We start from the raw sequence: 140,262 nt of genomic DNA, 5'->3' as shown, positions 1-140,262 counted from the left end.
GCCAAGGAGCTGTTTGCTCCCTTGGCCTGAGGGGAGGGAAGAAATGGTGCTGGGTGTTGGTGTTAGCGTGCATGTCTCTCACTCTGCCCCAGGATGAGACTCCTGACAGCGAGAAGGACATCAACCGCCTTTCCACCTTCCCCTTCCCTCCCTGCATCGGCTCCATCCTCCGTCGGCAGCGGGAGGAGAGGTGCATGCCCCTCAAAAGGTGATTGCTGAGGGCTGCTTGGCTCCTCTCGGCATTCTGGGCTCCAGGAGGAGATGCCTGGCAGGGTTAGGAGAGAACCTGGAGTGGGAAGTGAGTGGAAAGGCTGTCAGGAGGTTGTGTGGTGGCTCCAGGGGTGCTTGGGGGTGGTGGGGTAGTCTGTGGAGCTGAGATTGAGAATGGAATGCAAACAGGCTTTGGAAAAGCTGCTACCTTACAGATCCATTTTGTGTCTCCTTTCTAGCTTGTCCTGTGGCTCCTTTAGCAGCATGGAAGATGGAACAGGTACAAGGCTTTCCTCAACGTGCTTAGCTGAAAAGGAGTGGGGCCTGTGGGGAGAGGGGTTGGAAAAGTGGTCCTCCCTCACACTTCTGGTTTGTGCAGCTCATTGTGAGGGCTCTGAACCTGTAGCATGGCACAATGGCCCCTTATATCCCCCCGTGCCTTGTCAGGTACAGCAGCTGGAAAAGCTGGCTTTTCCTCTGCAGAGCAGGTAGCTGTTTGCATCAGCTCTGTTTGGCTCATGGAGAGCTGTTGAGGGGAGGAGGTAATAGAAGAGGGAAATACTTTTGCCCTGAGGTGTTACTGGATGCTCCCTTCACCTGCTACTACCTGTGTGATGGGTTGTAAGTCTCCTGGAGTGAAGAGGAGCATCCTGCATCCTGGTGCTGGCAGGTCCTGTGGTGGGTGCTGGTGGCTGATCTCTGGGCACATCCAGGTGGCCCTGGCTGCTGCTGCTTGTTCTCAGGAAACACGGGAAACCCTTTTATTAAGGATGACTATTCAAAGCCTCCCTGCAACCTCAGTTTCCCAATCAGATGCTAGAAAATGGTCAGGAGAGGATGGCAGACCCTTGCCACACCCAGAACATGTAGCATTAGCACAGGTAAAGTGCTCCCTCTCCCTTTTGCTCTTTCCTAGGCAGCAGTTTTCCTGGCACCTTTCTGGGGGCCTTCTCCTCTTCTTCCAGCAGCACCTACACCAGGGTGAAGTCGGAGATCTGCTTGTCCACGCTTTCCAGCCGCAAGGAGGTCACCAGGAGGTGACTGCTGCTCTCTGAGCTGGGCACTCTGTGGTGGTGCTTGAGGGGGCATTTCGTGGTGCCAGGGACTGTGCTTGGGAGGCCCTTCCTTTCTGCCCCTCCCTTGCAGTTGCAGGCCCTTTCTTGCTAGTGGGAGAGGAGAGAAATGAAGATCCTACAGTCCTGGCTTCCTAGCAGGACTTCAATTTTTTGCACCATCCTATTGGTTATGGCAGGGCTGGAGATGTTGCTCTGGGCTGGACATGCAAGTGTCTAGGTAGGGAAGGACTGTGGGAACCCAGCTTGGCTTTGGTGGTGGGGCTGGTGGGATAGATGGGGCTGTGGGGCTTTGTCAGCTCTGTGTGCCCTGGTGAGTCACGAACTCTGTGCTGCTGTAGCTGGACACAAGGCCTGGGGGACTGGCTCTTAGAAAAGGCAGTAAACCTCAGTTGCCAGACTTGGCATTTCTCCCTGCCAGGTCACTGGTGGTGCAGCTCACTAGTGTGGGTCATCCCAGCCACCCCTCACCCCAGGAGAAGAGGCTCGGAGCAGACATCTCCATCCTTGGAGGGAACAGGACAGGAATTTATGTCCAGTGGGTCAAGCCGGGCTCACAGGCTGAAAAAGCAGGACTCAGGGAAGGGTGCCGGCTCCTTGAGGTGAGTCTGGGAACGGGCTCCTTTTGTGGGTTTGCAGAGCACCTGAGATGATGCAAGGAGTGCAGAGTGATCCCCAGTGCAAGATGACCTCTCCCCAGCTTGAAGTCCACCTCTATTTCTCTTATTTTCCAGGGCTGCTCTCTGTCTAGAGCTTACACAGCACGAACACCCACCCAGGTCTCATAGTGCTTGAGTGTACCTGAGCATGCAAAAATGCCAAGACCTTCTGAAACCCTTCCTTGAGGTGTGGGAAGGGAGAAACAAAAATGAGTCACACAATTAAGATGCCAGTACAGCTTTGTGTCCCTCACCTTTGTGTCTGTCACCTTGTGGCTTTTCAGAGCAGTTTGCATCGCGCATCCTGCACATGCCCATCACAAACCAATCAATTCTGGAGCAAGATTTCTCAGGCTTTTGTGACCCTCCTGAGTTACAGAGAATAATTGCTCTGAAGAAGGCTCCTGGAAGGAGGGAAGGGCATTTCTTTTGCCAAGAATGACACCACTTGAAATACAGCTGCACTACTTGAATTAATATCCCACCTGTAACTGAAAACAAACCACACACGTTCATGCACACACACATTTCCTTTCACAACAGCCCACCATCCAGACTGGGTGATGGCTGGCAGCAGGTATCAGCCAGAGGCAGACTGAGGATGCCAGGTCCTCAGATACAGTTTTTCCCAGACCTGCCTCACTCTGTAAAACCTTTTGTGTAACCCTAATGGGTGAGGGAGCCTGGGGGGGTGCATGCTCTTCCAGCCCTTAGGTCTAATGGCATCGGGTCCTTGCTAGCTGAGGATGCCATCGCTGAAGGAAGAGGTGCTTTCCCTGGAGAACTGCACACGGGAGGTTGCCTACCTGAGCCTGCTGCACTGGGATGAGCCGTCTAGTCTCATCTTTCAGCTTGACCTAGAAGGTAAGGTGCTGGCAGCTACATCAGCTTTGAACCTGAGCTCTCTGCCTCCCTTTCTAGACCCTCCACCTAAACCTGGAGATTAATCTCAGTTATTCTCTCTCCTCTCCTGTTTGGTCCTAGGCCACCATGTCAGACACAGGGGTTGGTCATAGCTCCAGTAGCTTTCCCTCTCTGGTGTGACTTGTGCATCCTCTGAGTTACAGGACAGAGGTACAGACCTTCTGTCTGTTTGCCTCCTCTGCACCCCAACCCCAATCCAGAGCATCGCAACTGTGCTGGGGACTCGGCTTTCTTACTGGTGACTGTTGTCTGCTGCGTCCCCACCTGTGGTGCCCCGTGTTCTGTGCTGCAGGATACCAGCCTCTGCGGGCAGCCCTGGAGGAGGGGAAGAAGTTTTCGGGGGACTCGTTCTACGTGCGCAGCAGCGTGTCGCTCCTGGAGCCGTCGGACCCGTACGCGCTGTGCGTGAGGTGTCGGGAGATCCTGCACGTCACGGACACCATGCACAGGGGCCGCCTGGAGTGGTACTGCTCCCGCGTCGACCCCCTGACGCTGCGGGACCTGGACAAGGGCACGGTGCCCAACTACAGCAGGTACCCAGCACGAGGAGGGAGGCAGGGGCTGCCTGCCCCTTGTCTGCGCTGGCCATCCCCTAGCAGTCCTGGGGTTCTCTCGGTGCTGTAGCATGACTAAGTCTTGTTCAGGGACCAGTGTGGTAGTGTTTGGGAGCCTTTGAGGGACTGGGAGGTTGAGTGAGGGCTTTGATATGCCTGTGCTTCAGCAGGTCTGTGGGATTGGTGAAGAGGATCCCTGTAGGCTATGGTCCCTGGGGCTTCTGGAGTTGCTTGAGTGCAAGCTCTTTGTCTTTTCAGGGCTCATCAGCTTTTGAAGATCCAGGAGAAGCGCCAGATGCCTGGGCAGCAGAGAGGCCACAGAAATACTGTAAGCCAAAGAAGCGGGTGATGATAGCTGGGGTGTGTCCCATGGCCATCTCACCACCTCAGAGACAATCTGCCCCACTCTGTTGGTAAACCAACTTGTGCAGAGGTGGCAGATGGGTTAGCAAACAAAGCTCTTAGGCCACACAATGTTACTGCTCTGTGGCTGCTTTTCTACCACTTCCTCACTTCCGAGACTGAACCTAATGAATGGCAGTCCTAATACCTTGCTTTTTGTAAGGGTGCTCCATCCTTTTTGCCAGAGGATGTTCTGCAGGCAGTTTTTCATGTGTGTGAAAAGGGCAGTGTTCTCAGCCTAATTGCCCTCACTTTCTCCTCAGCTAAAGAAACGTGCCTTGGGCCAGCTGCGCTTGGTGAAATCCAAACCACGGAAGAGCCCAGAACAGCCTCCCCAGCAGCTGTGGCTGGACCCCTGCTCAGGTGAGCCCTGTGCCTGCCCTGTCACCCTTGGAGACCCAGTTGTCCCCTGGCCATCCAACTTTTTGTGGAGAATAAACTGCTGTGTAACTCGAGGGAGTCCCAGATAATGGCCAGGGGGTCTGCATCCAGGGTATCTGTCCATGAGTGAGTGTTGTAACCAGGGTAGGGTCTCTCCTGGGACATAAGATGGTTTGGTAGGCGCCTCTATGATTCAGGATGAGGAGGTGGTACAGAACAATGGGATGGTCTTTAGGCTGTCCTGGTCTCCTGTGTTCTCATCTTTGCCTTTTTCTTTTCAATGCTGTCTTCCAGACCCAGACACGACCCTGAAGCCTTACAGCCTGGTGCGCCCTGTGGTGGTCAAGACACCCCGTCCCGTGGTGCTGTTGCCAAGCTGCATTGCACCTCGGCTCATCAGGAACCTGCTAGACCTGCCCACCTCTCGCCTGGACTTCCACGTGTGCCCAGCAGGTAGGCAGAAACACGAGGTTGCTCAGTCCATTTCAGTGAAGAGCTGCTCTTTTCTTGGAAGGTTGAGTTATGGTCTCGTGGGAGTCTTGGAAAGCCCATGAGATCTCTCTTCAGAGGGTGCATGTAGGAATCTCTCGGTTTTCCCATGTAATACCTGTTGACGTGTCACTTCATTGGGCTGAGTGTCTGCAAGATGTTCCCTGCAGTTTTTAACTGTGTCCTATCCCTTTGGCCCACTGGGAATCCAGCCCTCCCTTCTGGTCACCTGAGACATGGGGTTCTTCTCCCTTCCCTTGAGTGGTGTAGCATTGCCTTGCTGCTCTGGGTGGCTCTTCCCAGAGATGAAAACCCTGGCTGATGTGGGATCTCCAGGTTGACTTCATGCCAGCTCTTCCTGCCCAGGAATAGGAGGCTCCAACCTTAGAGCTGTTATCCCCCTCTTCTGCCAGGAGATGCAATGCTGACACATGGCTGAAGAGGCTGCTGGGGAAAGGGCATTTCTCCCATAGGGAATGTTCAGAGAGGACAACTCCCTCTTTCTTCCTTCCTCCTCACTTCTCCAGTGCTCTCTTTTCCTGTTGTTTAGAGCTCTCCCTTTGCGAGCTGCAGGACTGAAAAATGAGTTGGTTTATTTGTTTGTGGGGTAATGATGGAGGTAGTGAAAAATCTCTGGTTTCCTGAAGGATGGCTCTGAAAATTTTGGCTGCTGGGCTTCTCAGCTGAGTGACTTGGCCATATATCCTGTCCTGCTGAGCCCTCTGCAGGGTTCCCCTCACACTGCATGGGGGACCTGCTTCCAAGCTTTTACTCTGATTGGGAACTTACACTGAGGGCAAAAACTCCATTGTCCCCTGCTAGTTTTGCCGTCTATGAGGGAAGGAAAATAATCCATGAGCCCCAAGCCATTTCTCTTTTGTTTGCTGCCTGTATTTTCTTTGGATCTTCCAGGAGAGTCTGCTGCCTGCAAAGGAAACATGGCTTTGCAGGATCCAGGTCTGCCTGGGAAGTACTGTGTCACCAGGTAGAGAATGCCCAGCCAGCCTGGAACCTGGGATAACTGGAACATACTCTGGACCCAGTTCCAAACATGCCTTCTGCTAAAAATATTACTTTATTTCCATCTTAGAGACAAGCAGCTCCTAAAAGCCTTTTTATGATGCCTCCTCATGTTTCTGTGGCAGTGTGGGCAGCTGCCTAGGGCAGCATGGTGGGCAGGTAAGGCCTGGCTCCTGCCTCAGCCACACTGGAGTGCAGGGCTTGTGGCCTGTGGCTCCCAAGCCAGATCTGTGTGTGTGTGTGGTGTCAGCCTCCTTTGGGAGTTACCAGGGGGACCTGGCTTTCCTTGCTTTGACCATTGCTGCATCCAGCTCTGCCCCCAGTTCTCTGTCCCAGCATCACCTCTCTGCTGCTTTCCTGGTGCTGGCTGCTGCGTGCTGTCCTGCCTCTGAGCAGGCTGCCACCAGCAAGAGGGGGTTCAGCTCATCCCCATTTTCCTCCCACTCTCCCAGCAATACACCCACTCCTCTTGCTTCCCCAGCCAGGGTGCTCACTTACAGGAGCTGTGTATAAGCCTGTGTAGCACTCAAACCCTGCAGAAAACCTATTTGGCAGGATAAAGTGGTTATTTTTCTGCCATGCTCTGTTAGGGAGGGGTTGGGACAGTGTAGCAGTGGGTGGATAATGTCTGTGAGCTAGCTTAGGCTGCTGTGATACAACACAAGGTGCTGCTCTTGCCATGCAAGGTGTCTTCAGCTGTGATATCTCGCTTGTTGCCGCCCAGAAAGCTGCAGGAGATCCATGCCCAGAGTGTGATGCTGTATAATTAGTCTTGCGCTCCAGAATCTGTAAACACTGAACTTGATAAGCACCAGTGCAGCAGTGAACCTATGGGATCTGAGGTAGATAGTCTGTGCAGGAGGGAGAAGGGGCTGACATTTCCTCTTGGCTTGCAGAGAAGCTGGCAGGAGGGGATCCCAGCACAACCCACGCTCAGGAGCACCCTGTGCCTAGAACTGCCCCCCAGGACCAGAGGGAGAGCGGACGAATCCACATGATCCGGGAGGCAATGGAGAAGGTGCTGAGGCTTTTGGTGTGGCGAGAAAGGGCCAGGATGGGACTGCTCATTCACACTGGAGGAGAGGAAAGGAGGGGGCCGCTGAGTGGGGGAAGAGGGAGAGTGGTGTGGTGATAGAAAAGGAGTTACTTGCTTGGGGGTTGTGTAATTTGGGGAGTGTTTCAGGTCAAGGTGCTGTGGAGTTGTGGAGCAGCAAATATGGACATTTCCCTGAGTCTCTGATAAGCTCAGATAAAATAAATGGGAAATGGGGATTTGTGGGGGAGGATGTGGGACATGCCATACTCAGAAGTGACCTCCCTGCTCTCACATTCCTCATGTTCACCAAGTGGCAACAGCTCTGCTCAGGGCAGAAATGTGAGGCTCTGGGTGACAGAAGTGACAAAGAGGATGTGAAGATGAGTTGTGGCTGAGAGAGGGGTCCAGTGAGCCCTTGGGTTGGATTGGCAGTGATGGAGTGGGTGACCCTGCTCTTTAATTCTCCCCTTTTCTATTGGCACTGTCCATAAATCTCACTTTTAATGGAATTAGTATTGGAAAAGCAATGATATTGCACAGTATGGGGTTTGATTTAATGTAACTGTCAGGGGCCGGGGTTATTTTTTCTCCATTTAAATCGGTAAATCTATTCAATTTCCTTTCCAGAATAAACACTGCCTGCTAGAGCTGGGAGTTGAGGGTGTGAGGGATCTAATTAAAAGTGAAATATACCCCATCGTTATCCATGTCGAGGTCACTGAGAAGAACGTTCGAGGACTCAGGTGAGGAGAGAGCATGGCATGGATGGAGGGTGTCACGGGAGGAGAGAGAAGCCCTGGTCTCTGATCAGAGACACGGCAAGGATCAGGCGAGAGCACTGGATGTGTGTGCTGGGCTCGGTGCTGTGAGGGGAGCAATTCCTTTCTGTACGTGTGAGCGCATTTCTGGGTGGTTTGGCCACCCCACCTCTTTATGCCAAGGGTGACATTTCTCCCTGTTTTCCCTAGGAGCTTGCTGGGGAAGGCGAGCCAGCGGGACTCGGAGGTGCTGAAGATGAGCCGTGCTGTGGAGCGGGCTCTCCACACCCTGCCCTGCTCCTGGGCCCGGGTGGAGCCCCACGCCTGGAGCCACGCCCAGGAGCTGCCCAAGGTGGTTCGTGGCTGCATCTTCCAGGAGCAAACCCGCCCGCTGTGGATTGAGGAGGGCGAGGACTGAGTGGGGGGGTAGCAGAATGGCTCCTGCCACCTACTGTCCCCAAGAGCTGCTCTCAGAGGTCCCTGCCTTCCCAAGCCCCTCCAGGCAGTGTGTTCTTCCTCCCTGAGGGGATGCTGGTAGCTAAAGGCCCCCCAGGGTAGCCTTTCTCCCCGCTTGAGGGCCACCAAGAGCCAGGAAGTAACAGATAACAGTGCCTCTCCTGTCTGAGCTTTCTGTATTTCATTGGAAAGGCGTCTTCTACCATCATGGTGGAAACCACCCCTGTGGGCTGCTCCCTGTCACCTTGGGCTGCCCTTGTGCGTGGTCAGACTGACAGGGAATGTAGGGGAACTCTGTGGGATCAGGCTGCCTAGGAGCATTTCTCACACAGATTTTAAGCTCCTGAGCTCTTCTCCTGTCACCACCATCTCCCCTGCCCGGTGGCACTGTGTGCTCTGGGTCCTCTCTTCCCATCTACCTCGCCTCTGGCCCCAAGGCACAGGGAGCATGGCTCATACACCTGTGACCCACGGCGGCTGGAGTGACATTCAGGTTGCAACAAACCCTCGTTTTATAGGAGCTGTACTCTTTATTGCTTGTAAATTATTAACGGAGCCTTTCATTGGCAAACCGCCTGTAAAGGAGAATTAAATACCATTCATAATGGGAATGGGTGGCAGGCTGCGAGCTTGTGTGTTACTGGGAAGGTGTGGGTGATGCACAATGGGATATTTTTCTCCTCCTTTAGGTGAGACCCAACTGCCCAGCCCTTCAGGGGAGGGAGGGAGCACTGACATTGCTCTTGTAGGGCAGCAAGAAGTGTGGGGAGAGGACAGGCTAAGTGTGCCACAGACTAAGTCCCCTCCTTTTTCTACTTGGCCCCTGGTTTTCAGTCCCTTGCTCTCCCCAGCACTGATGTTGGTCAGAGTGCTTTAGGAAAGTCAGGGAAAAACTCACTTGAGTTTTGAATTGTGTCTGGCTAGGATCCCTAGAGCTTTGCATCCCTCCATGGCCTGGTTGGCATGACGTGACAAGCCAGCTACCTCAGCCTCCTGGGGGGCAGCAAGGAGACTGAGCCCAGCCATGCTGCTGGGAGAAAGGGGCACAGTGCCCCTGCAAGGTGGGGTTCTCACCCTGACATGGGGCCAGAGTGGGTTCAGACTGTGGCAGGGGGAAGACGGAGCCTTTGGGCAGCCACAGCAGTGCTCACCTAAACTGCTTGGTCCCAAATCCTGTAATGCAGCCACCCTTAGCAGATGCCATAGGAAAGGGGTGCCAGGGTACCCACGCTGGGGAGAGGGGGTGGTTGTGGTGGTAGGTGGTTTTTCCTGAGGCAGGCCAGAGGAAAATGAAGTCTGTGGCTCTGAGAGGCTTGGGGCTCTTGGGGCGTGAGGTCAGGCAGAGTCTGCTGATGCTGGGGTCAGTGGGAGAAGATGGGCAGCCAGCACCAGAGTTAGGTCCCCGCTGTGTCCCCCTGCCCCTGTGGTTTGGCACTGCTGGTGCCATGCACTTGTGAAGCTCTGAGCAAAGATTAACTTGCTGATCTTCCCTAGTCCCCTGTGAGGTGTTATTTCAGGCTCTAAACCAGTTGCCTGTGTCTTTTATGAGGACGAGAGAGAAGCGGGGAGGAAAGAAAATGAAGATTTTTAACTGGCAGTCACTAAAATGTAGAGCAGAATCCTCACTCTGCCCTGGAGCCATGCAACTCTTCTCTCAGGGAAGGGGGAGCTGGCATACACAGGGCTCCAGATGAAAGCTCCCAAGTGGCATCCACTCCAGGGGATGCAGCCTGAGCATTGCAACACAGCCAATCCCCTGGGAGGGTGCTTGCCCTGCAGGCAAACAAAGTGGGATTCTTGTTGAGCTGATGAGAAGACAAGTCCCAAAACAAGTTCCCATTCACCCTGTCATGGATTTGGAGATGGGAATTTGCATCTTTGCTGGGCAAAAGTAGCACTTGAGTATTCAGGGAAAACACTGTGTGTGAGGCACTGTGACACAGGGCTTCAGACTTGTCCCTACTGGCACTGGGAACCAGCCCCAGCCCTATGGGCAGGGCTGAAGGGGGTTAAAAGCAGCCCCTCCACCGTGGGTAGCCAGGCTGTGCTTACCTATCTCAGCCCTTGCTGCCCTCCCAAAGAATCACATCCCCCAGCACTTCCCTGGGCCATCAGTGCTCTCAGCCAGGGGGAAAGGGAGGCAAAGGGAGGCTGTGGGAGGCAGGCTGGCACTGCCCAGCTAGCCAAGCAGCAGCAGCACTGCCTCCCCTGCTCACAGGCTTCTTCCAGGCTCTCCATCCAGCCTCTCTCCCCTGAGGCTTTAAAAATCCAGCCTTAACCTGTTCTGGACATGGGTGAGAAGTGGAGCAGAGGGCTCCAAGGCAAACATAAATGACCCTGTCTGCCCTGCACACTCCAGCCCACCTTTTTTATCTCCTAGGTGGGTGGCTGCCTGCTTGGAGGAATGAGTCACAGGTTAGGTAACAGGCACAATGCAATTAGCAGCCCTGGGCACCAATTACCAGCTGTAACAGCCTTGTGCAAACCCCTGTAAAGAGTCACTGAGAGCAGGATTTCTCTCTCCAGGGAGGGGATTGTTGAGGTGGCACATGTGTCACCCTGGGAAGTCCACAGTGGCCCCGTGCCCCAGCAGAGTTTCCTGGCACCATGGTCTGTATGAGGTAGCTTTGAATTGTATTTGTAATGCCTTCTGGGGCCATCACTAAGGGGCCCTGCCTGTGCCCCACCTGTGCCTCCCAAATGATCTCCTAAGCCAGAGCTGCAAGGCGCTGCAGGATGCCTTGGAGCTACAGAAGCTTCCTTTACAGGTGCCTGAGGCTGCTGGCCTGTGGCTGGAGCACTCAGGGAGGTTAATTTCTGGTTCAGGAGCATTGGCCAGCCATGTGAGCAATCCCAGTCACACCAGGTTCACATCCCTGCAGTAATGTAAGGCCTGAAGGTGAATGACTCCCTCCGTGCCCCAAATCAGTGTAAGAAAGCATCAGGATTCAAAGGGATCTAAAAATAAAACCTGCAGGGACTCTCCAAAGGGATACAGGAGATGCTCTGGAGATGTTCCTGCTTCAGGGGAAGGCAGGAGTCTTTGAGACTTAGAGAAATACAGGAGAGGAGGGAAGAGAAGAGGATTCAGTGGTTTCTTCCTTACAAAAGTAAAAAGCCATAGCCAGGACAGGGGCAGAGTGAAAGTATGTCTGAGATGTGGAGAAACTGAACATGTGGGTTTAGCCTGCAGGGAGATCTTCCCTGTGTGCCTGGGAAGTGCCTGTGGCTGGACACACGGTGGGAGTGTGGCACAGAGGGCCCTGGCAGGCTGCCCACCCTCTGTTCTAAGGTCCCATGATCTGACATGTGCATGGGGCGGGGTGTCCTTTTCCACATGGAGCCATTCCACACCCCCGCCAATTCTCCTGGGCCCCAACTTATTACTTCTTATTTTTATTTTTTTGCCATGCTGAGATTGGATGCCCACAGCTTGTAGCTCCCTGAGGAGGCGCTCTGATTTCAGCAGCTTATGTAGAGCACTCCCCTCCCCTCCCCTCCCGGGCTGCCCCATGCTCGCAGCACAGGGAAGCTGAGATGGGAGCATGGATATCGGCCCCCCTCCTGGGCTGGTGGTCTCTCTGGATCTCTCTGGCTGCTCTGTAGAGTGGCCTGCAGGTAGTGTGAAGGGGACTGCATGGTCACCTACCCCATGTCTAACTGAACCAGCAAAAGCATGCAGCAATCTGTGGTACTCACCCCAAAATTTCCCATCCTCTGATATCCCTGTCCCTTGCTGGCAGCCAGAGGGCTGAAGTGAAAGTGGCTCAGGGGAGACCAGTGGTGAAGGTGGGGGATGAAGAGGGAGCTGGAGGTGCCACTTTGCTGCTGTGCCTGCAGGTCTCTCAGGTTTTCCAAAGATAGAGGACATTCCCTTTCCTTTCCCAGGGAAAGGAAAGCAACATCTTGGATAGCACGAAAACCACAAGGGACAAATGGATGAGCTCAGCCCTGCAGGGGCTGCAGTCCTTGCAGGGGGCAAGGACCTGGGTGGGATATAAACTCAGCAGTGACGCTGCACTCCCTGCCCCCACCCTGTGCTCCCCCAGAAGTGTTCAAGGCCAGGTTGGATGGGGCTCTGAACAACCTGATGTAGGGGAAGGTGTCCCTGCCCATGGCAGTGGGCTTGGAACTGGATGATCTTTAAGGTTCCTTCCAACCCAAGTCCTCCTGTGATTCTACAGCTGGAAGGGAGGCAGTACGCCCTTCCTCGCTGGTGCACCTCTTCCTGTGAATGTCACTGGTTCTGCAGCCACCTGGGCAGCAGAATGTCCTTGGATATCCTAGTGGAGGTTGCAGGGCTGGAGGCAGAGAAAAAGGGACCTTCTGGAGCAGAGTCATGGTTTAGGGAGATGGGTGTCAGAAGTGAGGGTCTGCCAGCTTGAGAGTCTGGGGTGTGGCGGCAGGAGGGACAGCAGGGAATACACGATCCTGCTTTGGGAGGCAAGCTGGGACTGAAAGGCAGGAGCAGCAAACTCAGACCTGTATCCATAGGAAAAGTTTGGGGCTAAGGAAATTCCTGGGGAAAAATCGTTCTTTGCAAGAACCACAGAGGACCCCGCGCCTTAACTTCACCAGAGCCCACATCAGTGTCACCGTCCCCATCCTCTCTCAAGAGCAGGGGGATGAGCATGCCTGCAGAGATCGGGCCGAGCTGTCACAGAGAAGCGGGGAAATCAGCCAGGCAACAGGTTTGTCCTCCTGTCGCCGTTGGTCACCTCGCAGGTGTCCCAGAGCGGGGCTGCCCTGCTGAGGCAAACCCGCTGTCAGACGCGGGCCTCCCCCGCTCCATCCTTCCTCCCCGGGGCCGCCGCCCCGCCCCGTGCCCGGAGGCGGAACCGGGGCTGCGGGGGGAGCAGGGGCTGGCAGGAGCCGGGGCTGGCAGGGCCAGGGACTGCGAGGGGAGCAGGTGGCGAGCAGCCCCGCCGCACCCTGCACCGCGTCCCTGCCGCCCGCCTGCTGCCGGCTCGCCCCTGTGCGCTGGTGTCTTCTGATGCCTTCGGCCCAGGCTTCCCCCTCATGGCTCTGATCTCCTTTGCCGCCCCTTCAACACCCAGCCTGGGACACGCAACCTCTCCCTCGGAAGCAGGGATGCTCGCTTTCCTCCTGGCAGGCTGTGGCAGCCACGTGCTGTCACCTCGGAGCGTCTTCCAGCCGTGTGTCCCTGCCTCGCTGGGGCACTGAGCTCTCCGTAGTCTGTGAAAACCCCCCCTGCTTCAGCGGGATTCTTCGGCTCTGCTGACTCTTTGGCTTCCTGGTCTTTGCCCACCCTGTTCCTCGACCACGTCTGTTCAGACCCTGCTCTTGACAAATCTTGCCCCCTCGGAGGCTTCGAGAGGAGCAGGCAGCGTCACGTGGAGGTGGAGCAGAGCTTGTCCCCGCTCGGGAGGATACGGGCTGCGGCAGGATCGGTTCGGGAGCCATGGGCCGCCGGCTCCTCCGCGGTGTCTCTGGAGCCGCAGTCGTCCTTGCCAGCGTGGCCCTCCTCTCCATGCGGCACCGTGGGGCTCGGGAGGCGGCTCAGTACCCAGGGATCGGGGAGGGGATGTTGGAGAAGCCAGAGCAACAGAGCCAAGGGAGCCCAGAGGGAGCCGGTGGCAGGGGGCAGACGGACCTCAGACTCCATCCTCCGGAGGGATACAGGAGTGAGGGAAGCCTGACGCTTGGGGACATTTTCATAGCTGTGAAGACAACAAAGAGGTTTCACTGGAGCAGGATGGTGCTGCTCCTGGACACGTGGATATCCCAGGCCAGCAAACAGGTGAGTGTGTGGATTCTGACTAGAGAGAAGGTGTTAGTAATGAGGCAGGGGTGTTGGGGCAAGGGGATAAAAGCCGGAGGAAGGGGAAGCTGGGCATCATGGTGCCCCTCAGTGCTTTGCCTCATTTTCTCTTATTTCTCACTTCACATTCAAAGGGAGATGCTATTCAGCAAAATGTTTCACCAGTAGCTGGTGGAACAGGGAAAGGCTGGTGAAGATGCCATGCCAGACTGAATGCACAGACCAGCCTGTGTCTGTATGAAATGGTGGCTTTCCATTTCTCCTGGTGCCATGGGTTGGTTGGGTTTGGAGCTGACCGGCTCCCCAGGCCGTTTGTCAGGATGCCTACACTGTGCCTGGGCACCCATTGCCCTGTAAAGGTGCAGTGCAGTGGGCACGAGAACAAGGCAGGCAGGCTCCTGGAGGACCTCCTGTAGTGAGCCCTGTTCACCCCCCAGCACATCAGCACAGTCCATACTTTTCCTTCTTGGGTAGATGCCTTCATGTGCATGATCTTGAAGTGATGTGGGTGCATTTTTGACTTTTTCTTTCTTTCTTTTTTTAAACTGGGGGCCCAATGTTTCCATCCTTTGCTCAAAGAGTTTGGAGAGTTTCCTTCCTGCTAGAGAAACTGGTGCAGGGCACCACATTAGTGGTGCTGTGCAGGCTGGCTCACTGGTGGGCAGGAGCACTCCCCAGAGCTCCGGTGCTTTGCTCCCTCCCTCGCAGAGCTGCTCCTCAAGAAAGAAGAAATCCTATGGCTGCCCTGAAGGGTTTTTTTTTTTTTGCCTCTGCCTGTGTGTGATGGGTGCCTATAAGGCAAATCCAGGCCCCAGTGAGAAAGGGGGACGGGGGCGGAGATGCTGGGTAGGAGAGTGCCTGAAGCAGTGCAGGGTTTGCTGGGTAAGGGTGGTTTTCCACTCGTGGTGCTGCAACTGTCTGGCCCGCTGTGGTCGTCACAGGAAGCCAAGTCCTATTTTCAGCACGCTTCCTCTCGTGGCTGCGTGTCCCTCTCGGTGTCTGAGGTGCCCTGCTTCCTCCTGCAGAGGCACTTCTCCTCTCCAGCCAGCTCCAGCCCAGCAGCTCCTTGGAGAAACCAAACCCAACCACGTGCCTGCACTGGCAGTAGGATATTGCTCGTGGGGCCTTGCCAGTGGGTTGTTAGGGAGCAATTCACCTGTCCCTCCTTTGTTTGACAAATCAGTGCCTCGCTGTTCTGCTGATGACAGGAATTAGATACTAGCTCCCCAGACTCATCTGATCCCCTCTGGAATGGAAGTGGTGTCCAGACCTTGGAAGAGGTGTTGAATTTTCCATGCTGCTGCCAGCCTCTGGAAAGCTACACAGACTGAGCAGAGAAATAGGAAGGAAGGCATAGAATGGGAGTGTCACTCATTTTAAAACACAGTTTTTTCAGTGTTACCAATTTTTGTTTGCAAGATTGATATTTTCCTTCTCCCTCCTCAATTTTCCGTGTTTTTATTCTTTTTTACAAAATGGCTTTGAGGGAAGGGGAGTGGGAACAGAAAGGGAGGTAAAGAGAAGTACATGAAAGTCAAAACCATTTTTTAAAATATATTCCTGTTTAAGGGGTTTTTTAAGTTTCCAGGAAATGGTTAGTTTTGAAAATCTGACAATATAGAAAGCCTCACTTAGCAAAAAAGGACAGCTTTCATTTTGCAAAGGACATTCAGTTGTTGTGGGGACAGGAATAGTACATCAGACCTCCTGTTACTGAGTCCTTATGGAGAGACATAGGCTTTAGGAACCAGTCCTGGAGAAATTCAGGTCTCAGAAGTCCTGATGTGCAGAGGCTGCCTTCTCCTAGGGCTGATCCAGCTTCTTTCTGTCTCACTTGCCCTCAGTCATGGCTGGAGACCAATTCAGTGAGTGTTTCTCCACCAGTGGCCAGCAGGGAAATTTTTGCAGCTGGCTGTGTTGCTGATTCCAAGCCTGGCTTCAGAGCAGGATACCTGCATGGTTTCCTCCTGGAGGAAGCAACCCAGACCTCCCAGGTCAGGCTTAGGTGACTGTAACAGGAGGCAGGAACAGCTGTGGTTTTGATGGCAAGGACAGACTGTATGGGAGCTGAATTAAAAATCCTCTGTGTTGGACTCTGTTGGGGTAGAGAATAAGAGAGAGAAGGTCTCTGAAACTGCTCTGAAGTTTAATCTGAAGACATGCAGTCGGTGAGAGATGGGGAAGTGTGAGATGGGCACTCTTTGCTGGACCATTCTCTGCCTCCTGAGAACTGATCCATGACAAACTTCCCACTGGAGATTGATGTGGCAGCCATTTTAATGAAAGGCCTTTTCCTCAGCAAAAGCTTAATCTAAATAGTAGTGGGGGTTCTGATGATTGTTTAGCTGGACAGAATCTTGGAGTGACTTACACTCCTGGCCCCAGTAGTTTTGATGGAGAGGAGTCCAGCTTTTTGGTGTGGCTTGGTAATGTGAGCTGTTTCTAGCACTTCCCCTCCATTTAGAAGCCCACACACCCAGCCAATGGGAATGAAACCTTTGAATGGCCCATCCTGAACTGGCTTTCAGATTTTCAGTGATGTGAATGCACCCCAGATTTTGAATCTATTCTCTGTGCAGGACACAACAGTAATCCTGTTGATGTGTTTGCATTTTGGAGAGGGTTTCTTCATAGAGGAAGGATACCCTGGGAGCTTAGGCGATGAACATGGCCCTGGATTGTCAGGTTCCACATCTTTATTCCTTTGTGCTACTTTTTTATTGCTAGGCTATTTCCCTAATTTGGGGTGAGGAGGTCTCAAAGTCTAGCATTTATCCATTGCCTGGGCTCTTCTGTTCATGAAGAGCTGCCAGAAAGAGCTGTTTGACACAATGGCTCCTTATCGCTGCTTGCACTGATGTCCAGCAGACATCCTTTCCTACACAGACATCATCTCTGCTCCAGAATGGAGAGATACTTTCTGTGCTTCATCTCTGGCAGCAGCTGCTGTGCCGGGTTTCCCACCCTCAGGCGTGTGAGGGATGGTGAGACGAGGATGGAGGCAGCTGCATTTGCTATTGTGATCTTCTTTTGCACTTCTTGAGCACAGCCAGGTGTGCCATGGAGATCAGAGTTTGAAAGTGCCAGAAAAATTGGACTCGCCTGGTCCCCACACTCATATTTCCCTTTTCCCAGTTATTTTGGACAGTCTGGTGTTGCCTGTGGTGACAGTGTACTTTCATCCTTGGGTTCTACAGGAACATGTTGGACGTCTGCAAAAAACCCCCCAACATTTCTCATCTTGCATCAAGAGAAAACTGGGAACCTCAGAATATTTTTACAAGTAGAAAATTTGGAAAAGATGCATCTTGCTATTTTAAGTCAAATGTGATGTTTGTTAGACACGTGATATCAAGTTGGTTTTATATCTGTAAGCAATTAATTTCAGCAACAATATTTCTTGGGTTTTTTATTTTGAAAATGTCAGAAAATTTCAATGGCTTCAGATTTTGTTTTTCTTAAGTTGGAAATATTTGCGATAGTGGAAATTTCTAACTCTGACATGCTGGCAAGGGAAATCCTGTGCTGCTGACAGTCCCTGCCTTGCCTGAAGGTTGTGATATGGTCCCCTGACCCAGAGCAGTTCCGTCACCTGAGACTTGGCTAATTGCTGCTTGTCACATGAAACTCTTGAAAGTGGTGTTAACTAAGAGACTTTACTGGTGGGGTGGGGTAGGAATGTGTGCACGCTCCGTTGCTGCAGCTCAGCTCTCAGAGGGTAATTCACCAAGCCTGTAGCTCATCCGTCTGAGACCAGGAAACCATCCTGCTGTCTCTGCTTGAGCCAGGTATCTCTGAGGGTCCTTCACTGCCTTATTTTCATATACACAACTTTTCTCCTGCTATGTTCTCCAGATAGGGATATCTCCCACATGCTGGGTGGGTGTGGGAGATGTAGAGACTCGTGTCTCCCTGCCTTTGGGAGCAGTGATGGCTCCTGGAGCTGCTGTCTGCCTGCCGTGTTCCCTTTGTGCCTGTGCAGGTGCTGTGTTTAACCAGCCTGTGGGCAGCTGGTGGGGAGGCTGTTTATGGCTCGCGACTCCTTTTTCATTTCATGAAAGCTCATTTTCTGCCTGAGGAAAGCTTTTCTCCACCAGCCCTGATCCTCGCCTGGCTCTGAACAGGGGGAGCTGTGCCACATAATGGCAGCAAGGGGGATTAGAGAAGCCTGGGAGTGGAGGAAGAGGGGGAGGAGGGGGCAGAAAGTGGCAGGGGGCTGTGCACACTTCACAGACAAGCAGATGTTCTTTTAACCCAAGCAACATTTAACCACAATGCCTTAATTTTTGTACCACTGACACCTAATCCAGGGCTACCTTGCCCCCTCACTCAGTGTCCTGGGTCCCCTGTTCCCAAGGCAGTGGGATTTGGGGTGAAAATGAAGCCACACAAGTACTGATGGTTGTGCCCTGCAGGAAGGGGGAGCACAGCCATCCTTCTGTTCATCTGCTGCCTGGGAGTGGGTACAGAAGCAGAGCATGGAGGGGGGTAACCATGTCAAGTGTGTCCAGCTGTGGGAGGAAGAAGTGGGCAGCCAGGAACAGCACCAGCTCCATCCCCGAGAGTAATCTCTTTTCCTTGTTTCCCCAGACCTACATCTTCACCGATGAAGAAGATGATGCCTTGAAAAGGAGAATGGGTAATGACCTATCCTATGCCACCACCTTCAGCCCCTGAGCTGTCCTGGCCTTGAGAGGAGCCTGGTGTGAGGGCTGGCTGTCCTGCACCAGCACTGCCCAATGAAACAGGCCCCTTGCCATGTCCTGTGATGGTGATAGTTTGGTGTAGCTGGCTTACCCCAGGGCATGCAGCCAGCTGGAGGCAGGGTGCTGACTGCTTTAAAGCATCCATGGGTAGAAGTGGCACATGAGAGAGCCCTTCAATCTCTGCATCATGGTTGGCAGTGGGCAGGGTGGAAGTGTGGATGGCAGGCATTCTAGTCTTGGCCAAATTGCTTGGCTCCGTCCATGTCTCATCTCCTGGTAGGGGGAGGAGTGGAACCCGTGTCTCCATGGGTTTGGATGCCTTTTGCGGGGGGCATGAGGACACTGACTGTGAACAAACCCCTTCCCTCCTGCCCAGATGTCCTCCCTGTGACCATGCAAAGTGGGCTGGCTCTGAGTTTTTCCTCCTCTGGCAGGTGGCCGTGTGATCTTCACCAACTGCTCTGCCGAGCACAGCCACCTGGCCCTGTCCTGCAAGATGGCTGCAGAGTTCGACGCCTTCCTGGCCAGCGGCCTGAGGTGGGGCAGGGCTGCTGTGGGGGGACCCCGGAGGGCAAGAGGCACCTTCCTTACTGAAAACTTCTTGTGTCTTCCTGTCTGCCCCAGCTGGTTTTGCCACTTGGATGATGACAACTACCTGAACCCTGGGGCACTCCTGAAGCTCTTGTCCTCCTATGCGGAGACACGGGATGTTTACCTGGGCAAACCCAGCCTGAACCGACCCATCTGGGCCTCTGAAACGCTGCCAAACAACCAGACGGTACAGCCTGGGGCAGTGAGGTGGACTGGGGGCAGTGGGTGTTTTGGTGCTCTGGCTCGCATTTGTCATGGTTTAACTCCAGCCAGCAGCCAAGCCCTATGCAGCTGCTTGCTCACTCTCCCACCAGAGGAAGTGGGGAGAGAATTGAAAGGGTAAAAGGTAGAAAACTCGTGGGTTGAGGTAAAGACAGGGAAAGCAAAAGCCATGTACACAAGCAAAGTAAAACAAGGAATTATGTCACTGCTTCCCACAGGCAGGCAGGTGTTCGGCCACCTCCAGCAGAGCAGGGCCCCATCACGTGTAATGGTGACTTGGGAAGACAAACACCATCACTCCAAATGTCCCTCCCCTTCCTCCTTCTCCCCACACTTTATAGACTTAGCATGGTGTCATATGGGCTGGAAAATCCTTTTGGTCAGCTGGGGTTACCTGTCCTGGCAGTGTCTCCTCACAACCTCCCTTGCACACCCAGTTTCCTCACCAGTGTGGCAGTAGGAAAGCAAAAAAGACCTTGGCTGTTGTGTAAACCCTGCTTAACAATAACAAAAACATCTCTGTATTGTCAACGCTGCATTCAGCACAAATCCAAAACACAACCCCACACCAGCCACTGTGAAAAAGTTAACTCTACCCCAGCCAAAACCAGCACTATTGCAAGGAGAAACAGGTCCCAAGAGGAATGACAACAGCTGAAAACTTGCCATCTTGTCTATACATGGCTGTAAGGTGTTGACTAAATTTGATCGTCCAAGGGACAGAGTCCCACGTTGCTGCTCTGCCTTTGGGTACATGTCTGACAGGACAAAAGCCTGCCCTAGGCACCCCACCTGTTGCTGCCAGCAGGAGCAACTGGCTGTTCTAGTTATGAGGAAGTGAAAATCCATGCTGCACTGCGAGAAAGTCCTTCCTCTGGGCAGCAGTCAGGGGGCTGGGATGACAATAGGGCTGTGTTTGTCCTGATATCAAAGCTGGGTTTCCAGCATTCCCACCTCTGGGAGTGTGGTATTTTCTGAGCCTCTGCCATTGATTTTCTCTGGTATTTCTCTCCAGAAATCCGTGCGCTTCTGGTTTGCCACTGGAGGGGCCGGGTTCTGCATCAGCCGCAAGCTGGCAAGGAAGATGGTGCCCTGGGCCAGGTGAGCTGGGGAGTGTGGGAGCCTTTGGGGATGAGCAACGTGGCTGCACATTAATTCCTGGCAGTGTCAGCCCTGGATTTGTGCATGTGGTGTTTGCAAAGGTGCAGAGTGCCGCGTGCTGCATATCTGCAAGATGTGAGACTGGAGGAAGGATGTAGTGGGTGGGTCTGCCAACTCACTGAAAACTGGCAAGAGCAGGCACATCGGTAAACATGGTCACAGGATGATGTACTCCTCTCTCCCCATCTCCTTAAGGCTCTTGGTTATTCCTCACACTCCTTCCCATCCCTTTCAGCTTTGTGTGACTCTTTTCCCATCTGCCTATCTCATCTCCCCTTCATGTGCCTCTTTCCAGATTTCCGTACCTCCCTCCTGAGCTAATTTTGTGTTCCCTCACCCTAAACCTTCTTTGGCTTCTGAGGTGTCCACTGTCATTTCCTCAGCTTGATGCATGGAGAATAGAGGTAGGTCCCAAGGTGTTATCCCAGCCTAGAGCAAGGTGATGCCCTAGGTTATACCCCAGGCACGTACACTGGTGGGCATTGGCTGTGCCTTAACCAGCCTTACCCAGATCTCAGCGTACCCAGAAGGACAGATCTGATCCACACCAGGTGGCTGCTTTAGCCAAATCCCATGATAGGTATTTTATGGTAGACCCAGTCAACAGGATCATCTGTGATCTAGGGTAAAGTGAAAGTGGCACAGATAGACAATGCCTGACCTGGCATAAAATCTGCCACTACTGTTTTTAAACCTCTTAAAACACATTTCAGTTTGCTGGGAGTTCTTGTAGTAGACCGTGCCTCATACTGTGTAAATAATTCCAGTTCCCAAAGCCTTAAAACTGGTTATAGTCTGTCATCAGAAGGTGGCCAAGTATGTGGTGTAGATGGCTTATCCAAGCTGCGTGTCCTGTTTTCACTTCCCCCTGGACCTTGCCATGTGCTCCCACTGTTTCTCTTGTGGTGGCTTGTTTCACCCCCAGGGGCTCAGTGCACTTCACCAAACACGTGGAGAAATGACTCAGTAAAGTCTGTCAGCTCTATGCCTCAGCTTACCAAGGACCTGGATCATGAATCAGGGACAGCATGGCTGGGAATGGTGAAAGAGCAAGCCTGTTCCCGAGTATGTACAGCTGGAACTCAGGGATTTCTTGCCTGGTTACAGGATTTACTCTGGTTTTCAGTAATCTCCTGCCCAAGTGGATGCCTACATCTGCCCCTACCCTTTTCCTAGCCCATGCAGCCCTACTCTCTTCCAGTGGCAGGAACTTCCTGAGCACTTCGGAACTCATCCGCCTGCCGGATGACTGCACCGTGGGTTACATCATTGAGTGCAAAGTCGGTGGGCAGCTGATTCCCAATGCACTCTTCCACTCCCACCTGGAGAACCTGCAGCTCATCCCCACCTCTCAGCTCATGCAGCAGGTGAGGAGGGGAAGGGAAGAAAGAGGGAGGTGTGTGAGGAAGGAGGAGTGGCAGGAAGCTTACAGGCATGATGTTCCACTGATGGCACTGATGTGCGTTGAATCAATCATCTGCTCTTCTGGGGAGGCTTTCCTGACAAATGCATCTTTGAAATAAGGAGCAGATGTTGCCTGCAGCACAGCTGCCAGTCACAGTGCCCTGGGATCAGTGGTGGGGAGCACATGTAGGGAGAGTGATGGGAGGATTGAGGGCATCCCTGGGAGAATGTGGCACAGGGACAAGCAGAAATGATGATTGATTGGGAAAGGGCCTTTGACGTGGTACTCTCTCTGCCTTGCAAAGGACTAGTAGGGTAGACCATCACGGGAAGGAAAAAAGGAGAGATGTGGAAAGCAGAGGCTAAGCCAGCAGAGAAAGAACTAGAATGGGTTTTTTGTCATCCACAGCAAATTCCTTGCTCCTGAACTCATCTCATTCTCTCTACTCTTTTCCCGCCGCTACTTTGTAGGTCACCCTCAGCTATGGTGTGTTTGAGAACAAACTCAATGTCATTGAGCTCAGCGGCCCCTTCTCGCCCCAGGAGGATCCTTCAAGGTATGGGGCATGAGTGCTCTGGGTGTTGCTGCTGTGTGAGCCCTCAGACAACAGGCTGGGAGGGGGAGGCAGCCCAATGGGGTGCAGGAGGGCTAGAGGGAGGGACAGGAACCTTACAGCCACATGGCTTATTGGGTGAGGGGCACCCCAGCATTAAGCTATTTGTGAACCATTATAAATGTTGCAAACCTTTTTGGGTGAGGGGAAAGAAATGAAGCATTTAAAACATTTTATTTGGACAATGCCTAAGCCAAAAGTATTGCTGTTTATTTCCCATTTTGAGACTGAACAAGCTAACCTTTTACCTCAGGGACAGGAACAGAAATGTTCTTTTAAACTCAAGGAAGGAAATTCTGCTTGTTTTTTTCATTTTATGCTTTGCTGAGAAAACTGAAGGGAAAAAAGAAAAAGGTTCACTTCAGGCTGACTGCAAACAAAACTGTTCTTTGATTTACCTTCTCCTCTTTGAGTGAACAAACCTAAAGTTGTTATTTGCAGAGCATGAGTAGGAAGATCCTAGCAGAGATAGGAGGGGTGGGAAGCAGCTAGGTGATGAAAAGAGCATCAGCAGAACCATGTAGCAGGAGCTGGTGCAGTGCCCATCTCCCTGCCTCTGATCAGGGTGAGCTGTGGGCTTGGGCTCCATGGGCTAGAGCTGGATTTGGGTATCAGAGGGAGGCTTTGCTGAGAAAAGACACCTTAGAGTGAGCAAACAGTCCTGAGCTCTGTGGTGCAGGGTGGGCACCTGATGTGGAATGGGGCGTGAGGGAGAGGCCTCCCATCTTCTAGCTGTGTGCTGGTGTAAAAACTGTCCTCTGACCTCACTTTGCTTTCTCCCCAGCAGGTTTCGATCCCTCCACTGCCACCTCTATCCCAACACCTCCTGGTGCCTGCAGGCTGTTGGCTGGTGATGCCTGAGCCTCAGCTGCAGCGGCTCCAGGTGACACCTGTTCACCTGCAGGGAGTGGGACACTGAAGAAGCTTGGTGCTGCCAATTTCACCTTCACCCTGGTGGTCTTGGTGCGCTGTGATGGCTTTCTTGGTCCTCGCTCAATAGTGGTGACTCAGGACAAGAGACGAGTTCTGATCCAAAGATGGATAGGATGGGCTGGACACATGAATGAGCTTCTCATCTGAGTTGGGATATGTGCAAGGAATGGGAGCAGTATGCCTTCTGAGCAGATCAAGAATAGGATAGTGACTGCTGGGCATCTGAGCAGAGATGAGGACTTGCTGCTGCTGCTGCGCTGTGCCCTGGCCGCATCTTTCTGGACTAGAAGGGCCCTGTGTGTGCATACCTGGTGCCTAGCTCCTGGTGGGAGGCATCATGTCATTGCTCCAGGCTCTCTGAGCAGGGCCTCTTCCTCCATATTGGTGCTTTCCCTGCTGCCCACACTTTGCAGCCACAGACCTGTTGAGTCTCTGCATAGTCAAAGTCTATAGAAATGGAAAATGTGACCATTTTTGGGCTGAATGAATCCTGGAAAAGCATAGTCCTTGCTCAACAGAGGGGAGATGGACAGGAAGTACAAAGAATCAGGAATCCTCTGCTCTGCTGGGACAAAAAAGAGGGCATGGAGTAAGGGAGCCAGGGGGAAACTGAGTGAGATGGGGATGGTTCTTGCGTTGAATGTTGAAGGTTTGATCTTGTATGGTACTGCATTATTCCTCTCCTTTTACCTTCTTGATGTGGGGTCAGGCTAATCTCTTGCTCTAATTACCAACCTGTCGTTTGAGATTAGAGTCCAGCTCATATCTGTGAGAAGAGACATAAAGGATTAGAGCTGGCTGAAAGAGAGGAGGAAGGAAGAGATGGAGAAGGAGCTCTCAGGAGCGGATTAGAGGTTACGGCTTTATAATCTTTTCTGTCCCCATCCAAAAAAATTAAGTCATGATGGAATGGAAACAGCAAGGCAAAGAGCTTTTTATCTCTGTGGGGCTTCCCTCCAGGTGCCAATAGCAGCTTTCTGTCTTCCTGCTCTCCCTGCTGAGCGTAACAGAGGGAAGGAGTGGACTCAAATAGGTTGCAGGCTTTCTGGCATGTTTGTGAAGGGTGCTTTTCTCAATACAGTGCCCAGTGTGAAAGCTGGGCAATGGTCCTTGCTGAGGAATGAACTTTGGCATCATTTTGTCCTTGTACACACAGTTAAGTGGCTGGGGGAGGGTTTTGCAAGGAAACCTGGAAGGCAGAGAGGCTGTTTTAAATGGCAGGTGGTGCCACAAACAGGTATCTTTCTTTAAAGAGTATTTCAAAACAGACTGCTGGGATCTGTGAGAGATCCTGTAATCTCCAGATGAAAGGACAAATGCCCTTTCTCTACAGAGCTGCTCAGCTTTGATGCTGCTGATGTGACTAAGCCTGCTGCTGGTGGGCTGGAAGAGCCAAAGGCGACTGTCACTGTGGCTTTGCCGTTTTGAAAACTGGCCACTCTGTCACCTCCTGCCACCCCCAAGCACCAGCATCTCCTACACAGTGCACACGAAGTTTAAAGGAAAGGCGACAGAAAGACCTTCCACCTCTGTAAAGGGGGAATCTAGAAAGGAATGAGCACTTTAATTTTTGGAAAAAACAGAAGGCAGGAGCCTGCGGAGCTGTTTTCCAACCTGGTAATTCTTACTGGCATTTAGTCGGCTTGTGCAGCAGCACACAGCCTTGCTTTCTTCTGTTGCACAACAGGCCTTTGAAGTAGAAGTTTGTCCTGAGCAGGCGCAGGGGCGAGCTGAGGCCAGTGACCATTTCTTGAGTTGTGGAAAGCCCTTGGCTCACACGGCTACGCCAGCCAAGAATCCACATGGCACAAAACAGGGACACAGCTATTGGAAGAGGGATGCACCACCAAGAAGTCCTGCCCCACAGGACTAGTGGTTTGGGCACAGTCGGAAGATGAAATACGGTTTTGTGAGAAGGAATGAGTCTTCAAGAGAAACCTACACTACTTGGATATATCATTTTTCCCCATTCAGATTTTCAGCTGATGTTAATAGAGACTTTGAGGTAAAAAGCTGGTCCAGGCTGTAGATGTCCTAGTGACAGTCAGAGCAAAATGTGATTCATGTGAGGAAACTGGTACAGCAGCTTCACTTCCCTGGGGTAAAAGCAAAGCAGAGAAACTGAAAGCTTGCTTTGGATCCTGGCTTCAGCTGGTCTGAATTGACCTGGTGCCTTTTGCACGGTTGAAGATCAGATGTTTAATGGGTTGAATCCTTGAGTGGCTGCATGGGGACCCGTTTAAGACTCGGTTTCGTTGCTAGAGCAGTTAAGTGCCACTTTTGTGGAAAATGTCTTGTCTCATAAGGAAACAGAACAGATGAGAAGATGTCTGGGGCAGGGCATCTCTTGGGCTGTAGAGAAATGAATGACAGAAGAGTCCTGCTATGCCTGTGACGACAATAGGCTGGAAAGAAAATAGCTTCTGAGTCGACAAAAGAAACCAGGTTTTCTCTAAGAACAGAGAGACAGCTTAATGGGACGCTCACCGCATGAAATCTGATCAACGTTAAAACATGAGTTAAAATTAGTTTCAGGAATGGTTCCTGCCCCTGGGGCTTGCTGTCAGATATTGTGGTTTTACAGTCTCATTTTCCTAGTTTATTAAAATGTTTAGCTGCTTGGGAAAATGAGAAACAATCTCATGTGAAACTTTTCAGGGGGCTGTCTTCTTTTATTCTCTTTCTCTTGATGTAACAAAGATTTTGGAAAGGTTCCACTGGGTCTATTAAATTTGTATTTTTTTCTTCTTCTTTTTTTTTTTTTTAAATATCTTTACCTAGCTCACACTTCCTTTTCTCATTGCAGGGAAAAAAAAAACCTCTCCCAAGAACGGAAAGAACGGAAAGGAATGGAGACATGGTCTTTATATTTTACTGGGAAAAATGGGGTCAAAGTCAAGGGTGTTGGCATAACCCTGCTGTTGTACAACATTAAGTGTAGTTCAAGGTTTCAAGTACAGACACCTCTGCCTGCCCAACACCATAGCAACCAACACTATTAATGATGTTTAAACTGTATACTGAAAATTCAGAAAAAGGAGAAGGAGGGGGAAAAAAAAGCAGTTACAGTATTTGAAATGTAAAATATTAAGTAAGGCTTTCATGTTAGCAATATCTTTTCTTCACTTTCCCCTTAGCATGAAGAATTTTTCTAAGAAAAGTCCTATTTGACAGTGCAAAAAAATGCTAATGACTATCCTTTCTTTAGGGGAAAAGAAGTTAGTTGAAATAGGTGGGAAAATGCAGTTGTTGCTAAAGACTTAAAGGGGAGAGAGAAGAATAGCAACAATAGACAATGGTTCTGTCTCTGGTGCCAACTCCTCTTAACAACTGTGCTGCCAAAGAAAAAACAGATTCCTGAGCCACGGTGGGATTTGCCCAACTTGTACCCAGATTGCAGCCTTCAGCTCTCTCCCCAGGCTTCTTGCTAAGGAAGCAGCCTTCAAAAGGTGAGCAGTTTATCAGACAGAAGTCAAAGGGATGAGAACTGGGAACAGGAAGAAAGGAGATTGGAAGGAAAGAAACCATCGAGCAATGCCTTGGAGGAGTGTAGGAGTTTTAGCAGTGCATTGAAAGTGCTGTTTGGGGGTTGCCCAGCAGGAGCAGGAAAGGGGGTATTGCCGGGCCCCCCAGGTCTGGATTCTTTTTGTGATCAGGGCAACTGCAGCTCACCAATGCCACTGAGGATGTCAGACTGTGAGACAGAGTCCACCTTGGAAGAGGTGAGATCAGTTTTGTTGGCCCTGAACATCTTCTTTTTTTTAGTAACATTCCAGATAAGTTAGTGGCTTTTCACCAGTGTCACAGTCAATTGCTTACAACAGATTTAGCTTCTTCTGTTACTTCTGCCCTTGCTTACAATGCAGCCTTTTCAAATAGTCCAGAGTGGGATCAGCAACTCTTTAAGTTAATTTGTTAAATTTCTTTTGTCTTCAATCTCTGAAAAACCTGACTTGACAGCTGGCTCTGCACACTTCTGGGATGGATGCAAAACTGAAGGAGGATGAGTGACTGCTCCATTCAGTAGGTGCATGGGCACAGGGAGGCATAGACCATCCTTATATTTTTCCTCAAGGAACCTGCTAGCAGTTGGTGCCTGAGATGGAATCTCAGACTAACTAGAACTTTCTCCTCTGCCAAATAGTGCTCATCATGTGGCTCCACTGAAGAGGGTGCAAGGGTTGCCATAGACATAAGCAGGGCCAGGATGAGGAGCAGCATCATAAATGTTGAAGTAACTGTGCCTGTTCTCACCAGCTGGTGCAGGATTTTTTTCCTGTAGACTTTCTGCCTAAATACCTGGGAGGTTAAAGGAGTGCAGAACTGAGCTGTTGTTGCTCAGATGGCATTGCCTCTTAAGGCTGTTCCTTGACAGCCTGAGATTTTTTTTTCCTTCCTGCTTGATCCAGCTTGGACTCCAAGAAAGCTGGGAACTTATCTCTCTCCCTGTTTGAACTGTAAGTGATTAATTACAGACCCCAAGAATGGGCTCCTTGCCTATCTCTTGTGTTTAAATTGCCTTCCAGGATTTTGTGAGGCTAAGGAGCCTCTTCCGATTTTACAGCTGACTGTGCCTCGGTTAAGCCTCTCTTGGTTTTGTTGGGAGCTGCATCTGATCCCTAGTGAACTTTAAGAACAAATTAAACAGGATTTTCTGGCCCTGACCCTTCTGTCACTGCTTGAAAACAAGACAGTGTTGATTTTAGCAGTGTAGAAAGAAGTGTGATGAAACAGGGCGTTTGGATGGGGAGAGATGCTGCTATTCTGAAACCCTGCTTTCCCCATCCCACCCAGAAGTGGGGCACAGAGAGAGCCCACAGCTGGTGCCTTTGGCCACGTTGTATCAGACAGAGGATAAGCCATGAAATATCCAGCAATTGCACTGGCAAAGAATCCAGCAGCCCTGGTTCTGAGCCAAGGCAAGCCTGTACTTCGTGCTGGACAGGGTGCCTACTCTGAATTACTTGCATGCAGGGACAGGGTGAGGAAGGAGGAGAGGGCTTACAGGATCGATGAGGCAGTATTGTTATGTCTGAGCAGGGAGAAGATGATGCTTTTTGGGCCAAGAAGGGGCAGAGTTCAGGAGAAGAGTTTCCTTTCCACCCAGAAATACCATGAAGATCTGAAAGATTTTTGGTGTAAGCACATGTGAAGGGAGAGGTGAGGGATGAAGCAAGCAGTTTGGATAAGAGAAAGAACCAGAGAAAAAAAATCTACATCCTCTTCATAGCTATGCTGGCAAATAATGAATGGTGGTCTGATGGCCAGTACCGTGGGGCCTAGGGTACTGGTTCAAAAAAAAGGGGGGAAAGCCAGAAGGAAGAAGGTAAGGACTGTCTTCCCCTCTCCACACACTCATTACCGGCTGCTGGTTTTTCACTCGTGGCTCTCCCAGTAGCATATGAGGAGATATGGGGCTGGCAAAGAGCATCAGCTTCTACTCTGTTCTACATCTTCTGCCTGAGCATACCCCACATAACTCAGCTTCCATGAACACTGGGAGAAGCAGCAGGCTGGGGCAATGAGCAGGATGGATGTGCTGACAAGAGTCTGCCCCTTCCACACTGCCCCACCTTTCCCACATCACCATCAGTTTTGGTGGAGTGAGGCTGACTGTAGAAGCTGGCCAAGCTCTCTGCTTGCCAGGGCAGAAGCTCCTCTCTGGGCTCTCTGACAGGCTTGTTTCCCATGGTGTGGGGTGCTGACAGACTCTTGGTGCAGCTGGAAGAGAGAGCAGCTCCCCCCAAACTCTCTCCTTTCTGCCTGGCATTCAGCTGTATTGGACGGAGTCTGTTTTTAGCAAAAGTCGCAGATTCAACAGCTGAGCTGATTTTCCAAAGGGACACATAAAACAAACAGCCTGCCATCTGCTCTATTGTCCTGGAATAGCGGCTTGGAGAGTGGGGGAGAGGGAAGGAGGGGAACGAGAGGAATGAGAAGGGGACTGGGGGGAAGAGGGAGGGAAGGAGTGGGAGCAGAAGAGAGGAAAAGGCAGAAAGAGGAGGCGGGGAGGTCGTGGCAGAGAGGGGAGGCTGAAGGAAGAGAGAGAAAGAAGGACACACACAAAAAGGAAAGCTGTATGGAAGTGGGGATTTGTTGAGAGAGAGGACCAGAGGCAGGCATGGGGCCAAACAGGGCTTGCTTGGGATCACCCTGGCTGGATTCCTCAGCCCTACGAGCCACAGAGGCAGGCAATTTGAGCACCCCGGTCCTTGCTGAGCCAGAGTCTGACTGCAAAAGAAACAAACTGGACATGGTGGCCTGGATAATCACTCCTCTTCCACCCACTCAGCCCTGCCTGCTGCACACCCCCACCTCTGCGCTGACTTTTATTGAGTGCCGCAGGGCAGGGATTGAACTCCAGGTTTGGCAGCAGAGTAAATAACAGCAACATTGGTCTCTCTGGCCCAGGAGGGAGGAGGGCTGGTTTTAATCAAAGGTAAATAACAGTCAGTATTGTCTGAACCTTAATCCAATTTCCTAGAACTGGAGAATAATGTTCCAACTTAAACGTGTGGCACTGGCCACCAGAGAGCGATGGCTACTCAGCCAGCCAGCTACTGGGCACAGCACAGCCAAGGAGAGCAGAGCTGGGGGAGATGCCACAAGGCAGGTAATTTATCCTAGCTAACCTGGGACTGTGCTGTTCTGTTCTGATTCTTCTTGGTTTATTTTTCTGGCTTCAGTCATCCCAAAAGATGGGGCTGTCTTGCTGACAGGCAGCACATCTTTGTGTAATGTGGGCCTAGTTGATTAAAAGCTTCCTTATTTGCTTGGTTGACAGGAGAGTTGGGACCCAGCTGATGCCCTGCATCTGCATCCCTGGAGGTCATTTTGCCTCTTACAGTGACCTGGAGAAAGGTTCTTATAGAGTCATGCTTGCTGTTACATGGACATGGCATGAATCATGTTTGTGCCATATCAAGTTCCTGCTACATGTGACATACAAGCAAGATTTCAGTGTTGGAAAAATGTGTTTGTGTTGTTTGTAGTCTGGTATCACAATGATCTGTGTGACTGGAAACTGCACTCTGATTTGGTCACATATTAGAATCACAGAGAGTTAGAGAGGTGCTGTTATTCAGCTATCAGGAGGTTATCTAATCCTGCAGCAGGGCCAGCCCACCTTGTACCCCTTCCATCAGGTGTTTGTCCAACTGGCTCTTAAAACACATAGTTCTTTCCAGACTATCAGTGCTGGAATTGAAAGCCCAGTTTCTGCTAGTAAAGCACTGGTACCTGGTTGATCTTGAAGAGATGGGTTTGTTCTGCAGCGCTGTGCCAACACCGTTTGTAGATGCCCATTGAGCAGCTCTGTCAGGGTCCTGGGCACTGCTTTCTCCTCTGTGGGGCAGCTGATTTGCAATTCTCTGGAACAAAAATGGCCTGGTGAGGCCAGGATGTGTTTGGGAAGAGGCAGAGACACCCTCCTAGAGCTGAGGGCAGAGGAGGCCAAGCTCCATTCCAGCCCTTTCATCTTTTGAAATGACTTGGCAGGCCACAGTCACAGCTCAAACTGCTGTGTGGACAGAGCAGCTGTCCACCTGTGGGTGGACCACGGTTTTAGGACCTCTTTGCAGACTCAGCCTTTTGTAATCATCAAGGCCATGGAGTGAAACCTCCCCACCAAAAGCTCCCTGGTGGCAAACATGGGACAACACACACTGTGCTTTTGTGACTGCCAGTTCCTCGTCATGTAATCTGGATGGATCAACGGCAAGTGGGATAGCTGTGAGTTCATCCTCCCACCTCTATCTCTGACTGCCTGGGATCCAGCAGCAAAAGAGACAGAGGGCACCCAGACACATCCAGGGCAGCACAGGCTAGTTCAAGGAGGAATGGGGGGTTGTCCTTCACGGAGGGGATGTCCAATCCATACAGTGACCTTTCCAGACAGGTCAGAAGTGCAGTTCCAGAGGTGCCTTATGCTCATTCATTCCCTGACCATGGATATGCACTTTACTGCTGCTCATCCAGGCCTGCCCTGAGAAAGCCCAGCCCCACTGCTGAAAACACTGGCAGCAGAGAGGAATGGGGAAAATATATTTTATTTGTAGCTGAGTGTGTGTTTCTTTCCCCGCTGCTCAGCTCGCTCTGGGAAGCGCACTGCTTTTGTCTGCCTGCAGTCCCCAGAGCGGCCCCAGCCCTCTGGGACGGGAAGGGGCAGGAGGAGGAGCGCGGGCGGGTCTGGAGGCGGCAGGCTCTGGTCAGCACCCTGGACAGGGACCGACCGCCGCCCCTGCTCGCTCTTGCCTTCCTCTGCCTTGCCTCGTCTTTCTTTCTTCGCCTTGCCTTGCCTTGCCTTGCCTTGCCTTGCCTTGCCTTGCCTTGCCTTGCCTTGCCTTGCCTTGCCTTGCCTTGCCTTGCCTTGCCTGCCTTCGTCGTGGTCCAGGCTGATGGGCAGCCTCCTGGTGTGGCACGACCCTGCTTTGCTTTGCAACCTGCACCAGCACATTTTTTCTCTTGCTTAAGAGCAAATAGTGCTGCGGCTGTGTGCGCAGCTGCTCTGAAGCTGTGGCTTAGATCTGGGTTATTTTTGCAGATAAATCCTCTTTTCTATCAGATTTGACATCAGGCAATCTCTCCAGATCCCTCCCTTTTCCCTGTCTGACTGCCCTCTTCCCTTCCATGCCCTGTGTTCTCTTTCCTTGCATCTGTGCTCTCTCCTCTATATGGCTCCCTCCCCTTCTCTTTCCCTATAGCCAGGTCTCTGTGGATATAATTTTATCTTCTCACTTTCTGCTGCTCTGCATCTCCACATTGCTCTTTTCCTTTCCCTGCCCTCAAATGTGTGCATTTTTCTGCTTTCCTTTTTATATCTCTTTTTTGTTCTCCTGGTTATTTCTCTGTGGTTATTTCCACAGTGAGTTTCTCTGAGAGTCCTCTCTGCCCTGGAGTGCAAAATACCTGGAGTGTTCTTATTTTTTTGGAACCCTGGTACGGCTGATGGAGCTTGGCATCCTCAGCAGGGGAGTTAACTATTTCACACACTGCCCCGTGCCTTCCACCTGATCTAAGGAGGAACTTCAAGGGTGGTGAAGGCAGGAAGCATTCACAGAAAAGGAATTAAAACAGTCTGGCAGACAGTGGGAGTCACTGATTAATGGATGGGTGGATTGGGTAGAGCGCTGATAAAAAGAATTTCCTATATCTCAGAAGAATTCTGGGTTTTGTTTCTCATGTGGTCTGTGCCAACACATAACAACCAGGCTGGGAATGGGGCAGAAGACCATAGAGAGATTGAGGAAAATAAGCTTGCAGAGCTTTGTAGTCAGGGCTTGCTCCAGGACTTCAGTGTGGATTCCTATCTCTCAGCTCTTCTCCTTAAGGTCTAGTTTTGATGGCACAGGAATAATCACAGGCTTCTTCCCCCTGGTAGCTTTGCAAACACTGAGATGTCTCTGTAGCTGTTGCCCAGCATTGCTGCAGGACAACGAGAGAGGGTATTGACTTACTTGGTAGGAGCTGGTACCTAGTGGGTGAGAAAACAGGCTGAAGGCTTCTGTGCTACTTGGAAGTGATCCAACGTGGGATAATGGGATCTCAATTTCAGTTGCAGAAAATCATTTTCATTTAGAGGAGCCCAGGGAACTCCCAGTCTGACACCACTCTGGCTGGGATTTAGCCAGGGGATCATGGAGAATGGGATCCATGCCAATATTTTACGGATCTGAATTTTTCTGGTGAGGAGGTCTTGGCTGCCTTTCACTGTTTTTGGTGCTTTTTAAAAATGGGAGCCCTTGTGGCAGTGACAGGCTCATCCAGTGACAGATAAATGGACTGCAGATGGAGATTGAGTGCATGGGTCTGAAAAAATAGCAGTTGCGTTCCACCTTGCTTGCTCAACAAGCCATGGCATGGCATCCAAAAAAGCTCACAAAGTGTTTGGAAGAGGCAGTGGATTTTCTGTCAAATTGTAGTTGTCCTCTGTAAAGTGACATTTACATTTTTACCAGGCAAAGTGGTTTTTCTGCCCTGCAATCCTTCCAGCACTTTGGGTTAATAGGAGCAGAGGTTGGCTCCTCATTGTCTGTGGCTCGACATTTAGATGACTATCAGACAGGGAGAGAGGGCAGTGGTTTCAGCAGTGCTTAATGAAAAGCTGAGGGAAAGGGAAGTTTTTACTTCACCTTGGATGCTGTCAGCTTTTTTTTTACATTACTCTAATGAAGGCCAGGAAAGGATGGTATCCACTCATACTCCTCCCTGGCAGAGAGCTGCCATGCATGGCATTTCAAGACCACAAGGAGTCCCAGTGAGGGTGGCAACACTTTGTGTTAGTCCCATGATGAAGTCTTTTGATGTACTGCATATCTAAGCAATTTGAATATTTTCTTCCAGAGCAGGATGCAGCACTGCTCCCCTTGATGAGGCTGCAGGACACCTTTTTTTCTTCGTTACAAAAACCCTCCTTTCACTGCATATGCTTTTTGTTTTTTGCAGTCAATGTTCTTTAATATTTATAAAGGGCAGTTCCTGGTGGAAGAGCATGCAGGGCTCAGCTGCCTACCCATGACATGTGGGAGGAAATTTCTCCTCAGGGATTCTCCTCCAGGGCTCCTCTGGGACTCCTCTCTGCTCTGTCAGGCCTGCTCATACTGGCATGATCAGCACCTCGCTGTATCTCTCCCTCAGAGACCCCCAAATACCTCAACATACCCCCAGACCCAAACTCAAGTCATCTCCCTGGATAACCATTCTCTATTGCCTCTTTCCAACTAACAATTGTCCTGGATCATAACTAGACTGTTATTCAGCATTTCTGCAGCACCTGAGCTTGGAAGGAACCTGAGAAGAGGACTGCTAATTAGCTCACCTCATATCTGTCAGGTCAGTGTGATCCCTGCTTGAATGGCTAATGTGCTGAAGCACCCAGTGACTAGCTCCACAAAAAGACCTGAGCTCCTTGGATTGTCCTCTCACTCTCTCTTTTTCTCCACTCCTGAGAGCAACTCAATGTCACCTTAGTTCCAGACATGTTTTCTGCTGGTTTAAATCAGCATTGATCCACAGGGACTTCAGACCCCCACTCTGCATACTCAGTCTTGGGAGCTTTCTTAGCATAACTCGGGAATCCAGGTGGGTCTGAATCCTGGTGTCCTGGGTCCAGGCAGAATGATTCCAGTCTTCCCTGCCAGTTTCACCATGGAAGGTTGGCATAGTCAAAACACTGGGAGTTATCTAGGGGAGCTCTGCAGGAAGATTTGGCGTGAGGAATAAGAGAATAAGATGCACGCACATCCCAGTGTGACGGAAGATCCCAACCACCCGGAACAGGTAAATAGTCAGGATGTTTTGCTCCAGCTCTGTGGAGACTCATTCACAGGGTCAACCAATGGCACCAAGCCTAAAGGAAGAGAGAGTTCTCTTCCTCTGCCCCTTTCACCACAACTCATTTTTGTGCCTCTTGGGGCTAAGGGGGATGGGACGGACTGTTCCTTCCACGGAATGGGGCACACATGCCACAGGGAGTCTCTGCCGCAAGGCCACCGCAGCACTGGGTAAGCAGGAGAGCAATTGCTGACTTGCAGTCGTTTCTGTCCCCCTTCCCCACCATGCCGGCTCCTCTGGGGCTCTGGCCCAGCACGGGCAGGGCTCCGTGCTGCCCGTGGGCTGGCTCCTGTGGGCTGCAGTGTGCTCAGTATGGCGGGGATGTCGGGGCACGGTGGGGGCAGGCCGAGACCCAGCTCCCCAGGGCTGCTGGGCGGTGTGCGAGCCTCGGGCCGGCCAGATAGTCCGGCCGTGGGGCCAGCAGAGGGCACTCCGATACCGCCGCTCAGGCCGAGCCCTCAGAGGGGGAACGGGCCGCCCCCGAAACCCTGCGGCCCTGAGGGGCTCTGCCCTGGCTGAAGGAGGCGATGATGATGAAGTGCAGCAGCAGCAAGCCGTGTTTTCATCCCTGCCGGAGGGGGAAGGAGAAAATGCGTGAGGAGGATGCAAGGGAGAGGAGTCCTAGGAATCTCCCATGCCTGTCTCCATCAGCTCACTCGGACACAGACATGGATGGGAGCTAGAGTACACACAGCCCAGGGTTTTCCCCACCCCGGCAATGGCATGGCTCTGGCACAGGGCAGCTGAGTGAAAGGGCAGCTGTCTTTCACTCCCTGGAGCCTCAGGCTCCATGGTAGGACCCATCAATCCCTTCCTTTCCCAGCTGCCTGTCCTGGTGATGTCACTGTGGCAGACCAGCTCTGAGCACATCCCAGCCTTGCTCACCTTGCAGACAGTGTCAGCAGGACTGACTCGCAGGTGGGAAATGGTCAAGGCTGCTCCTGGGCAGATGAGAGCATGGCTTTGAATGGAGAAGACAGGAGCCATTTCAGCCCTGCTGCTCATGGCATGGGTGCCCATGGCCATGGAGACAAGCCCTGGTGGGTTGAGATGCCCCTGTGAGAGGTGCCTGGCAGCAGACTCTTCTGGAGAAGTGTTTTGCACAGGCCGCAGTGCAGCAAAACCGTTCAGGAGACTTGGCAAACCTCTCAGGAAGCCAAGGATCACTGCGGTAAGCCCTCTCCTGTCTCCTCATCACCTGGAAGCAGCTCAAGGAGTGCCACACGCAGTGCAGGAGGGATGGCCGGAGCTGTGCTCATGGCACAAGTGACCAGCAGGATGCCTCACAGATGTCACTGGGCTGCAGCCACAGAGCCAGAGGTGCCTGAGTTGGTTTCCTGCTTCTGCCTAAGGTCTGGACACCTTCCCCATCATAAAGTCAGTATGACAGCTACATGGGAAACTGGGATTCCCTGGAGTTCTGGGGGGGCGGGGGTCTCCCTGTCTCCTCTGCAGAGATGGCAGGAGCAAAGCACCTTCCTACGTGCTCTGAGAGCCTGAGTGCCTTGTGGTTTTGCTGCAATAAATCTGGAGCAGCTATAAATCTGGAGCAGCTGGCTTAAGTTCCTCCAGGGTTCAGAAGAAAACACATCCAGCCTGATGTGTTTTGTTTGCCCACTCACTGTGTTTCTAATTGGAATGTTTGTAGCTTGGAAAATTGCTCCTTAGACTACAGTACCCACAGTCCTTCACTGGCAGCTTGGCACAGCCTCTTCGGGCAAAGCAAGACCCAAACATGAACTGGGGCTTTCCTTACCTGAGCCAAGCTGGTGGCTGGAGGCCTTCAGTCAGCCTGGCTAACCAGCAGGTGCACACACTCAATGTGAAAAGACTGGTGAGATCAGTGAGTGAGAAACATGCTGTGGCTCCCCACCTTCCCTCAGAGGCCCTTTCCAGACCCTGATCCTAGCAAGCAGGGTCTTCTAAGTCTATTTCTCCTCCATTTCTGCACAGGCCTGTCCAGATTTTTTTCTAAATGAACCCTGAAGTCCAGTTTGAGAGAGCTCACAAGACAGAAACAACAAGCATAATGAACCATATTTAAAATGATATTTTTTCTGCCTTTGGAGTTTGGTTAATTTATAATCTATAAAAGTCTCTGCATAATTGTATCTTGATTAAAATGGTATAATTAGGTGCTCTGGATCTCTTTCCCCTTTCCCTAAGATTATTTCTGTCTAATTGCTTTAATCTGTGTTTTCATGCACCCACTAGAAAATCAAAGCATGCTCCCATGAGGATGCGGGTGAGAGTGAATAAAGCTGACGACTCATTAAGTGCAGCAGAGAGAGGAAACTGCATCTAAATCACCACTACATTAACGAGGTAAAATAAAAAAATCAAACTGAATAACTAACAAAAAAAGGAGGATTAAAAAAAACTAACAACCCCAACAAAACAACCGACACATATTTTATTATTAATTAAGAACATACTGAATAGAAAATTGTGTGTTGTTAAAACAAACTTCCTCCATTGTTGAAGGAGAGCAAAAGGTCTGGCAATTTTAATTCTCCAGATCTGGAGGTGTTTTGTGGAGGGAGCAGAATGCAGCCTTGCTAGGGACAGAATAAAGTTCACTGAGCAAAGGTTGGATGACCCAGAGAGGGAGGACATCAGTCCAATACAGCAGTTTAACAGCAGTGACACAATAATTCTCAGTTTGAATGAGAACTGGATTGGACTCCAGAGAAAAAGGTAATGGCTGGCTGACTGCATTGCTGGGGGGAACTTGGCAAATCCCTCAAGAGCTGATGAAGCCAAGTCACTGTCCTAACACCAGAACAACTTTGCATCTCCCTTCCAAGTGACTTTCTGTCTTATTATCAATGATGATCAGGTACAGACCCTGGCAACTAGCTCCAGTACCCTACAAACAGGTCACTTATTTCCTTCTAAATGAGAAGTCAGACAAACAAGGTACTTTAAAAAAGATTCTGTCTGCGTATATGGTTTATTAACAAATGCTCTAGTCTCCTGCGAAGACCAAGGTAGTGCTGTCCTCTGGTCCCCTGTTGCAGGGGGGACTGACTGTGCTGTTTGCTATTTGCCTAGCTCAAGTGTGATTCCCACCCATTGCAGTGCAGAGAGGCTGATTTGTGCCCCAGATGTGACAGAAGAGCTTTGTCACCACCTGTGCACAGCACTGGTTACTTTCAGCACTGCTGAGCAGCCCAGACAGGGCACTGTGCTGGTGCAGCCACTCTCTCCTGGGACCTGGAGTTCTGCACTTTGTGGCACAGATGTGGTTGGTGATCCAGCTGCCCAAGACATGGATGACTACAATAATTTCCTGCATGGCAGCTGATGGGAACATACTGAAAAAGAAAGGAGGATCAGCTGCTTTCAGCCCTTGAGTTCAAGAAGAGCCTAATCTAATTAAGTGGAGACCACTATCAAATTACCAGCTCTCTTTTAACGTAGCCATTTTAAGTGGTTTGGTGTATTTGTAGCAGGCAAGTTAGGGAGGGCTTTTCTTCCTTGAGGTTATATTTGTGTGTAAGGGAGGGATGTATAATGTTAAGACTTCTGCTTTGAATTACTTCTCATCCCTAGCCTAGAAAACATTTTGCTCAAGGTTTAAGATACCGAAATCTGATCCCAGCTAGTCTCTTCCTATGCCTGTGATTGGAATGCCTGTCTGGCCTGTTCCTGAATCTTACTGCAAGCCAGCAGCCCAGAAGTTTCCTTTGGGTTGATCCTTTGGGGATCAAGCTTTCCTTAAAGCAAATCCTTGTGCATCTATCTTGGGTCAGTCGACAGCCTTGAAAGGGCAAGAGGAGGGGCAGTCTTGCTATGGTCAGAAGTCAGCAGCCTTTTCCTGCTGAACTTCGATGGGGGTGGCATGGACCTGTCACCAGTTATTAGAGAGTGAGTGGAGAGGCTCTCAGCCCCACAGCCCAGCACGTTGCTGGTTGATGGAGTGGCCCCAATTTGTCTTCCCCTGATTAGTGTCTCTGGCAGTCCGCAGCCCGCTCCCTGTAATTCCTTCTCTGGGGGAGCTCCTGTGTGGCAGGATCTGTGTCAGATGATCCCCCAGGCTCGAAGGAGGGAGGAGATGGGAAATGCTCGTTAGGAGTTGTTTCCATGCATAACAACAGTAATAATCCTTAGCCTTTTATCTAAAGCTTTTACAAATGTTAATTCATTAACCTCTTTCAATCACCCTCTGAGGTGAGGATTGTTATCCATGGGATTGGACAGATGGGAGAAGCTGAGATGTGGAGTGCCCAGCCTGAGGCCGTGGGACAAGTCAGTCAGTGCTACCAGGTCCTCCTTTGCCCTCCAAAAACTTGTCTTTCCTCTCCTGATGAGGGGTGGGCTGGCTTCTACAGGTCACTCTGTCTCTGACAAGAGGAAGCCTGGCTGGCAATGTTTGCTGATTGTCTCTCTGGCTGCAGAAGGGCTTTTCAAGAGGAGCTGGCACACTGAGCCTCATGCCTGTGTGTCACCACAGAGTGCCACCAAGGGAGGGCTTGACCTGCACCACACCTAGGCTATGGCACTGCCCTTCCTCCAGCTGCTGAGGTCCCCAGTGTGTTCTGTGTCTGTCAGGTCACCTATATTATTGCTTGTAAGCAGAGAGGAAAAAGGAAGGAAGGGAGAGAGAGAGACACAGAGAAGGGGAACAAAGCAGAAGACTTAGAAGCAAGAGGACTTTTTGTCTCTTTCACCATCCTCATCTCCCTTCCAACTGGGATTTCTTCTACTCTTAATGATGTGTCTCATTCTTGATGTGAAAGATTAAAAACCGAGAGATTAAAAGATTACACAAAATGGATGAGATGGACTTTGCTGTCTCCGTCCCTCTTGCTGGGACAGACCACTGGGAAGCCTCTCCTGCTTTTCCTGTCTTGATTCCCCTCCCTTCCCCTCCCACACCTTGATCTTTGCAGATAAAAGGCCCTTGCCTTCTGATGGTTTGAGCTGTGCTGGCCACCTTCAAGGCCACTCTCTGATGCTTGTGCAGGGGCAAGTGGAGAGAAAGGATATGTGTGAGCTTGGGGGAGCCCAATGATAAAATGCTTTAGCTGTCTGTCTTCAGACATTTGTCCTCTGAGGAACACTCCTTCCCTAGGTGGTCTGTATTGCTGGAGAGCTCTGGAATCAGGCAGGAGAAAGCTCCAGGATGTCCTGAATCCGTTGCAATGGAAGTACCACCCATTGTGATGTGTCCCCCTTGGGACATGAGCGTGTGGGAAGAAGGTTGGAGCAGGCCAAACTGGTGTTGGATTCCTTTGGCTATTCCTCCTTTTACAGAGCAGATGCCAGCAGAGGTGAGGGGCCCTCTGAGTAGATTTTCAGTTCTGACAAAGAGATTTTTTTAGAAGCAAGTCTGATAGAGCAGATATTCTCTCCTATTCACTCCTGAGATGTTGAGGGTGTGGAGAGGAACATTTGTTGCACTTTGGTCGGTCCCTCTGTTCTCTGCTCTTCTGTTTCCAGACTGCTTCAACAGTCTGGCTTGAGCTGTCCCACTGTAGTTCCAGGTCAGAGCTGGAAAAACCCAACACCTTTCTGCCCTTTGATTTTGTTGCTCTATCCTTGCTTGAGTTTTGTTGCTCTTCTTGACAGTGCGAGAGCCAGGAGAGTTAGAACTAGCTTTCTCTGAGCAACCACAGCCAGGAGAGGGAAGAAAGTCAATTCCATACCTAGAGGTGCTACCTCGTTCCAGGAGAACCTTGTGTCTGCTCTGAGACCTCCTGGGGACAGCAGGGTACAGCCCTTGCCCCCTCCTCTATGTCCACAGCTATAAGAAGAGAATTTGGAACCACTACCATGCTGGAGTCTGAAAGCAGGTTAGTGTCCAATGCACTCATGGATTGAGTGCATTGTTATTTCCCAACATGCTGTCCCTTGCATTGAAAACTGGGCCCCCCTCCATTTGGCAAGGATTGAGTCATTGTCACAGCAGAGCAGGAGCCGTTCATGCTGTGCAGTGCCTGTGCAGTCCTTGCTGTCTCCCACAGCCACTGCAACATGCATCTGCCCATGCAGAAGGAGCCTCATGTCTTTATTCCTGATAGATGTCAGTTCCTGGAAAACAATCCCTCCTCCTGGAGTCCCAAAGCCAGGCTGGGAGGCTGGGAGCACAAGAGCAAGGAAGGAAATCTGCCAACTTCATGTTTCTCCCTGTCGCTCCCTCTTTAGCTGCCTGTGAGCGAGGCTGCAGTAAAATAATGAAATAAAAGCCAAGGACCAGAGAAAGCTGATTCATCCACAGCCCAGGGCCAGCGGCCGGCTCCAAGCAGAGCTGTAAAATCAATCTGTCACTGTTCACCGCAGTATAGATCAGTGGAGAGATTCTGACTGCAACGAGGGCAGAGCCCAGCCTTCTCCCTTGGCCTGTTTTCCCCATCCCTGGGACCCACTTGTGCCCCGGTGGGAGACGGGCAGATGGGCAGGGGAAGAGACAGAGAGGGAGAAGGGCTGATCCGCCGGCTCGGCGAGCTGGAAGCGCTGCCAGCGAGGCTCCCCTGCCTGGCAGCACACCGCAGGTAGTGCAGGAGGCTGCGTGGCTGCCTTCCCTGCCCGGCCCTCCCTCCTGCCGGGGACAAACGGCACAGGGCGATGGGTGAGAGGGGGATGGCTGGCTGCACTCCCCGCCCCTACTCCTTACGTGGAGTGTAGGTACCATCCCCACTGAACTGATAATGCCTAGGCGGGGCACAGAGGGTTAAATAAACAGTTTTATCATCACTTTTGTGATTCCCAGATTCTGGGCTCTTCTAGGACTTAACAACTCCCTGGCATATGTTGGGAAAACACTAGGGAATTGCTCTAATAAGGTCAGCTCCCTAGTTCACCCCTAACAGAATCTCCAGTCTTAGAGGACATGGCAGCCCAACAGAGCAGGAGCTCAGCAGAAAGGTGTAAACCAGAGTGGTTTTTGGGGCTGTTTTCATCCCCATTAAGGGGGCAGAGAGGTCAGGCCTGACTGTAGGTAGTGGTCTCAAAGACATCAGCACAAAAGAATTAGAAGGTGATTCTTTTTCTGTACCGCCGGACATAGGAATGAGGCACCTCTGCAGCTGACTTAAAGTATCTATGACGTCCTTAGGAGGTTTTTTTTCCTCTCTCAGTGATTTTTTTTTTTTTTTTTAATTTGTGAAGTAAAAAACAACAGAGTCTTTCCAGGGCTTTTTGCAAGGTCAGAGCCTCTGCAAAATAAACATGGGGGTGAGCTTTTGTATCATCCAGATCATCTGCAATGGGACAAATATGCATGGAGGGACTGGCTTTGAATCAGACTGAGGACCCAAATGTCCCACACTGCTGGAAATGTGGTACTTGCTTCTGCTTGTCTCTTGGGGCACTTCTGTTCTGCTGGAGTTAAGTGTTGTTCCTGGGTCACTGGGAGTAAGAGCAAATACCATTTGACCCCCAGAAGAAGTCCTGGTTGCACAAGGATCCTGGCCTGGCCCTTCTGAGTCCTGAAGGGATGTGTGCCAGCAGGAGAGCCTCTGGGAGACTCATCACAAACAGACTGCAAGATGATCCTGGAGGAACTCAAGCAGGAACAAATCCTGCATTAATTTGGAGTTGGAAACCTTTTCTCCTACTTCAACACCCTCCAAAATTAGATACTGTCTGTCCTTGGAGGAAGTAGAGAGAGATGGAAGCAAGTCTATGTTCCTTTAGCTTTTAGCTTCAAAAGAGCTTGGAGGAAACACCCCACAGTCATAACACCCCAAAGTGATAAAGGCAAGGAAATTTGAGCCTGTAGTTGCCAAGACAAGCTTCCTTCTCTGATTCTGGGAGGTGTGAGTAGTTTTGGCATTTAATCCACTGGGAACAGATGTCTACAGATAGTCCAGGGAACATCCAGAAGTGTCCTCAGAGCTTCATGCCCGTCTGCCTGAGGAGTGTGTGGGTCTTTGTGTGTATTTTTGTGTCTGGGTGATTTTTCCCACTTGGGCTTGCAGGTTTGGAGTACGAGAGGGCACAGCAAGCTTCCTATGTGTCATTTTCAAAAGAATTGATGGTTTGTGTGTTTGTGTCTAGTGGGCCAACTTGTTTCTTCATGCCACGCAGCTGATGTTTGTGATCCTGGGCCTCCTTCTGTAGATGGGTCCTTTGTGCTTGCCTGTGTTCTGAGGGAGGCCAGCTCATTCCCTTGGGGCTATTTATTGTTTACCTCCCCATGCAGAGGTTTATTGGTTTGGTGTTCTGTCCATGAGGCTTTTGTAGGCCTGTGAGAAGATTAGGGGCAGTCCTCTGCTTGCTGGGTTTGGATTTACATGAGATGATTATGCATGACCCCTCATGCAGGGGGGTCAAAAGAGCTCACCTTCCTTCTATAAAGCTGCAGGCATGAGACAGATGGGGCAATTACATTGCTCTGTGCTCATTTATTAACTGGAAGGATGGGGAGGTGGGCCACAGGTGAGCTTCTTCAGAGGCAATGGGTGTCACAATATAGAATAGAATAGAATAGAATAGAATAGAATAGAATAGAATAGAATAGAATAGAATAGAATAGAATAGAATAGAATAGAATAGAATAGAATATCCTGAATTTGAAGGGATCCACAAGAAACATTGGGTCCAGCTCCTGGTTCTGCACAAGACAACCCCAAAATCACACCATGTGGCTCACAGTATTGCTCAAATGCTTCTGGAACTCTGTCAGGCTGGTGCTGTGACCACTTCCCTGGAGACTCTGTTCAAGTGTCAACCACCTTCTGGGTGAAAAATCTTTTCCTAATATCCAACCTAAACCTCCCCTGCTGCAGTTTCATGCCATTAATATAATATATTTAATAGCAGTGCTGCTTGCAGTGGTGTGGGAGTGTATCAGCCTAATTCTTCTTCAATTTCTGGACTGCATGAAGAAAATCATTAGTTTGCCATTAGAGGTTACACATGTTTGTATATTCTGTACCTGAGTCCATGTGAGTGCTGAGGGTGGCAGGCTTAGATGGCTGTTTACCTAGAAGCTGTTGCAAGCATGTTGGTATTTATGCTGAGGGGAAGGTTTTCACCCAGTTGTTGCGTGTGTGTTATGTTTGTGTGAAGCAGGGGGGCAGCAAGTGCCTGTTCAGGTGGGAGTGGAGGTTTCAGGGCACTTCCACTTGTTCTTGCACCCTCTATGCATGCCCAGGTGAAGAATGTGGCCAGCTGGCCCAGGAACATGTGGGGTTGAATTGGGCCTGGGTAAATGCAGATGTTGGGGCAGGCTTTTAATTTCAACGTAGCTTCTGAGCAGGAAGCAAATAGTCTCACAGTACTCAGATGGACCTGGAGACATTTATGAGCTAGACTGTATGATGTGGTTGCCTGGAATAGCAGGAGGCTGGATTGTACATCCTAGGGAGCCAGCTCCCATCCAATGTCTATAAGTTTTTTCAGCTGTTGCTTGTGTCCGTGTCTCTGAGTGAGCAGGCAGTTCCTCCACTGCTGTGGTGAGTGTGAGGGGTGCATCGTGTCCCTTCAGCTGTGGTCTTGCTGTCTGTGCAGGGATTATTTATGTCTGTCAGGTGTGCTTCTGCTTTCTGTCAAGGAACTGGGGACTTATTTCTTAAGAGCGTCCCTGTGTTTGGTAATGTGCTTTCCTAGCAGGTATTGCCTGTGTGAAGTATTTGGGGGCCAAGCTGTGGCTGAGTCCCCAACACCTGGCGCACATGGATGCTTGTTTCTGACTGTGAGCAAGATCTCCATTGGTCATGGCACGTGTGGGGTTAGGGAGAGGGAGATGGAAGGTCTTCCAGACGTATGGGAGGGTATGTGGCTCCAGGAGCTTCCTGAGGAGCTGTTGTGTTTCTGTGGTGGTGATTTGAGGAGGTGTGTGATAGACAATGTCCCCAGAGCAGTCACATGCATGTGTTTGTGTGTGGATGAAAGGTTTTCTCCACCTCCTGTTACGTTTTTATGTGTCAAATTTTTTTAGCAAATAACACAGGGGCTTGTATCCAGGTGTAGTTTCCCATGGCTGTTGCACATACATGTGTCAGTAGATGTACAGCTGTTGTATGCATCCGTGTATATGTGTGTGTGTGTGTGTGTGTGTGTGTGTGTGTGTCTCCTCAGCAGCTGTTGCTTGTAGCTGTGTGGTTCCTAGAAGCTGTTGTATTTTCATGTGGGTGACTTAATCCTGAGAAGCTGTAGCCTCTGTGTGTGTGCGATTTCCCAGCAGCTGTTGTTTGTGTGTATTCCCGGGAAGCTGTTGTGTGTTGTGTGTAGCTCCCGAGCAGCTGTTGTGGGGAATTGTGTCTGTGTGTGTGTTTGTGCGTGTGTGTGCAGTTCCCAGCAGCTGTTGCATGCGTGTGCTCATGTCTCCGGTGGAGGCCCACCCCTTTCCGCCTGCACCGGAGCAGTGGCTGTGCAGGCGAGGAGAGCTCGGAACTGGCTCCATGGGAGAGGGTCCTTTGCCTGTCAGAGCCTTCCCAGCCGGGAGAAGCAGTGCCGCCGGCTCTGGTCCCTGAGCCCTAGCAGCCGAGCCTGTGGCGAATTAATCACTTGCGTTTTAAATGCCAATACAGCCCTTTCTGCCTTCTTCCCCCAGTGATGCGGATGCGGCGAAGGCAGCAAATCCTCCGGCTGTGCGTGCCCTCCCTGGACTGCTGCTCCATCCCCGCCTGTCGTGCTCGCGCGTGTGCATGGCTGGGAGCGCTGCCTAGGTGCGGCCGGGAATGAGCCAGCTGCGGGGCAGGGAACGCTACAGCTCCGAGGGGTGACACCAGTGGGGGACACCCCCCGCACAAACACATCTGCAGGGCTGCAAGTTGCTCGAGGACCGGGGTCTTTTGTGCCTCCACTTCGTCTCTGTCATGCCCCGTATGGAAGCTGGGAGCAGTCACCCCTCCAGAAGCAGGTACGTGTATATGTGTGCGTGTGTGACACGTTTCTGTGTGCAGTCCTTGTGCTGCTGCCTCGCGTGTCCTCGGCTCCCGGCTGCCGGCCGTGCTGCCTCTCGGAGAAGCAGCTGAGATTGGAAAGGAGGGAGAAGGGCAGGATGCATGGATTGCCCTTTTCCTCCAGCTTGTGCACGCACTCCCTGGGGGTTGGATGCCTCTGATTCGAGGATGAAGGCGAGGGGTGAGTGCAAAGGAGATGGGGAAGTGGCCCATGGTGTGTGTGTCTGGGGGTGGCGGGGGGGGGGAGATTATGCCTACATGGGGTGATGGGAGGGAGGGAGAGAGGCTTGGAGACGGGTCTCCCTTTCACCGTGTGTGTGTATATGTGTGTGTGTGTGTGTGTGTGTGTGTGTGTGTGTGTGTGTGTGTGTGTGTGCGTGTGCTCTGTTTAGGACTGGGATGCTGAATAGGTTCAGGGCTTGCTGCACACAGCTGGGTTTGACCTGTCTGCATCTATTTGGACCTTGCAAAAGGAGGTGATATATGTATGTATATGTACATGTGTCTGTGAATATAGATATGTGTGAATAGATGGGAATTTATGATCTGTGTGAGTTCATGTGTGTATCCATGTATAGGTGTAGCTATAGGTGTGCGTATATACCCCCCACACACATGCACACATGTGCATGTTCAGACAGACAGACAGTCCTCTCTGTGTATCGCCTGCAGTTATGGGACAGAGAAGGAGTCAGTCTCATCCCTCAGCCCCCTGTTCCCTGTCTCTCTGTAAACTTTGCAGGGGAGCCTCTGCGGACAGTGGTTGGTCTGTGTCTGTGTGTCTGTCTGTTGTGTGGAGTGTGGATATTCGCCTGGTTTGCATGCAAGGGAGTGAGTAAATCTCTCCTCTGCTCTTACACTGCTCTGCTGGGAGACTGGCTGGCTGCAGAAAAGTCATTGCGTGGTGTCTGTCGGGTGTGTGAATGTGTCTGTGCTGGTGGTGGGAGCCGGGTATTTATGTAGGGGCCCAGGACAGCTACTCCAATGCATATGTAAGTGTATATGTATTGCCTGCAGGGTGTCTGCATGCCCGTTTATTCCATCAGAGAAAGCATGCCCACATTTTTATTCATAAGGATCTTCCTGCTTTGGGGCATGGGATGGGGGGGAGGAGAAGCTGAATGAATGAATGGGAGCAAAAGGAGGGGGAAGAAGGAGTGATGGGGGGTGGGGGAGAGAGACGAACAGGCGCATCCTATTCTCATCCCAGGACAGGCAGGAGTGCACAGCTGCCACTGCTCCCATTCCAGAGCTTGGATCTGGCTGGGGAAAGGCAGCATAAATCAGCTAATACTGCAGGAGGCAGCACATTCAGGAGCTGCTGTGTGTAATGCCCTCTCGCGTGTGTGTGCTGGTGTGCCCCAGCCCTGCACCGTGCACGCAGCACACGCGTGCGTGTCCCGTGTCCGAGTGTGCACAGAGCCGGGCTGGCTGTGCACAGACACCAAACAGCCTCCCCAGTGTCCAGGCAACAAACAGGGTGTCTGTGATGGGGAGGGAGAGCATCGCTCCTGTGCTGCGGGCAAATACAGCTGGCACAGGTCCTTTGGCACCCACTCTGCGCTCACACGAGCACGGTAGGTGCAAACAAAAGGGGTGCACAGGATGCAGGCCGGACTTAGGAACTGCTCCCCTTCCTTTCCCCTGAAGGCTGCAGAGCAGGACCCTCCTCCCCACTCTGGAGACACAGAGGTATGAACCAAGCTGTGGAGCAGGGAGAGCATTGCTGAGATCGGAGCGGGGTACAGATGATGTAGGGAGTGGAGGGGGGCCCCATGCCACTGGAGGGGCCTGGGGACTGGGGAGCCTGGCTGCATTGCATGCTGTGAGCCAAGGAATTTGTCATGCACGGAGAGTGGGAGGGAGTGGGAGTGTGTGTAATGTGGGGGAGCTGGGGTGGAGGGGGAGGAAGGAGGCTGTGCTGGGGTATGAGGGAATTTCTGGTGAGCCCTACCTCCCCACACCCCCCCTTCCGGGTCCCCACACATCCCGTCACTCCTGGGTCCCAAGAAGCGCAGCCTGACAGCATCGCTAATGTAATATTCAAAGGAAGCTTCATTTGCATGGAACATGCATTATTAATATATTTAAATACAGCCCCCCTCTCGCCTCCCTGCTCTGTGCAGACCGTACCAGCAGCAGTGAGGAAGCTGCAGGGAGTGGAAGGGTGCCGATGCAGTGCCAGGGGTGAGAAGCAGACACTTTAATCCCACTGATTTCCCCAACCTACCAACCTTCCCCCCACCCCCAACCCCTTCCCCACCTGCCACCCTCCTCCCGCCTTTGTTTTCCCTGGGGGGAGATTGGCTTTCAGGGCACCCATCCCACAAAGCATGCAGATTTGTCGGCATGAAGCAAACTGCCTTCATTGCTCTTCCCCCATCAAAAACTATGACACCAAGGGAAGAACTGTGCATGCATGGCCTTTCCCACTCTGCCCCAGCTCCAGGCAAAGTGGGTATTTGGGAATGTGCCGTCTGATCCGCTGCACTGGTGCAAAGCTACGCTGTGGAGCAGAAGCCACTCGGAGGATAGGGACATTTGGGGAAGGGGGGCATACAGGGGTGGAGGTTTTGCCGGGGGGCAGCTTGCAGTTAAAATGGGAAAGGTAACAACTGCAGGGAAGGCAGAGGGAGGGAAGCATAGCTGTGATGATGTCCGCGGTGTTTGTTCTTACCTGGGTCATGTCAGAAGCCAGATGCAGCTCCAGGCAGAGTGCAGCTGCCTCATCTGACCCTGTTGAAGAGTGGTGAAAAGCTCTGCCCACCTGGGAAAAAAGCTACTGGTCATATCAGGGCCTGTTGAAACCACCCAGTGCTCTTATCAGCTGTGTCAGAAAATATCAGCATATTTGCTGAGGAGAGAGACCTGGCTGCTCTCTCCTTCATCCTAAATACTGTGGGGTTTTTTTCCCTTGGTCTTCTGTAAGAATGGACCTGGGCTAAGCTGTTTCTTTTATTAGTGTGAAGGAGGGCAGAGAACATGTAGGGAACACCTCTGTCCTCACACTCTTGTGAGCTCATGAGGGCTGCCTTGCCCTGGTAAAGGGATTTGATGTCCCAAAAAACACTTGCAGCGCTTGCCCATGCCTGTGCACCAGAGCAGACAGCAGCAGCTTAGGTGCAGAGCAAATGTGTTCCAGCAAAATATCCCCTTTTCTGGGAACAGAGGTGGTTTTGCTTTTCTCCTTCATGGAGGAGCAGAGCTGTCCTGAGCAGTGAGGGATCCCAGGCTGCTGGCAGCTATGGGGAAAGCTGGAGTTTGCCTGGTAGCTCTGCAGGTTCTGCTGGTGAGGATTGCCCAGACTGGAGTTACAGCAGGTGCTTGAGCAGTTCCAAAGGAGCAGAGAGCTCTGCGTCCCCCAGTGCCTTTCCATGTGGGAAGAGGGTGAGGGAGGACATGGAGTGAGCTACTGAAGGAGAGGCAAACTGCAGGCATGGGAGCCACCTCTTTTGCCAGGGTAGTGGGGCACTGAAATCCTTTCTGTGGTCTGGAAAGGGAGAATGCAGAACTCAGGGAGCAGACCACGGGGTTCTGACCCCCCTCCAGCCCTTTCTCTTTGCTGGGTCAGGATGAGTTTCTCACAGCTGTGAACCAGATGAGTGCTGTATTTAAATCCTCAGATGAGTCAAGCTTGACACTATGGAGGTGACAATGACTGTGGCACTGCTGTTGTGTTTGCTTCAGTGGTGAGCTGGTCTGGCAGCAGTTACAGCCCCACTTTAGCAGCACTGCATTTGTGCCCTGACTTTCCTGTGCTCCCCAGCTGGTGCTGGTTTTGTGCCTTGCTTTGCCCTGACCTCCTCTTTAAGGGTCGCCTGGGTAGTTCAGGGGTACATAGCCATTGCCTGAGATGAACTGGTTTCTCACCAAATAATTTTCTGTCACTGAGGAGAAATGACCTCATTTTCTCAATATTCATAAGCCAAGAGGAAACCCAGTTCCAGCTGACCAGCTGAGGTACAGAAGGAGGGAAGGGCAGTTGTCACTCTTTCCATGACATTTTAAGAGGTGGCAAACAAGCTACCAGGAGTCAGGTTGAGGTGACTGACTTGATGGGTTTTGTCCCTAGATGTTGCCACTTGCAGGGAGTCCTTAAAGGTCTCCAGGCATCACTGGTGTGGGGAGTCTCAGTGGCTACATGGTGCCCTACAGCATGGCATCAGATGCCATGGAGATAGGCATGGGATCAAATCCCCACAAGTGAGTCTGTTCTGCTGTTGGAGGTGAAGCTCATTCTGTGCTGACCTGACTAATGTGCTGGGGCTGTTCTTTCTTGTCTGCAATCACCCTGGGGAGCGCATCTCCAGCTTTTTCAGCCCTTTAGTACAGAATTTCTTCCCAGGTGATGCTCTGGGGAGCTGATGGTGCAGTATGAATTTCACAGAAATGAGAAGATGTGTCTGGGGGCCAAGAATTTGTGTTCTCTATACATTGACACTCACAAAATGTTAATACCTGTCTGGTTTAGGTAAGCTGTAGGGGAAAGACTGTTTGCAAGAAACTGTGGGTGCTTTTGACTCCTTTGGATGTCTGAAAGCAGAGAGATGGAGGAAATACATCCTTGTGAGGAAGGATCATCAGTAGCATGACTCAGGGAGGGGAGGTCACAGAGTAGGAGGCAGGATCCCTAGCTCTGCCACAAGTGCCCTGTAGAGAGTCCCTTTCTTCCCCTCTGTGGTCCTCAGCTTTCACCTCACTTCTGATTAGCTTTGGTGACAATGTAATCACTATGGAAGGGTCTGTAGATATGAAGACTGGCTCAGTATGATGCATGTGCTACCAGTTGCCTTAAGGCAAGGTGTCATATGTTTGTCTTCATTCTTTCCATGGCTCATAGGCTCAATCTGCAGACCAGATGGGTCAGAGCTGCCTGTGTATTTTTAGGCTACTATAAGGACTCCATGAGCTGCTATCTTTCCTCTGGCAGCATTGGTTTATGCATGAGAACATGTATGTTTGTGAGCAGGGAGAGCACCATTTTCTGCTAGACTTTGTCCTGTCCTCTTGTGTGCACCGGTTACCTGTGCATGCCCAAAGTCTCCGTACACATGGCTGTCATTCCTGCCTTGTGGCATTATCCCTGTGTGTGTGTTCCTGTGTGCACTCGTGTGTGATGCAGGTCACTGGGGGTTTATTTGTGGAGTGAACACGTGTTTGTGTGTGTGTGCATATGCACCTTTTCCATATCCAGGATCTGATGTCTCTTCTTGAGGTGTGTGACTATGTAAGAGTTTGTAGTCATGTCCCCTGCTCAGCTGCAGGACATCTGTTCCACCTGTCCATGTGTCTTCTTCTCCCCACCTCTTATGAACCTTCTTCCTCCTCTCTCTGGGGAGATAGCCTTGAGTTGTATTAGCTGGTGCCACCTGTATGAAGTGAGACAGCTTTCCTGACATCCAGAAACTCAAGGACACCTAGAAACATCAAGCCTTGAAGCACTGGGGAGATTGAATTCATGTTACGTCCAAGGCCTTAGTAAGATCAGTCTGGAAAACCTAGCATGCAGACCTGGGTGCTGTGCTAGCTGAAGGAAGGTGATAAATAGGAGGGAGTTCAGAGAAGAGCAATAAAAATTATGAAAGAGCTGAAGATACTTATTTATGAGGAGAGATTAAAAGAACAAAATATGTAGAGCTTGACTAAACGATGATATGTAACAGTTTGTGTGTATTGAGAGCTGTAAACACCAAGGAAAGGAGGAGATTGTTTAAAGTGGCAAAAAATGGGCAAAGTGAGAGGTATGGATGAAGTTGAGCAAAGAGAAGAATACTTGTCTCTTGAGGATACATGCAAGCTTCCTGCTGTGAGTCCTCAAGCTGTCTATGAAATAGTGTGGCAGGTTCATGGAGATGCAGCTGCTGGCAGCAAGGAAACATGGTGGTGGGAAGGGGTAGAGGGAACAGGCTACACTCGGCCCTTGGTGGAAGTGGAGTGAGCTGCAAGGCCTCCTCTTTATATGCAGCACTGCCAGGGAAATTCTGTGAGATGTTTGATTGTCTTTCACCTTCTATTGATTCCCTGTCTCGTGGCTGGGAAGAACCCACAGACAGTGCTGTTGAGGGAGCAGAGAGGTGATACAGGAGGAATAAGTAAACAGAGTCTGATGGAGGTGGAGGACATTATTCCTTCCACCCTCTCTGGCTGGAAAGGTAGTCTAGGAAGCAATCTCCCAGGAAGTGGCTGTAAGTGAAAAGGGGCTTTTCCACAACATCTTTCTAGGACACTACAAACTGAACCTCCCAAAGCAAGGGGTTGATAGTGGGGTCAGGAGGATCAGACTTCCCTCCTCTGAATTCCTAGTCACAGATGGCCCAGAATTGGGACAACAAGGTCAGAAGGATTAATACCCCTCCCTTTTTTCCTCATTGCAGTCATAGGCCAGGAAAATTGAGCGAGATCATAATAAAAGGATTAGTGTGGAGAGCCTGCCATGAATAGTGTGATAGACAGGTCAGGGAAATGGAAGGGAATTCAAGGGGGTTACAGATGGTCTATTTAAAGAGTTCTGTGTTTATCAACACAGGGAAAGGGGATTTGGTCTTAGAAAAGTCTGGAAATAGGCATTGAGGGAGCTAGGGCTCAAGCAGAGATTTTATTCTCAACAAGGATCCATACTGGAATGACTGGTTGAAATGACACCTGACATCCTTCCAGCTTTTGGTCAGGGGGAAAAAAAAATCTTTCTTGGAATGAGCTATGTTGTTTGCTGCCTTGTCCATCCATCTCCAAAATGATCTGATGCACCAAAATGATACTGTTACTCAGAGCTACTCTTCCTCATGACTTCTGGGTCAGCCTAGCTATGGAAAGCCCTAGGAATACAAAAAGGACCTTACCAAGCCAGGTCTGTGATCCTTCCAGTGCAGTATCTCCAGCTGCAGCAGAAAAAAGGAATAGCATATAGGCAGGACAACTGTGTAGTAGCACTTCCTCTGAACACCCTTTCAGCCTCAGCATATTTGAAGAACCCATTGCTGGAAGATCTGTTGTGCACTTTTAGTTCTCAGTGGATTTATTTCCTCCCTGAATTTGTCCTGCCGATTTTTGAGGTCAGATAAGTTTTAGCATCCTCAGAATCTCACAGTAGGAAGTGGTGCAGCACACACATGCAGTTTGTCTTGAACCTGTAACTTTCTGGTTTCATTTCCTGACCCTTGATCTTTGAGTGGGAAGAGGCTGTTAACACCTCTTTCCTCTGCCCTTCCTTTGTCATGTGTGGTGTTATAGACCTGTCTCATTTCATGGTCTCTGTTGTCTCTTTTCCTGTATCCCTTCACCTTTCATCTCTCTGCATCTATCTGCTGCCTCCTTCTTGGCTACGGTGGTGTAGCTTTTAGCAGCAGGACATGGGGCATTGCTGGGTGGGAAGTGACATCACAGCAATGAACTGCACCAGGTCCACTCATGTGAAAATGTTTCAGTCAGCTGCAGTGCCCATACATGGTACAGGAAGAGCTGAACAAGCTGGGCAAAAATTCTGAAACCAGCTGAAGGTGCCTTGGTCATCAAGATAGAAGTGGGCAGGCTCTGGGGAGGCTTGAAAAAGAGGAAGGGGATCTTCCATGATCTTCCCAGGCACAGAAGTGAGGCTGACAGGTTGGTAGTTCCCAGGGTTCTCCTTTCTACCTTTTTAAAGATGGGTACAGTGCTTCCCTTCTCCCTTTACCTGGAACTTCATTTTACTGCCATGACTTTTTAGATATCATGGAGGGTGGCTTGGCAACTACACTGGCACAATTCTCTCAGGGATGGATATTGTCAGGGCGGATAGACTTATGTATGTTCAGGTTCTTTGGGTGCCCATGAACCTGAACTTGGAGTGGGAAGCACTTTGCTCTCCAAGTCCCCATCCTCCTGTCCATCCATTTAAGAGAAGTGGGAAGAAATGTTGTTATTGAAGACTGAGACAAAAAATTTTGTTGAGTACTTTAGCCTTTTCCTCATCCATTGTTAACAGTTTTCCAGCATTTTTTATGAGATGTGTGCACTTTCTTTAAGCTTCCTTTTCTGGTTAACATACCTGTAAAAGAAGAATGAAAATGAAACATCAGCCATCTTGTGAGTGATCCAACCTGTTCTTCAAAAAGAATAGGTTCAGGAGGGGGAAACAGGCTCAGGCCAGGGACCAAAGGGCCCTTGTGGGGTGAACAAATGTTGGAGGGTACAGGGAAAGAAGGCACTGTCACTAGTCCTTATGACATTATGACATTCCTACAGAGGAAAATTGTTCTGAGTAACCTTTGAGTCAAGGGCTGTAGGGGACTGGGGTGGGTGGTAGGAAATCTGTTTAGATGCTGCCAGATGTGATGTAGGCCAGGGCAAGCAGCAGGGAGAGTGAGAGACAGCACTGTCAGGAAGAGAAGGAGATGAGCTGAGAGGTCTGCTGTGAAGGGAGGGTGAAGGGTGGAGGAAGAAAAGTCTGAACAACTTTGTAAGCAGAGATAGTGATGACAATCTCTTTAGCAGGCACTTGTGCCTTGGGATTTCAGTCAGGTACCCCACTGGATGCTTCTGGCAGGGCAAGGAGCTCATCTCCAGCCCCAGCACCCTGTCCCCAGCCTGGTCACACCACAGAGAGTACAGCTGCCTCTCTCTTCCTTACAGACCAGGAAAATGGTGAGACATTGTATAGCATCATGAATGCACAAAGAATTTCTGCCATTAGTCAAGTATGGAGATGGCAAGGGAGAAGTAATTTTTCTTCCTCCCCTCTCATTTTCTGTTCTTTCTTTCATTTTGTCTCCTCCTCCATGCTGATTGTAACCTCCCCTCCCTGTCTGCTCACCTAGTGCTAGCTGCATCCTGTGTCTCTGTTTGTTTCCCTTTAATCCACGCAATGGATCAGTGACAGACCCCCACTGCAATTTTTTAAATCGTAGCCCTTTATCTTGAATTGAGCAAGGTCAGGGGAAGCTTCTTAGGGCATCTTTGTATTTTTCTATCTCTGCCTCAGAGCAACTTAAAGGATGGCTCAACAGGATTAGTAGAAAGCACAAGATTGGACAAATGGATTTGGCAGGGGTTGGCTGGTGGGCCTGGGGGAGTGGGAACTTGCTGTGCTGGAAAGTGGAAAAGCTGGGCTCTGCTCGGGGCCTCTGCTGCACCTCTGGGCATGTGAAGGCAGCTGGGCTGATGCTGAGTGCAGCCCTGGGAGAGAGCCCAGCCTGAGGCACTGCTCCTCGCTAAGCAAGGGTACTTAGCACTGGCCGAGTGCTCCAGGGCCCAGGCACAGGGATATCACTCTGTGCTCCAGGGATCGTTGTTCTCAGCGCAAGCCCTGCTGCAAAGCCCGGAGGGACACACTGGGCACAGCAGAGCCATGCTGGAACAGCATGGGTCAGATCTCAGGGACAAGCCAGACTCAGGAGGCCATTCCGTGCACTTGTGGGTCCCTGAGACATGCTTCTCTCTTTGCTTCCATCCTGCTGGGTGCTGCTGGAAGCGAATTAGCAGTCCAGAGGTCCTGTCATTAGGCTCTGCTTCCTTGGCTTAGCTGCTTCTGCTTCTGCTTCTCTCCTCCCCTGTTTTGCCTTATGATTTTGCAAGTGCTTGTATTAGAAGAAAGTGTCAGGCTTGCAGTTTCTCCTGGCTGATACTCAGTGTATCCCTGACCCTTTGCTGCCCCATTCCCTCGCTGCTGCTGGCAGCACCAGTCCTCCCCTTCTCTACTCAAACCTGTGCTGGCTCTGCCTGGCCTGGGAGAGGGTCTGCCCCAGACTGACCCTTCACCTGTAATGACCATTATCTTTTCAGCAGCCACCTGTGCAGCCAGTCACCAGCCGGTGTCAGAAGGGACCTGTCCCTTCCCCACCACGTTGTCAATCTGCACCAAGCTGGAACCCCCATCATTTATTCTCTGGTCCCTCAAACGACTGCTTCTCTCCTTCAGCTGAAGGCCCTCTGTCCTGTCCTGTATTCCCTGTATTCGCACTGGGGCTCAGTGGTCAGAAAGGAGACTCACAAGGAGTGTTTTGCACAGCTGCAGCTGGTTCCTGCAGCCTGCTCCCCTCAGACAGACATCCCCTCCCTGCCCATGGTGTTTGAGCCGTACACCCATGGTCTTATCCTGTGTGCACGCACATGGCATCATGAATTCAATGTGCAGGGCTGCAGAGATACCTTGGCCTTGCTTTGCCAAGCCTCCCAGAAACATGGGGTGGCCAAGGACATGACTGCTCCTTCCTGGTGCAAGGATTTGCCTCACAGGACTTGCCACACTGTGGTCTTCCCATTGTCAGCCCCTCATCTCCCAGGCAGATGAAGGGTCACTCCGGGATCTCATTTCCTCCCCATCATCCTCCTGCAGCAGCCTGGCTGTATGCTCCAGGGTTTGTCTTTGGTCTGGGGCATCCCAGCCTTTCACATGTGCTGCTTATGGGGGAAGCTCACGCTGTTTCTGCACAGAAGAGGATTTGCATGCATGGTGGGGGAGAGACAGCCTGGCCTGTTTATTCTTAATGCTCCATATTATCTCCATTAATAATGCCACCTCTGCCTCACATGCTAATTAAGGCTCAAGATTGTTAATGTAATAGGGAATTTGGGCAGAGACCACACAAGACTGGCTGGATTAAGTTAACCTTATGGACTGTTAATGGATCTCCTGGAGGGGCATTTCAGCCTAATGAGAATCCAGCTTGAATGGTAATCAGGGGCTCGCTCTCTGCATGCCTGGTGGGGCCTGGAAGGCTGGCAGGGCTGCAGGGCAGGATGTGGGAAAAGCATCGACAGAAGCTGCTCATGAAGCTGAGCAGGGAAGAGAAGGATGCAAGGCTGGAGGGAAAGACCTCAGAGTGAGGGAAGAATTGGAGTAGCAATGCTGTGGTGCTGCACAGGGGAGAGCCCGCAGCAGGTGCTGAGGCTGGTTCTGTGCTTTTCATGGAGGACATTTAAATATTAGCACAGAGGGCTATTTTCCTGGTTGTGATTGCCAACAGTGAAAAGGTCACCCAAACTGTCTAAGCTATGAGCAGGGCTCCTCTGTAGGGAAAAAATATCTGGCAAATATTGTCCTGCCTCCTGGAGACCTGCGCTGTGGGTCGTGACTGCTGCTAGGCAGTGGATCAGACAGCCAGACTTTCCCAGTCTGTCGTCTTGTACGGTGTGGAGAAAACATCAGAGAGGGGATTTGGTACGGAACACTCTCATGTGTGAAGTGAAAGGCTGAGTTCAGAAGAAAACTGGCGACAAAGGGTTCAAAATGGAGCTTAGAGATGAGGCTTTCGGTGCATGGGATTGAGTAAAGTTTGGGGATACCCCAGATTCAGGACTGCAGTTGAGAAAGAAACAGATGGTACTTAAGTGTGAAGGCTCCATTTCATGGCAAAACTGTATGTTTCTGGTCCTGGGTGAAACTGGGTCTTACTGGGAGCCCATGGAGCCTTCCTGGGAAGGTGTGCATATTTTCACAAGTGGTTTCTCTGTGCTAGTTTTGTCCTCCGGAGGGAATAGGTGCGAAGTGGGATATAGAGCAAAAGTGAAGCCTGAAATGGAGGCCAGTTGTTTGCATTTCAGTTTGGGGAGTTGAGTAATTTAGATCAGCCTCAGAACAAACAGTAGAGTTCTGGGCAGGGTGTTTGGGAGGGAGGTAGTGATCTGCAGAATTGGCTAAAGAAATAAAGAAATGTCTTTGAGGTTTTCTTCTTACTCAAGTCCCACTGCCCCAGGATGTGATCCGAGTGGACAGGCTCTATGCTTTGGAACCCAGCCTGGAAGTTCCCCTGGAAGTGGGATCTGGCTGAAGATTTAGCCTTCTGATAGGAGCAATAACAGAGCACCTAAGACATGTTGCTTTGGCTCCAGAAGAGTGAGTTTGAGCTGTGCTGACTGCAATTCCTGCATGAAATTTCTTAGTCCAACCCCAGCTAAGGGTGAAAGTCAGACAGGTACGGCTGCAGCTGCAGGAGCTTCTCCATATTCCCAGCTATAGGGACTGCTCTCTCCTAACTCTGTTACCTTGAGCTGCCCTACCTGAGCTGTGTCAGCCTGAGATGGCTCATGGCTCACATGTGAGCTGAGTCTGGTTTGTAGTGTTTGGGGCTTGGGGGTGGAGGTTTGTTAGTTTGGGTGAAAATCGGTGAGTTTGTAATGCAGTTAAGAGGAATAAGGACATGGAATGGAAATAGGTCCAGTTCAGGTTGCCCAGTGAGTTTTTTCTTCACTTTCTGGCTCTCAGTATGGGAAAATACCAGGGAGCTGCTAAGAAAGGAGTTCCCTCCCAGTGTGGTGAGTGGGAGTTGGTTCCCAGGGCAGAGCATGCTGCTGCCAGTGAGCCGAGGGAAGGCGAGAAAGGAAAGCAGAGTCCAGGAGGAGAGGCAGTGCAGGAGCCAGACGGACTGTTCCACTCAGAGAGGGGATCCCATCCCTGGAACCTGGATGCTCCCAGGGGTGCTCTCCAGTACATACACACTCCCATAGTTTTGTGCTGCTGCACTGCACTGCTTTCCCAAGGCTCTGCAGGTGTGCAGTACCACACCAGTGTCTCACCGAGGTAGAGGCTGCCATGCACACACAAGGCAGGGGACCCACCGCCCCCTGACACCTCACAAATGCACCAGTGTTTTCAGCAAGGAGCAGACTCATACACACAGTCACTGCTCAGCCTGCACCGCACACATGTGCACACATGCACATCCCAGACATCCATACCTGGCATCCACTCCCCACAGCAGGCACATGCACAGCACCAACACACAGGTGCTCATCAGAGGCCAGGCATTCCTGCACACGTGGTGCCACATTGTCCATGTTTCCCCCTTCCAGCATTTTCCTCTGCAGATGGGCTCACTCAGGGCAGCACTGACAGGCCCGTGTTTGTGTCTTCCAGGTCCCCCTGCATGTCATCACAAAACTGTGACATGGCATCTGTTTGAGAGGAACACCAAAGTGCACATCCAAATACGCATCTGCATCCCACTCAGCTCCTGTTTGCTGTGCTTTCTCAACCCCTTTTCCCTTGTTTAGCCAGTCGTAGTACTTCTTCCATGCTTCTGAAGCACAGGAGCAGATGGTTTGCAGGTCAGTTTAGGATGATGGTTCCCCTTTCCGCTAGTGGCTCTCTTCAGCTGCTTAGGTCAGAGCTGAGTGTCTCAGAGATGAAGATCCTCCTTGCCCATCCACACACAACACCTCTGTGTCACTCTCAGCACCTATTAGAAATTCTGAGTCCAAAGGCCTCTTTAAATTGCCCTCATGACCGTACTTTAACCCAAGTAGCTCTTCAGGCCATAGTGGCTTTTCTAGGTTTGGCAGCATCTGTTAGCTTTGACCAAATGAGGCAGCTCCATCTCCACTCTGCTTTGTACATGTGCCTTGCTGAGACCCAAAAGACTCTCTCCCTTGTCCCCTTTCAGCCTAAATTATTCATCTGCTGTAATGCACAATGGATGTTTGTGGGAAGAGGCACGCAGGTACAATTGAGCACAGTGCCGAGGCACTGACGTTACTAGCAAGCTGAAATTGCCTCCATGCACGGGCCATGCTTAGCTGAGAGAGACAGGAAATTTCTACTCCTTCAAAGCACTTCAGGAAAGTGAATGGTGGTGACACTGGTGAAGGCAGAGGGGAAGAGGGGCTGTTTGGGACTGAGGTGGAAGTGAGGGCTTCCCTACATGTTTCTTCTGGCTCCTCTGATGCTGCCACATGGACATGGATCTGGTGCAAGCATGGGGAGGTGGGAGTGTGCTGAAGTGGGCGGCTTTGAGGAGTGGAGAATTGTCAGAGTGTGGGAATTGCACATGAACTGGGAAGGGGCTGAGGCTGCTGGGTCATGTAATGTGTGTGAGGCCATTGCAATGCACACTCCATTGACTACACTGAGGTGTATCCATACATGCTGGAAGACCATGCTGTCCAATAGCACAGGACAAGAGCTTATGGGACTCTTTTCACACTTCCTCCATGTGGCTTGGGCTAGACCCGACTGCAACCCCCGCATTGCCTGTGTCTAAGCCACGCCTATGCCAGCCTTTTTTCTGCCTGCAAGCTCTTCCTTTTTTATCTGTGCCACCACTGCTCCAATGATCCCAGTGCAGCTGTGGACCCCTGTGCCATATAAGCTACAGCTGCTCTTCCCTGCTGCAAAGCCCATGCTTTCCCTTGCCTTTCCCATTTCCCGGGGGCACACAGGTATGCTTGCCTGCCCTGATGTCGAACCCTGATTGTTGCCCGTCATCGCTGGCAGCATCACGCTGTGACACTGCCGAGCTTGTTAAACAAGCCTGGCGGAGTGCTCGCTGTGCTGTCCCTGGTGCTGCTCCGATCTCCCTTCATTCTCTTGCCCCTTCTTTCCCACCTCGGGTACCTCTTTGTCTTTCCTGGGGCCTGGGGGAAGCCGGTGCCTTCCTGGCCAAATCTCAACTTCCCATAAGGATTTATGCACTTCTTTGCCACGCTTAGGTTTTGCAGTCACATCCCCTGATGCCACTATCAGCCAATTTCAGAGCACTCGGGGCTGGTGGGACTGCGCACTCTTCTTTGCATGCAAATTATGCACATCTAACACCAGAGCAGAGGGAAAGAGAAGGGATGAGTGTGGCTGCTTTTGCAGGCTTTCTGCTCCAGAGACTTTGCCCCCCAGAGTGGGATACATGGGAGATTGTAGAATGGGCAGAATTAACAGTAGTGTGGGGAAAAAAAGGGGAAAATCTTATTCATAGATGGGGCAGTTAAAGTAGATTTGGTGTGGCAGTGGAAAGTGTGTGTGTGAATTTGCACCCGTGCACTTGCACAGAATAATACAGCTGTCTCCAAAGTGAGTTCCAGCTTCATAACTTACAAATTTTTTTTTTTAATTTTTTTTTTTTTTTTTTGTGAGTGGTTCTGGCTGTCTGTGTTTCATGTCTAGTTTGTGTTTGTCTGCCTGTGTTGGATGTTGATGAGTATTTGTGTTTTCCATGTGACAGAATATGTCTGGGGCTAATGTTTAGGCTCCAGAAGGATGGTATGCCACTGTGTGGGCTGAGTTTAGGTAGGTAACAGTATCTGATACAATCAGTTTGTATGCTGTAGGCAATTCATAAGCAGAGTATATTTGTGTGTGATATACAGCCACTGGTGCTTGCTTGACTTATGTTCCTGAGTGCATGAGGATGTTTTACGTGCCCTCATTTTCTTACAGAAACGTCATTTGCTAATGCGGTGTTTGCACTGACATGGATGTGTGTGTGTGTGCATGGCACTTTTTCTGTACTCTGCTGTGGGAGTGGGCTCATTAAATTCTGTGTGTTTGTGCAGTGAGAGTTTTGTTTAAGGGGTCAGGAGCTGGTGGTAGACATGCTTGGGTATTCTGCGTGCATTTGTGCAGGGATCACTATTTGCTATGCTGTATAAAATGTTTTTGCTGGGTACTCATAGGGGTGGTGGAATAGGCTGGGTGGAGCTGATGTGGCATTGTATGATGGTTGTCTGAGTTATCATGTGTGCATCTTAATACAGATGTGCAACCTTGCAGGTAGGCGCAGGGTGTATGTGAAGAAGAAAAGCACCTCATCCTTTAGAGGAGCTCTGAGTTTTTAGGGGTTGTATGCAAGGTGGTGTGGAAAGACCAGTGAGTAAATGTCTGTGTGTGTGTCCAGTGCATGTGTGTGTGTGCGTCCTGAGTGTGCAGTGTCCTTGCAGGGGGTGTGCCTGGGTGACTGTGTGGGCTGGGAGGTGACGTGTGTGCGTGTGGCTGTGTGTGTAGGCACACTTCACCTTCTGCCAGAGCAGCTCTGTCAGCACCTTGCCCTGTGCTGGGTCAGGTGCTCTCTCCTTTTGTGTGCAGTGGGACAGCCAGGCTCTTAGAACACAGGCCAACCTCTTTCCCATGCTTTCAGTCTCTTTCCATCTGGCTGTCTGTCTACTCTGCTGCCCGTGTCCAGTTGTCTGTTCCCATAATCACCGATATGCCTTGACTAGCTCACACCCTACACTGCCTGTGGACTCAGCAGCTGTGCATCTCTCCGTCCCTCCCACACACACACATTCACACACACACACACACACCCTGAATCTTCATATGTGGCATATTCAGTTGCCATTGGAAACCTAAGAAAGAAGTGAATCTACCCTCCAAGTCTTAAGCTGGTGATTTTTTTCCTTTTTTTTTTCCCTCCCCTTTCCTCCTCTCCTCACAGAAGGCGAAGTCGTTCGCAATGAATCCATGGCATCTTCGATCGAGCGGTGAGCTGGAGCACCTACTCACAGGCCACTCCTTCATGTGACTGAACAGAGACCTTTCCCAGCACTCGCCAAGGAGAGCAGAGCCCTGGATTTACCTCCCGCGCAGCCGGGCACCCCCAGCGCAGGCACTGCGAGGTAAGGCAACCTCGGCACCTCTGTCTGTGTCTCTCTCCATCCCGCCCGCCCTCCCTCCCTCTTGTTCCTCGTTCCCCAGAGGTGCGAGGGAGGAGAAGGGCAGGGGTTTCCGCTATGCTGTGAACACAATCTAGGCTTTCATCAGCGCCCTCCCCGCAAAGGAGAGCTGCTCCCTCCCCTGTGAGCCCCTTCCCTTGCGGCTCTGCATGCGTGTGCAGGGAGGGGTTGTTTGCAGAGCAGCCGAGGGACGTGCTGCAGGTCCCCCGCACGCAGTCCCGAGTGCATTCCGCCCCTTTCCCACCCCTCCCCTGGGCACACACCTGTCTGCTCTTCTCCATTCGTCATTTTCCTCCACCTCCCCTATTTCTCGGGAGAAGGGGCAGCCAGGCTGACTCTGCTGCAGCCTGGCCAGCAGCAAAGCTGGGCTCTGCAGCCCTGGCCTGGGTCACCTCAGGGATGCAGCTTGCAGCAGAGCAGGATTGGGCATCATGATACTGGGAGTGGGCCATAGAGGAGAGGATTCCCCCTCCCTCCTCATCGCACAGATATTTTGGGGATTCCAATTCCCCATGGAAGATGCTGGCCTCCATTTCCTAGCCAGGTACCTCCTCTGAATACCCAGCCCAGCCTGCCACAGCTTTTGGGGTGATGGGCATGCTCTTTGTCACTGCTTATCTGCTGTCCCCTGGTGCTCCTTCTCAACTGGAAGGGATGTTTTCCTACTGGAGACAGTGTGTTTCATAAGCTGGGAACGCCGTGTGCCCTGCACAGGCAGTGAAGGGGCCCTGTGCCGAGCCTGACCCATTTTGGGGCGCAAAGCTCTTGGGAGCACCTGAAAGGGCCTCCTGCTGCCTGGGGCTGCTCTCAGTGCCCCTTTCCTCAGCTCCTCTGCAGGCAAAGCAGGAAGATCAGCTGCACTATTTCCATGCCATGTCTCCGTGCTGCTGGAGCTGCTGTGGTGTGGGGGTGGGAGGGGAGTGGGAGCAGCTGTTTCTCCCAGTGCCTGGGCAGGCCCAGACGTGCTGCCAGTCCTCAAGGAGCATGAACGTGCCTGGAGATGCCTCTCCTCAAAATAGACCCTAAAGCAATGAGCTGCTCGCAAAGTAGTGGGTAACCTCAGAGGGGTGGATTTTAAAGGGGAGGTCTGGGAGTTTGCAACCTGCCAGGCTGTAGTTTCAGGCTCTGAACAGACTCTGGCAGAGACCAGAGGTTTTCTGAGTCAGATTTTGGGGGCTGTTGTGTCTCTCTGAGGGGAAGGGACTGGCAAGGTCTGTGCTACTGTGCAGCCCCAACAGTGGTGCTGGGGTGGTGTCCCCTGAAGGTGGTGATGGGTTGCTTCCCTCCTGCCCAGGTCCCACCTGGTGATGCTGACAAAGAGGTAACTTCCACTGCACCTCTCTGCTGCTGCTGCAGGACCCTGCCATCAGTTTTCCCCATCTGCAGTTCCTCAATGCCCCCTGACCCACTACTCCAATACCTACCCTTCTACACAAACTGCTGCCTTCAACTTCTCTTTGCTGCCTTTTGCTGTTGTTCTTCCTTCTCTGGGGTGCCCTGAGCCCTACCTTTCCCTCTTTCCTGTTTCTCCCTTCTCCTCTTTTGTGACCACCATGGCAGGCAGGAGCAGCTTTGGTCAGCCTTGGGAAGGGCTGATGCTGCCTGGTAGGGTTGTTTCTGACTGCTGGAGCCAGCTGGTGATACTGTGAAGTGATCCTTTCCCCTGTGGTTCACACCCTCCGGCGCACGCAGGCGTGTGTTGCGGGTGACAAGTGACCGTGGTGTTGTTGATGTGTCATTCTTCCTCCTGGCTGGAGCCTGGCAGGGAGCGTGCCCATGCAGTCACATTCGGTGTCATTGCTAAGGAGTTTGCAGAAGAAAGCAAGCTCTTCCCATATGGAGCCTCCAAAGTCATTTGGCATTGGTTAAATTCCTCAGCCCTCTCAGGACATGGCTTTGGCACTGGCTCAGGGTGGACAAGACAATAAATCCAGCTCTAGGGAGCTTGGTACTGGGTCAAAACTGCTGCAGTTACATGGTAGAAAATGCTGATCCAGTATGAATTCACTCTGCTGTTTGAGATTTGTTTAGAAAACAATGCTGGCTTAACTCTGTACTGGCAAGATTTATGTTGTGTTGGGTATTATCTGTCTGCACAACCCTCTCTTGGTGCTGGCTGAGTGCTGTTTGTGTGCCACATCTGGCACGTGCTCCAGATCATGCATGCTATGGCTAATCTGACAGTTGTAATTGCACGCTACAGCCAGCCTGGTTCAGTCCCTCCTGTCAGGCAAGCCAGTCTGAAAGAGGGTTAAATTACGGTCTAGGAGCAAGGCAGGTCCCACACCAGGCAGATGCTGGAGAGGATGGCATTGGTTGGGAGGAGGGCAGGCATCGTGCTGAAAAGGAAGAGGAAGGGGAGGGAAGTATTGTCTCAGCAGGAGAATGTTATTCTCCAGCCCTTATCACTCCACAGGTCAGTGCACAGACTCCAGGAAAGGCATTATCATTCCTCATAGGATCATGTTGGCAGAAAATGGGGTTGCACCATGGATGGAGGCTGAGCCAGCCCCACTGGAGGCAGGTGCTCATTTGGGACAGAGTATGAGTGCAAACCCTCACTGTTATGCTGCAGGGACTTGTTCCAGGTCTGCCACTCAGGTGCTTGTCTGCTGAAGGAGGTAATGTTGTTTGTGCTGAAGGGCCAAAGGGCAGGAAGGTGATGAGGGGTGATTTGCCTCGTGCTTTTGTGTGAATGTGTGCAAGTCTCTGGTGATTAGGAAGGGAATTTGTTGACCAGGTTAGCAGTCTGAAGTCAGTTTTACTGTAAATCCCAGCAAAATGAGCTTTTGGAGGTTAAAGTCAAGAGATGACAGTGTCTACCAAGTCACTGGTAGAGTCCTAATCCTTGCTGCTAAGGGTCCTAATCCTAACAAACTCTCACACTGGTCACCATGCTGTGCCACAGCTTCCCCTGCCTTTACGTGGAATGGGCAGTAGCCAGAAACACAGTGGGAGAGGAGGGGGTTGGGGAGTAGGGATGTGAAGGAGCAAAGCTTGAGGCTGCACAGAGAGATGCTGTGGGGACAGGGAGGTTCAGCCTGTGGCCTCTGCTGGCATGGCTGAGTGCTGTCATTTGCAGGCGCTGGGTGCTGCAGGAGAATCTGTAATGACTGGGGGGCTGCGTGCCAGGCAGAGGCAGGGATTCACTCAAGCCTCTGTTTGTTTGGGAAGAGAAAGGGAGTTTGTGGCTTGTCACTTGGGAAACAGAGTAGAGATTCAGTGGAGAAGGACAGGCTTCTTGGCTGGGCCTCCCCGAGCAGCCATGCCACGTGTCTGTGTGTGTCAGGGGACCGAGGGGACCCTGGTACAGGCCATGACTGGCAGCTGGCCATCCCCAACCCCCGTCATTTCACCTCCCCCTCGCACCCTCTGCACAGCCACTGCCAGGCGGCTGAGGACAGCCCTGAGGCACACACACACGACAGACCAGCACATGTGAAGAGAGGGAGACAAGTCAAAAACCTTGCTAGAAGAGCAGCTGGATGGGATTCGTGCTACCTCCCTGCCTGGTTTATGCTTTATGCGGTAGAACAGCCTCTGTGTGAGTGTCCATGTTGCTTCATTTCAGCCCAAACAGGCACCTTCAGCAGGGCTGCATCTGGTGTCTGGGGAGTCTTGTTGGGCTCAGTTGGAAGAAGACCTCTTTCTTCCCTAAGTTCCTTCTCTGTCTCATCCCAGTGTGAGCCCTGTCTTGCTTCATGGAGTGGAGACCTGCAGGCAGTGGAGGGAGGTGTGGAAGAGGGAAAGGGAATCTGAGACACAGAGCATGGAGAGGATGCAGACATTGAGATGAGAAAGAGGGAGGACCTGAGAGAAAAAGGATAGAAGCAGCAAAGGAAAAAAGGGATGGAAAGGGAGGCAGAAAGAGAGCAAGCATGCCCCTGAAATCACAATGTTGTATGGAAGTATCTTATATTGATATTACAGACTAGACTTTGACTTGACGATATTTGTACTGGACAAGGATGTGATCTTAAAAGCTCTGTGGCAGGAGGACCAGCTCTGCACAGTAAACTGCTCATCTTCTACCCACCCCCTTAATTAAGGGAATAGCCAGCCTGTGATTGTCCTGCTCTGAGATGCCTTCTCCTTGTGCATATTTTTCTGCTCCCAATATGGAGGAGGGAACATGGCTGAGAAACCCCTCCTCGTGTCCTCTGTCCTCCTGGCCCTCACCCCATGGAGCCAGAGGAAGTGAATGTGCTGCCCAGCACTGCTGAGAACTGCCTTGCTCTGTACTGGAGGGATGTTGGTGAGGCCTTAGAGGGAGGCACAGACTTGCCTTTAGATGGCTCCCCAGAAAAACTTATGGCTACGTTTCCCCATATAGGCAATGTCTGCAGGCAATGAATTCAACAAGCTACACCATTTTTTCTACATTTTTTTCTACAATTGCCCCGTCAACAAGTCCCACAAGAACTGAACAGCAGCAAAGAGGTAAGGAGGATTTACGGAAATTTCTCTTCCTCTTTTATGAAATATACTTGAGTACGTATCTGTCAGGTAAGGTATGAGTGCCAGGTCTGTCACAGGGTAGGTAGATTTCATACAGATGTTCCAAGTGTCACTTTTGATGGGGCTGTGATGGTTTCCAGAAGCTGGAATGCCAGTGTTGGCTTGCAGGCAGGTTGACAGGTGAACATGTATCCACAGCTGGTTGTGTGTTCATTGTGACGTAAACTTGGGGGTGCTTCTTCTCCATCTCAAGCTTCCTCCCTGACTCCCCATTGTAGGACCACCAGCAGAAGATATGGCTCAAAGTGAGCGGCACCCCAGGGCCACAGGACTGTGCCCCATTCTTAACTGCCATGCCTTTTCAAGCCAGCCAGCATGGTGAAATCTATGGAGAACCAGTCTGGCACAAAGGGAGAAACACTCATATAATGGGGCTACTTATTTGAGTTCTCCAGCATTGCCCATTACATTTCATGTCTTGTGGCTGATGCAGTTGAAAGGCAATCACTGGAGCTAACAGCCCAGCAATGTTCTGCTCACCTTCTGATTTACTTCCTTTCATCCTCGCTGAGTTTCATCTCCTCCCAGGTTCATGCATCCCCCAGCACTGAGGTCACTTTCTTTTCATCACACCTTAGGCTGTATATAATCAAGCTAGCACTGTTCCTGCCCTGAATCTTCTGGGGTCAAGATGGAAATCACTATTCAGCAAGAGACCCAAACAAATGAGCAAAACTAGCCTGGTTGGTCAGAACAGAGTGGATGTTATCCAAGAAAACTCGCATTGATCAATTCCAGTCACCTCCTGTGCTTAAAGTGACTCAGTATCTCCATTTTTAGGATGTTGCTGGGGAGCTGAATTCTCTTATGATTTCTCTTGTATCAGCTGTCCCTACCAACAGTATTTGTGAGATTCTTTTCCTATATCTGCTTAGATGAGGATCTGTTGGAAAATACACTGGTAGAATAATGGGTGCTGGGACAAAGACACTCATGAAAAACCCACAAACCCAATGAAAAAAAGCCCCAACAACTACAAAACCTCCGCCCCCCCTTTCCCTGAACAATAAGTTATCAAGTCCAGATGGTTAAATCCGAGAGTTTGGAAGGAGCTTAAGTGATTGAGCTGCTAACAAAAATATGCAATCTCTTGTGGAAAAAAAAAGCTACTGATTCGGGGAATTGGAGAAGACCAAATGTTGTACCTATATTTAAAAAAAGGCTTCAGTGATGATCCAGGGAATTAAAGATCAGTAGGCTTTGCATCTGTGTCTGCTAAACTGGTGGGAATGATAATTAAAAAGCAGTGCTTGAAGACATCTGGAAGAGTGTGGTCTGATAGGGCCTATACAGCGTGGGTTCAGCAGGGGAAAACTGCATCATGCTAATCTCCTACAACTTTTTGAATGTGTCAATAATGCAGTGGATAAAGGAGAACCAAGTGATATAACGTATTTAGACTTCCAAAAAGGCTTTTGAAAGATCCTGCACTTGAGCTGCTAAAGAAGCTAAGCAGTCTGTGAGAGACAAAATATTGACATAGATCAAAAACTGAGTAGGAGACTGAAAGAATGAGGAGATTAAACAGTCAAGTTTCACCATGGCAAAAGGTTAATGTGGCCTCCAGGTTCTCTTCTAAATCCCTTGTGATTTACCTTATTGTTTAATGAATTGGAAAGGTGGGAGGAGAGATATGCCATATGGAAATCAGCAGATGAGACAAAATTATTATGTTGGCTGTGGACAGAAAGGGCTGTGGGAAATGCCTGAGAAAGAGAACTAAGTTAAATGAACACACTGTGCTCTGGTGAATGAAACTGAATGTTGGTATGTTCAAAGTAATGTGTATTCAGGGCACACTCAAAACTCTTTAGATACCAAAAAGGTCCTGAATCAAGAGTATCAGCCAAATGAAAGTGAGGGTGAATGTCTTTGCAGAGCTCTGCCCCATGCTGTGATGCCCTTGAGCAGGCAAATCAGCTGTTTGGATGCAGAGGCTGTGGGTAGAGAGGGCTCTGGAAGAGCTCTTGGTACACCTGCAGTGCTGCTTCATTTGGAATAGCAAGCCAAACCCAGGTCAGCCTTTTTCTGAAGGGATGCTGGAGAACTGAAGGGCCTCTGAGGTGAGACAGAAACCCTGTGAACACCCCCAAGTGAAGATAGGGAGGAGACAGGGGCTGTTGGTGTCACACAGCAGACTGGGAGCATGTGGTGAGAGGAAATGAAATTATGAGACATATGAGGATATCTGTCCTTCCTTTCCTCATCACCTAGGAGTGAAGGAATGCACAGTGAAATTAAAATGTATGGGATTTAGGTTTGTATAGGATTTTAGGGTTGAACTGTGGAGGTCTAAAGACATGAGAATTTGTCAGGTCCAAGAATTTAGAAAGGTTCATAATGGACTTCTGTGTTTTGTGGAGAACAAGAGTACCCCAATGAGCTTTAACTAAGGATGAGCCCAGTTGGAGCCTGAACCTGCAGATTCAGTCTTCAGAGCCTACATTAGCCTGCAACTCACAGCAGCAAATAAGAAAATTGAGGCAGGAGTACATTGTCCCTCATTTGTCTGCTTTGATGTTTTTCCACCTTTTCTCCCCCAAATCCCAGTGATATTTTTTGCTGAGAGCCAGTGTGGACATTTCTCTGACCTGGAATGATTGTTCCCTGTGTACATCTTACCTGCTGGGACATGAACAGTGAAATTCTGTTCATGTCTAATCATGTTGAAGTCCATAGTATGAAGGAGTATGCCACAGGAAAGGTGCAAACCCACCTAAATTCTTGATATTGCCTCAGATCAGAAACCTAACCTGCAAAATCCCCAGATATTCCTGGGAAATTACACATGCTTCCATCTTCTGCCTGAACTATGGATACAGGAATCAGTGCCAGGATAGCAGGGTATCCAGCCAACTTTCCAATTTCCAGGCCAAGCTGGAGCCCAGAATTAAAAATCTGCTGGGGTTGAAGGGAGAAGAGAAATTCCTGAGCCTATGGTAGCTCTGAAACCTTATTTGACTACTTCCTCCTCTTTTCAGTGTAAGGACCTGAGTCTACAAACATATCTTCCCTGTCCAGCATTCCCTATCCAGGAACATGGTCCCAGTTCTTGTTTTTTTTTTTTTTTCTTTTTCCCCTGAGTCCATGATATAGGATGTTGAAATCTTCAACAGCTTGGCTAACTTAGCCTGTTTGATTTCTAGCTACAAATGCATGTGTAGCTACACACAAGTCCCAGACTCTTTGTAAGTATGTCTCCTTCCTGGGCAGTCCATGAGGTGTGAGCAGAGGGACTACTTACCCAGGGAAATAGACAAAAAACCACTGGGGATCATCTTTGCATGCTGCTCTTTGCTGGATTTCTGTGAGCTCTCTTGTATTCTTAGAGCTGTGATTTGTTTTGGTGAGGAGCTTGGAGCTGCACCCACCGCAGCTGATGTGGATAGAGTGGGAGCAGCCAGGCTTGTGTCCCAGTGCCAAGAGACCTGGGGTCAGTATCACACCTTTCCACGTGGGTAAAAGTTCCTGTGAGGCCAGAGGGAGCTTTGGCAGTGTGTCAAAGCTGACATCACCACAGCCCCTGCAAACCTCTGGGCTGGAAGCAACACCTTCAACACCTCTCCTGCAATCCAGGAGCTGGGGACTGTGGGGGCTGAGAGACGCTGACGTCACCCATGCTGCGTGCCAGCAACCCCAAGGCTTTGGAGATGGCTTGATCATCACTACTCTATTATAGCACCTAAAAAGACCTCTGGGATCAAAAGATGATTGCATCTCTCTGCTCTATTACAGCAGCCAATGAACCTCCAGGGCCAAAGGATAAATGCACCATCGCTGGAGTATTGCAGCATTTAGAAACCTCACTCACTGACTCACAGCTGTCTGACCCCTCCACCACAACCACTTTGAATTTGTCTCGGCACCCAGCCACCTTCTCTGCTGAGGTGTAGCTGGATAATCCTTGTGCTTTTACAGTGCCTGCCTGTGTGCAGCACTGAGGTGAGACCACACTTTCTTCTCACTTATTTTGGTACGGGGGGAGCACTGGTCTTATGATGCATTTGCCAGACCTTCACTCTATGAATGCAGCAAAACAGCACTGAAATAAACCACCTCCCTTTAACACAGCATCAGTGAACCTCTGGTACTGCTTCGCTGTGAGGTGATCTGCTCTTGCCTGGTACAGGGAGGGGGCTCCTCTCAGACTGTTAGAGGTGTTTCAGAAGACAGCTCAGTGCCTGGCAAGAGCTCTGTTGTACCAGCAACTCGAGCTTACTAATGGCAAGGGGGATACTTTGAATGTCTGGTCAGTGATCCTGGCTTTTAGAAAGCATGAATTAATTTCTCAGACACCCTAGAGAGGTGGAGTTCTGTCATGTTATGAACCTGACTTGTAGATTCTGAGGAAAATCCTAAAAGCTTTTGGTAATAGAGGTTTTAGTGAGTTTAATGCCGATGGAATTAAAAGTCTCTAGGCACTCGTTGTGAATGGATTTACATTGGGGAGATTAGAAAAGGGAAAACATTATTGGTGTCCAGGAAACTCAGGAGAGCAGCTGTCAGCTGGTTTAGATGGAAAGTTCCCCAGTGGGCAGGTGCCCTGGCAGCCAGACAATGCACACGCACCCCCTGTGGGGCTGGCTCGAACACTCACAGGCTGGGGACACGTCCCAGGGCCACTGTGGGCACGCCACATGTGAACATTCACAATAGGATGTTTGCATCCACCAGTTTTATGGACACACTGAGCATGATTTAATGCAGGAATGGTCTCTTCATTTTGGCTGGCATCTCTTACACAAAGAGCCACATGCCTCACTCAGTGCTGCTGGCCTTTCCCAGCATGTTCATTACTGTGCACTCCTGCTGAGGAGCACCAAGAAGAAATACCTGCCCACAGACACAGCACTCTGTGCAAAGCAGTCTCCTGTTCATGGATAGGCCTTTCACAGTCCCCCTTTCTTCCCAGCAGAAAAGCACCTGGCGTGTAGCTGTGAAATGAAACAATGAAGCATAGTTAAAGTGAACGCTGGGCAGGGTCCTTGTGGAATATTTTTGTGAGGTTTAATAATTTTGTAGTAAATTTTGGCCAACTCACAAAATCCACCATTTTCAACTTGTCTGGGAGGCTTGGGGAGGCATCTTTATATTGGCCAACTTCTGCTCCTTTTCCCCAGGCCTCAGTGTTTGCCACTGCTGGGGAAAGCATCCTGGAGGCAAATGATTCTTCCCTGTGCCCTTAGACAAGTAAGGCATGATCCTGGAGGGTTTGGCCTTTCTTGGGCTTCCCTGCAGAGGCTGGGTTGCTAAGGCTGTGCTCTTTGCTCAGGGATCAGAGAGGCAACAGAAGAAAAGACACCAAGAGACCTGTGGGGAGAATGAGAAAGGTTAAAGCATTAAGTACATGAGCTGGTGATGCTCCTCTCGGGAAGGCTCCAAGAGATGCTGTTCCCCTTGTTATTTCTCTCCAAAGTCCTTATCACTTGTTGGTGTACCTTTTTGAGAGCAAAGATCAGGGTTCATCCACCCTGGCCTTCTCTTTAAGTGCTAGATCATCAAGCTGAGGACTCAATTAAAATCCTGTTTTGAAGATCTCTATTTCCTCTACCACACATGCAAACTCACTGGGTGATCAGGCTTTGTTAAGGCAGGGGGGTCCCTGCCCCAGGGAAGATGGGCCGACAGGAGAGCTGGTGCCTTGCCAGGGCATGCAGGTAATAACCTGACTTTATCAATTGAGTGCCCACAATCAAGCCAAGAGCAGAGTTATACCTTCTTTGTAGGGTGAAGATAATGCCCTGTCCACAATACAGAGTGGAGTGCTGGGATTTGTACCATCCCTTTGCTTCCTGCACAGCATGCATTACTGCCTGTTGACTCTGGGGGTCTGGGTGAGAGGGAAAGGCTGCCGAATGGTTGATATGCCCTCAAAAGAAGGTGTCAGATGTTGAGTACCAGGGGCAGGGCAGACACGATGTTTCTGGTGGCCCTCCCAGTGAGTGGATAGGTGCCACCAGGGTGTCCACACACTGGGAGGAGATGGGAGAGAGGAAACAGGAAAGAGGGTGAGCAGTCTCAGTGCCTCCCCATGTGGCCCTTCTTGTGCTGGCAAGAGGTGGTGGGAGTGCAGGGAGTCAGGGAAGGAAGAAAGGGAGGGGGATGCTCTGTTGGCAAGTTGGCGCCCCTCAAAGTGGTGGGGAGCCTGCATTGTGGTAGTCAGCCCTTGGCCCTGGGCTTGCCTTCATCAGATGGTTCATGCAGCTTGGAGAGAAGGGGGGTTTTACTTAAAGAATAGAAGCAAAAATATTAATATGGTGACTGGTGCTATGGCAATGCACATTGAGTGCTCAGCAGTGATGTTTCTAGAGGAACTGTAGCTGTCCCTGGAGCTATGGGCCTAATTATGTGGTGGGGAGGGGAGAAATCTGTTGCTGTGCCCACTGTTCCCAGGAAGGTGCCTGACCTGGCACTCCTGATGATACATTTCTCCTGCAAATGTGTTGATCTGCTGGGCAGGCAGGCACCTGCCTTTAGATGGGTGCAGAGCCAGGCTGGACTCACTTCTGCTCAGGCTGCATTGGCACTGGCAGCACCTGTGGATATCAGCAAGGAGATCCGCTCTGGAATCCGCTTTGCAACTGGCACTGCAAAAATGTTTTTGTTCTTTCTGCATCCTGTGTGAAAGAGCTTCTATCCCACCACTGCCTTTCTTAAGGCATCTCTGTTTCTGTCAATTTATCCACAAGTACAAAGAGGACAGCAGTGCAGGTGGTCGCCCCCGTGCCAGACAGCAGTGCTGGCTGTTGTAATCAGCTCGTTCAGGCAGGATGTGTTCACTCCCTCTAAACAGTAGTCATTGTCTATTCCCAGGCAGAATGGTGCTTCTGGAGGACATCTAGCACAACTAACTCATCATGACAACCAGCAGCAACTTCAGGCTGCTTTCAGAGGGCTGTTTGTGGGATCACCTCAGCCCTTTAGCACAAGATGTACACTTGCAGCAAGCCCTGCCACTACAGAGGAGAGAGGCTTCTGTTTCCTGCGAGTCCCGTGTCCCTGGCAAATGCTAGCCCATGACCAACGTGTTCAATACTGACAGGTCAGCGTGAGAAGGGAGAAAGGGGATCTTTATCTCAGTGGGATCACTGAGAGCAAATGGGCTTTGCAGCAGTGAGGATGTGATGAAGTGGTCAGCTGCAAAAGACTGTATGTGGTCTTAAGGCCCTAGATGGGGGCAGGCTCGTAAACACATGATGGGGCACACTCACAGCTTCCCTGGAGATGGGAAAAGCTATTTGAGGGCAGCCCCCAGGATTTTCAGGATCTGTCAGTTGCTTTCTGGTGATGAGAAAACCTGGCACATTCCTGTTGGAACTGAATAGCAGAGATTCCAAGACCTTCATTTGCATGATTAATTATGCTCGGTGTTTTTTCAAGGCTACAGTTTCTGTGTGAAACTGTAGCCTTGCCACAGAGCACTGGGCTGAAGAGAGTGTAGTGGAGGCTGAGTGCACCTGTGATTTATGGGAAGATTACAACCTTGCCTGCACAGCCACGTGGATGTCAGCATGGTTTATATTATCTGCACCACGGTGGCATGTTACATTCTCACAACACGCAGAGGGTGAGAAGGGGCAGACTTTTCAGAGGGAGCTGCCTCTGGGCATTGCTATTTTTTACTTCATCCTTGGAGTTGGTGAGCCTGGTAGTGTTGCAGGGTGACATGTATGAAGAAACCTGACACCAAGCTGGAGGACCTATGAGGCTGTATCATGATATTGCCAACAAAGTGATCTGCTTGCTGTTGCTTTGATGTGATCATATGACAGTTTGATGCTTTATTCAAAGCACTGGTTACAACTTCCTTGTCCTTCTTTCCTAAGCACTTTGAGGCCAACTAATTTATTAATAAATTAGAGGGATTAAAATAAACAGTGCTTTGAAAATCATTAGGCATCCCAAATGCCTGGAAACAAACAGCAGTTGAAGTAAAAATACAAAATGCAAATAGGCTAAGAACTGGGCCATAAAATATTGTATCCTAGCCCCAGGGCAGCTCTGGAAAGAAAAATTGTGGTTTTTTTTCCCCTTGTCTCTTTGGGTTGGGACAGAGAAAATAGCACTGGGGTTCTGTGAGTGAGGAATGGTCCCTGCCCCAATTCCTGCAATGGTACAGAGCCTGCCCCACCAGTGGCTTTACTGGCTGCAGAACAGAGATGTGGGGAGATGAGGCCACAAGCACCAGCCACGGGGCTGGAACTAAGGCAAGATCTGAAGGCTACAGACTGGGGACCATCTGGGTGAGCAGCTGTCCTAGGCAGCTCCTTCTGCTACTCTTGGTCCTGACCCTCACCCTCCAGGCACTGCATACCCAATTCTTTCTTCCTCTCAGTTCGCTGCCTTTCTTACTCCAGCTCCTCTTTCCCTCTCTGAAGACCCAGGGACTGACACAGCCAATTCATGCAGCATCCAGCTCATCTTCCTTCATTGGTACCAAAGCTGAGCCCCTGCACTGGTGGGATGCTGGCTGCTGCCAGAGCAATGAGAGACCACTTTACACAATGACCTCTCCTCGTTCTGCATCCTGGCTGGGTGATGCATTTATTGTTGCCAGCTGCCTTTTTCTTGTCAATCCATGCCAGTTCACAGACACCTTATAACACCACTGTCCCAGTCAGGAAACACAGTCCCTGTGACAGTGTTCACAGGGGTCCGAGAATGAGGGAAGAGACAAGGATCTGACTGCAAGTTTCAGAAAGCTTGATTTATTATTTTATGATAGATATTATATTAAAACTATACTAAAAGAATAAAAGAAAGGATTTCATCAGAAGGCTAGCTAAGAATAGAAAACGAAGGAATCAATAACAAAGGCTTGGGTCTCGGACAAAGAGTTCGAGCCAGCTGACTGTGATTGGCCATTAATTAGAAACAACTCTATGAGACCAATCATGGATCCACCTGTTGCATTCCACAGCAGCAGATAACCATTGTTTACACTTTGTTCCTGAGGCCTCTAGTTTCTCAGGAGAAAAAATCCTAAGGAAAGGATTTTTCAAAAAACATGTCTGTGACAAGTCCCCAAGGACATCACAAAGGGTACAAACAGTGGATGATGGTATGGGTGATTATCTGATTGCTGTGTTGTTCTGGGAGATGTTTATATGGGGATTACTTGGAAGAGAAAGCTTTTGAAAAATGCATCAGAGCAACATACATGTCTTTGATGTGTTTAAAAACTGGTGTGGTCCTGCTTAAGAAGTGGAAGTAATGAGGGCAATCAGTCTCAGCTCAGTAGGATGATTTTTAGGCCAGAGAAATGTGAAGGAATCACAACTGACTGATGTTCCTGCCCAGAAGAGAACAAGGAGATCCAGTTTTCCAGGTGGTTGTTGGAGGTCCTCTGTTGGTGAATGAGATATTCCCCACCTTCAAGACTGAATCCTATCCATCATTGGAGAAGACTGTGTATTTGTGAGGAGGAGCAGGGGTTCAGCTGTGAGAAGCTTGCCTGCTTCAGGAATTGCCTGAACCATCTTGAGTTTCTCTTGCGTGACGGACTTCTCAGGCATCACTGGCCAGGGAGAAAGCAGTCAGACAATGAAAGAAAGCTGGTCTAGGAAAAGGCAGAGCCTGTCTGATAATTGAATACTTCTCCCTGCCTGGACAGCATGCTGTGAGTGGAAGGCATCATGAGGCCAAGTGCCTGCCACTGCCAAGGGACTTTTCCCCTCCACACAGCCACTGGGATTTCTAATCCAGGCTGTATAGGACAATGCTGTCATGTTAGTAATGGTATAACTCTCTTAGCAGTCTACCGGTGTGACAGAGTCACAAAGGGAACAGTGTAGGCTGAATATGCACTCATGCTTGCTAAGCCTGTAATCCCAGCTTTGATTTTCTCTCCCTCTTTTCATGTTTTTCATTTTTATTCTTTTTTTTTTAATAATAAATTCGAACTTAATAAGAGTGATTCACTAGTTGCTTGTTTATTCGTCTTTGGCATGGTGTCCAATTTGGATTGCACAGGGCAGAAAGGTGAGGTGTGGGGGGAGAAGGAAGAACTGGGAGATGAAGGGGGAAGCTGCAGAGTGCTCCTGTTTCCTCTCTCCATGGAAACAAAGGCTAGTGTCTTTCTGTGATCCTGAATGTCTTGGCTGTTTTTTCCTCTATGGTCAGAAGAGGCTGATGATCAGCTCTGTTCTCCCATTGGATTTTGATTTTTGTGGGTTTCCTTGTAAAGTTTTAGCAGCTGATGGGAAGTGTTTGGTGGTCTGTGAGATGGATGGAGGCAGGTGTCCTGAACTTGTCTGGCCTGGTTGTTATGTTTGGATGAGGCAAGGGTCAGTGATGAAGCTAAACCTTTCCAAGGCTGTGTCTTGCAACTGCATCTGAGACTGTGCCTATACCTCCTTGAGGCTGATCTATTTTCTTTGCAGATCCTAGCAGACCCCAGATGTTCCCAGCCCAGGCAGTTGCAAGACCTGCTGTAGGGCTCATTCTGGCATCATAATGTCTTTTTGCATCCAGCCCCCTCTTGGTTCTGCCTGCCTAGGAAACTGACCATCTCTTCTCAGAAACTGCTCAGGCTGGGCAGCAAGATTCACCATTTTCTTACTACTGCTGGGCATTAGTAATGGCATTACAGCTGCCCTTAAGAGCTGCCTTGCACTGTCCTTCTTGCTCTGGGCAGTCACTGGCTTCAGCCACACCTCATCCAGTTTCACCCCAGGTGCTTCTTCCAGGGTGAGCTTCTTCCCTCCTTGTCTCCAGTGGCAGGCACAGCCCTGCTGAACTGCTCTGGGCTGCAGGTGGCTGTTCTTGTGGCTGGGTGACACTGAACATGGGAGACATGGAGCAGGTCATCCGGAATAAACAGTTAAATGTGGGCTGGTGCATAGGAGGACAGTGAACAGGAGAGGGCAGAAAGGTTAGAAAAACTAGCTTTAGTTTAGCTAAAACGAAACAATTGTGGAGAGGCATTAGAGTGGTACTAAAAGCTTTCTGCTTCCCTTAGTTAAACAATGTATACTTGTGGTTCACCGTGGCTGGACTGGTCCTGACTCCCAAAGTGCTGTGTCCAGGTGACCCGTGTGGTGCTGAGACTGCCTGGCATAGAGAAGACAGCTCTGTCTGAAACCAAGGGAAGCTGTGGGGCATTGTGGCAGCTTGAGGGGTGGTGAGTGATGGCAGGCAACATGCTGTCGTGCAGGATCAGCGAAACACTGCTCATCTCTCAAGCCGTCTGCTTCTCTTGCTCTTTGTGAGCCACTTCTCACTTCTCCTTTTCATGTGCTTATATCACCTCTCTTTTCTTTCCCTCACTTTTACTGTGTGGTGCATGGCCCAGTGACTATAATCCATGATAACTCTCTATTCTCTCTTTTCTCTTCCTCGCCACCTTTCTCACTCATCCTTTCTTCGTGTCTCTCACTAACACTCTGTTGCTCTCCCTGCCAATTTATTCTTCTCTTTCCTCCCACACTGTCCCCGTTTCATCAATCTCAGCACAGTCCTGTTTCTCACCAGAGCTGCTGTTTCATCTTGACTCTGGTGGAGGGAGGGCAGGCAGGTGTGAGGGAAAGGTAACAGGTAGGAAGCAGGAGAGTTGAACTGAGACCTGCTTTGGTGACCATGGCTGAGTCACATCACCCATTCTGTGGCCTGGCTCCGTTCCTGTGACAAGGAACACTCAGCCATGGGTGAATCTGCAATGCTTAGAGGTGGTAGGGCCAAGGTCTGTGAAGCTCCTGGAAGTGGGTTAAAGCTCTTTGGGTGCCTGTGCAGTTTTTGTTTGTCTCTAGTGCCCAGCTAAGCCCTTGTGCCCAGACTGACACGATGGAGGCATGTTCCCAGCGCTGCCCGCTTTCCTATTCTCAAAATCTGCCCCACCCACACTTTCCTATGAAATAACCCCATGGGTTGAAGTTGACAAGGCTCACTATGGAGTTTTGATCTGCAGTGATCCAGAGCTTTGTCCCTGCAAATCCCTGGAGACTAACGGCAACTCCTGTTGATATAGGTGCTACCTTTGTAATTATACAGATTTGCCTCCCCAGTTCCACCTTTTTCTTCTTTTCTTCCTCTCTGCCATGCTGCTTTTCCACCTTTGCATACTGGAGCCTGCCTTGCCTGCTGGCTGCTGAGGGCTGGCCCGGAGCTGCCAGATGCTTGCACCTTCTCAGCTCTCACGGGTAGGAGTTGCTATGGGAGACAGCGAGAAAGAAAAAGTGCCTTCCCCAGCAGCACTAGGAGCCAGAAGTCTTCCATTGAGTGGAGAACACCCCCCTCTTGTGCTCCTTCCTCCCCTCAGCCCCCCTTTAGAGAGCACTCTGCAGAAAGCCGCCTTTGAAGCCCCTTAATTAGTGTCCCGTGTGTCCTGAACGGAGCCCTTCATTACCACCAGCAAGAGGCATAAATTGGCATGTGTTTCAGGTTTGGGCTCTGTGCCAGAATTTTGCTCCAGTCCCCTCCCTCCAAACCTCTCCAGCTTCCCCCCTTCTCAACACACATGCGTGCACACACTCACTCTCTTCTCACACACAGACACACACATGCATGCACAAGGGACCCTGCCAAAAAACACATGTCCCCTTTCCATCATCCCACATTTCAGAGGAAAAAAACAATGACAGAGGTCACTCTGTTCCCTGCCTCCCCACGGCTTGCTCTTGGCTCTGCTGACCCTTCAGCATATGCAACTGCAGGTTGGGGGTCATTATCAGCCCCAGAGTGTCTCTCACAGCCTGTGGATGTGCTCAGAGGGTGCTAATTAGTGAGAGAAGGGCTGATTAGGTTAGAAATTAAGTGTTTATTCTATCTTTTTTTTTTTTTTTCTTTTTTTCTTTTTTTTTTTTTTTTTAATATGTATGTGTGTAAAAATAGTGAGGCCAGATGGAGTCTCAGGAATAATGAGAGAAAAGGCAGCCAGGAGTCAAGGGGGGGTGAATCTGTATCCCGTCTCACCTCTCCTGCACACCCTGGGTGGACAGGCGTTCTGCAAACTCACAGCATTCCTGCAGCCACCAGCAGCCACCACACATTCCCTGTGGCTGTCCTTGTTGGGATTGAGCTGGAAATCTCCTCTCTGCACAATGTTCTGGAGCAGCTTTTCATATCTGGAGAGCCTCTCATCTCCATCACCTCATCTTTTCCAGCTCAACCTTAGTGCCTTTGTTTCCCTCCTCCCCCACACTTTTTTAATCTCAGTGTCACTATTCATGGCAGCCAACAGGTTACTGGCATCACCAGCCTTTCAGTGACACCCCTTGTCTTTGTTGGTGTCTCACCACAAGTGTGCTGTCCTCATAGAGAAATCCTGCCTCACAGGCTCTTGCTCTGCCAGACGGAGGAAATTCAGGCTATCTCTGCCATGGACTTTGCCCTTCCTTTGCAAAAGTTGCAACAGCGGACCCCCAAAGCTGATTAGGAGTCTGATTTCCAGGAGCTCCAAAGTCTCTATGCCTGAGCAAACCACGTGCTTGTCCTGTTACGTGGCCATTCTTCCCTGCACTGATGCTATGTTCAGCCTGTTATGGACCATGGGATAAGGAAGAACAGATCATGGTAGGGCTGAATAGCAACTTTGTCTTGCCACAAGGCTGTTCTGTGCTTCCAGCGCTGCAGGGAGAAGCTCTGGGGCCATGAGGGGCAGTTAAAAAACTGCCTTCCTTCCACTTTACCTAAAGTTGGTCCCCGGGGCCAATATTTTGGATGCAGTGGACATAGAGCCTTTCTCCAGTGGCCAGTGTTTAGGTTGAAGATACTCAGGTTCCAGCAGGCTGGAGGAGAGGGAAGGAAAGAGGCTGTGCTTAACTGTGCTCTACAGCTTGCTTTCTGGGATGGGAATTGGGCTGGCAGACTCATGAGTTCGCACAGTTGGAGGCTGGTATCTGCAGCAGGCCACTTCTGTGACCTGGGGGCTCACTCTGATGTTGGCAAGGAAGGCCATCTCTCCCAATCGGGGATATGAGTGTTGAGAAAGGGCTGAGTTTGTTTTGTTGATCAGCTTGGGGAGTGTGTGTGTGGGGGTAAGAACTTGTCACTACGATGTGCTGGAGGAGTATCTGCAGGGAGGAGTATTTGCTCAGTAACCAGTGGGGGGATTGTGGTCCCTTAGAATCACAGCTGACTGGGATGTGTAGGTCTGACAGCAGAGGAGATTCTCTTGCTGACACTAGGGGGGCCCTAGACTCTTAGCTGCCTTTCAGAGCCCAAGTACAAAGTGTCTGGTGCACTGGGGCTTTGTACCTATGAAATAAGAAGTCCAGCTTCTTTTAAGGGTGGGAGAGCAGCTGAGGACCTCCAGCTCCAGGGGTGTACTTGTGGTGGGAAGAGAGGCCATGTGTGTGCTGGTGCTCCCTGGGCTGTGTGCTGTCAGTAGAACTGCATGCATGACTGTTTGGCTCTGGCATGACAGGAGGGTGTATTTGTCTGGGTACAATTCAGACCTCATTCCCTTTTCATTGCGACGGTGTTTTTTTACCATGTGGCTCCTGTAACAGCCAAACAAACAAACAAACAAACACACACACACACATGGGAATCCAAACTCCCTATTACCACCACATTGCAGATGCAGCCTGGTTTGGCCTGTATTTCTCCCGTTGCCACAGCAACGGTAAGCCAGAGAGTAAATCAGAATATCCTCTCTGGTGCTCAACACCCCCATATGGCAAAATAAATGGCAGTGTGGAATGCCTGGTCTGTCTCCCCTACCTCTGCTTCTCAACTCCAGTTCAGCAGAGACCCTCCAGAGACCTCTCATATGCCAGTCAGACCCCAAGGAGATCACAAGCTTCCTCTGCAGGGGATGAGGGAACACCACCTCTGCTGTGACCAGCAATCCCCCTTATTCCCTCCTCCAGCTGCTGTGTCTCCCGTGGAGGGTGATTAGGTTGGAATCAATGTTCAGTGTTCATGGGTTCAGCTCAGCTGGCTTTTAACAAGATGAGTCCCATCAGCTCCACTAAGGACCAAACAGCATCCAAACCAGGCTTAGCAACCTGCTTCTTGCTTCAGCAAACTCTGCTTACAGCTGGGAGAAACAGAGCCTTTGGAGAGGAGCAGAGCAATCAAAGCACATTTCGGACCAGGACTCCTGTCCAGCTGAGCTCAGAAATATGCTCGCTGGGACAGCTGCCAAAAGGGCTCCACCAGCTACGCTTTGTGTTGGCCTTGGGCACTTCCAAAGTCAGCAATGTGCTTAGGAGAGAGATCTGTCTGCCCAGAAAGAAGAGTCCTTGGGAGGAGAGGAGGGACACTGCCCCTGAGAACCGGCGTGGTGCAGTCCCCTGGAAGCAGGGGAGAAACTGGGCTCGCATTTTCTACAGCGGCTCTTTCTATGCGCATCCTAGGTTGGATAATTCTAGCCCTGGAGGATGACCTGCATCCCCTTTTATTCCAGCAGCCGATTAGAGGGTATCTGTCACTTGTGCCTCCCCCAGTTTTGGCTGTGACTTCCTTCATTAGGAATCTCACTCTGTTCTTTGGCTGGATTTCCCCTGAGAATCCGATTTATGGCTCCCCAGTGATTGCTGATGTGTAAATACCGTGTGCTTCAGTATGGCAATGTGAATGCCCTAGTGCATTGGAACTGTTAACCCTTCAGCAGCTGAAGATCCTCTCTCTGTTGTGAAAGCTGCCTTGCTTGACCGGGAGAATCCCAGAGTGGGATCACGGGATCTCAGTCTGGCTCTAGGCATGCTTGCAGATCAGTGCAGGTGGGTGGACCATTGCAGGCCTCCTCAGGTTTCTGTGCAGGTGAAAGGATGAGGCAGGAGCAGCCCAAATAAAAGGCAAAAAGGGCCATTTCATGATTAAATGCTAGAGCACAGCAGCAGTGTAAAAATATACATATATCACAAGCCTTAATTAACACAGGCAAAGGGAAAAGGAGAAAAAAATCCACTTTTTAAAGGTTTCACAGAGACTATAAACTGGCAGCACAGAAAAAAAAAATGTAATACATGCAAATTAATGGCATAAATTTAGGGTTACTTAACTTCACAAATGTTAACAAGCTCATAAAAAAAAAGTTATTCTTTCTCAGTTTCCTGTCGCTGTTTGTTTAATTCTCTCGCTCTCTTTTTTAACTCTGTTGAGAAGATTATGTTTTCAGTATATTCCTCCTAAATTAATTCTGCCTCTCTCTCTTCCTTCTCCCTCCCTCGTCTCTGTCTCTTTCTCTGTACCTTCCTCTGTCTGCTTGCCTTCCTTCTCTGCCTATCTATCATATTCCTAATGTCCCCATCATCATAGTATCTACTCTTGGATACAGTACTGTCTCATTTCTCTCCCTATTTCCTTGCCTGGCTCTCCCCCGCTCACACCCCACCCTTCTTCGCAGCTCTCAGCCTGCTACCCTCTTCTGGATTTTTTTTTCCATTTTTTCCCGTTTTTTTGTTGGGTTTGTTGGGTTTTTTGTTTGTTGGGTTTTTTAAATTTGTTTGGTTTGGGTTTTTTTGAGGGGGGCTGTTTTTTGGGGTGGTGGTGGTTTTTTTTGGGTTTTGTGGGTTTTTTTGTTGTTGTTGTTTGTTTGTTTGTTTGGTGTTCTTTGTTTTTTTGTTTTTTCCTGTAGCAGTCTAGTAGTCAGTATAACTCCAGCCTGGTAATGCTGTACACAACACTGCCAATTTCCAAACTTGCATTTTTCCCTGCCACTGGCAGACAAGGAAGGCAGGGAGCAAATGAAGTGGTCTCGCGCTGAACTGCTCACTCCTCAGGCGTTTGCGTGGCTGTTTGTCACTGCAGACTGCGTGGCTGGAGGCACAGGTACGCCTGTGTGGGCAGGCTGGCTTGGTACAGCACAGCCCCCTCTGAAACAGCTGCCACAGCTCCCCCGACACCGTCCCTTTATTCCAGGCTCTGCCTCCGCACAATGCGGGATAATAAAGGGCACGGCAGCTCCTTGCTGAGCCTGGCAAGTCATGAGCCCCTGAGGTCACCGCGTCTCTGCTTCCCGCGTGTTTCTTGCTTTGCTTACAGATAAAACTAAGTTTAGAAAACTCAGGCAATTGCCAGTTTAGCTCTGCCAAAACTCATTTCTCCGGAAAGAGGACACACGCCTTTTGTTCTGCTTCTTTTTAAGCTACCAAGGGCACCCCAAGTTGCATTACTTGTGACGTAACGTGTCCTGTCCATGATGCTACAGCGTTCTGTTCTTAGGCTCTTGTTCTCACTGCTTAAAGGGAAGATGGGTAAAAAAAAAATCTTATTTTGACTTATGGACCAGACTGAGTCATAGGAAGACATCATTAAAAAAAGAGAGGGGGTGGATATCATCAGCTTTGGCCACAAGCCATCCTTGGAGCTTTCAAAGTCGCCTGTAAATATTGCTGCCAGCTCTGTTTCAATATCAGAGACAGCAGTCCTGGCTAATAGCTTTTCTCCTTAGTGGCCCAATTCAGTATTTCAGAATGCTGGAGAAAAGAGGGGGAAGTCAGTGTTTTATTCATAGCAATCTCAGGAACAGGGAGGTGAAATTACAAGCTGGACTCCCCTGGCAGCAATGAAAATAAGAAAATCCAAACAAACAAAGGAAAAAAAACCAGGCAAAACCAGAATTTCTCAAAGCAAGAGGAAGGATGTTGGTGAGTGGGTAACAGAGAGGTTAGGAAGAGGAAGCACAGAGGGAGAATCTGTTGTGTTTGGAAGATGTGGGAACCATCAACACAGATGTTGCAGAAGAAAGCAATTGAGAAGCTGAATGGGACTTGCATGGGTTTACAGTTGGGTGCATGCTTAAGCGTGTTGCTAAATGGAGACCTGAATGAGTGAGAACGAGAAATAATCATGCGGGAGTCCCTGTGCAGAATCAGTCTCTGTCCAGATTGACATCACAGGCTTTCCCACTGATATAAAATGTTGCTTTTCCTGGGGAGGAAATGAGTCAGGGTGACTCCGTAGCTTAGGGTTTGGCCTATGCAGATTAAGAGGAGTAGCAAGGAATAAATAAAATATGGAATATGCAAGGGTGACTAAGGACTCAAAGAGAAACAAAGAACTGTGGGGGAAGGAATAGGGCCACAGTGAGGAACAAGGAGGGGCTGCCAGATTAATTGCTTTCTAGGGCTACCTGGAGAGAGATTTAGGGAAATAAGCATCATTCCCTGGCCATGAAGTACCTATTAGGTGGGTTAGTGGGTAAGACATTTATGTGTCTGCATTAGCTGAGTAATGTTCCTTGTTTTTTTCGTCCTTTCAGCCCAGAAACAGTCTGAAGCAAAGTTTGTTTCTCACTGAAAATATTTTCAGTACCTATGAAATCAGAGGCCCAATAAAAATTGTAGCCTCCATCTACTCTGCTACTGACAGCATTGAAAGAGGCAGAGCAGAGAATAGGTGGGGAAATAAGATGGAAAACTGGACTGAGCAAGAACAAAGGAAAGGGTGGGGTGTTTTTAAATTGAGCTGTCCCCCATTTTTGATTGCATCATAGCCTGAATTAGCTTTGGCCTACATAATTAAAATGGAGGATGTCAAGGTATCAGGAGGAAAAAAGAATTTTGCTGGGCTATTGGCACGAATAATCTGTTCGCTGCACAGCTGCTGTAGGAAATGCAACGCCATGAGTAGACATATATAATTGTAGAGATGGGGAATGAATAAACGTGTTTCAAAGAACAAGGAGAATTCTAAATGTCAGCAAAGGGGTATATGACTCACTCATTGGGAAAATACTATTATTGGATACGTAAGTAGGACTGTACAAAGCACTCAGAAGAGGGATGCTACTAGAAAAAAGAAGAATTAATAAATGAAGGTAACATTTGGGTAAGTGACAGTGAATGAATGAGGAGATGTGCTATAAATGCCATGAGCTATCACAGGGCCTGGAGTGAAAGCAGAGAGAAAATGCAGGGTTGAGGATGGCAAAGGATGAAAAGAGAGAGATCATGGACGATGAGGAGAAGCATTGCTGGAGACTGCTGAAATACAATGGAATGGATGAGTGTTTGTTATAAAACTACTTGGCTTTTGGCAGAATAATGGTGACAAAGAGTTTCTGTTCTACTGAGTTGGGATTAAAGAAATAAATAGGTGGAACTCCATGGGAGGAGAGGAAATGGCTGGGCTGAGTAGGCAGGAGGGGGTCCAGGACCCAGCTGGAACTGATTTCTGCAGAGGTGTGTTAGGCTGTTATGGACATGTTGTATGGAGAAATCCCTCCCTGTTTTTCAGAAGGAAAAAGCAGTGTTTAAGTGTAACGGATGATATTGTATAGATTACAGACATGGCTGAAAGAAGCAGTGCAAGACCAAGGCATTTTGCATGAGTCCAAGCCAGGCATTGACAATAATTAACTAATGCTCCCAGTGCAGTCAACAACAAAGTTGCAGACTTCTTGAGTCCAGAACATAATGAACTTGAAACCATTCAGTTGCCAAATGCCGGACACCATTCCAACAGACCCATCCCACATGTCTGGCTGGTCATCCTCACAGCCTGAAACGCTGTGTGCTAGTGCATCTGCCCAAGCAGAGACCAAGTTGTCCAGCCACTTCTGTGGATGGATCGGTCCCATTTATAGCTAGGGCCAGGGGATCTCTAGTCCTGGAGGAGGAGATTTCCAGAGCCTCTAATTTGGGTCCAGCTGGGAGCAGTTCTTATTTTGGTTTTGAAACCCCGAATCCCCAGCAAGCTGCTTTTCTGGCTGTCTTGGGTTGATTGAGTCGGTAGAGAGACAGATGTAGGTGGATAATGGGAAAGGGGGTGGTAAGTGGCAGAGCTATTGCCTGAGCAGAGAGAAGGATGCCGTGTAAGTACTGCCAGTCCCCATTCAGTGAGCAAGTGGTGAGTCAGGGGCAGATACTGAGTCAGCAAGAACGCGGAGGGGTAGTGGGTGGCTAGAGCACCCTGGCTAACTCTGTGCAAACCACTCAGCTGCAACATTGCTCTCAGCTCCCTGTGGCAAAGTTGCAGGCAGTGGTTCAGGCTACTGCATCCCAGTCTCTCCCCTCCCCATGAAATTCCCTGGGGTGCTTTTCTGAACCAGTGGGGCTTCAGAGAGGGTCCCTGACCACTGCTTCTGGTGGGCAGGTATTTTCCTGATGTGTTTATGAACCTACTTGCAAGCACTGCTTCTCTGTGAGGTGTGGTAGTAAAAGAAGGGGAATGAAAACAGCTGATGAAGGCAGAGAGAGCCCTGCAGCCTGTGTCACCCCAAAGATACTGCTCATGCAGTCAGGGAGCTGGTGGAATGTAGGAGGGGGAAAAGAGAGAAAAGAAAGAAAGAAAGAAAGAAAAATAGAAATGAGGTAGAAACGAGAGTGAGAGAGAGAAAATATTTGAGAGATGAAAAGAAATTACCATACGGCAGGATCCTGTTATTCAACCTAATTTTCAAAGGACTGCAGCTGTCGCACTGAGATAATCTGTTAATTATAACAGTCATTGTGTTTTGGCAATGGAAGAAAAAACCAGGCTCTAAACAAGGCAAGGTAGTGGGGAAAAGAGAGGGGAGGCACGGCTGTGTCAAAATGCATGTCAGATGCTAGCTTGAAATCTAGGTGGGCGAGCCGGCCGGGAGGAGGGTCCCTCCCCTGCAGGCTGAGCTGTGCCACTGCCTGCGGGTGGAGGATGGAAGGAAGGTGGAAGCATCTGTGTGGAAACAGGATGCCCTGTCCAGTGTGAGGCTACTCCTCTTGCTGAATCTAGGCATGCATGGACCAGAGGAAGAGCTTTGAGGGGCTGAGAGTCTCATTGCCAGTGAGGGAATCTCTCTCAGGCGGCCACCCAGGACAAGGTTAGCTGGAGGGTGAGAGAAGGTTGAAGGATGCTCGAATGCCAATGCCTGTGCCCTGCAGGAGTTTGCAGGCCTGGAGGTTTCCTGCACAGGGCAAATGGCAGGAAGTGATTGCTGCTCCAGGACATATATGATTCCTTAGGCTCTGAGGCCTCCCTGTAAGCAACTGTATTGAGCTGTAATTCAAGGACCATGCCCTTTTCCTACCCTGCCTGCAGGGTAGCATGTTTGAGGGCCCTCTTAACTGGCACTGCTGGATTGATGGGGATGCTATTAGCATCCAGAAATAAGGGAGGTATGCTTGGTTTGAGTGAGGGCATCCCTCAAATAGCTTCCTGCTGTTCATAGTCAGACTGCCGAGAGCCAGGACTTGTTGAAGGAAATAGGGCACCAAGGCCAGCACAGGACAGCAGAGGCATCGCAATGACCCTGAGGAGGTGGGGGATCTTCGCAGTGATATCACATACAGCCCAAGGATTTCTCCTGGTCTCATGGCTGGACATGCTGCATAGGAGCACACAACAGCACCAGTGCTCCCACCCTGCTTGTTACATGCTCCCAGAGCCCCCACTCCTGGCCTGTTACTTGCAGCAGCCCACACACACGCTCATACAGAACTCCCATTCCTGTCCTTTTACCCCTCAACAGCTCACAGACAGCAGAGGTCATTCCCTGTCCCCTAGAGCAGCTCCTTCACACGTGCACATGCACATGCACAGAGCCTGCCCTCACACCCTGCTCCCTACAGTGATTCACGTCAGGGACACACACAGCAGGAGTGTTCCCACCCCTTTCCCTGGAGCCTTCTCCCAAACACGCTCCGGCTTTCTCCCGTGATCCTTGCACGCCCACAAGCAGCCTGCACTCCCACCCCGTCCCCTGCAGCGCCTCTCACACAGCAAAACACTCCCACCCCTTTCTCCGAGGTGCCTGCTTCATGCAAGCACACATGCACGCACACATAAACTCACAAACAGCCTTTGCCTGCTTCTCCATGGCAATTCTTCCCTCCCCAGGAGCCAGCACCGGTTCTCTGCTTCACAGAGTGACTAAACCACATCCAGCCCCAGCCCACACATCCAGCCCATCACCTACAGCGACTCCTCCGCACACACACCCCCTCCACCCCGCGCTCCTGGAGCCGACAGGGCCGCGTCTTTCTCTACAGTGACTCACACCCACACCGGTGCACCAGGCAGAGCCACTCTGGCTGGCACACTCCCTATGGCAGGTCCCTACAGAGCTTCACACAGACCCCATGCTCCCTCCCCATGGCCAGCAGGAATTATTTCTAAGCCTTTCTACTGCCCCATGTCTGGGTTCATGGCATGAAAAGGGAAGTATGTTTCCCAGGTCTCCCTCCTGGCTCTGGAGGGAGAGAATTGAAGGCAGCCTTATCGGTGATAGTATTTTTTGTGGCACCTTTAATCTCTTGACATGCTCTTCTACCTGGAGCAGGCTGTTTCCCAAGCCTACCCCCATGTACATGCTTCTGTGGATTGCTGCTGCAGGCTGTCTGGGTGGAGCTGGCTTGATGCAAATCCGCCTTAATCTTCAATAATCATATTAATATAAAAGGTAACCGTTTCACTTTGGAAAACAAAAGTGGCTTTCTGGCCTGTCAGGGAACCATAGGCATATGAAAGACCTTTCTGCCAGTATTTATCACTCTAAAATAAGATTTATGCTTCTAAAGCTCTCTCTTTCATGCTTCTGAGCTGCTTCATTTTTCTCCCTTGAGCCTTCCCATTCTCTCTCTCTTACTGCCTAACAAATTAGGCATCTAATCGCTGTTGGGAAGGCACGATGGGAGAGCAGGGGTTTTATATACAGCGACGTGTTGGGTTTTTTTCATGGTTAGTCTTTAAGCTGTTTGTCCCAGCAAAGATTTGGAGTCAATGGCAGTGTGTTTGTTTGAGCCTGGGTGTGTGAATTCTTCCTTCTGAATTTTTCCTTCTGAATTCTTCATTCCCATGCCCCAAACTGGCCAAAGGGCAGGAGTGCAGAGCAGCATGTCCTTGGGGCAGTTCTGCAGCCCATATTTCATCCCTTTTCCCTTCCTCTCTGCATGGTCCCATCCTTGCTGGCTGGAATTTGAGCTTTGTGAGTATCCTTGCAGTGGTGTCCTGTGAGAAGCAGCTGTGATCTTGTTAGGTTCCCAGTGTCCTGCTGGGATCCCAGTGGTTTGGGCTTCCAGATGTCAGTGACAGCTGGAGTTTGGGAGCTGCAGTCTTCCTCCCCACTTACAGTGGGGCCAGCCCAGCTTTCAGAGGAATGAGTTTTCTACCTGCAGGCACTGTGGATTTGTTTAGAGTGAAATGAACCTGCCCAGAGTTGAAGCATGAGATTTCTCTTGCAATAACACTCTGCCAAATTCACAGAGCCTCTAAGGTTGAGTGGACACCCTTCAGCAGGACTCATTGAATTCAGTTCAACTCCTGTAAGGGATGAAGGCTTTGTCTGGTTAGTGACATGGGACCACATTTTGTCGCATGACTTTCTAGAGTGTCTGTACGGCTCCTTTGACCTCTGGAGTTTTGAAGCTATAGGACTGATTTTAAACAAATGGTACATTGGAATGGAACTGAGAGATAACTCAGTTTTTATAACTTTCTTAAAATGTTCTAATTTAAAAATTCCTGCAAGGTGTTCTATGAAGATAGGGGATAAATTAGAGAAGAGAGAATGTGAGAAAGAAACCTTCACTGAGACCCATTAAAGGAAAGAGTGTTGTGGAGCTCAACCCTTGGTGAACATCAGAGAATCTACAGTAGAAGGCATTCTCTCTCTCTCTCTTTCTCTCATGCATGCTCAAATGTCTTCCATGCCACAAAACCACCGGCCATCAGATTCCTGCTCCCTCTTCTCTTGGTCCCAGACTTGTCAGAGCTTTTGGAGCACCTATGGGCACAGTCACAAGTTCTTTGCTGCATGACTTGAAGGTAACTCCTGCAATAATTCCCTAGAAGCAGGGCTCAGAGGGAAGGGACTGCTGTCCTGTGAGTGCCACAGCTGTGCTTCAGGCTTCTCCCATGGCACAATGCTTCCACTAGAGCCAGATGCAAAAGCAAGGACAATCTCTGGGTGGTGATTTAGGGTGGCTGCAGTGATGCTTAGAACACTGTGAATTACAGAAACTACCCAGCAGACAGGGAGAGTCCCTTCAAGTAAGGCATGAATTTTGAGTGCCAAGGACCCCTGAGAAAGGCTCCTCTTTAAGAAAGTAGTTAGAGAAATCCTGGAAGGACCTTAAAGCCAAGAAGAGGATGCAGAGTCCCTTGAGATGGTGTTTGTGCCCTGAGGCCTGCCAGGAGCAGGCAGCACACTGAGCTGGGAAGAGGGATGATGCTCAGCTGCAGCATGAAGCTTAAGAAAGCAGCAGGAGCTTTGGCCTGGTTTCGGGGTGTCCCAAGAGGAGTCAAGAGTGTTTGGCAGGTTTTTAATGCATGCATTTCAAATGGGAGGCTCTTAGCACCGTTTAAGCAATGGTAGAATTAAGTGCTGGTTTTTCCAGTGCATGGGGCCCCAAGAGGACAAGGTTGACAAGGTCAGAATTTTAGGCCCAAATTGCAGCTGTATGTGACTTTTCTGGTTGCCTTGTATTCTCTCTGAGTTTTGGTCCTTCCACTCCCTCAGGCTCCAGTTTGCCTCTCTGCCTCCTATCCTGCCCGTCCATACTTTCACGGGCTGTATTTTATGCTGCCATCTCACTAGTGACTTCAATCCTGTGTCTTCCCCTGTGCTACCTTGAGCTCCAAGTCAAAGGGATGTTTGTGGCCATTGGTATCCACCTCCTGACTCAGATTTGGGACTCTCGGCCCTCTGTTTCACTTTCCCTTCTCTTTTCTTTCCTTTGAACAATGGAACCGTCCCTGTGGCCTTCTGCTCTTCTTCAACATGCTACAGATAAACACCAATAACATTGGGACATCCATTAATAGAGAGTAAAGCAGAGGGAAATCACTTGGGAGCTGATAGGCTGGCTGTGTGCCAGCCAAGGACAGCACAGCTTTCATGGGTGCCATGTCACTCCTGTTCCTTCATGTTCACACGTACACGAGGATGGCCAGGAGCCAAGGGCTTACTGTAAATCTTGAGTGACACTGAAGAGTGTTGGAACCTTACAACTAAATAAGCCCAGCACATGGAGGTGGTTATCTTGTACCTTCCTTATAAAACATATCCCATGTTCTAACTCTTTCTCTTGCCCATAAGTTCTCCACAACTCTTACATCCCCCTTCCTTGGCTCTCTGCTGTGCAGGATTTGTTCATTCTTGCTTTCTCTGTTCTGTGCCTTCTTGCTCTGTTGCCTGAGAAGCAAGAGAGGGAAACAGCCAACTCCATTGTCAGCACCTTTTAGGACAGCAGAAAGGACAGAGTGTTGCTTCCTTGTGCTGCTGGACTCCAGTGCTGTGTGATTTATATTCTTTTGGCTGTGGACAGTTAGAGGAGTGCAATAGCGCTGCCCCTCATTCCTGGCCTCCCTTTGACAATGGATTGCCTGGATCAGGGAGCAATTGCTCCCTAGAGGGCAGGACATGGCTGTGGTAGAGTTGGAGACCAGCACTCCTACAGCAATGCTGTAGCAGGGTTTGATGGTGTTGGGCTGAGCTGAAATGGGGTGCTGGGCCATGGGCAGGGGTGCAGTAGGCCATGGATTGGGCTGGATTCAGTGCCCTCAAAACCAGTGTGATGGTGGGGTGACAGGAACCATTGGGAGAAGAATGTCAAGGTCTGTGTATTTCTCATACATGCTTACCTTGGGGACCCAAGGGGACCAATGAGTTTGGCTTGAGGAGTGGCTTGATCCTTCCTGTGGCCTGTGGCTGAGGCAAGGCTACACAGCCCAGGTGGAGGTAGGCAGGAGGCAGGAATTTCTGCATGGTCCCCTTGGTTTTGGCAAACAGCAACGATAAACATCACCTTTTTTCCTATCTATCCCTAACCCTTCTCTTTCCTTTCCAGGCTACTAGGACATCTGCCCTTCCAAACCCTCTGTCCTGCCTGAGTGCAGCTCCTTGAGTGGGATGGGGTGGCTCTCAGGGATTGCTGGGTTTGCTGCAGAGGAATGTGGTCCTGGCCATGAGCTTGTCTCTGTGCATGTGCACCATGAACAAGCTACAGCAGGCAATGGTGACTTCAGCACACCTCTGCCCTAGCAGAAAGGGTCAAGGCGAGTGGGCTGGGATGTTCCTGTATGGAGCTGGATATTGTGCAGAGTAATTGGTGAGGTGAGACAGGCAGGCCAGAACATAATGCTCAGAGAAGGATGGTGGCTAAAATCTGTAATCTCTAAATCTTTCCACTCCCTGTATAGGGGGTGCCCCTGGCCTCTGCTTAGGGTGGACATACTTTGGGCACCGAAGTGCAAAAAGCATGATAGTATCTGCCACTGTTTTTTCAGTGGAAAAAATCAGGCAAAGTGAAGGAACAGTAGAGATGAAGATAAAGGGACAGAGATGGTGTGGGGAATTGGCTGTGTCTCTGCATGGAGTCACCTCTGGAAATGGAGGAACAAGGCAGGGACTGATGCTGAGGACTATCAGAGGTCTGTGGGTCCCAGCCTGTGGAGAGCCAGATGTGCTTCCTAGCTGGCATCTGGGGGAACAGCATCAGGAAATTATTTCTCATTGGATTACAAGACTGAGAAACAAATCAACAGACTGTAAAAACCTCTGCCTTCTGCTTCATTGCTGGCTGAGGCAAAGCTGAGGCAGCAGCTGAAGGTTATCACGTGACAATCATAAGTGACATGAGTTTGGTGGCCTCAGACGATGAGCTGTGGGGAATTGAGGGTTTTTCCCTGTCTTTTCCATTGGTGTAGCTCTTCTCCCCCTTCCCTTCTCGGTCTTGGCTTTACTTTTTGGATTATTGAATATTTAAGTGTTTCTCTGTGACACTATCTCTGATCCCTTAATCCAGCTGGCCTGGTAATTCCACAGACCCAAATCAGCTCAGATTTCTCCACAGACGTAAGCCTTGTTCCTCAAGGGTTCACTCCTCCTTCATTTATCTTCTTTCATTTTATTTCTGCCCTTTGTGTCTCTGTCCTAGAAATTGGTTCAGCTTTTGCAGCAAAAACTTCAGCGATATCTTTAGTGAGCAGCCTCCCCCCAAAATAAAAGGGGCAAGAGGGGATCTTTAGTTTTCATTAACCAAGGATCCTTTTCTCTGTTTTTTTAGTGTTTCCTTTCTCCTCAAAATTAAAATAAAAAAAAAATAGCAGAGTGCCCACGTGTTTTATCTACTGTATGAAATTATTTCCTCTGTGCTGCCTGAGGACACCCCTGCCAGGCTCCTGTCTCAGCACAGTGGAGAAGGGTTGAAGCTGTAGCTGGAGAGAAAGGTGCTCCAGGCTGTGTTTTGCAGTCAGAACCAGGAGCTTTCCCAGAGCCCAGAAATACGTTTGTTGTGGTTTAACAGGCAAATGTCACTTTGTCTGCAAGGTGTGTTTTCTTACAAAGGGGCAGTGTTCATAGCCCCCAAGGAGAGGTAGTAAAGTACGAAGGTGTGAACTGTGCACCACTCTTTGATGGGGGGTGGATGGGTGATGTGCTTCAGATTAGGAGTTCTGGCATTGTTGGGTGAGAGACTGGAGGCTGGTATTTGACACACTGCCTGCTCCCCACCCCCACCCACTGTGCTCAAGCCAGACTGGTTCACCTCAACAGCCTTGTCCATGCACCAAGAGTCAGGAACAATTTTTAGAGCAGAAGTGGTTACACGTGATTTGAATTATTTATCCCTCTTGCATCAAGGAAGGAAGGAAAGAAAAAAAGTGTTTGGCTTTTTTGGAGGGGGTGGGGGGAGAAGCTTGTCTGCATTTTCCCTGCTTCATGCATTCTGTGTACATCATTTCCAGGCAGCTGAAATTTCATGGCTTTGGCTGTGCTTGGGGCTTGCCTTTGTTTACACTAGGGGTTTTGAGCCCCCGCAATAACAGCTTTATGTTTCCCACTCTCCTTTCCCTTCCCCTCTACTCCCACGCCACTGCCTTCCCCCGGGTCCCTGGCTGTGATCACACTACTTAAGGGAGCCCAGATACCCTTCTGCATATCCCTGATATGACATTATACATTGTGAGGGTTCCCTCCTCAAAGGCTTATCAGCACGGCAGGCAGTACCACACCTCTCTTGCTTGCACCCCCTTTAAGGTGTCTCTTCCCCATCTCCCTCTTCTCATGAAACATTGCTGTCTATACACTTATCTCAAAGACCTTTCCAAATGATGCCTCTTCTTGTCTTTTGTGTTTTCTTTTCCAGATTCCAGTGACAGATGGATCTCTCTCATGCACACTTGCTCTTTCCTTCTCTGTATTTTTGTTTTCGACATGTTTGATCCAAAGCTCTGAAGCTTCTCAGAGGGAACCCAGGAAAGAAGGAAGAGAAGGAGTAGAAACCAAGGGAGCGTGAGCGACACGGGAGGCAGCCCTGCCTTGTTCTTCCAAATCACACTGTGGAGGGGCGGGGGAAGACTAGAGAGGGAGGACTTGGGTTTGTTTTGGGGTGGGTTTGGTGTGGGTGGGGGGTGGGTGGGAGGGGAGAAAAGGGGAAAAAGTGTGTGAGTCGCTCATGAGCATCAAAGAAGATTCATTATCCTCGACCTGAATTTTTGTTTAGAAAAGAAGCACAAGGTAGTTCCCTTCCGGACCAAACATCCATGGTGATAGCTTTTGGGTGTTCTGGAAGAATATTGCATGTGTTCCCCTTCCTCTGTGCTCCTGGATTGACCCAGAGGGCAAGAAGAAATAATGGTGATGACATCTCATAGGACTGGGGTGCTCATTCCCTTCCATTGTTAAACCCCCGTTCTTGCCCCCTAGTTTCTTTTTGCCATTGTTCTGAGATTTGGCGTTGGTTTTTGTTGGGGATTTGGTTTCCCCCATCCTGATGAGGGCACCACTGCAGACCATGCTGTGCCTGGGGTTGTGGGCAGCTGCCCTGCTCTGCTTGTTTTCCCCTGGCACCGTGCGAGGTGACTGCTGGCTGATTGAGGGGGACAAAGGGTATGTGTGGCTGGCCATCTGCAGCCAGAACCAGCCCCCGTATGAGACCATCCCCCAGCACATCAACAGCACGGTGCACGACTTGCGTCTGAACGAGAACAAGCTCAAGGTAGTGCTGTACTCCTCCCTCAACCGCTTCGGCAACCTGACTGATTTGAACCTGACCAAGAATGAGATCTCCTACATTGAAGATGGGGCTTTCATGGGTCAGTCAAACCTCCAGGTCCTACAGCTGGGCTACAACAAACTCACCAACCTGACAGAGGGCATGTTGCGGGGCATGGCCCGCCTCCAGTTCCTCTTTGTGCAGCATAACCTAATTGAGCTGGTCACCCCTACTGCCTTCTCTGAGTGTCCCAGCTTGATTAGCATTGACCTGTCATCCAACCGCCTCAGCCGTCTGGAGGGCAACACTTTCACCAGCTTGAGCAACCTGATGGTGTGCGAGCTGGCTGGCAACCCCTTCAACTGTGACTGTAGCCTCTATGGCTTCCTTAACTGGCTGGCTCTCTTCAACAACGTCACCAAGAACTATGACCGCCTCCAGTGTGAGACTCCACGGGAGTTTGCTGGGTATCCACTTCTGGTGCCGCGGCCTCACCACAACCGCAATGCCATCACCATCTTCCAGTCCATGTGCAGAGGGGGCACCATCCCCTCCCTCTCTAGGGTCAACCCAACTCCTTACACCCCTGACTCCCAGCGAGATCTGGATGAGGGGTCAGCCATCAGCCCTGGGGATTTCCTCTCAGTCAAGCCTCCAGCCTCTTCCACCACTGACTCCTCCTTCAGTCCCAGCATCAAACTACATGATGTCACAATCACTTCAGCCATCCTGATGGTCACCATCCCTATGCCCTACAGTAAGATGTATGTGCTGGTGCAATACAACAACAGCTATGTTTCTGACATAGCAACACTGAAGAGCAAGAAGGAATATGTCACTGTCAACAAGCTGAAGGCCCACACTGATTATACATTCTGTGTGGCCTCTATCCGCAACAACAGGCGTTACAACCATACTTGCCTGACTTTTGCAACCCGGAGCAAAGGCAGGGAGGATCCTATTTCCAGTACTTCCACCACTACACACTATATTATGACCACCCTGGGTTGCCTCTTTGGGATGGTCATTGTTCTGGGGGTGGTGTACTACTGCCTGCGGAAGCGGAGGATGCAGGAGGAGAAACAGAAGTCACTCAATGTCAAAAAGACCATTCTAGAAATGCGCTATGGATCAGATATTGATACCAGTACCATGGTCCATCCTTCCCAGAAGCTGGGTGAGCCACCTGTCATTCCTGTCTCACGGATGTCCTCCATCCCTTCCATGATTGGGGAGAAGTTGCCCCCATCGAAGTCAATGGATGCTGGGATGGAGACTCCCAAAGTCACCACTAAAGGTAACTACATTGAGGTGCGGACAGGTGGTGGGGATGGGCTGGAGAGAACCCAGCGAGATGAGGACCTGAGGGAGCTTGACAATGGGCAAGGCTCAGCTGCTGAGATCTCTACTATAGCCAAGGAGGTAGACAAGGTCAACCAGATCATCAACAACTGTATTGATGCCCTCAAGCTGGACACAGCATCTTTCCTGGGTGGTGGGACTGGTGTTGACTCAGATATGGCCTTTGAGTGCCAGTCCATCCCAGCCGGATCCTCGACTGGGCTAGAGCGGCCCAGCTTTCTTTCCCCACCCTACAAAGAAAGCTCCCACCACCCTTTGCAGCGCCAGCTCAGTGCTGATGCTGCTGTGGCCAGAAAGACCTGCAGTGTCTCCTCTAGTGGCTCCATCAAGAGCGCCAAGGTCTTCAGCTTGGATGTGCCTGACCACCCACCGCTCAGCAAGTCTGACTCCAAATACATTGAGAAGGGCAGCCCACTAAACAGCCCTTTGGATCGTCTTCCCTTGGTGTCTCCGAGCGCCATCCACCACTTGGAGGTCAAGCCTTCTTACCATTGCAGCGAGCACCGTCACTCCTTCCCAGCCCTGTACTATGAGGAGAGCGCTGACACCTTGAGCCAGCGGGTGTCATTCCTCAAGCCACTGTCCCGGTCCAAGCGAGACTCCACGTACTCCCAGCTCTCCCCGAGACACTACTTCTCGGGCTACTCCTCCAGCCCCGAGTACTCCTCAGAGAGCACCCACAAGATCTGGGAGCGATTCCGGCCTTACAAGAAGCATCACAGGGAGGAGGTTTACATGGCAGCTGGGCATGCCCTGCGGAAGAAAGTTCAATTTGCCAAGGACGAGGATCTGCATGACATCCTGGATTACTGGAAAGGAGTCTCTGCTCAGCAGAAGCTGTGACTCTTCCTCACAAGGAAACAATACAAACCAAGACCCCCCGTCCCCTCCAACAACCAGAAAAAAAAGCCACTTGACTGTGAAAAATAAACCAACAACAAAATACTCCTGACAAATACAAAACTGACAAAACCTTTTCTTAAAGTTTACAACAACTCTTACACAGACACACACACTGACACATACACACACACACACACACGCACACACACACGCCGAATTGTCTCTACTGTGTTACGGGGACCATTGTTCTGCCCACAGATGGCTGGGAGGAGCGCCCTGCACTGACACTGTGGTAACAACGTTGGAATGTGGGTGGGTGGGAATGGCCTGGGAGTGGGTGGCAGTGGTGGTAGGAGAAGGGCAAAGATGGACACTCACTGGGCATGAAACTCAGCTGTGAACTATTAATCTTTCTGTTCCTGTTGAAGGCTGATTTTTCTTTTGGGTGGGAAGGAAGGACTTTGGTTTAGAAAGATTCCTTGTCCACCTTGTACACCTGCTATGCCAAATCTTCCATCACTAACTTTTTCCCTCATTTTCTTTAGCAGTGGATGCTTTTCTCTCTCTCCTGTCCCCTTCCAAAAAAGACAGGAATTGCTGGAAGAAGTTCTCTCCCTTCTTTTCCTTTGCCCTTCCCTATCCTCTCTGTTAAGGGTCCCTGGACTTGAACTTCTTGTCCAGATACTTCACAAACCTCCGTCCTCCTCAGAGGAAGGAGAAGAGATGTGAAGGACCAAGGTGGGTAGGACCTGCCGTATAAGAGGCTCTGTGCCCTTGCTGCTCTTCCTCCTTCCCTTCTCCTGCCACATTGCTGCTGATGAACACCAGCAATATGGAGGGACAGGCATTCTCCAGGCCTTCTCAGAGCCAGTTTTCTGCCAGTTGGTGGGGAGAAACAGGTTGTGAATATTCTCTTTGGCATGGCAAGCCAGGTCCTCAAGGAGTGGTGGAGGAAAAGGCAGGAAGGTCTGGTCTGTCAGAGGTGTATGGGGTTCCCATTTCTCAGTGAGTGTTACAGGTCAGAGGTCCTCTTCACCCCACTTGCCTATGCTCAGTCTGCCCTTGTCTAGTCAGTTTAAAACTCTCTGTTCATGTCCCCTTTACTATGAGGAAGGGACTTGGGGAGGACCTCAGCAGAGCAAGTTCTCCTTGAAGCCTCTGCAGCTCTTCCCAACTGATTTACACCATGGGCTGTGGGGTGGGTGTCCATGAGAAGAGTATCATCCAACCTCCTCACTTCCAGATGAATGTGAAGAACAGGATTTCAGCTGCTCACCTTACTGGGTTGGCCTCACAAAGAGTCTTTCTCTTGTATAGGCTATGGACGTTCTGGCATGGATAGGGGGCAGCCTAGGGTGAACACAGGAGCACAGGGAACAAATGGGATGTGAGAATGGGGCCTGGGAGTAGCCCAAGAAGGATGGCCTGGAAGAAGCTCCCTTAGGTGTGCAGCCACACTGTGTGTGCCAGGATAGAGGAGGACTCCAGCATCTGGATGGCAATGTTCCTTTGACTACTTAGACGCCCTCGTGAGAGTGAGAACAACACATCATCTCCTAATCCTCACAGGTGTGACAAACTTTTCTTAGGGATCCTGTCATGTCTTGACAAAATCCCAGTTGCACTTGCTAGATCCCAGCCTCTGCCTTTTGCATAGAAGATCTGTCACAGTTGACAATAAGCCTACTGCCCTCTCCACCTCTTCCCATTTTTGAGCAATGCAATAAAGCACAATCTTGGCACCATCTCCCCCAGTATTTTTCTGTCAGGCAGGAGGGCTGCCTGCTGAACTACTCTTTATGCAGCACAGTGAGCCTTCTTTCCATGATCTGCCCAACACTTGACCATAGTTCACCTCTATCAGGATGAGGATGAGGGACTATGTTTTGTTGGCCCTCTCTGAGTAGTTATTTCCTCTTTGAGGTGCTCCTCAGAAGACCCAGTGTTTTTGGGGGCCCTGGGAGAAGGATAAGGGTGTAGGAGCTTCTCTAGGAGGGATTTACATTCTGCATGCAGAGAACTTGCCTGCCATCTGCCAGGTAGTAGCAATGCCAGCTGTGAGAGCTAGCTTCTATGCCACACATGACAATTTCACTGTCTGTAAGTGAGGTAGGAGCAGTAGGCAGCGTCTGATGCATGAAAACCAGAGCAGGTATCCCCAAAGTGTAAACCTATGAAGATCTGTGGAGTTTCTTCCTTGTAGGGGTGCTGATGGTAACAATCCTAAGCCAGGTCCTGACTCCATTGCCTCAGACTTTTCACTGTCAGCCTGCTTTCCCACAGTCAAAGCATTATTTTGCCTTGAGTCCAGAGGTGTTTGTGGGACTGACTCCACACGGTAAGAGCCAATCCAACCCAGAGGAAGGGGTGGGAGTGCACATGTGTGTGTGCACCTGGATGCAGGAGGATGAAGGGAAGTCACAAATCGAAGTCACATCACTGCTGGCAGCTGTCCCTCCATGTTGGGGCTGTGCAGCAAACCAAGACAGGTAAATGCTGTGAGAGATGCCTAGGCACAACAGAGAGATCCCCAGCTACCACACAGGGCAAGCTCAGTGGTCTTCCAGCACGGCAACCATCCAAGCAGAAAAGACTAATGGCTGGGGCACAGAACTGATCAGAAAAAGGGGGATGACAGGCTAGGGGGGATGGAGTCTGGTTCGTCTCTCCAACTCTTCCCTCCCTGTGCTTCTCTGCCGTGTGGTCTTGTGAACAGTTCTGCTCAGTCAATACTTTAGGGGGAGCATTAACTTATAAAGGTTTCTGCTTTTTCCCCTCAGCACCTCAATGAGGCAGAAAAGAAAGGTCAGGGATACAGCTATCATCAGGCCCTTCTTTTTTCTCTGGTGGGGGTAAGGCTGGATAGGAGGGAAAAGCCATTTCTCTCCCAGCTGTAGCCCCCATTTCAAACCATTGGATGAAGTTTGCACAAGATGGACTGTTCTGTGGGAGGAAGAGGGCAAGGAAGGGGAACAAAGTGTCTCACCTTCCTTCCTCCTCCCTACTTCTTTGTCCTGCTCCCTCCCTCAGGATGAGGGCTCACGAAGTGATGCCAGCCCTGTTGGAGGAAAGCAGATTTAACGTTCTATTTGCATGACAATTTTACTGTATTTTTCTGAGCAAACACCTGTTGTGTATGTGCCAGTTTGTTGGAATTTAACCTCCTCCCTCCAAGTCTCTCCTGTCCTTGTCCCTGTTTTCTCTGCTCCTTTCATTGATCTCTGATGTGATTTTATGAGAGACTCCTACCAGTTTGAGATGGAACATACCCCAAGGAGAACCCAAACCAATCACCCCATAAACCTCATTCCTTCTTCTTTCCAGTGTCCCCCTTTCCCTTGCTCCAAATGTGGTCTCTCAGCTGCTTTTCACAGTCATGTGTGTAAAGGGGTAGGTGTTATATACCAAAGGCCTGCTCTTTCTAGTGGCCATCGTTTCTCCTTGTTATTGAGGAACAGGAGTGAGGCCTGTCAAGATAGATCTTGTAAGAGAAATGGTCACCACCCTCCCTTTGCCCTGGTTGCTTTTCCCAAAAAGCAAGGTTATTCTTGAGGGAACGTGGAGTGCTTTAGCTGAAGAGAAATCTCTGATAGAGTGAAAACTTGATGTGCAGCTGATTACAATCACTTGGAAGATCTCCCACCACCTTCCTCTTATTGGTTGCATGGACCTCTGAATTAGGTCTATCCTATGCATTCTCCGCCGTGGCTGGCCTGACAGAGGGAGGGGCCTCAAAAACCTCTTTGTTGGGAAAATGTGGAGAGACTGCCTGATGTTTCTAAGGCCTCTGAGGCTTGGCTTTGGCAAGTCCCTCAATGCTGCCTTCTCCCAGGGCAAAGTGGACTTCTGGGGCCAAACCAAGACCAAACCCTTTCATACTTTATTTCTGGTTTGGTGACTCTTGGCAGAGAAAACAGGGGGTTGGTTCACCTCACTGGACATTGTGGAGGGTGAGGAATGAGGTTGGGTGCAGCCCTGCCCTCAAGTCCCAAGAACAGCCTTGGCGAGAAGCCTGGGCTGGGGTCCTACACCCAGGGGAGTGAAGGTGAGACTGTTCCTCACAGTAGGGCAGAGATCTTTCCCATATCTGCTGGTGCTGCCCCAGTTTATGCTGCAGTACCATGTTCCCTTCTACCCCTCCCCACTCTTCTATACTGAATAAATCCCTCTTGAGGCAGGTGTGAAATATTCATGACTGACAAATGAAGAATTATGTTGGGCTGAGGAGGCCTCTGTGTGTTTGCAATGCTAATCAGCCTTCTTGGCTGGAGGAGGCTCTGCCTGGCAGGCTTGAAGGAAGGAGGGGAAGATGCAGGAGGAAGGTGGAAAAGGAGCTGAGGAAGAGATGAGGGGCAGACACAGTAGGGGTGAATAAGGTATGGTGAGATCAAGGAGTGGTGAGACAAGGAGGTAACAAGTAGAGGGAGATGGAGAAGGTGTAGAAGAGGGACAGGCTGAAAGACCTGGGGAAGAGATAGCTACAGTGGAAAGAATGGGATGATAAAGGGATAAAGGGAACAGCAAGGAAAAGGATTGAGTGCAGGGGTGAAGGCTCTCTGAGAGGAGGTGGGGAATAAGTCAGCAGTGCCCGGAGAAAACAATCTGAGCAGACTTCATGATGAGCTGTGACCCCTCTCTGTAGGGCAGAGCTCAGTGCTACAGGGTGGGCAGCTGCCATCTGGGTAGGAGCTGGACCCAAGCCCCAAAAGCACACCTGCCATGCTTGTTGCTGACTGGAAAGCTCAGCTACATCAGGAAGGACACACAGCCTCCAGGAGCCTGGAGAACATCCCTTCCACCATCACCACCTCCTTCCACATGAGATGCAGTCAAGAAGAGCCTCATGGAGCTGTGTCCTCTTGCTGGAGCCAGCCTGCTGCCGTTCCACCATCTGAGCAGGAGGGAACCTCCTCAGGGTGGCTTGGTGAGGGACGGACGCTTTGTGCCACCCCCCCACCGGGCTATGGGGGTTTCTTGTAGGGCTGGTGGAACCTGCCCCACCTCAGCCGTGCCCTGCCCACCCTGTCTGAGCAGGTGTTCTTGGGTCCTTCCCCGGAGAAGGGACAGAGGGGAGCATCTGTTGTGTCCCCCCTACACACGCACGCATTCCCAGCCCTGTCCCTCAGCCGCTTTGGCCTTGTACTGTGAGGGGCGTTCTCGGTCTGCCTGCCCTTGGCTGTCCCCCCACGCGCCCTGGGGAGGCGTCTCTGTCCCTGCCATCCTACTAGGACGGCTCTCTGCAGGGCTGCCCCAACCCACCCCGTCCCTGAGTGGAGAGAGGGCATCCTCTGCCTGGCATCTCCTTGTCCCTCTTCTCCTGCTCCTTCTCCTCCCTGCCCCAGCAGGGGTCGAGTTCCCTCCTCCCCCTGTACGGCCCCCTCCGGTGCCCCATCCCCGCGCGTTCGGCTTGGCCTTTGCCTCCCCGTAACTACCACCGCCACTGTGAGGCCTTGCTCCTGGCTGGCCTGTCCCACCTTCCTGCTCTCCACCTTCCCAGGGGGAAGAGGAAGAGCCTGTCCGGGTCAGGCCAGACCCTCCAGGGCTGGTACGGCTGGTCCATCCACAAGCACAGCGTCTGGGGTGAGGGGGTGGGAAGGGGCGGGCAGCTGCCGGGCACAGAGAAGGGGGTGTCAGCCCGTGAATGTAAGGAAGGGCCTGGGAGGCAGCTGCTGGGACTGGCTCCTTGTGGCCTCTTTGGTGTTCCTCCTTCCGTAACAACCCTGTGACCCCCCCCGGTTGTGTATGGACAAATTTAAGTTGGAGTTACATTCTTTACTTTCTTCTTATTTTTTGAATTTATTTTCTTTTCTTCTTTTAGAATTGTATTTCTTTCTCGTTCTTTTCTTTCTTTTTTTTTTCTCTCTTTCCTTCTTTTCCTGTTTTAAAACTGAATGGCACGAAATCGTTTTTCCTCAACTCGGAGATTCCTGTATGGAGAAAATCAATTTCTATATTTGCAATAAATTTCTTATTTAAAAAAAACAAAACCAAGAAAAAACCTAAAAAAAAAAAAAAATCAACAAGCAAAAACTATAAAAAGCTGCTTCTGAGTCCATTTGTTCCAGATTTGTCTGGTAGAGAAGGTGGGATGGGATGGGATGGGATGGGATGGGATGGGATGGGATGGGATGGGATGGGATGGGATGGGACGGGACAGGACGGGACAGGAGGGATGGGATGGGAGGAAACAGGGTATGGGTGAAACTGCGAGAGTTGGGTCAGGGCATGGGAGGATTGTCCCAGGCACCCAGTGGTCACTTGCTTCTCCCAAACCCACTGTTTCTCTTCCCTTGGCTATTGCCTGTTTTGGACCCCAAATTATTTTCACCCAGTTGTCAGTTCTGTCATGATAGCAGCCCTTTCCTGCACCAATCAGCACCCAGGTTGTGCCCCACCCAGGGCAGACAGGCAGCTCTGCCTGGGTGTAAGGCAGAGCTTCCTTGCCCATGACCTACACAAGAAATCCTCTGTTTGAGCTCCAGAGCTCTCTGGAGGAAGGCAATCCAAGGCAGGCGATCCAGCCGTGGGTAATGACTGAGCAATCTGTAGCCTAATCCACCAGCAGATATCCTGATCTCAGCTCTTCCTAAGCATCAATATTTAAAGTCAAGAATACAGCCAGCAAACCCATGCCTATTGGTGCATTTATACACATAATTAGGCCAATTTGTGTATGGTGACATAGCAGCCATTCCCTTGCATGTCTTGTCTCTTCTCTGCCTCCTGTTTCTTAATGTTTCTAGTTTCTCCTGAGAATGGCATGGCTCCTTGGCTCAGAGGGTTTCTTGTTTTTGCTCTTGCACATCCAGCTCTGATTAGACAAATCTAGCCATGGCTTCTAGGCTTTGTTATTGAGTGTACTGAGCTCACAGTCTCTGCTCCTTGTGTAGCAAAGGACAGGAATTAATGGTTCTAGGGAGTTGTGACTATGGACACAATTGCTCCTGGATATATATGCTGCAGTAGCTGATGACTCTTATTAATGCTTGAATTGATATGAGAGCAAACCTAGGAGCAGATGCTACTACAGACAGATGCTTCACAGTCTGACATATTCTCCACTGGACTTGGGAAGAATGATTGAGTTTGGGAGGGAATGGTGGTGGGCTGTGTATCTCTGGAGGGTGGACAGTGGTGCATAACAAAGAGGAGCTCTTCTGGGGTTAATCAGAGCTTCTGCTTGGTGGAAAGGTGGATGTTTCAGTCAAAGTGATGTTCCTGGCATCTGCATCTCTGCAGTGCAGGGATTCAGGCCTTCTGAGACAGGGAATCTTCAGACCTTGGGAGGAATTAATGCATAAATTATAAAGAGGCATAATCTAATCAGTAGAGAGCCCCCATGCTGTTTATTTTGTTGCTAAATTCGATTTTGTCTCCACAGTCCTTGCATTTCATTTGGTTGCTCTGCCACAGGGATGAGAAAGGACAAGACGTATTTGCAAATGCTGTCTAGGGGGAGCAGGAAGCTTTGGGAAGGGAAGACTGTCAGGGCTGAAGACATCATAAATGTCCTGAAGCCAGGTGAGGGCTGTTGGGCTGAGGGGACGTGGAGGAACTGTAGCCAGCCCTCTGGGCCAAAATGATTTGTGGTGAAAGAGTTAAGCAGTGCTTGTATTTAAACAGCCTTTGGTTGATTCCAGTCAGAGAGCTTAGGAGTCCTCTGCTCTGCACACTGTTGTGTGAGATGGTGTGTGTCCAGAGAAGGCATGAGGTGTGAGCTGTGTCTGTGTGTCTGCATTATTCTCTCAGGTGCCTCTGGATGTAACTGTGTCCAACAGACTGCAGTTACTGCAGCACACCACATTGACCTTTGTCTCCAGAACCCACTTGGTGGACCATGATGTCTGCATCATGGAGTGAGAGAAGGGCCCAGGGCTGTGGACAGGGAAGTGGCTGCAGTGTGCAGTGTGAGGGTGGCCAGAGTGACTTGGGGAAGAACAGGGGTTCTTTGCACAGCCTCATTATTTGGTTGCCTGCAGACTGAGGAAGACTGCTTTGTGTTTTCTTGTGGTTGGTTTGTGCTGATGTAGTTCTTTTTCACCCTTATGAAGTTCAGTGACTAATCCAAGCCATAATTTGCTGCAGCACAGATAGACCTGACCTAGCCCCAGAGCCTTTTGCTGGAAATCATATGGGAGAGCTGTCATCTCTTTGCCCATGTGGACGTCTGCATGTGCCTCTGTGTTGCGGTACCGACAGGCAAGTAGCAACATTGCCCTCTTCTGGACTGACTGTAGGCACTGGAAGAGCATCCCTGATGGAATGGCAGAACAATCCTCTTTCCACTGCAGAGCTAACAACCTTTCTGGGTCTTGATTTCCCATCCAGATCTTGGTGGCTTTTACAATAGCCAGCTTGGATTAGAAGATACTTTTCTGCAGCACTAAGTGCCTGGGCATCTTGAGCCATCATGACTCCTAAGAGAGCAGAGTGAGGAATGTCTCCTCTCCAGATAATGTTGACTCCAATGGAACCAGTAACCAAGAGCTCTGAAGGGCAGTGAACATTTGGTTGAAGGTGTGAGGGTCATGCTGCTGAACCTTGTCCTGAGGGCTGTCTCTCAAGGGGATGAGAGCAGTGCTAGGGAATGGTCAGGCTAACATCTTTCCCCACGTCTTGGATGCCTTTTCAATTAAAACACAAATGTGTGTATTGCGCAGAGCTGGAGGACAGAATGAGAGCTACACAGAGCCCAAGGGAATTTGGGATTCCCAAACTGGGATTCCCAAGTGCACAGGCCATGCTCACCTGTTAGCAGGGGAGCAGAGGATGTCAATGAACAGCCTCTACATTTTCCTTCTGACCCTTGAAGGAAACACAAACTGAGAGAGAGAAAGAAAACCCAACCAGCCTGAAAGTGAAATATTTAGGAGTGAAAGGTTAACAGAGAAGAAATGTAGACTTGAATACTTATATGAAGGTTCCCTTGCACCGTTAAGATGATGGGTAGATCACTATCACTGCTGGTCCCCTACAGGGACAAGCCTGAGATTCTGCCACAGCTTTGGTGGGACTATGGCAGTGTGCAGAACTGGCTGTTCCTTGGCTTCCCAAATATTCAACAGGGATCTGTGTCTTCCCTTCCCTTGTCAGGCTCCTTAGAACAGGGTCTGTCTCTCACAACATGGTTATGTGATACCTCTTACAGTAGGATTGCCAGGCTCCTCAGGGACTGCCAGTTAACATGCATTCCCAAAGGAGAAACAATTGGCATCTAAAATGAGTCCGAGGAGCTGTATTGGTGACTCCTGCTAAGCAAGACAGTAGTAAGCAGGTGCCCAGCCAATGCTACTGTGGAAAATGAATCAAAGGCTTCATCACTTTTTAAATAAGAAACACTTCAAAAAAGAAAAGTATTCTGCTCCATCCTTCTGTTGCCAGAAAGGGCATCATTAAGAATTCATTGCAACTTCTGCACCCAATTTTCCGGCCCGGTGCCTTGTCCCACTTGTCTTGCTCCAGCTCCAAAGACAGTGGAGGCTCTGCCATGAGTATCGAGGCACAAATGGAACCTGAATAATAAGATGAAACCTGAAGAATGGCTGGGGGGATCTGGGGACCTCTGGGGAGAAGTGGCTGAAGGAGGGGAAAGCATTGCCAGGTGTGGAGCATGAGGAAGAGTCAGACTTGCCCACAGACTTGCCAGCAAATAGGCACAAACCTGCCTCAGCTGCCTGCTGTTGCCAGATCCCAACACACACCTGGGGATTTCTTTCTACTCTGTTCTTCCCCTTCCTGAACATCTGGAGTTGATGACTGGGGATTCCTAACATCCAGAAATGGCATCGTTGGACCAAGGTCCTGAGCTGCAAGACAGTGATGCAGCTGACAAAGGTGGCCAAGCCAAGCCAAGCCAAGCCAAGCCAAGCCAAGCCAAGCCAAGCCAAGCCAAGCCAAGCCAAGCAAAGCTGTGTCATGGAGTGGATTCAGAAGGACAAGGAGGTGCAGGTTAAATCTATAATGGCTGCAGTGACTGTGCCTGTTGTGTGGGAGTGCCTTCAGATAAAGAAAGTGGCTGCTTAATGTCATGATACCTGCTTGTCTGGAGGAAAAGGGGCTTCATTTTGGGCTTTGCTCAAATTGAGCATTGGGCCAGAAGATACATGAGATTCCAGCTTCTCATCCCTTTATGATAAGTGGGGAAAGAGCTGTTGCCTCTGTTCTCTGCTGTACATTTTCTGTCTTGTGTCACTGTCAGCCATAGTATTTCCTACCTGTGACACCTGTTTCTCTTTCTCTCTGCTTCTCTAGTGGCAGCCAAGGAGATAATTGGTGTTTTTGACTCTGTCTGTTGAGCCTTTTGTGCCAGGAGCTGCCAGATGAAGCTGTGAATTATATAATAAGGGTTAATTAGAGGCTTTTCAGGGCCATATTAGCATACCCCATGAGAGTGGTGCCCTCCTTTTTGGGCCATTTCAGGAAACAGTGCTTATGGGGAAGAGGAGCAAGGAGGTGTCAGTGGCATTGATGGTGGTTGTGGTGGCCAGGAAAAGGATATTCTGGCTCCTTAGTGGCACTAGAGGTGCTGGGGTGGAGCACACAACTTAGGAGAGAGAGAAGCAAGGTTGGACACAGAGTGATGGGGTGGAAGTGAAGGGTTTTTAAACTCCTGTAGAGCTGTGAGCTGGTGTTGGAGGGGTAGCTGGGTGCCAGATCCCTCACTGGTCCTTCTTCCTCCCTCCACTGCTGCAGGGAGCTGAGCTAGAAGGTAGAACTTGCCTGGGCAATGTCCAGAGAGAGCAAGGCTTGAGTGACCTCTGAAAAGCCCTCGGCACCCACGGCTGCCAGGTAACAGCTCTGCTCCTGGATGAGCAGTCTGCTTCTTTAAGAAGGCACCATGGGCCCAATCCTGCCTCTCCAAGAAGGTTGTCCTGCCTGTGGCTGGGTGTGCAGCACGGGGAGAGCACCAGCCCAGCAGTGGAGTGTGAGAGGGAGAGAGGGGATGCTCCAGGTTTTGCTGTTCCTGTTGTCTCAGAGCTCCTCTGTCTACATCTGCCTTCACTCTGCATGTGCTGGGTTGTGTGACCTTGGGGTTGATGGGGAGACCCTGCTCCCTCAGCCCCTCCCAGATGCTGTGCAGAGAAGGGGCCACTGATTTCCCCAGCCCTGAAGGTGAAACTGCCTGAGGCACCTCAGCCAGCCCAGAAAGAAGATTTAGATGACAGATCTCTTCCTGCTTTCAATTGTTGCTGTGCAGGAATGCTTTGAAGTGGTTGGATTTGCCAGCACAGCCTCTCTACACCCCCATGCCCTCTCAGAGGAATAAGAAACTCGTTGCTTGCAGGTCTTGGAGCCATCACTTTGGCATATTATGGAGTCTTTCCACTGAAAAGTGTAATCTGCAAGGTCACTACATCTGTGAATTCACACAGCTACAGCATAACACACCATCCTGGGGCTGAGGAAACTGAAGAACTCCCCTCTGGCTCTGAGGGAGGAGTGGACTTGCCTGGTCTCTTGGTAAATGACATCCCTTGTTCCCCAGATAGAGTTCATGAAACACCTTTGGGAAATGGAAGAGATTTGTCTCCCTTGGTTTCTCTTCACACCACGAAGTCCCAGGTCTGGTCAGTGTGGTGGATGGAGGGAAGCAGCACATGAAGGCAGCCAAACCTCTGGGCTTCTTCTGCCTGGCTACCTGTGAGAACCAGCCAGTCACCAAAACATTGTCAGAACAGGACACAGGGTCTCCTCTCACCTCTGATTTACCTTCTAGGCCATCAGCTCCCTCCTCCTTTCCTGCAAACTGTGCTCTCCTCACAATTTTTAACCACTCCCTTCACACTCTCCTTTTTTCCTGTTTTCTCTGTTCTCCTTCACTGACCCTCACCTCTCTGTTCACTGGGGAATAATGATTTATTCTATCTCTCCTCCCCTCCCCCCCCCCTTTCTTAATATTTTCTCTCATCATCTTCCATCTGTTATCCTTTTCCCATTTCTCCATTTCTTTCCTTCCATTCAACCTCCTCTGTCTCCTCCCATATCCACATATTTTCCCCTCTCATATAATGTCTAATGTAATTCCTCACATCTTGAGTCATCCAGACCTGCAAGGAAATTATTTCCCACAGGGAAACAGAATGTGAGAAATATCTTTATTCACCAAAAATTAAATATTGACCATATGGGGTGGGAAAAAAAGAAAAAAAAAAAGGCAAAAAAAAAAAAAAAAAAAAAAAAAAAAAGAAAGCAGCAAAAGCCAGCTCATTGTTCAGAAAGGGATGAAAAAAGCCCAAACTTGTTTTTTTTCATGAGCAATATTCATAACTGGGTTCAGAGCATTTCTGCATCAATGTGCACTGAAAATGCTGCTGAGGTTCTCAGGCACTGCAGTGGGGCCAACCTTCACAGCTCTGGGGCAGACAGAAGGGGGAATCTGGGGGAATCTGAGATACAATCAGTGCATGAAACAGACTTAGTGTGTGAGTCAGCTGGATATTCTCTGCTGCAGTCATTTCTGAGGTGATGTCTCTGCCCAAATTACTCCAGCAATGACTCTTTCAGAAATGGCTGTGGCTGTGGGCTGGAAGGGCAGGGGGCCTCTTCTAGCACGGTGCCACACCATCAGACATAGGAGCCTGGTGAACACTCAAACCCTCTGTGGAAAGTACTTCCAGGAGGGATCAAGCACCTTGCCCTACAGACACATTTCCCTGCTGGATCTCCAGATCTCCCATTGAATGTTTTCAGCTGTAACCAGCTTCTTCCACACCCCGACCCCAGAGATGACCTACTGCAGTGCCTGAGCATCACCCACAGGCTGGAATTTCTCAACAAAGACTGCGGTACAGAGGAAGTCAGTTTTGGGCAGAGGCATCACCTCAGAAATGACTGAAGGAGAGAAAGTAACATACTGTTCTTGCAGGCAGGGGACAGACTCAGCACCACACAGAATGACTCAGAGAGCAGCTTTGGTGGGCAGAGAAAGAAAATCTCAATGAATCCCGCAGGCCTTTCTGTTTCAGTGATCTATTAAACAAACCATACCTCTATGTACAGCAAGTACAGCCTTAATCCCATGTGATCCTGATATTTTTAGCAGCTTGCTCATGGGACTTTTTGCTTCACTAACAGGAGCCCTGAAGCCAGAGCCCAAAGATTCCTAGTTAATAGGTAGATCTCAGGTGAAAACCCAGGTCTGCAAGTGCTGCAGTGAGAGACACAAGATGTTTGATTACAAAAAAACCGTCTTGGGATCAAGCTGAACCAGCCGTTCTACAGCTGGATTTTAGGCTAAATCACTGTGTAACCCTGTTGGGATCCATGGAGATCGGGAGAGGTTGGAGAGGCAGGCATCTGCTTCATCAGTGCTTGGGACACGGGTGGTGGGGCAGAGCTGGATCCTGATGCACACTGAGGCTGCACACAGGCAGGAGGTTGGGAGAGGAGCTGGCAGAGTGCTGGCAATGGGATGTGCCTTCCAGCAGAGACCTTGGGAGGCTGTGGTGTTTCTCTGCAGGGCACCAGGCCTCTCCCCAGCTGATCCCAGGCCAAGCTGAGTGTCATGGGGCAGTGTGGGGCAGTCTCCAGGCCCTGCAGAGGCTGTGGCTGTGCTGCCTGTGTGAGGATCTGTGGCCAGGCTCTGGGGCTGCAGCTGGGCCCCTCTGCTCTGTGATGTGGAGCATGGACTTCCCACCTGCTGTTATAAATGAGGGGATTTGGTGGGCAGGAAAGGATTCCCCTGATGGGTCAGCTTCTTCTACTGTCACCACCTGGAAGCATCTGCACAGAAGAGATTCCTTGGATCTGCATCAGGGTTCCTTGGACAGCACACATCCAGAAGGCTCTTGCCAGAAACATTCCCTGCAGACAGCCATGGCATCAGGGTTTCTCATCCTCCAGATGGGGCAGCCCTCACTGCTTACTCCTCATTGCTGGGATCTCAGGCAGGAAGAAGGCCCACTGGAGGAAGGCACAGGTTTGCTGGTCTGTATGATCATCTCCAGGTGACCACCAGGCAGAAGCAGCAACTTTATCTTCACAGGTATCGTGACCTTTCTTCAAATGAAGGAAATATTTTGTGGAAAAGCAGCAGAAAATTTGCCATATCAGCATGAATCAAAGCTGTCTGCATTTTCTCCTCCACTGAGGATTCTAAAATTACAAATGATCTGAAGAAAGCAAACAAGGCAAAAGTACTGGCTACTCCTTCCCAAGTGAGAACATTGAGTATCCTTGAAATTATTAAACATCTAGTTTAAGAAAAATTCAAGAAAAAGTATCGTAGTAAAGAAATAGCTGATGAATTTCCTCACCAAAATGTGTAAACCAAATTTCTGAAAGTCTTTGAAGAGCTGTTGGCCAGTATTGAGGAGAAAGGGAGAACACTGGGACAGATGGACCTTCATGACAATCCAGTACATCCGTTCTTCTGCATTATTGCACATCTTACCCAACCTCTGTCAGCCTTGTGCCAAGGTCTGCCCAGCAAGGCTGCTGCAATGCTCTGACAGTCCAGGTAACTGTTAGCCTGATACTAAGATCATCTGACAGACCTGAGGGGAAAAGAGCTGCATTTGAAACTTCCCAGCATTGCAGCACTGAGACTCAGAACGGAGTTTCTGCAGCTGCTGTTTGCAGTTCTCCCAGCACACAGTTTAGCAATGCATGAAATTCAGATCTTAAAACTATTTGGTGTGGTCCAAAAGGGCAAGTGGGATGTACAGGTAGAAAAAAAGTTTAAATGTACACAGCAGCAATCAGACAAATGAACAGGAGAAGGGACTGTGTTTGGCTTGGGTTTCTTGTCAAATGAAAACATACAAGGCAGCACACCTCTGGAGACGTGATTGCCTTGGGGGCCACAGTGCCCACATAGGCAGGTGTTGTCACCAAGATCAGGCACACCAGATGACGTGAGAGAGGGACAGGCATGGCACCAGGGCAGTGGAATCCTCTAAGCAGCAAAATTTGCCTCATGACAAGAATGTTGATGTCAGTGATTGCTGACACAGGAGTACATATGGGAAGTGGTAGAATAGAAAAACCCCAAGATTTTATTGGTGAAAATAGACAAGGAAAAAGGTTGAATCACATGGCTTCATGACCTAAAGCCCCTTCTGAAGCAGGATAGGTATTGAGACAGGGAAGTCCCTGTGGGATTGATCCTGGGAGGTGTCAGGCTGTACTGGATCTGCTAATGACCCTGTTAGCAGTTGGCTGCAGGTCCTCTCTTGAGCAGATGGCAGGCACACTCTGCACTGCTCACCCGTGGGACACAGAGCTGAGAGTCCCTGAGTTAACCTCCAGGTGAGCTCCCCATGACTGCCCAGAACCTTAAAAATCACAAGAATACAAAATTATGGGAGGCAAAAGGAAGGCCTGGGAAATGCTGGCCAAAGAGAAGAGAAGCCGCTCAATAAAGCTCTGTCTTTAGTAACAGTACTGGCCTTCAGAAATGCCAGGGCCCAGAGGCTGGGGGAAAATAGGGAGCAACTTAACCTGTGTGGAAGAGGATCAGAAAATACTTAAGCGAACTGGACATGTGTGAGTCCATGGGCCCTCGTGGGATGCATCCAGCAGTGCTAAGGATGCTGGCTAGTGTCATTTCAAGGTCAATCCAAATAACCTTTGAAGACTCGTGATGAGTAGAAGTGCCTGAGGATGGGAGAAATGTAAATGTCACTATGGAAGTCTCAGTTTATAGGAAGTCATGGAAAGTACTGTGCCAATGGGAAAGGATGGAACTGAAATTCCTCTGTGTTTTAATGGTGTGTTAGAACAGAGGGGTGATGCTGCATGCAGGAATCCATGCATTTCTGATTCCTGCCAAGTTGGAATGGTGTTAGTGAGGCAAGGTTTATAGAGGGAGATAAATTAATTTCTTTAGACAAGCCAAATTAAATGTAAAAATGGACAAGCTCCTTTTTGGACTTGCTGCATTTACCTCCTCCTGTGGGCCTGACAAGCTGTCCATTTATTTGTGCTTGTATCCGAGCTGAGCCTTCACACAAACCTTGCTGCTCCTACCATCTTCAGACATGACACTTGAGCTTAAAATATAAATTCCTAAATTCCTATTTTCACAAAGGCCAAGCTGTAAAAGCAACGTTCCCTACACTCATTGGTGACCTGGGGAGAAAAGGAACCCAAAGATTAAGGATTTGTTTGATGATATCCTTGCATGCGAGTACCCACTGTGATAATCCACACATGCAGTAAGGAAGAAGAGGATCAGCTGTTCCTCCAGGATGTTGAACTGCAGTTCAACAGTTAATCTTTGAGAGCTGATCTTTGCTACAGTATGGCTTGTTCTCACATTGAGCTCACTTGGTGCTCAGGTTGACTCATGAGCCTGTCACACACTGGAAGCATCGCTTTCTGACAGGTAATAGAGCCAAACAGAGCAGGGTCTAAAGAAAACCCTCATGGATTTGCCAATGAAGGCATGTCTTGGTGAATCCTAGGAAATGGGGCATGTTCTTATGTTTCAGATAAGCCATAAGGGTTTGTTTCCTTGAGGGAAGGGAACTGAGTCCTGAGCAAAGCAAATAGTAATAAAGCAAACCAAATGGTAATATAGCAAACCAAATGGTAATATAGCAAACCAAATGGTACAGGCTAGCAGGGAGTGAGATACTGCAAACAGAGTGAATTGAAACTCCCACCAAGGCCAAAAAGAAACAGACAGAAGAAAAAGAGATGTCTGAAAGCACAAGTGTGAGGGAGAGAGGGAGAGTGTGTGAAACAGACACTGGGGGAAGGGGATCCCATACAACACTTGAGAGACATGGGTCCTGCAGCCTTTGTGCTCATGTTGGAGCTTGTGAGAGTGTGAGACAGCCTGTGGGAGAGAGCCCCAGACAGCTCCCGTGTGTGTGTGTGTGTGTGTGAGTGCGGGCGTGAGAGCCCAGCACAAAGAGGGGGAGACCAAAACGGAGCCTCTCCAACCTCTCCCTGCCTGGGAAGCCACTTAAGGGGCCTGGAGTTGTGGTGGGGTGACACATTTCGTGTAAGGATGGGGAGATGCAAGAGCTGTGCACTGACTCCTCTGGCTCAAATCAATGATGCCACCACAACCTCCTGTCTGAACAATGCCTTCCCTGTTTTGGTGCTTACCCTCCATCCCCACTAAACCTGAAATACCACCTGACTGCTCTGCAGGGTTGAGGATGGAAGTGAAGGAGACTGGTTGACCCTTCCATGTACGCTGGGAAGCCAAGAAGGACTAACAAAAACGCCCTGGCAGATGGCAGCTGCTGTCCTGCTCCCACAGCCTTTGTTTGTGCCATTTAAAAGCAGAGCAGGAGGCAGACAGCTTTCCCCTTGCTTGCAGGGGGCTCCTCCACAGAGCCAAATGGCCAGCACAGCACAGCCAGGCCCTGCAGCTGGCCAGACCCAGTCCTGTCACCACAAACTCCCAGTCTCGGAAAGATGGGAACATAGTGCTCCTTCCCAGCTCCTGTTTGGCTTGAACACATGAGCTGTCCTGCTCCTGCTGCTTCTGCTTGCCATCCAGTGCTCAAAGACCCCTCAGTTTTGGTCAGGGCTCAGGGCTTTTCAAGCCCTACAAGACTGAGCGAAACATAAATGTGTTGGCAAAACAAGGGTTTCTGCAGTGCTCATGCAGTGTGAAATGCATCTCAGCTCTGTCAGCTGGAGAGGCAGCAGTGTGAGCCAGGTGCTGGGAACAGCCTCAGTGTTTGAGTGGCTGTCTTCAGAGAGACTAAAAGCTAGAAGCAAGGCATCCCAGCCAAACCCTGGAGATGAGAAGTGATGCCATTGCTGCAGGTCCTCTGGAGTCTAGAGGGGGAGATTCTGGTTTCCAGAGCCACGTTTAGTGACCTGGGTTATCCCAGACATTTGCTGAGTGCTGGTCAATACTAAACAGGACCTGTGGGAGATATTCTGGAGGAGAAGCTGAAGACAGATGGGTGACCTAGCGCCACACACCAGTGTTCAGATCTCTGATTCCCTCCTTTACCGACTGTCCTGGGTTGTAAGATGTGGTCTGGGGGTGTGTGTTCTCTTTCCCACCTGTTGGAGGTGGGGCGGTTATCGTCTGTTAATTGGGCAGTTTGCTTTATCTCTTCCACAACCAGCCCTCTCTCCAGGGAGATATCTGCTGTTAATGGGCCATTGAGTCTCACTGCACGGCTGATAAAATTACAGCATCACACTGGGAGATGCTCCACCCAGGGGGAGGAGCCAAGCATTCCTACCTGGATAAAATCTGAGACTGGGAACAGCAGCTTTTGCTCACTGGATTCCCAGAGGAAGACCAGGCCCACCTACACCACCACAAGATCTCTGGAAGAAAACTGCACCATTTACAAGATCACTGCTTCAACAGAGCCAGACCTGCCACTGCAGGGGGACTGCAGCCACCATTTAATGGGACTGCTACCAACACCCTGACCAACAGGGTGTCAGGTTGTATTCTAACTCTGTCAGTGTTACTGCTTTTTTATTTACTTTTTATTTTCTTCCGTAATAAAAAACTGTTATTCCTACTCCCATATGTTTACCTGAGAGCCTCCCTTAGTTTCAAAATTATGATAATTTGTGGGGAGGGGGTTTACATTTTCCATTTCAAGAGAGACTCCTGCCTTCCTTAGCAGACACCTATCTTTTCAAACCGAGTCACTGACATAATTTGTGCTAGCCCTTAAAAGCCAGGACAGCATCAGCACTGCAGATTTTCAGAGGTACCATGAGAAATCATCTGGCAGAGCTCTTCAAAGCCCTGGTGATGTCATCACTGCAAAGTCCTGATGCAGGGCTGTTGAGCAGGTTCTTTACAGGTTATCCCAGCACCTTTCAGCTGGCTGCACATTCCCACATACCTTAGCACTAGCAATAGCACAAAGTGTCTTTCAGTGCTAGTTGGGAATATGTTTTGTGAGCTTTGGTTGAGACTGATGACATAGGCATAGGCACTGGCCTGCACCAGAGGCATCTCTGGCACTGCCCAGGTACAGGTCTGTTGAAAATGCCAAGTGTCTGTTCCAGGCTCATGAGATCCTGCAGGCTGTGTACAGCTTTAGGACTCCCGCCCTTGCCTCAGATGAAACAATGAGGTTGTGTGTGCCAGCCCTAAGAGTGGCTGAGGAGACAGACCATTGGTGTCAGCTTTCTAAGGAAATAGAAGCATGCTGCTTTCCTGCTACATTGAGAGACTGTGAGTAGCAACTTTTAACAAAAGGCAATGGTATTGCCCACATGAGCCTTTAAAAAGACTGAATGATGTCACCTATTTGTGGAGCAGCAAATTGTAATGTCACTTCCAGACTCTAAAGACTGCTGAACCACTTGAGCACGATGTAATGCCCAGCTGACCACTCTTAGTAAGTAGGATGTCCCTGCAGGCACTGATAAACACTTGTTGTGATTACTGAATCAGAGCTGGCTGGGGAATTTGAGCACAGCCTTCTCATTGTACTGCAGGGCAAGTGTCTGAACACACTTAGCAGCAGGAGTGCCTCGGGAGGCACTTACAGTCCTAGATAAATGCCTTTTAAAGCCTTCTAGAAATCACTGGTCTATGTCAGAGCCATGTGGCTCTAGCTCAGCCACAGAGAACCATGGCTCTGGGGTTATCCCTTTTCATCCAAACATTCATGTTGCTGTTGTTTGTGGAGTGAAGGAGTTTTTCTTCATCACTGCTTCCATGAGAATGGATAAATATCCTTAACATCTCAAGCTGGGTTCTGGGTGAATTCAGCTGGACTGAGAACTTGGAGAGGCTCTAGGGATGTGCAGATGTGTCTGAGTGAAAGCCATGCTCAAATCCTATGCACAAACAGCAGGCTGTCTGTGTTCAACCCTGCCTAGTGTGCACAGGGAGGTGAGATGCTGCTCCCACTCCCACCAGGCTCCCCTTGGGCAGCCCAGCATGGCCCGTGGTCCTTGCTGGAGTAGTCTGCCTTTCACAGCAGCTTCCTGTTGTGAGCCAAAAAGCAAACTGTGCTTCCAGTGATCCCTCTGTGCACGTGCTCTGTGGTGTCCTGCTCCACTACTTCTCTCTCAGTCCCCTGCCTCCTCCTTGGTCACATTCCCATGCCCGTGACCTCCGTTGGTGTTACCTGTCCATCTTCATCAGCCTCCGAGAACTGAGACAACAAACTGACACGCACTGAGACACGAACTGAGACAACAAACAAGCCACTGCTGATGGAAGGAGGAAGATAGTCCCCACAGCCCTCTCATCAAGAAGCCCCTCTAAAACCATCCTAATGAGATCCTCCTTCGGGCCCCTGTCAGCTCTGCCTTTCTTTGCAGGCTCCTTTGACAGACGGATGTCAGTTCGGGGAAAGCTGTTTGATGTTCTTCATCTTAATGAAAGTGATCCTCCGGCAGGCACTGTCTCCTCTGCCTCTAGGCAACTGTGGTCTAGCAGTGTCAGGCTACTCTGTGCTTTGTCATACTGGATCCTAATTAGTGGCTGACTCCTGCTGCTTCTGAAGTCAACAGGGAAAACATCCTTCTGGCGGCAGCAGAGCAGAAGGTAGGGGATGGGACAGTCAGTGCACAGAGATGGCAAGAGGAATGGCAAGGGTCTGTGTGAGTCCCTTCCCATCCTCCTCCAATATCACTGCCATCCCTTTTTCTCTCTTTCCTCTGCTCATCCAAAGACAGGGGTGGATGTGTAGGCAGCTCTGTGTCTGCTCCCTGGCTGTCACTGACCTGTAGGGCACACACACATGCTGCTTTGGGTGAGAGAGAAAGGACTGAAGTTCCCTCAGGCCACTCACTTGGGGCTAAGCGCTGAGAAGAGGTGAACCTAATGGGAGATGCACTCTAGAGTGAGAAAATATAGATTACAGGATCCCTGCTCCAGACTTTTCCACCGATAATGAGTTGCATCTTTTTGATTCAAGTGGTTGGCTGATGTTCAAACTCCTGTATTTTGTTTTCCCTTAAGGAGACATATTAACAATAGATCTAGGAAGTTCTCTGGGAACACCCTGTATATCTGTAAAGTGCTGTTCTGGTATGTCAAAAACTAGGAGGCAATTTCTTTGCTGCCCAAACCCCTTTCCTCAGGCTTTTCTTAGTGGTCCTTACTTCCTGTCTGCAGCTACATTGTTTTCTCAGAATACACTGCTTTCTTTCCTCTCTCAAACACTGCTGTTTTATCCCATACCTCCTACTTCTGGGAAATGGTGCATGCCTATGTTTAGATGATGCCCGTTAACGCTGCAAAGAGGAGGATGATTGTGTCCTGGAACCATCTTAAAGAAAGGCAGAAGCTAAATTCATCTGATTAAAGGGCATTCGATCGGTTTGTTGCAGAACTTATTCAAAATCCAGTCAGATCGTCCATCCTCATCCACAAGCAAATGCAATCTCCCAAGCAATCATTACACCTGCAGCATCTCTTTTATTCAGGGCTGTCAGACACTCACAGCCCTGTCCTGGATTCCTCCCTGCCTCCCCAGTGGGGATGTGTGTGTGGCTGCCCAGTCCAGCATCTATTTGTGCTTGTGCACTGGAGCTTTTGAAGTGATCATTATATTGCTGTATGCAGTGCAGTGCAGAACTAGTTTCTTTCCGTGGCTCTCCCTATCATTTCTCTGGGATATCTGACAAAGCCTCCCATTACAGCTTTGGAGGCAAGGGGTACAGTGAGCTGCCTCATCCTTCTGCCCCTAACTTGCAGGTCACTGTGGGCACATTCAGGCTGCAAGAAGATCAAATCTGACTGTGCTGTGGGCATGTGGCCAGTCAATCAATAGGGAAGGCACTGCTCAGCTCTGGTACTTCAGGGCTCCAACCTGGATAGCTGGAAGGGTTTTGTAGCACTGCTGTAAAATTCCAGATTTCTGGAAGCTACTGGAAGGCATAAATAAACCTCTTGGGAAGCATGTGACAACCCAAATACTGTGGTGTAATGAAAAGTCTTTGGGTTAATACAACTGAGATATGGTTATCATAATGAATTTTAAATTATATTTTGAATACTTGGTGGTTTTTGTCTTTGAGCTTTGTTTGTATACAGACTCCTTAATTCAGCCAGAACCTTCCTTTTAGTTTACAGAAGCACATATACTTTCATACATAATTCTCAAACCTCAAAATTGGGCCCTCCTAATCTGACACCAATAAGTGGTTCTTTAGGGGAATAGTGGTTGAGAGACCTGGAGGCAAATTGCTAGGCTTAGCAAGAGGGGAAGGGTAGAGAAGATTACAGAACAAAATCCAGAGCTGCTATTTGGAGGAGATGGAGGGAGCAGGGGGGTGTGGAGAGAGGGACGTGGTTGTCCTTAAAGAAGCATAGAGTCAGGGAGCTGCTGGCCCCTCTCTGGAGGGCTCTGCTTGGCTGGGCAGCTTATTAACTGAAATTGAAAGAAAATGGAGAAGGATCAGGGCAGTGCAGCAGATAGAGGGGCCAAGGAAGGCCTGACTGATGAGGGAAAATTAAGCCCTAAATGTGTTTATCTTTGCTAAGTGATGACTAAGAGGATGTGTGATAACCATCTTGCCATCTGAGAGTCATGAATAACTGTGTGCAAGTGTGTGTGTGTGGGCATGATCTAGGGGGTGAGAGGGACAAAGGATTTCAAAGAGCCAGACCCCAGTGGTCACCTTGCCCCTACACAGGCTCAAGGGCAGGCAGAATCCTCCTCACAGAACCAAAGAGGGACCAGGCATGCTGGGAGTGAGGAAAGGTGAGGGTAGTGGGTTTGAGTCAGGTGGGAGATGGGATGGGAAGGAAAATAAGGAAATCTTGTTGTTGCTCCATCTCCAGATACAGTGATGTCTCCTGCCCCTCCATTTTTCATGCTATCATGAAAACCTACCCTTTAATTGCTCTGCCTCAGTCTCCTCACTTCAGACTCTTCATGCTCCTCACTGCCCTCTTTTCTTTGTGTTTCCTTCCTACGTTTATTCTTGCTCACTGTGTTCATAGTTTCTTCTCTCTGTTGCACATTCCCTTCTCCTTCTTTTTATCTTCCTTTGCCCATTTCTCTCTCCCCCCGCCCCTCCACCCCTTCTTTTTCAGCAGGTAGATCTGCATCTGTGATTGAAAGTTCATTTTCCTTTCATTCTGTAGGTGACAAATTCTGACTTGGATAATCACTTGTGAAAAATCAAGAGAGAAGCCAGCTGCTCCGGTGGCACAGGATCTGGCTGTGATGTTCATGAGGACCGATGGCAGGCAGGGTGAGGGATGGAGGGTGCTGTGCAGGGCAGGGAGATGTTCTTCTTTCCCTTCACAGCATGGGAGGGTGGACTAGGGGGGGTTGACATGGTTGCTGAACATGTCTAGGACCCATGGGAAATTTCTTCCTCAGGCAATTTTGATCCAAATGAGGAAAACTGGAATGCATTTCCTAAGCTCTGACCTAACAGAGAAAACTGGGTTTTGACCTTCAAGTTGAGGAGAAAAGATGTTAGAAGCATGCAGGGGTTTGACTGCATTGGGAGGTGTGGGGCAGACTGTGTATGCCCACATTGCTGGCTCCAGCTCCAGTTGATGTGCCCAGGGAGTGCTTAGGCAGAGCCCCACCTTGGTGTCTCTGGTACACCATGCTGAAGTGAGCATTTGAAGAGGCCTTGCTCATCCAAACTGTGTGACCATGGGCCTGCTAAAATGTCACCACGCAGGTGACATCCCTTCCACAGAGAACCAGCAACCTCTTAGCACTCGTATGAGTAGTTCTGAGGTGGGCAGTGTTTGTGCTCACTGAACTGGCTTTGTCAGGGTTGCCCTCCCATTGAGCTGACAATCACTGTCTCTGAGGAAATGGCTGGATGTGGAATCTTCCTTCTGCTTGTGGGAGCTGAGTCAGTGCTGTTTACACAAGAGGGAACTGTTTGTGTCCCACAGCACAGTGGTGCTCACAACAGCAGCCATGGCCATGACACCGGGGTTCCATCAGATAGAAGATCTGGGTTTGCTGGTATAGCACAGAGAGCCTCAGTTTCCTCATGGAAGCACTTCTGTCTGCTTCTCTGTTCATGTAGCCCATGTGGAGTCACCAGGATGCTGCCAAGTTCTCAATGTGAATTTACCCACTGAGGTGAAATGTGCTTGTTTCTCCCACAGGGGGATCCCTTTTGCTTTTAGGCTTTTGTGCTTTCAAAGGCAGAGATTCACCATCTTGCTGTTGACTCTTGAAGAAGAGTCAGGTCTGCTGTGGCATTAGGAAACCACAGCAGATCCAGACTGAAAGATGCCATTGGCCCACCCAGCTGTCCTTTTGTTCTTGGCAGGTCAGTCCTTGGAGTCATCAACCTGCAGGCCCCAATGGCATGGTGGCACTTACACTCTCAGCACTTCTATTTCTGTCTGAGAAGGCATTCCCTTTGCTCTGGAGGAAACTTTCTTCCTGGGACACAGGGGAATGAATAGTGGGTAAAGACAGATGGTAGGAACAGGCAAACCTTTGAGCTAACCTGCACTGTTCCACCTGGACTTTTCTAATGCTTCTCTCTAGTGCCATGAAATTCACTATACACAGATGTGGGAGAACAAAAGTGTTGGATAAAGAGAAAGAGGAATCTGGGGGTAGAAGGCAGCATGACTAAAGGAAGTAGATAGAAGTCACATCTGATTGGGCCCAGAGGTGACTGTGGGACTTGGGCTGGTACATGGGCAGAGCTGTGGCCAAGCAGAAAACAGAATTAAATGAAACATGGCCCTGAGGGAGCCACAGGGGAGAAAACTCTTGAAGTCAGAGGCCAGTCTTTCCTGCAAGGGACTCCACAGTTTCACTGACCTAAGAGATCATTCTCCTTGCTCCCCAACCTCCCTCTCACCTGAGCTGGCCTGCCTATGGCTGTTGGACATGAGCTGCTCTACTCTTCCAAGAGCAGCACATTTCATCAGCCCAAGCCCCTCTGGGTCTTCTAGGAGCAGACTGAGGGAAGGAGCATCTATGTTATTAGGTTATAGGGTGTGTTAGCACTTGGGGCAGTGAAAGTCACATATTTGATGTATTCCTGGGCTCCTAATGAGAAATACCAGCACACAAAACACCTCCTGTAGGAGACAGAGGCTGGGAGTCCAGGTGGTGGGAAAAGGAGGGCTGGCTGATTGCTGAGGGTACCAGAGCTGTCCAGACAGGGGCCAGGGAGGAAGAGTGTGCGTGCACATGTGAGATAGGAAAAAAGGAAAGAAAGAAAGAAAGAAAGAAAGAAAGAAAGAAAGAAAGAAAGAAAGAAAGAAAGAAAGAAAGAAAGAAACAAACAAACAAACAAACAAACAAACAAACAAACAAACAAAAAGCTGTGTGTCTTTGTTCACTCTCCTTATTGCTTTAATAATGACAAGCTAATGACTTAATGCCACTTTCCCACCCCGCTGACTGCTTGGCCCTCTGCTCAGCAGCTTCCATTGATACGGGGGAGCAATGCCACTGAGGATGCTGGAAGGTGCTGCCTGGGCTGCCCTGTCTGTGTGGTTTTCCTTCACTCCTTCAGCCTCCCTTCTTCTCAGTCACCAATATGGCTTCAATGCGGCTCAGCGAGAATTCCCATTTATATTTCAGCCTTGCCTGTGACACTGTCCCCGAGTCCCTGCAGCTCTGCCGCATGATTTCCCGCTCTCCCAAACGCTCTGCTTGGCTCAGCTGCTCGCTCTCCCCAGCGTCTTTCCCATTCCTCATCCCTCCATGCAATGTTCCCCTCTCCCTGCGAGCGCCCCCGGTGCCGCCGCCGCCGGCGCCTGCTCTGTCAGTCGCTCCATCTTTCCCTGACAGGGCTCAGCCCCTCTCCCTGCGCTCCCAATTAGCACAGGCACCAGGCTTAGCCAGGCAGCTGCTGCATCCAGGGCTGCTCGGGGAAAGGATGGGGATTTCTGCTTCAGAGCCAAGCCACATGCAGCCTCTCCGGTACCTGAGGCTGCTCTTAGGAATATTCAGCCTTGGGCCTTGCCTTGCAGGCAAGAAGTCACAGCCCAGGCTCTGAGGGGGATGGCAGACTGACCCCCACTTCCCTGTTCAGAGCTCCCCCCAAAAAGTCTGTCCCACACAGCTACAAGGTGACACTTTTGGTGTCCCCTGCTCAGGCTGGCTGGCTGGGCAAAGGTTTCCCCCAAGAGACTTCAACAGTGTAGATGTGACATGTGTAGTAAATCTGTGTCCCCCAGATTGAATAGGTGGGGCAGGCCCATACTTCCACGGGCTTTTGAAGTGTACAGGCTTTGAAATAACCTCTGGAGGATTAGTGTGACAACCTGAGCATTAGAGCTCCAACACTCAGAGTTTTCTGAGTCTCCTACACACGTGGCCCTGCTCCCACCCATACCAAGAGAGCCACTGCAGTGGTTCCTCCCCTGCACCCAACATCCTGACTCGAGAGCCATCTTCCAGTGATGGCTACCTGCCCTTCTTTGCCAAGCTCCTGTTGCTCTCCCTGGGGGAGGATGCTCAGGGATTCAAATCAGGCTGAGAAGCAGATGTTGCCCTCATTAGAAGAGAAAATGTAACACATAGAAAAGGAGAGGAGGAGAGAGGGGGGAAGGGACGTGCAAGACAAATACTCTCACTGTCAGCAGGAAAAATTGTCTTGGTTTTGGGAAGGGGTGGTGTCTTCCTGCCCTGCTCCTCTTTTTATTGGGATTAGAGGGGAGAACAGTCCAGGCAGGCAGAGCCTTGAGAGGCAGAGGGGTGAAGCAGGCTGTGCCATCTGATTTCACATGGCCAAAGGCATCAGGAATTCCCACACACGGCAGGGGCAAGCGTGGCAGCATCTCTGATGGCTGGGGGAAGCAGGAGCCACTCTCTATCTGTCTCCATCCAGCCCTCTCCCTTGCTCCTGCCCTGTTTCTTGTAGACAGACACTTGTCCCACACAGATGGTTTAGCTTTGGATGGAAAGGATTCCCTTGCCTCAGGAAGCAGTCCCAGCTCTGAGAGGGGGACATTTGGCTGGAAAGAACTGCAGATCTCACTATCTGCAGGGACCATGTGGGGTCCCTCCCTGTTCCCCTACCTCTCAAAGCAGCCACCCAAGCAGAGAAGATCAAAGTCTGCAGTGTTTTAAAATCAATTCCTCTTCTGTCCCAAACTGTGGTTCTCCTTCACTTTCCCCTTTCCAGACCCATGCACAGTCTGTTCAGAGGGCAGAGCTCATGGGAGCAGCCCTGCTCATCAACATAGGCAGCATTTAGAGAATACCAGAGCTGAAATTACCTTGTGCTCAGGCCCCTTCATTGGAGGACTGATGTCACTGTGCCTGCCAGCAGCCAAGCAGGACACATGCCCTCCCCAGGACTGCTTCCACTTCCCACCTCCAGACCTCGGCCTTTTGGTATCCAGCACATCTCACTGCTCTTTTTAGCCTACCTTCTGTGAGGTCTCCAGGAGTCTTACAGGTTCTTTTAGTGCTTCCCTGGCACATGAGGAGTCTCCCTTCCACCCTCAAGTTTGCATCTCAGTGACAGGAGAGGGCAGTGAGTGTGGGAGCTCCATGGTAGAGATGCTGAACTCTAGCTTTGTGTTTCCCCCAGAGAGCAAAAGAGGGAGTGAGAGTGGCCCCCCGGAGCTCCTGTGGCAGAGGACAGGGCTGATGCTGAGTCAGTGCCAAAGGTGAAAGGAGAGAGGACTGGCAGCCATGCTGGGAGCTGGATACCAAATTCACAGCAGGATGCTTTTGAAAGCCTCAGTCAAAACACTTCTGCACCTCTGAAGGGGGCATCTGATTTAGAGATTTTGACAGTTAAAGAGTAAACTTGGTACCTAATGAGTCCTGCACCTGCAGGAAAAATGATATGAAGAACAGGAGAGGATTTCCCTGGGGAACATCAAGAGGAAATATGTAGTGGGAACAAACTTGGAAAAATGCAGTGCCTGGGAGGGGAATCTGAGCAGGTGGGGAATGCAAGGTAGAGGGGGAAGGCAGCACTTGAGGAGCAGTGGCAGAGCAGGGGACAGGGTTCTGGGGCTGTGAGGAAAGGTGGCTGGGGCAGGTGGGAGGAGTGGAAGACAGAGGTTGTGGCTGTGAGGTAATTTACAGCGTTCATGTTTGGTGCTGTGCAGACAAAGGTAAGCAGTGTAGTCTGAATGCCAAAGGATCTGATCTCAGAGTGGAAGTAAAAAATTGATGTTCACAGGATTGTGGGATGTTCTGACATTGTTTTGCACTTACATCACCACAGGATAGGAAATAACACCAAATCAGTCAGGTATCTATAGAAATCCCTTCTCAGTAAATTAGGCTGAGAAGGGATGAAAATAGGGAGCCAAAGAAAGGCTCTGAGAAAGGCTTAACCTGATCCCAGCACTGGCTGCAGCGAGGTCAGAGCCCTGCCTCGGGATAATCTCCCACAATCTCCACTGTGCTGCCCTGGGAGCCCACTCCTTTCTCTGGAAGGAGTGAACATTATTCTCTTCATTCATTTTAGAGGTGGCCTTTTCTGAGAACCTCCATACTCATTCTGGCCAAGGCTGGCTTGGCCTTGGGCTTCTCCTACAACTCGATGGGCTGTTTTTGACACTCCTGACAGCTGAGGAAGCACAACCCTTCTTGTATGAACACTCTGAAGAAGAGCCTTGTGCTTTCCCTCCTTTTGTCCTCTCTGAGTGAAGAGCTCCCAAGCGGAGCACTGCTGCCTGCAGGTCTCCCTGCAGAGTGCCTCCGAGTGCCTCAGGCAGTCACCTGGAGAGCACTTGCTCTCTGATTAAAGAGATGAGGCTCCATTAGTGCAGAGAGGGAGCAGAAAGTGAAGGAGAGCGAGAGGCCTGCCATCAGCCAGGGTCCCTGCTCAGCACTGTAGGCTGTCCCTCTCTCAGTGCCATCCATCAATTTAACCCAATACGATGCCATGATTTTAAGTGACTCCAGCATTAGAAACTCTGTCAGGCATGAGATTTATGGGGTGATGTGTGACAAAGCTGCTGCCTCTGCCAAGTCACACATTTTACTCTTTTTCTTTCCTTCCCAGTACTTGTGGAGCTAGAAAATTAGGTCTTCACTGGCCTCTCAAACTCATTTGTGAGACAGGAGAAAGAACCAGCTTTTCTGCAGAGCATTGAAGGAAGAAAGGCTATGGAGAATGGATCAGTGTGGGGCATGACAGGGCCAAAAAGACTCAGAATAGACTCATGACAGTTTTCAATAATAATTCAGGGCATTTTTTTTTTCATTTTTCCCTCCTTTTCTTTGCTTGCTCCAAGCCCTCTGTATCCAACACTTATCTACAAGGATAAACTTTATACTGAGGCATCCCGGCCCTTTTGAGGATCTCCTCAATAGGCTCAAAGCTGTTAGGGTTTTCTCCCTTATTCACAGCAGGATGCTCAGCAGTGCTGTCAGGAGCCTGTTGGCTCCAACAGTGTTCTGTGATAGCTGCCAACCTGCCTGCCTCTGGGCCTCCCAGGATGGCTGAGGCCATGCATGCCAATCAAAGTGTGGCATCAGCTGACAATGACTGTAGTCGCCTCTCATGTTTTTTTGCCAAAAGATATCCAGAGAGCCAGTCCCAATGACAATGGAAGCTCCAGCTTTCCCAGTATCTCGACCGGGTGCTCAGTAGGGTCACAAAGGGAAGGTACTTTGGAAAAGGATGTGGTGGAGGTGGGGAGAAAGGGGAGGAGCAATGGAAGACAGACAGGAAGAGGGGCCTGGAGAAAAGCAGCAAGCATGAAATTACTGTGTATCAGTAGCATGTGAACCAAGAAGTGTGCAGCTCTGGAGTGCTTTGCTTTCCTGATGCTCTTCTGCTTACTGCACACTGTGCTTGTCCTCTTAGATCCCATTTCTGTCGGATTTAGCAGTGGCCTTGTTAGCCTTACACTAGGTAACCAGTTTGTGGTGAAAACATGAAGAGAGAAGCCCCCAACCACCCCTGGCAGAGCAGCTGTCAAAGTAGATTGGCTTCCAGCCCCTTGCCAGCTGCCCCCAGCGCCGGCTGTCCGTGCGAGTTAAGAGGCCTCTCCTGAGCTGCTGAGAAGTGCCAGAGCCAGCCTGTATCATTCCCAGCATGCAGGAGCAGGGAGCTGCTGTCCGGAGTGCAGCTCCCCGGGCTGTGCTCAGCTGGTGCAGGGGCAGCAGAGGATGTTTGTGTGCACCGGGGGATGTTGGTGTGCACGTGTGCGCACACACGCCGCGCAACTGTGCAGCCGCAGCCCGCGCCGCCACCTCGCAGCCACAAACCCAGGCTGCCTCCTGGGCTTTCACAGGCTCACATGAGCAAATGGGCACGTGGGGAAGGAAGGTGGGCATAGGCAGACACAGGCAGAGAGCCTGGGCACATGGGTGATGGGAGCTCTGGGTGTATCGGGGCACACGAGCACAGAGCCCTGCGCACACGGTGAGCAAACATGCATGGGCACACCACAAAGTGTGTTCCCCACCCCTCCACCCAGTCACTGTAAGTACAGCCTGTTTTGTGTGGTATGACATTGTGTCTCCCTTTGCCACATGATGGTTTTTATCATCTACTGTCTCAGGTGTATGAAATGGGTTGATTTGGCCCTCTCACAGCAAAACCTCCTGCCACCTCTATATGCCCATGCACATGGTTCTGTTCCCCTTCCATACTCCTCATCCCCATCCTCTTACCTTCAGCCAGGTGTGTGCCCATGGATGAGAAGACCTGGCTCTCTAGACCTGGATGGGGTTGTTTATTCCTTGTCAACCAAAAGCCCAATGTCTGAATTCATCTGAAAGAGCAAAAAACTCCTTATGGGCTCCACTTCTCTCCCTGCCTTACACCCCTGCATTTCTTACTGCCCCTCATGGGCTCTGGCTGATGCTCTGGGCTTGAAGGTGTTATTAACATTACAAAAAGGTCTGTCACTTCACAGCAGTGAGGCGAAAAACAAAAAGATGTTGCAATTATGAATTTGTTAGGGAAGCCAGAGGGAGGATATACCTATAGGGTGATGGAGAAGCAGCGGGCTGCCCTCATTGCCCTGCCTGCCCTCCCCTTTCCCCACCTCTCCTGCCCTCCCTATTCTTACACTCATGTCTCTACCCTCTTCTCTCTCCTCCCCGTGTGTTCACTCCCTGCTGCTGTCCTGCCGTGGCACTACCTGCCAGGGGCAGCATCACTGCATGTTAATTAGGTCCTGCACGGCTCTGCGGATGAATGCCGCTGTCAGCGGGAGAGCAGCTCCAGCCTCCCCCACCTCTGCACACCCAGGCTCCTGCTTCCTCCCCTTCCCCTGCTAAACAGACCTGTCACACGACCATTTATCCATAATGGCCCTCTGTGATAGCAAATTTTTCTAATGGGTGCACCGAGGAAGTAGAGGCAACAGAAATGGATGACCCTGTGGTGGTGGAAATTACTGCCTTGGGTGATGTTCTGTGGGGGAGCTTTCTGGGAGAAAGAGCATCAGAGTAAGGGTGAGTGAAACACATGGAAGGCCCAAGGGTTTATCTGCTGCTGAAGCCAAACCTTGTCTGACTTTGTCAGGAAATGCAGCCTTCATCCCCCAGACCCACTCTCACAGCCTGCTGGTGTCTTGCACAGTGATGGAGGAGGGAGGGAGCAGGGCTGGAAGGTTTGGGGGGAACTCCCAGGGTAAGCAGGAGGCAGGAGAAATTGCGGTTGTCACTAGATGAGAGGGTTGGGCATGGAACCAGATGTGAAAGGCTCAGGAGCCTTCCTGGTGTGTTGATCACCCACTGATTTTGCAAAGGAACCCCTACATCCCCCTGGTCTTTCAGCCTGGCAATTGGTGAGGATACTCAGCAAAAGAATGACATTGGGATTTGTTTCTGGAGACCACAGACACAATAATTCTAGGAAAAGCCCTGGATGGCTCCGGCAGCCATCACAACAGCCTGCTCGACATGGTGGGTGCTTGTTCTTGCTCGCAGTGGAGGCAGCCTGGGAGGAAGGATTTCAGCTCTCCCTGTGCTGTCAGCTCCCCTCTCCTGCCCTGTTTTGACCCAGATAAGTTACAGTGTAATGAATCCCTGGCTCCCCTCGGGATTTCACAGTTGTTGCCGTGCTGCGTTGCACAACTGCTCACAATTTCATGGTGGTGGCAAGGCTGACGCTCGCGCCCTCCTCCCCTGGAAGGGCCCTTGGGGACAAAGGAAAAGCTCTTTAGGCTAAATTTGAGCTTCAACACACCAGAGCACATCTCAGTTCCGCTGTGCAATGTGCACCTGCCCTGTGCTGAGCCCATGTGCAGTGAGACCCCACCATCCATCCTGCGTGCCTGATGCGGCAGGGCAGGGGTGCAGGTGGGCAGGCAGCCGTGGCACGCTGCCCTCCCTGGCTCCATCCGTGAGGGGTGGGACCAAGGCGTGGGCCAGCCTGTCTCTGCAGCTCAGCCTAGATGTAGAAGGGGAGCACAACTCCCATGGACAGCATAACTGAGTCTCAGAGAGGACACAGCCTCGAGCCTTCAGAAGAGCCTGGGATGCACAAAAACCACAGCAGGCTTGCAGAGCCTGTCTCAGCCCTTATACTGAAACTTTCTGTCCCATGAGCTGGACACAGTTGGGATGGCTGTGTTTAGTTTAAGCTGGGCTCTAAGTGTGATCCCCTAAGTATAACATGGCTGGTTAAGTCAGAGATTAAGCATGACCTAGCATAATCACATGGGAGCACAACTTTTCTTTAGGGTTAAAGGTTATCACTTGTGTACTTTGCACTCCTTAGACCCCATTTACCTCCCATAGAGGATCAGTTTCTCTTTTCAACCTCTCCATCCCTCCTTTGTCCAGACCCCACCTCATTTAACTCTGCCTGCCTGGCCCATGTTTTTGAACCCTCCCAGCCTGCTGCCCTGGTCAGTGCTTCGGCACTGGCTGAGGACAGCAGCCTCACAGCACAGGAGTGCTTCCTCCTTACAAATTATTGACACAACTCCTTGCCTTCACATACCTGTGGACTCCTCACACCTCTCACTGTTTCTCCTCATGCTGACTGTGCTTGGCAATTACCTCTTCATCTAGCCTTTCTTTTCAAAAATTCTTTTTCATCTCACAGAAGCTTTTTATGTTTTCTTTTCTTCACGGGGAAGGGAGTAGGCAAAGAGGTGTGCAGGGAGGGCGCTACCCCAACTACTGCTAGAAATACAAAGGCAGCTTGTGCACAGCCTGGCTCTTAATTGGCTGTACTCTGGGGCTTTGGGGCTTTTCCTCAGTGATGAAACAGAGATGTGCAGTTCCCTTACAGTGGAGGACATTGCAAAAGCAGAGATTCCTGTTTAAGTGGTGGGAGACAGGGTTTGAGAGAATTTGTCCAGAAGCCACAGCATGACCCTAGACAAACCCAGCTCTCTTGTCCTCCTTCTTCACTGGAACCAGCTGTTTGCCTTCCTGGGACTTTTCACTGCCCACCCCATGCATCTGGTGAATTCTCCCAGAAGGCATCATCATTAAGTGTCAATGTGAGAATGAACAGAGAGCTGTTAATTGGCTTGCTTGTAAAAATAGCTTGGTTTCAGCTGGCAGGGTAGGCTGGACCCTGCGTCTTGAGTGCCCAGCCCTGAATTTTGGTAAAGTTGTGGGGGGAGTGGGTCTGTGAGACCTAGTTCCAGATACAGCCCTGGACAGAGTCAGATTTGCCCCGTGCTGCAGCTCAGCTTGACCAGAAGCTTCTAGTGATGGACAGAACTGCCCAGGTGCTGATGTACAGCAGGGATGGAACCCCCTACCCCCACAGATGGCAGAAAGCTGCAGCAGAGCAGGGTTTAAGATCCCCCTGCCCCTGGCCATAGGTCCTGGATAAGCTCAGCCCTGATAACTGACCTGTGTGAGATAAAACTCCCACTCGGCTGTGATGCAGCACATAGCAAGATTGTGACTCACAAGCTTCCTTCCTGCTTGTGAGAGACAGTTTCCCCTCACTCATACAAGTACCCCTTTAGCTGCTCTCCCAAGTCCCAGACAGGAATCCCATGTAGAAGCTGCAACATATCCCCAAACCTTCTTTTCAGCAGCATTGACTACCTGATGGATACTATGGCAAATCCACTATGCAGCTTTCTCAAACCTGTAGTAAATGTTTTCAGGGAAGTGACTGAAGCATGTGACAAAAGGCAAAGTGCTCTTTTGAGGCAGTTGCACACCTGAAATGGAGAAATGAGCATTGAAATACTTGAAGTGTGCCTTCCAGCTGAGAACAAGAACGAGACAAGCTGTGGGGGTATTGTCTCCCAAGGCACATGAAGTTAATCTGTATGTTGAATTGTGAGGGGGGGCATTTGCAAGTGGGAGAGGGTGAGGGGCTGCCTCAGGAAGAGCGAGTTAAAATCTGTGGAAAATAAACAAACAGGGTGCAAGAAGCAGGTGGGAGTTCACACCTCAGGGGATCAAGGCTGGGGTGTTTATATCAGCCCATCTTGCCTGGATTTTATTCTGGTGATGAACGTGTTCTGAAAACAAACAGAACGTTGAGGAAGAAACTTGTGGAGCAAATGACTGTTTTTTTGGTTGCTAAGCCATCTGTTCTGCTCCAGCAGCTCACTGAGGGCTCTGTGCGTGTGTTTCTGTGGGGGTGGCTGGCGCTGGCTGGCGTGGCAGGAGGGAGTGCGGGGCGGAGGGGAGGCTGTGTGTGTGTGTGTGTGTGTGTGTGTGTGTGTGTGTGTGCTGGGGAACTCGAGTGCTTCGAGCAAATCTGCTTGGGAGGGGAGGAGGGAAGTTGGCTGTGACAGTGTATGCAAACATATGTGGCAGAGGCCAAGCCTGGGAGCGTCTGTGTGTGGCTGTGCCTTCTGTGCCGCACTGCGAGGCGCGGGCGTGTGGCCGGGGCTCCAGGAGCACGGTGGGGCTTGCATCAGGGTAGGGAGCCACAGCTGCACAGCTCTGCAGCTGTGCACTGCACACCTGCCTGCAGCTGGGGACAAAGCTGTGTCTGTGTGTCCAGGAGGGGCTGTGAAGTGACTCTCACAGAGAACATCTGCAGGTGGGCAACAGCCACACGTGACCCAGGAGGCCAAGGAGGTGAGGTGGAGGTGCAGCCACTGGGAGAGGATGTGGGGCACACTCTGTGAACGACGTGGCCGAAGTGCAGAAGGAGATGAAGCCTGTGCGTGTGGAGTTTATGGCCAGCCCATCACTGTGCAGCAGCCCAGCTCTCCTGTCCTTATGCCTGTCCATCCCACAGCAGCCTCCTCCCCTTCTGCCTTGCAGCCTCATTTGTTTTGCAGTGATGAAGGATGATGAATGCATATTGATTATCTTGAACCAAGCTGTGGAGATCTTCTATCACCACACCCTTTCCCACCCCTGCCCTCGTTCTCATCCTTCCCCTCTCCTTGCCAGACGAGACAGGGTTGCCATAGCAGCTGACAACTCGCACTCTCCTGCCTCTCCGGAGGACAGGCAGCAGCAGTAAAAAAGACGAGTTGTAGGAAGAAACCCATGGCCTGTTTGTGTTCCTTTCTCCTGGGAAAGGCAGCTGGGATGCCTTTGGTGACCTGCTGAGGCTGGTGGCTCCCTCAGAGCATCCAGCTGCTGTGTTGGGGCAGAGCTGCTACAGTCCTGGGTGTGCATGGTGCTCCTCACCCAGTCGTGTCCAGCTGCTGGGCTGGATTTCGTGGTGCCCCTCCTGAAAGCCAAACTGTGCTACCACAGCACTGAATACAGAATGGGCCGCAGACTGCTGCAAGCTGGCAGTGCAGACATGCTCCACACTGAATCCCACCTCTCCAGGCATCCCATGTCACTCAGACACGCTGCTGCACTACAGGAGCACACAGGGCAGCAGGTTCCACCCCAGAAGTTGCTGCATTAAAGAGTGAGCTGAATGTCTGCTCTAAGCAGCACCATTTAGAGAATGAAACTGATAGCAGAAAGAGAGCTGTTTGTACAACAGTTGGTATCTGAAAAGGTGACACTCCATTTTGAGGATAATATTTTGTATTTATGTGTTTTTAAGCATTTGTCCCTTAGGACAAAATTCAAGATCTTTGGCTTTTTCAGGCTGGGTCATTCTTACATTTTTACTGTGTGATTATGTCCTGATGCACCTTCTCACAAACGCTTCAGTGGCCTTCTTTGTGTGACTCAGGGCCTTTATAAAGGATATTTCCCCCCTCCAAAACTACAGACCCCACAACCTCCCATCACCAACAAAAAATCCACCAAGACCTTTGCTCTGCCTCTGGGGCAAACCACATCCCACAGACATAGAATTAGATTTGGAAGAAGGCAGTAGGAGAAGAAAGTAAGCGAGGGCTGGTGACAGCGACAGGAGGGAAAAATGGAAAAAGAGTTTGGAAGAAGGAAAGTCATGAGAAGCAGAGGGAGGTGAGGCATGCAATGTGATGGGTTCTTTGTTTAAATGGAAAGCGCAATAATCTCTCCATATTTAGGTGGTGTTTGAGAGAACCTGTTTGGGATTTATTAGAAAATAAAAATGCCCTAATTGAAAGTGAGTAGAGACAATTTGTATTAATAATGGTAGAAATCATCAAATAATGGAATTGTTCAAAATCTATTAGTTTGTTCCATGCAGTGAGAGGAACGGGTTGATTATCTCACAATAGGAAATATTAAAAGGAGAGCCCAGTCTGCTGGTCCTCTATGCAGATTAAATACATAATTTATTGAAGCAATTTATTTTCTGTTGGGAAAAAGGGGAAAAAATGGAAAAATATGATAAGAGCTGCAATCAAGTCTTGGATTCTTAATTTGAAGACCTACCTCTTATCTGCCTTTTTTCAGTCATTAGGAAAAAAATTACTCATTCCTTCATTGGGTTTAAAGCTGCAGGAGCAGAGAGGGTGGCTGGGGAAAAAAATGAGATCTCATGAGGGGGCCTGTTACTCACCTCTTGAGTTTTATATTATTGACAGCAGTTGCTTCAAATCCAAGGCAAATCAACCTTGGGCTGTCTGGAGAAGCAGTAGGCAGAGCTTGGAGGTCAGCTCTGAGGCGTTGCCTGTCTAATCCTTCCCGAGGACTAAAGGAACATGTTGCTAAACTAGAGGTTAATTCAGAGCTGCTTAATTTGTTCATTCTGTCTGTCTGTCTCTGGGCTACTCTGGCCTTTAAAAACCAGAGTGAAGGAATGACAAATTACTTTAGTTTTCACAGTTACACTCCCTTGCAATCAAAGGGAATTCAAGTGCCTAAAGAGGAATTAGGCACTCACAGAATCACAGAGTGTGCTGATCCTGAACATCAAGCCCAGCTCCTGGCCCTGCACAGGACACCCCAAGAGTCACACTGTGTACCTGAGAGCATTGTCCAAATGCTTCTTGAGCTCTGTCAGGCTTGGTGCTGTGACCCCTTCCCTGGGGAGTTGTTCCAGTGCCCCATCACCCTCTGGGTGAAGAACCTTGGGAGAGGAAAATTTTTGGTCTGTCCCAGGGGACTTGAGCATACCCATATGCAGAAGAAGCAGCTCCAGAATTTTTGCAGTCCCAGGGATTTCTCTGTTTGGTGCCTCAACACCATGTTGATAGGAGGCATTGCAAATACTATCTCATGCTCCTAAGACAAATAGCTGGATTCTGCCTCTAAAAACAGTAGACAGGGTAGAATGAAGACATTGAATTGCAATTTCAATTGCAATATTTTAAGAAAGCTGTCTTTGGATTCAAGATGAACTTAGTGCAGCAAAGACCATGGCTAAGAGTCTTGTCTATAGAAATCCATTACATCCTGTAGAGAGGATAAAAGCCATTAGAGAAGGCATAAAGATAAAAACTAGAGGTGTGGTTGGAGTAGATTTAAAGCAGGGGAGACAAAACGAAATGTACTCTGCTAAGAGAGTTGTGCTGGGTGGAAATTTGTGGTGTGGGTCAGAGGTGGGATCTCAGTCCCAGCCTGAGCCACAAAGCAAGGCGGGGGTCCAGCCCAGAGCTGCCTTGGTATTGGGGCAGGGATGGAGCTGCCAAAGCACTCTCTGTTCTGCCAAGAAATTTCTGTGTGAGATACTGATTTTTCACACCTGTGCTTTGCTGTGGAATTATTTCTAAATAAGAACACCTTTGAAAGACTTTGTCTAGATGCTCATTTTGTGTGTGCAGCTTCCAATCAGTTCTCCTTCTGTGACTATTATCCTTTCAGACATCTGTGCATGCTTGGTACCTTAACACACATTCATTTCTTCGCTTCATTTTTGCTTCTTTCTTTTACCTCTGATCTGCATAGGGACAAGGTGACAATGTCCTCTGCCTGCAAGGAGGAAATTTTTATTTCCTCTATTTCCCACTGTGAGAACTCCCTAGTATATCCTATTAAAGTAGGTCTCAGACAAAAACATCTCCCCATATTCAAGAAAACACAGTCTTCTTTTCCAACTTCCTAGCATGGCTGCAAACTCTTTAACCATCTGCCCAGCATCTTTATAACAGGGGTCACTCAAGCGTGTTTGTCCATTCTAGTACTTGCCTAGGTACACTGATGGACAGCTGCTTTGATTCAAACTCAGCCAAATACAACAGTTGAGACCAAAAAATTAAAAGGCTAAGGCTTGTCTTTCTGAAAAAGATTCTTCCATCATGAATTTATTTAAAATAGGACAATCAAAGTGGTAAAAATAACTCACTCATACTTTTAAGAGCAGAGCAGATTACTGGGGGAGTAGGTTGAGCAGCTCTGTCAGCTGCAATATTTTTTCCTTTGGATTCAGTAGTCACACAGCTTCATATAAGTATGCACAGATACATTGGGCATGTATAAATCTCTTCATCACAAACCCAGGTTCAAATATAACGGTGTAGCTGCTGCCCACCTACCCCCAGTGACACTTGCAGCAACCAACACACCCAGGGCATGGCATTCAGCGGTGTTAGACAGGGTCAGGGCGCCAAGTGCACCAATGAGCCTCAACTGCTCTGCTGTGGCTTCCACTCACACACCCTCTGCCCAGGCCCCAGAGGTCTATTTCAGCTCAGGCCAAGGCACCCACTGCTGGGGCACTGTAGTTGTGTGGCTCCTGAATGGATCTGAGGTCTGCTTCATCCTCGTGGTTTATTGGAGTTTGTTAATAGTTCTGGTTGCTGCCACCACTCCCAGGTGACTGCCCTACCCATGCTTATGTTACTCTTGGCTCCTGATCCATCCTTTTTCACGGACTGTTGTTCAGCCTGGAGAAGAGAAGGCTCCAGGGATGCCTTATTGCAGCCTGCCAGCACCAAAGCAGAGACTACAAGAGGGCTCTAGAGGGACTTTTTTCAAGGGCAGTGGTGGTAGGACAAGGGGGAATGGTGGTAAACTGAAATATCTTCATCAGATATTAGGAAGAATTCCTCTACTGTGAGCATGGTGAGGCACTGGAACAGGTTGCCCAGAGAAAGCTGTGGCTGCCTCATCCCCAGCAGTGTTCAAGACCAGGCTGGAAAGGACTCTGAGCAATCCACTCAGGCCTAGTGGGAAATGTCCCTGCCCATGGCAGAGGGGCTGGAATTAGGTGGTCTGTAAGCTCCCTTCCAACCCAATCCATTCTATATTTTTATAGTTCTGTTATCCTGTTTTTGGGTGCTCAGTAGCCCAAGATAGTGGAGGCATGGCAGGGGTGGCTTTGACAACTCATTTTCACAGTGCCTCAAAACCAAATCTTGGCAGAGGATTCTGCTGACTCCTGCAACGCAGCCAGGAGGGAATGCCAGCATTTGTATTTCAAACTTCCTTCTTCCTTTGCTCCTTTTAGTGCTTCCTATCTGTTTCTTGGAGGCAGAAGAAAGCAAGTTTTGCCTTCTGTCCTTTTCTAGTATGTGTCTGGGTATTGGTCAATGTGCATTGCACGGAGAGATGCTTTCCTCAAGATACAAAAATCCTTGAAAATGAGCAGAGTAAAAGATGGAACTGACAGATTTGTTGAACAAGGGGGTTGGACCTGAGGTGACTGATGTTGTCAGTACTGGGAAGAGCAGTCAGGCTGGGCTGGGGAGACAAAAGGAGGGATAGTAGGGCTGAGGCTAGGGATCAGGGATGGAACAGTCCATGTATCTTAACTAATGCTCTCTGGCAGAGTAGCAGCGCTAATGGATATTAAAAGTGTCAGCTTCAAGATTTAGCAAAATGGTACCTCTCCTGATGCATCTCATCCTGGCACACAGAGCCCAGAGCAGAGGAAAAATTAGGGCCAGCAGGCTGTATGCACTGAGCGCAAGGTTGCCCTTTCCTCTTGTGAGGGACCTTACTCCTGTGACTCCCCACCTCATGATGACAATCCTGTGCTCTTTGCTAACAGCCTGCCTGTTTCTAGGTGGGGAACCACTGTCCAACACCCACACAGACCTGCTCCCCTCCTCTGTGCCCAGCGGTGCCTTTCCCTTGAGAAGAACAGAGGGAGACATGTCCATCCCTCCAAGGGAAGGAGGAAGTTTGTATATGGAGCCATGTCCCCTGGCAGGAGTGGCTGGATGCTGGCTGAGCCCTGCTGGGCATTTCCAGCCTGTTCTGGTGGCAGCACCATCCTCAGTCAGGTATGACTTGCCTCTCTGCTCTGTGGCACAACTCAGGCAAAAAGACACTGTCACCCCCAGCCCTTGGAGACTGTCTGGGGAGAGGCGGTGTGAGGAAGGGATTTACTGCCTTTCCTCACTGAGCAGATGGGAAATCACTGCACACGGGGTGCCACAAGGAAAAAGGGAAAGAAAAGAGCTTTCAGGAAGAGGCAGAGCAAGGTAGCCTTTGCTATTTCCACACACTCCCCTTGATCTGCTCTGCTGTTCCCTTCTATCTGTGGTGGGTCTTTTTTTGGCACAGAAATGGTGGCAACTGATGTCTGATTTGGCTGCTGGGAGGAAAGGCTAATGAAGGGGTAAGTATGATGCCGGGACCCTTTCCTGCTGATAGGAACATTAGGTTTCATTCCCATTTATCCATACTCCTGCCTCGCCCTCCAGAGTGCTGAAGAAACGGAGTTCTGTCCTTCTGCTGCTTAGCAGACCCAGCCTGACCTCGCGGAGTTGGCCTCCATGTCCCTCTCAGGTTTTCCTTGGCTGCATTCTGCTTTGATCCACCTTTTCCTCAAGTGGCTGCCTGCCACGCTGCCAGCACTGGAGATGGAAGACCTTGTTACCCAGCCAGCAGGGAGCATTGCCCCTGGGGCACACGAGCTGTCAGTGACCCAAGTAATGCAGGGTTTGCACAAGCTTACTCACAGCTCAAGAGCAAGCCCTCAGCTCCCTTCCTGCCTTCCTCTGGGCTAGGAAAGAACAGTGTGCATAGAAATGTCTCACAGCTTTCTTGACACAATATCCACTGTGTCAGAGGTAGTCACCCTGAAATCTCCAAATTACTAAATTATTGCCACTGACAAATCTTCCTTTGTTTAACTCACATCTCTTTCACTTCCAGTCAGGCTCCTCTGCACCTGAGCTGCACCCCGAAGTCAGCTCTGTGAGACAGAGACCACAGCAATGCCTGAGGTCTTCTGAGCAAAAACACAGAGAGGGAGGCAGGAACAGGTGCACTATCTGGGTTTCTCCTCTGTCATGCAAACCCTGACACTAGCTTTTTTCTCCCGATGCAGACGGTTCTCAGACATTTGCCCTGTGTGTTCCCCTGTGCCAAGTCTGGGTCTCACCAGGAGACTTGGGTGGCTGTGAGTGGGTCAGGACACAGGCCTGGGAGGGAGCCCCAGGCTTTCCCTGCCCTCGCCCCTTCAGGGCAGCTGCAGAGCTGGGCAGGTAACACAATCCACCTGGGACTGTAGCACACAGACTTGGAGTCCCAGGCAAGATGGATGGAGGGCTCACTCTTGCATCCATCTGTATTTCTCATATTTTCTTCCCTCTGGGTATTAGAGCCTGAACAGGGGAAGGAGGCAAGGGATTAAGGTCTCTGCAACAGTAGGGAAACAGCTTTGCTAAGTGTTTGTCCTTCAGAAGGCATTTGACCTCCTCACCTCCTCCAGGGCAGAAGATTTAACAAGATGAACTCTCTTAGGTGCTTTGCAGAGGAGAGGCAGATCCAACAGAGCAAATCCCAGATTCCAGATTACAAAGTGGATTTTTACAAAGGGAATATACCTTGTGGGAAGTGGTGCATATATCCCCTCGAAATGCCCACCACCCTCCTCATGCTCTCCTGGCTGGAAATCCTTGTACAATGCAGGTGCCTGCCCTCTCACAGCCCCATCTCCTGGCTACCCTTCCTCCCAGATCCCTGTCCACATCCTACTTATTCTGAAGGCATCCCTCCCCCAAACCATTCCCAGCTCTTTCCCTGGAGCATCCCTCTTCCTAGTTTTCCTCCATGCCCTTCATTTGTGTCCCATCTGACACTTGACCTCTCTCTTCCCAAGTGTCCTTTGACCCACCTTCCCACAAACTCACTTTCTTTTTCCTCTTCCCAGGAAGCAATCCTGCCCTCTCTCCCTTGCTGATGATATATTCCCACCTATAAATGATGCTTGGTGCACTCTTAAAAGGAGCAGATGAAGAAGCCAATACGCCAATGAGACTTGTGTGGTGCCAAGAGATAAAGTCCCCCCTTCCTCCTGTACAGACAGACATTCTTCTAAAGCCTCACGGCTGGGACAGGCACTGCAGGTGCAGGGAGGGGGCTGGAGCAACAAGAAGGTATTGAGAGCATCCCTGACAAGGTGACATGCTGAGCTGGTTTGGGTATTCTGGTCACAGCAGCGTGCAAAATCCCATTATGGCTTTACTATGGCGAGTTTAATACACTGAGCCTTCATCGTGCCAGCTGCCCCTGCCAGGCATCTCTGGAATTCACAGCAACAAGTTTGCAATCTCTCAGCAATTCCTGTCTCACAGGAGCAGCCTGTCTGCCCTGAGGAGGGGAAATACACAACAGCTCCCAAGCCTGCCTAGAGGACAGAGGCTTTCCTCTTCTCCTTTTTCCCTCACAGCAACAGCCCCCTGGATGTGCAGAGGTTCCCAGTGCCCCATGGATTCACCTGCAGTTCTGGCTGCTCAGGCCAACAAGCCTGGCTCTGAAGGGTTTGAGACAAATGTCATCATGGGGCAAGATAAACATTGACCTTTCCTTGAAAAAAAATACAAACCAGACCAAAACACAAAGGTATTTCTGTGTGTGA

At 50.2% G+C, this 140,262-nt stretch overlaps 3 protein-coding genes and 1 long non-coding RNA gene across 4 annotated transcripts in view; all 4 read left to right on the top strand.

Moving 5' to 3' along the window:
* CARD10 (caspase recruitment domain family member 10) overlaps positions 1-8,415 on the top strand; it is a 13,727-nt gene extending 5,312 nt beyond the window's left edge. The window contains exons 9-20 of the mRNA XM_058022861.1: positions 93-208; positions 450-490; positions 1,127-1,247; positions 1,705-1,885; positions 2,683-2,806; positions 3,159-3,399; positions 3,679-3,748; positions 4,086-4,185; positions 4,498-4,656; positions 6,609-6,730; positions 7,376-7,491; positions 7,717-8,415. Of these exons, the coding sequence (XP_057878844.1) occupies positions 93-208; positions 450-490; positions 1,127-1,247; positions 1,705-1,885; positions 2,683-2,806; positions 3,159-3,399; positions 3,679-3,748; positions 4,086-4,185; positions 4,498-4,656; positions 6,609-6,730; positions 7,376-7,491; positions 7,717-7,924 (1,599 nt within the window). The 3' untranslated portion in view covers positions 7,925-8,415. The remainder of the gene's footprint in view (positions 1-92; positions 209-449; positions 491-1,126; positions 1,248-1,704; positions 1,886-2,682; positions 2,807-3,158; positions 3,400-3,678; positions 3,749-4,085; positions 4,186-4,497; positions 4,657-6,608; positions 6,731-7,375; positions 7,492-7,716) is intronic.
* Positions 8,416-13,384: 4,969 nt separating this feature from the next.
* MFNG (MFNG O-fucosylpeptide 3-beta-N-acetylglucosaminyltransferase) lies at positions 13,385-23,370 on the top strand. Its single transcript, XM_058022971.1, has 8 exons — positions 13,385-13,723; positions 18,335-18,383; positions 18,885-18,987; positions 19,075-19,228; positions 20,279-20,364; positions 21,626-21,791; positions 22,300-22,385; positions 23,230-23,370. The coding sequence occupies exons 1-8, from the start codon at positions 13,385-13,387 to the stop codon at positions 23,294-23,296; spliced, it is 1,050 nt and encodes a 349-aa protein (XP_057878954.1). The 3' UTR covers positions 23,297-23,370.
* A 21,596-nt stretch (positions 23,371-44,966) lies between these two features.
* On the top strand, positions 44,967-94,613 carry LOC131082885 (uncharacterized). The gene is made up of 3 exons (XR_009114392.1): positions 44,967-45,519; positions 61,681-61,861; positions 94,390-94,613. It is a non-coding gene; the product is annotated as an uncharacterized LOC131082885 (long non-coding RNA).
* Positions 94,614-94,682: 69 nt separating this feature from the next.
* ELFN2 (extracellular leucine rich repeat and fibronectin type III domain containing 2) lies at positions 94,683-103,482 on the top strand. Its single transcript, XM_058022679.1, has one exon. The coding sequence runs from the start codon at positions 95,017-95,019 to the stop codon at positions 97,441-97,443; it is 2,427 nt and encodes an 808-aa protein (XP_057878662.1). The 5' UTR covers positions 94,683-95,016; the 3' UTR covers positions 97,444-103,482.
* The last annotated feature ends 36,780 nt before the right edge of the window (positions 103,483-140,262 follow it).

The sequence above is a fragment of the Melospiza georgiana genome, chromosome 4, assembly GCF_028018845.1.
Source record: "Melospiza georgiana isolate bMelGeo1 chromosome 4, bMelGeo1.pri, whole genome shotgun sequence".
NCBI lineage: Eukaryota > Metazoa > Chordata > Aves > Passeriformes > Passerellidae > Melospiza > Melospiza georgiana.
This window is presented reverse-complemented; position numbering and strand designations above follow the sequence as displayed.

What these genes read in the sequence shown, in the direction of transcription:
- MFNG (XM_058022971.1), top strand. Translation starts at nt 13,385, where the DNA reads ATGGGCCGCCGGCTCCTCCGCGGTGTCTCTGGAGCCGCAGTCGTCCTT. An exon ending in CGCTGCCAAACAACCAGACG is followed by an intron (nt 19,229 to 20,278) that starts GTACAGCCTGGG and finishes ATTTCTCTCCAG; the next exon opens with AAATCCGTGCGCTTCTGGTT. An exon ending in CCCCAGGAGGATCCTTCAAG is followed by an intron (nt 22,386 to 23,229) that starts GTATGGGGCATG and finishes TCTCCCCAGCAG; the next exon opens with GTTTCGATCCCTCCACTGCC.
- ELFN2 (XM_058022679.1), top strand. Translation starts at nt 95,017, where the DNA reads ATGAGGGCACCACTGCAGACCATGCTGTGCCTGGGGTTGTGGGCAGCT.